Consider the following 144,179-nt stretch of genomic DNA (forward strand, 5'->3'; position numbering starts at 1 on the left):
CAGGCATTACAATGATGTGCAATTTTTGCTGTAAGAATTTAACACTCTTTGCTGTCTGCATATTGAAGACCATCAGGAGTAGCAAATTGCTTTAAGATCTGTGCAGCACTTATGTAAATGTATGGCAAGTTCTATGTGGATGTTTCCTTCCCTTGAAGATGTGTACAGATATGCTGCGACGCTAATCGGAGCGTGAAGGGCGCTAATACTCGGCATTCTATACACTGGAACCAGCAGTTGTCAGTGTGGTCCCTCTGCTCGCCACTTCTCAGCATCACATTGGTAACCACGTTACTAAGGTTACCGCAGACCTGTGTCTATCGACTACTAGAGCTGAGGAGCGCCCATAGTCTATGCCCATCAGACGGGAGGGGCTGGAATAGACTTGTAAGCCCCGCCCAAAAGTGGAATCACTGCAAGTGCTGCGGGAACAGACAGGGGCGAGAGAGGACTGCGATACCAGCCGGAGGCGGGGTTATTGGGAGATCGGGCGGGGTTTCCAGTGATGGCGGGGTGGAGTTATCAGGAATAACGGGGAGGAGAGCTGCTGTGTGTGAGGGGAGCTCCGGCCTTGGGGTTCGCAGTCTGCAGACGGTGTGAGGAGGAGTGAGAGCCGAGCGGTGAGGAGATGTGGCAGCCGGCGAGCGAGAGACTGCAGGTGAGGGGCAGCCGGGGCTGGAGGCTGAAGGGCAGCCGGGGAGGCTGGCGAGCTTGGAAAGGAATTCGCTGGGCGCTTCTATGCATTCTAACGCTCCATTGGGAATAGTGGAGTGCACAGCTGAATGGCTGGGCATGTGTATGAGCCTAGGCCGGTGTCCGTGCAGTCATGTTGCAGTGACAGGCTGCAGACGTCTGCCTGGCTCAGTGCTGGGCACAGGGGCACCACTGCTGGGAATGGGCTGTGCATGCTGTGGCCACAACTTCTGCGCTCTATTGGAGTACTTGGACTTGTAAAATGGGCTTTCATCTACAATGGGATATGCTGATAACTTCATTATATAACATTGGCTTGTTCCCTCTGTTGTAAACAGGCTGAGCTGCATATTGACTTGCAATACATGTTGCATGCAGTGATTCTTGGTTCCCCAAAACCACAGATAGGATATTTGACTTCCCCCTATTGACCCTAGACAACAATACATGTACTACACCAGTGTTTCTCAACATGTTATTGGTATGTACCCCTTTTTAAAACCTTGTACCCCCTAGCATAGTAAACATTATCACAAGTATCCCTTGACAAATGTATATTTTAATGTAGTACATGATGATTGGTTCTAAACAAATTCCAAGCATTTACTATTGCTTTTAATTAGCTAAAATACTAGTTTGGTGTTTTTTTTTTTTTTTTTTTTTTTTTTTAAATAAGATTTATTATTTTTTAAAGCTCTGAATTTGTTATACTTGGTTAAGTATATCAAGCTTGAGTACCCCCTGGGGTACGTGTACCACACGTTGAGAACCTAGGCATTACACGATACTAAAGGTGGCCATACACTGGTCGATTTGCCATCATATCGACCAACAGATCATTCTCTAATCGAATCTGATCAGAGAGGGTTCGTATGGCTGCCTTTACTGCAAACAGAGTGTGATTGGTTTCATGCTGAAATCGATTCACAATCTGTGGAGCTGCCGCCGCCCCCCGCCAGCTTACCTGCTCCGGTGCGAGTCCCCCTTTGTCCCCGCTGCTCCTTCTCCTGCTGGGTTCCGGTTGGCTTCACTTCTTCTTTCTGTCCGGGGATGTTTCAACATTAGAGGGCGCTCTACTGTTTAAACTTCCTGTCGGGACAGGAAGTAAGTGAAGCCAGCGGGGACTGAGGGGATACGCGCCGGCGGAGCAGGTAATGTATTGCCGCTAGCGTCGATCATCGGGCATTTGAACGCCGCTATCGAAGCACTCCCGATCGTTCTGTCAGCGTTGGCGCAACGATTTCACAGCAGATTCGATCACAGTGACCGAATCTGCTGTATATTGGCGAGAAAATCGTTAAGTGTATGGGCCCCTATACATAGACGTATGACTATTGGCTAGTACACACCATACAATTTTCTGTTAGATTTTTCTGTAGAGACTGGTCATTATCTCTGGTGCATTGTCTTCTGGTTATCTCCTGCTGAGTAGAACAATGTCTAAATGCTCGGCAGATAGATGGTTAGATCGATAATTTCCAAAATGTTAGAAATTATCAATTGGCAGGTAAATCTAACAGAAAATCTTACACAAAATTGTATGGTGTACATCGCATATGGTAGATATAATGCTGGGTACACACGGTAAGATTTTTCGTGCGATTTTGCGACCCGATAGTTTTTCCACTCGATTCTGCGCTCTATTCTTTTATCTTCATTTGTTGTTCTTATCTTTTGCCATTCACCGCTGTGAGAAATCGAGCGCGGAAACGATCGGGAGCAATATTGGACATGACAAATTTTTATCAATTGGATCCATCTATAGCACTGAATATCGTACCGTGTGTATTAGGCATAAGTTTGTGATCTCTTCGGAGGGACAGTTAAGTGACAAGACACTATACTCTGTACAGCAATGTGCTACTAAATTCTTGGTGATTTGTTTCGGGAGACCATTTTAATTAGCAGTGATTGCTGTACGGACGTGCTTCATGGCTAACCGTCTGTCCTATACAGACGGGATGTGGGAGGAGGCAATCTTCTGTAGGGACAACAATAAAGGGGCTAGTTCACAGTGCCTAGTTGCGTTGCAGAATAATTCTGCATGTCAACTCACTGCCCATACAAGTAGTCCCCAACTTACGAACGACCTGCCGATACGAATGGTATGGATTCTGTGTTTGCATGGGAACAAGTCAAAAACATTTTTGGTTAATTGGACTTGTACCGTATTTTTCAGACTATAAGACTATAAGTGCGTCTTATAGTCCGAATATACTATATGACACACACACACACACACACACACACACACACACACACACACACACACACACACACACACACACACACACACACACACACACACACACACACACACACACACACACACACACACACACACACACACACACACACACACACACACACACACACACACACACACACACACACACACACACACACACACGAATCCAAAATTGAGCGGCAACTGCTCCAGTTCTCCCTACAGCTTGCCTGTCTCCTCTCTGTCAGTGGCTGACATCTACATTCCCCCAAGCCTGGCAGACATTGGCGATCCACCCCCAGCACAGCGCACATCTGCACCCTGCCGCATGGCGGACATCGGCAATCCACTCTTGTATGGCTGACATCGGCACCTCACCTCCAACCCCCCCCCCCCCCGGCATGGCGGACATCACTGATCCACCCACCGTACATCAGCGCTCCTCTCTTACCCCCACATCACTAATCCATCCACCGGACATCGGCGCTCCTCTCTTACCCCCCCCCCCCCCGCTTGGTGGACATCACTGATCCACCCACTGTACAGCGGACATCGGCGCTCTCCCCCCCCCCCCCCCCCCGCATGGCTAACATCCCTGCTTCCCCCCCCCCCCCCCCCCCCGCATGGTGGACAACGATTCACCCACCGTACAGCGGACATCAGCGGGTTAGCCCAGCTCTGAACCCTGAACCTCCTCCTACGTGGGGATGGAAATGGTTGCGGCGGGAGATCGAGTAGCTCATCATGTGAACTGTAAGATCTGGGGACAGAGCGCATCACCTCACGTGACCACCCGGCAAAGCATCTAGATAGGTGAGAGGGATCTCCTGTGATTATACCCAGTGTAGTGTAGTTGTGAGTGTACCTAGTGTAGTGTATCTATGATTGTAGCAAGAGTAGTGTTGTTGTGATTGTACTTACTGAATTGTAGCAAGTGTAGTGTAGCTGTGATTGCATCTAGTGTGGTGTAGCAAGTGTAGTGTAGTTGTGATTGTAGCAAGTGTAGTGTATTGTTGCTGTTATTGTACCTATTGTATTGTAGCAATTGTAGAGTAGTGCAGCTATGATTGTACCTAGTGTAGTGTAGGTGTGAGTATAGCTGGCATTGTAGGTGTGAGTGTAACTGTGAGTGTAGCTGGGAGGGCAAGGGTTAGTGTAGCTGGGCAGTGTAGCTTGGATAGGGACAGTTTTGGGGAAAAGGTGCAGAAGACGCCCCTGCACTATAGATGCACCAGGTTTAGTTTTTGTTTTTTTTTCCCCCAATTTTTGCCCTCTAAACCTAGGTGCGTCTTATAGTCCGAAAAATACGGTCGTTTTTAAGAAAATCAATTTTAAAAAAATTCAAAGAAAAAATGGCTTTTAAACTTGTATAAGCAGGCAGAGGTGACACAGAAGGGGACACGGGACGCACAGGGGTGCACAGAAGAGGTATAGGGGACAGAAATGGCACAGTGTTCCGACTTAAAGTGAACCTAAACTCAGGACATGTATTTTTTCCTTTTAAAATAATACCAGTTGCCTGACTCTCCTGCTGATCCTGTGCCTCTAATACTTTTAGCCACAGCCCCTGAACAAGCATGCAGATCAGATGCTCTGACTGAAGTCAGACTGGATTAGCTACATGCTTGTTTCAGGTGTGTGATTCAGCCACTATTGCAGCAAAGAGATCAGTAGGACTGCCAAGCAACTGGTATTGTTTAAAAGGAAACATCCATATCCTTCTCAGTTTAGGTTCCCTTTAAAAACGCATTCAGGTTAAGAATGAACCTACAGTCCCTATCTCGTTAGTTAACTGGGGACTACCTGTACAATTATATGGGCATGTTCACAGCACTGTGTTGTAGCAGACTGCATTATTCTAACTCTCTGCATATGTCCAGTCTCCATTGCTGTTCATACTTACAGTGGTTTGCAAAAGAATTCGGCCCCCTTGAAGTTTTCCACATTTTGTCATATTACTCCCACAAACATGGATAAAATTTATTGGAATTCCAAGTGAAAGACCAACACAAAGTGGTGTACACGTGAGAAGTGAAACAAAAATCCTACATGATTCCAAACATTTTTTGCAAATAAATAACTGCAAAGTGGGGTGTGCGTAATTATTCAGCCCCCTTTGGTCTGAGTGCAGTCAGTTGCCCGTAGACATTGCCTGATGAGTGCTAATGACTAAATAGAGTGCACCTGTGTGTAATCTGTCAATACAAATACAGCTGCTCTGTGACAGCCCCAGAGGTTGTCTAAGAGAATACTGGGAGCAACAACCCCTGAAGTCCAAAGAACACACCAGACAGGTCAGGGATAAAGTTATTGAGAAATTTAAAGCAGGCTTAGGCTACAAAAAAGATTTTCAAAGCCTTTAACATCCCACCGAGCACTGTTCAAGCGATCATTCAGAAATGGAAGGAGTATGGCACAACTGTAAACCTACCAAGAGAAGGCCGTCCACCTAAACTCACAGGCCGAACAAGGAGAGCGCTGATCAGAAATGCAGTCAAGAGGCCCATGGTGACTCTGGACGAGCTGCAGAGATCAACCGCTCAGGTTGGGGAATCTGTCCATAGGACAACTATTAGTCGTGCACTGCACAAAGTTGGCCTTTATGGAAGGGTGGCAAGAAAGCCATTGTTAACAGAAAAGCATAAGAAGTCCCGTTTGCAGTTTGCCACAAGCCATGTGGGGGATACAGCAAACATGTGGAAGAAGATGCTCTGGTCAGATGAGACCAAAATGGAACTTTTTGGCCAAAATGCAAAACTCTATGTGTGGCAGAAAACTAACACTGCACATCACCCTGAAAACACCATCCCCACTGTCAAATATGGTGGTGGCAGCATCATGCTCTGGGGGTGCTTCTCTTCAGCAGGGACATGGAAGCTGGTCAGAGTTGATGGAAAGATGGATGGAGCCAAATACAGGGCATCTTGAAAGAAAACCTCTTGGTGTCTGCAAAAGACTTGAGACTGGGGCGGAGGTTCACCTTCCAGCAGGACAACGACCCTAAACATGAAGCCAGGGCAACAATGGAATGGTTTAAAACAAAACATATCCATGTGTTAGAATGGCCCAGTCAAAGTCCAGATCTAAATCCAATTGAGAATCTGTGGCAAGATCTGAAAACTGCTGCCCATCTAATCTGACTGAGCTGGAGCTGTTTTGCAAAGAAGAATGGGCAAGGGATTCAGTCTCTAGATGTGCAAAGCTGGTAGAGACATACGCTAAAAGACATGCAGCTGTAATTGCAGCAAAAGGTGGTTCTACAAAGTATTGGCTTAGGGGGCTGAATAATTACGCACACCCAACTTTGCAGTTATTTCTTTGTAAATAATGTTTGGAATCATGTATGATTTTCATTCCACTTCTAACATGTACACCACTTTGTATTGGTCTTTCACGTGGAATTCCAATAAAATTGATTCATGTTTGTGGCAGTAATATGACAAAATGTGGAAAACTTCAAGGGGGCTGAATACTTTTGCAAACCACTGTATTATAGTGTGCGTTTTGCAAAGGTCCACTGTTAATCCAGCTTTAGTGCTATAGCAGCCAGGTAAGAGCTATGCACTGCATTGCAGTGCACTGACACTTTCTACAGAACTTTCAAAAGTACATTGACAAAATTCATGTCACATGAGCTAGCCGTACAAGAATATATTTACTATTGAGAAGTAGCGATTTATTTACCAAATTGCACTGCTTGATCTTAATTAGACTGCATCAGAACAAATCTGATAATTAAAGCTGCTTGTGCCTCTGCTAGTGTCATATTACTTTATGCACTACAAAGCTATCGCGCCATCAATCCCCTGCCACCCCCCCCCCCCCCTCTATCGTGCTCTTTATTAATAAACTATCCAAAAGGATTGGAAAACTATTGACTTTAATATTGAATGTTAATAGATCACTAATGCACTAATAGAAATTGTGCATGACTGCTTTAACTGTCCCTCTGAAAAAGCTTGTAACACTGAAACTCACTATTTCACCAACTGTAAGCTTAACTTATTTTATATTTCTTGAGACACTACTGTTCTCGGCCGAGGTGAATGGTCTGGGCCAAGAATCTAATGCTGGGCATACAAGGCTCCATTTTGCTGCTCGATTCTTCCGCTCGATCAATTCCCTGCTCGATTCCGCAGGCGATTCTGTTATAAACTTATCTTTTTGCATTATGTTCAATGCGGAATAGAGTGGCGAAACGATCAGGCGGGTGATCGAACATGTCGGAAATGATCTTATCGAGCCATCAAAATTTCTCAGAATCGAGCCCCCCCAAGGGTTCCTTGAGTACTCTGTAGGGGTTGTTCCTTGGCATTTTTCCCCATTGTGGAGGTTGGGAGAAGTATGGTAGAGAGCACACTATAATAAGGGGCACTGTAGAAAGAATTCAATTCAGAATAATTATGAGCTTATATAATAATTGTGAGCTAGAATAATGAGACATTATAATGCAGGGCGCTGTAATAGGGGGTAGAAACATAAACAGCCATACCAGCTTTTAAAGGGAACCAGAGCTAAAGTAAAGAAAAGATTCTATACATACCTGGGGCTTCCTCCAGCCCCATACGCGCTGATCGATCCCACGCCGCCATCCACCGCTGCCCGCAGCTACAAGAACCGGCTCCCGTCACTGATGTCATTGGAGCCGGGCTACGCTGGAGAAGTGCGCTCTCTGCGTATCTCTCCAGCGGCTGCTGCAGAGATGCGCACTTCTGCTACGCTAGACTGGCTCCGACTGACGGAAGAGCGGGGAGCCGGTTCTCGTAGATGCGGGCAGCAGTGGATGGCGGCGTGGGATCGATCAGCGCGTATGGGGCTGGAGGAAGCCCCAGGTATGTATAGAATCTTTTCTTTACTTTAGCTCTGGTTCTCTTTAAAGACCATGCCACCCGTAAAATAAATTCAGTGGTTCCTTGAGATCCAAAAAGTATTTGCAGAGTTCCTCTAGGGCAGGGGTCTCAAACTCGCGGCCTGCGGGCCATTTGCGACCCTCGATACAATATTTTGTTGCCCTCGCTGGCAAAAGCTTCCTTATAGTTCGCTTCAGTGCTCCCAAGTAATCCGCCGCATCCCTGCCGCTAAACAAGGGCTGCAGAGCCCCCACATCGCCCGGGGGGCAATCCGCCGGCATTTCCTGGAAGGGGCAGAGCTTTCAGCTTCAGCTCTGCCCCTCCTGACGTCAATCGCCGGCTCTCCCCGCCCCCTCTCTGTGAAGGAAGAGTGAGAGGGGCAGGCAGGTGATGCGCCGCGATTGTGAAATTCCTTATGCGGCCCAGCCTCATCCTGACTTAGCCTCCTGCGGCCCCCAGGTAAATTGAGTTTGAGACCCCTGCTCTAGGGTAAAAAGGTTGAGAAAGGCTGCTGTAAAGACTCCTCTTGCCATCCTCCAGCTCCTGGATCCCTGAAGAAATTTGAAGATTAGGGCTGTGCTCCTCTTTAGGAATGAGGACTTTCGTACTGCGACTGCGCAGTACGCTGCAGGCACTTGTGCGCAAGCGGCTATTGCGCTTGTGCACGAGTGGTATCAGCTTACTGCGCAGTGACCTTGCTTACGGGGGTGCAGCACGGTCGTGCTCGTGCAGAAAGAGTAGTGTGGCCTGAATCTTCCAGAGGGCCCTGGTGAGCAGCGGCAAGGACACGAGAAGCAACTACAGTATCTAGAGGCTTTGCTCTTTTGTCAGTATGTGCTTGATACATACCTATGTGGAGGGAAGGCTCTGGATACCATAGATAGAGCCTTCCAGGCCCTCCGTCCATTCTGTCAATACTGCGCCATCTACCGTTGAAGTTTTGCGAGCAGCTTCATCTTTGGCACACCTCTGGCAGCCATACTTGCATCCCGGAATACTTCTGAAGATGAGCGGGGTATACAGTACAGATGCCCTTGTCCTCGGAACCACTCAAGGATGTGAGTAGTTCTGAAGGTTGCCCAAGAGGTTACAAACAGATGTTCAACCAAGCAGTTCCAATAGCTACAACTGGGGATGCTGCTTCAAGGACGAGCCAGATGGAGAAACAGGAAGGTTCTATACTATCCAGCAGGGCTGTGGAGTTGGTACAAAAAACATCCAACTCCTCAGTTTATGAAACCTCCGACTCCAGGTACCCAAAATGGCTCCTCGACTCTGACTCCTTAGTCTAATACTTACCAGGGCTGTGGATTTGGTACAAAAAGCACCAGACTCAAACTCCCACCTCCGCCTCCTCAGTTTATGAAACTACCGACTCCAATTCTGACTCCGGGTACCCAAAATTTCTCCGACTACGACTCTTTGACTCCGACTCCACAGCCTTGCTATCCAGAGGCTACCCTCTTGGGTAAATCTTAAACCTGAAGTGATTTTTCCCACACTTAAATTTTATGGTAGCCACAAACTTCTAGATTATTATAATAAAAATGCTAACATTTGTACAGTGCTTTTCTCCTGTTGGACTCGAAGCGCTCACGAGCTGCAGACACTGGGACGCGCGCAAGAGGCTACCCTGCAGTGTTAGGAAGTCTTGCCTTGAACTCCTTACTGATTAGGTACTGATCCTAGCCAGGATTTGAACCCTGGTCTTCCATGCCAAAGGCAGAGCCCTTAACCAGTACACTATCCAACTACTGCCAGACATGGGAAAATGATCAATCTGCTTCCGACTGGAATCTGAACAGAAAGGGATCCAATTCCTTCCACACGCAGCTTATAAACCTAATGGGAAATAGTAGTAGGACACCTGTCTGAAGTAACAGTTGCGTCTTCCTCTAGTATTGGTGTTTGGGTGCACCCAAATACAGTAAATTCTTTGTATACAATTTTCCAACTGCTGTAAAATGGCGCAGGGAAATTTGGGTATGCCATGTGCTGCCATAGGCCGTAATATGAATTACGGTTGTAGCGGCGCTCAAACAGTAATTTGGGCACCATCTAAACACAGCATCAAAATTACTTTAAAAACCGTGTAGTTTGACCACCAGCAATAGCTGGCAGCCGAATTATGTCTTAGAGCTGGTCCACACTAGGTCCGGAAACGTATCCGTGGCTGCGTTTTTCAAACCTGATGAAAAACGGAGTCCCGGATACTAATGTTCAAAGTAGCAGCCAGCCTCACCCAAGTAAAAAACGGATCTGTCTGCGTTTGCGGGGACCCGTTTTCAAAACCTGAATGGAAGGTCCGGATCTGCTGCATTTTCACGCAACGGATCAGGACCACGGATACACGCAGGGGTAGTGAAAGCAATGAGAAAACGCATCTCCAGCTCCACAGGCAAAAAACTGATGTTAAAACGGATAGCCTGAGCTTTATGATTGGCCCAAAAAATCCTACCACTCCTTCCTAATGATAGAGACGTTTTCTGTCAGGGAAAAACCTGAACGGAAACTGATGCAAAACTGATGCACTTTCATCAGTTTGCAGTACGGTGGGTACTTCCCCTAATCTTCCCCGGATCCGGACTGCAGTGTCCGTCCTGCAACTGTGTCTAGTGTGGACCTAGCCTTACCCCCTGAGTACATGGTGGCCTGGAGAGAAGGGTAATTAACACCACTGGGACTTCTGCAGGAGCAGCGTGTGCTGTTTTCTGGCTTCATGTAACAATTTTTAAAAAAATAAAAGCTGTCCAAATAAGGTGCGTGGGTTTTTTTTTTTTTTTTTTTTTCTCGTCTTTATTCTTGCACACTGGGCAGGCTAATTTTTATTTATTTATTTATTTTTCTCTCCAGCAGTGCAGTGTTAATTGTATCAGATTTACAAATCGCATGCCTACAATCGCCAACACCTAGGGCTTATTCATACAATGCAAATTTGTGTATGCATTCCTGACTCGCGGTATGTGCAGTGCATTAAAATCCAGACCGCAAATTTTATTTATTTATTTATTTATTTTTTCGGTGTTGTTCCTTTATGCACTGTTTGAATGGTTTATCTAAAAATTTGAAACTTTCAATACAATTTTTTGAAAAAAAAAAAAAAAAAATAACCCAGACCGCAGTGGCCGCAACACAATAGAACCAAGCTGTAAAATGTGTGCGCTGTGCAGTATAATGTTCCTGGCCACGTTGCATCACAAGTCGATGAGCTTTTATGTTATCATGCAGATCATACACTATGTGCAGAACTGGTAGTTATGAGAATTGCATCAGACTCTTGTAAGCTTCAGTGTTCTCAGTAGGGCTGTGGAGTCTGTACAAAAAATCATCCGCCTCAACTCTTCGCAAGAGTCCCTCCCACCCTCTGGAACTCCCTTCCACCGCCTATCAGACTTGCTCCTTCCTTTAACGCATTCAAGTAAGCCCTCAAGACCAACCTTTTTAAAGGGAACCTTAACCCTGGCACCAAAAAAAAAGTTTCACTTACCCGGGGCTTCCCCCAAGCTCCCTGCAGCCGTTCTGTGCCCTTGCCTCTACTCGAGTGTCCTCCGGTCCCCGCTGCATGTTAGTTTAGTTTTCGACTGACTGGGAGTTGCCCCCCGGCCATGCGTATTCTACTCCACCTTGCCACAGTCAAGCGCGTCCTGCGCAGGTGTATTACACTTGCGCGGGACGTGCTTGATGGCGGCAAGGTGGAGAAGAATATGCGTGGCCAGGGGTCAACTCCCAGTGGGCTGAAAACTAAACTAATGCCATAGCACACTCAGAGAGAGTGAGGGCACAGGATGGCTGCAGGGGGCTTGGGGAAGCCCCGGGTAAGTGAAACTTTTTTTTTTTTTTTTTTTTTCCTTTTTTTTTTTTTTCCTTTTTTTTTTTTTTTTTTCCTGAGTTCTCTCCTAGGTCATATTTTTAAACTTATTAATAAAATGCCTTTTTAAGCCACCAGAAAGCAAGAAAATACTCAACATGCTTGATAGTACTTTTCATCTACTTTTCAGTACTTTTTCAGTTGAAAAGTGCTGGGAAGCGATTTTAACTAGAAGATGAAAAATTATCTTCTTGGAGAAAACTCAGGAGAAAAAGGGAATTGCATATGGGCCCATAGTGTGTCTACAGTCTGACTGTACTTTTAAAACCACAGACTCTGAATCCAGGTGCCCAAAATTACTCTGACTTCTCGACTCTGGTTCTCAGAGATTCAGTCTTTGCCTTTACCCCTGCATTGTGAATAGTGGAGATGATGTAATCTGTGCAGCAGCAGCTCCACACAGACACTGAAACGCGTCTCTGTAGGCTGTTGCACTCTGATCACATGATCAGAGAATGTATTTTTAGCTGTCTTATATTAAAAACAAAAAATTAACATTTTAAGCCCTTTTTATTCAGCTATTAGATCTATTACGATAAGTGCCTGGAACTGGACTTCAAGGAAAGGTTAGCTTTTCTGCGTGCCATAACTTGTATCATGTTCCCATTTCACCGTAGTTTCTAGGAGGGGGAAAAAAAGTTGGCTAGTTTAGAGTTAATTTATTACGGCAAAGTTAATTAGCTAATGTGTATCATTTGGTGACGATCTGGCAGTGTATGCCTCACATATAATATTCTGGGGCCGTTTCATAGATGATGTGTTCATCTTGTGGGACGGCCCCAGGGACATGTTTCTCGAATTTGTTGGCGAATTAAACCATAATAATATCGGTATGTTCTTTACCCATGAGATCAGTCCTATCTCTGTAGATTTTTTTTTTTTTTTTTTTTTTTTTTTTTTTTTGGATGTGCATATTGTTAAAAACAATGCTGGTGGGTTAGATACGAGCATCTTTCAAAGACCTACAGCAACTAACTCCTTATTGGCGTGGGAGAGTCATCATCCTGAGCCCCTGAAACGAGGAATACCGAAAGGTCAGTTCCTCAGCTCAGAGCGCGGAGAAATTGCTCTGATCAGATAGAATTTGATAAGGAATGCAATAATCTACAGAAAAGATTCAGAAATAGGGGGTATCTACCGAGAGAACGGAATTGTTACGCCCCAAAGAGAAAACACAATCAAACTCGGGTGCGATGAGAATTATAAGCACCTATACAAGGCAATCGCCAATTATTAAGAAAATAATCAATACACATTGGCCCATTCTTCAACTGGATCGTGATTTGAAGAGTTTCATTCCCCCCTGTCACAGGAGCCCTAGTGGTCTGACCGCACTTAGCCTTCTAAACGGTGCCAGCGCACAGATCGTTCGAACTCTGGTCGCAGTCAATGCGCAGGAACCGTTAAGAATTAGCCGCAGACAACCCAGAAGGGAGCCTGTGAGACACGGGTAATTACAACGTACACACGATTCCACGGTATCTGCCACCACCACTGGTATGGGCCAGTGGACCCGATTTACTGACTGACTAGTCCTGCGAATAAAACGGTTAAACACACTGTATTCTGTCTAGCAAACAACAAACAAACAGTAGCGTATCTTCAGAGACCCGGGATCAGTTCTGTGTGTGCTGATAAGCAGAGTAGCGGACAGTGAATGACTTGGAGAAAGTCGTTTATTCACGCAATATAAATAATTAATATAAACAGACAATTATTAAAATCAACAATTATTAAAACAGTAATAGCCAGTATAAAAAATAAAAGAAGGGAGAAAAATACTTAGTTCCTGGAAAGATGTCCTTTTTGTGGGAAAAATCAGAGTTCTGGGTTTCAATCAAAGTTCAGAGTTCAGACCAGGTGGATGCCAGCATATCCTCAAGCTGGCACAGATGAGTTCAAGATGTTTCAGGGTGGAGGACACTGAGTTTGGGTCCTCTGCCATTCTTATGCCCCTGATTCAGTAGGAGGGAGTGAGGGCGGGCCCACACACCCTCTTAGAACATGAGATGAGTCCTCCCCTTGTCCTGGGAACCAGAAATCATACCTTAACCATATATGGGCTCTATCTCACAGAACCGTACAGGTCAGGGCAGATTTACTAATATTTTCAGGTCTGCCTCGATGTACCTAGCAGCCTGATACCAAACATGAGGAGTGGGACCCTTGTGGTATCAGCAGGGCACTTTCGAACTGCCTAACTGGCAGTCTTTCCCTCAGAATGGTCTGAAATTTCTTCAGAACCAGCGCCAGATAGGGCCAAGCATGCTCTGTTAGTTTGGAGGGTCTGCCAGCCTGGCAACACAGAAAATATGATACATATAGCAGTTTATGGAATATGAGATACCCCTGGGATTGATAGCAGGTCATTCCCAGGCAAAGGCTCTTTGAAGTTTGGGGCAGCTAGCTAGGTGTCAGCTCCCCTGCTGGGAGGGAGCCAGAGGGTCTGGCTTTTCTCCCAACTAGATTGCTTCTGTCATGGTCTCTACCTGATGGATGGGCCATCAGCACAGCTTGAAGCCAGGGACTCTCTGGGCCCAGGCTCATTAGCATATCAAAAGAGCCATCCAGCAGTTGGGCTGGTGCTATCTCTCTGCTGAAAAAAAGACTTCAGCTGCCCCTACACACTCAACCCAGATTGTATCGATTTGAAGCGCAATCAATGCAGAGAATCGAGTGCGATCGCTTTTCCTCACGGGCTGTTACAGGACGCGCCTGCGGCCCCGCAACCGTCCGTGACACCCCCCCCAACCCACTTATTACTTATAGAAGGGGAAAAAATCTGGGCAATACATTGGTACACTCTTTTCTGTCTGAGAAATCTGCGAATCACAGAGAAATTTAATTACAAGAGAAAGACCTGGTTAGATCACAGACTAAATGGTATGCACAAATGTGGCAAATGTAAGGCCTGCCCCCATGTATCTAAATGTAGAGATTTCATTGCACCTAAAAATGGCCGGAAGTATGACCTGTTGGATTTTTATAATTGTGACACAGAGGGGGTCATCTACGGCTACGCAATCGAGTGTTCCTGCCCATTAATGTATATTGGAGAAACCACGAGGGCAGTCAAAACAAGGATTCTAGAACATCTGGGCGACATAAAACACAAGAGAAACACTTCTGTTGTCCGCCATTTTAATGATAAATATGGAGGGGACATTGGGACCTTCAAATATTGGGTAATACAGGAATGGCATTTGGGACCTAGAGGAGGAAATCTAGATCAAAAACTGAGGCTACTGGAATCCAAGTGGATATACAGGTTGGGCACTCTCAGTCCGGAGGGCCTCAATGAAGGCTTCACCTTCTCACCCTTCCTATGATATATATTTTCTATAGGTAGTTTTGTTGCCAAGTCGCTGTGCACATAGGTCTGGCATTAGTCTGCTAACAGTTTTAACATCTAGGGTTAGTCCGTAATCCCCCTAAAGTTCTTCTCTTGACATACTTACCCAAGGTAGATCTATCAATTTCTAGTGCCATCCTTTGTACATGTACTGTATGTGGAACAATAGCTTTATATCATGTGTTTTGTATACATCTTATTCCCCCAATTTTTCTATACTAATATTGATATATTGGTGTCTATATATGGAAAGTTTTTTTTTTTTTTATTCTGCAGGGTTCATTGTGTACCATGATGTAGCGTTGTAACTGCCTATCCCCATGCCGCTGCTGTTAATACTAGGCGGCACGCTAGGGGGAGGCTGCTGACGTAGGCCCCTCATCGTAGTGTGTAATGTAGGGGTGTTACCATGGTAACGCTTTATCCCCGTGCGTCTACCATAGTACGCAATACGAGGCCTCTCGAATAGAGGATGTGACGTATGCGCCTCATTGCGTACTATGTGGAAATATTTCCGCATACATCATCGAAGGTACTCGTTGCCAATTGGTTGGTGCGCAGGAGAGGGGAGATGTACTTTGAACCAATCAGAGTGCTCCCTTCACGGAGCGAGTGTTTGTTAGTGTCTCCTAAACATGAACATGATAGAAATGTTGCCTAGTTCCTCCTTATGCTTTTAGCAGATCTGGAGGTACGATCTCATGTATTTTGTGTGAGTGTACGATCCTTTTATGGGGGTCATTGCAAACGCATGGTTTTATATGTATCCAAAGTTTCATTGGTGGATTATGTGATTAATGTGATTATGTGATTACTCTGCTCCAATAGAGTGCTGGCCCAACAAGGAGGAGTGTCGGGGTAGGTTCTAGGGGAGGTGGTTTTCAACCACACCCCCTTATAGGGTATATAAGGAAAGCAAACTGCCATATGTGTTTGGCTGCTATGATATGATGAGCCTATAGGCCATACTCTATCCTTGTATAATTATGTAACTTTGCACCTTATCACTAATTGCACTTTGTCACTTTACCCTTTGAAAAAGCTTCGTTTAGGAGTGAAACATGACGGGTTGTTTGGTGGGGGTTGTGTGATTTTAATAATTTATCGGTATTGTCATTGGGCCTGGGTTACTTAGTGACCTTCCTATTACTGACGAAGTAGGCCCTGCTATACCTCAGAGTATGTATAGTGTCAGTCAGACTACCTTTTTTAATTTACCGTACTTTTCGCCAGGGCTGTGGAGTCGGTCCAAAAATCCACCGACTCCGACTCCTTAGTTTAGGATTCCACCGACTCCGACTCCACGACTCCGACTCCTCTAATTTGCATATTACAATTTTGTTGATTAAAAGTATGTAACATGAAATTTGTCTCTTAACTGCCAACGCTTAGGAATTTTACAAGACAACTGAAGTGAGAAGGATATGTAGACTACTATATTTATTCCCTTTAGACTAAAACTAGTCCTTGGTAAGAGTACTTGTAAAAGGTACAAACCGGAACAAAGAACATCTATCAGGCCCTAGGCAATGTAAGTGTGGGTACATGTAAGAATGATGTGCAGGTACTCTGCAGGGGAATGAGGAGATTGTAACAGACAACACCTCTGTGTTCAATGTGCACAGCATTCTCAGTGGATTCCCTGCAGCTCTGTGGGGAGTGCATATGTAGAGTATAGTACTACTGTGTAACAAAGTAAACCTGAGACAGATGAAATTAAAGTTTTATACATACCTGGGGCTTCCTCCAGCCCCCTTCAGGATAATCAGTCCCTCGTTGTCCTCCTCCGCCACCTGGATCTTCTGCTATGAGTCCAGGTACTTGAGCCAGTCAGGCGTAGTGCGCATGCACACACTCCGCCGCCAGGAGCATACTACACCTGTGCAGCACTATTGCGCAGGTGCAGAATGTTCCTGGCTGTGGGAGCGGCATGCGGCCGGACAGCGCTGACTGGCTGAATTACCAGGACTCATAGCAGAAGATCCGGGTGGTGAAGGACAGCGAGGGACTGATTAGCCTGAAGAGGGCTGGAGGAAGCCCCAGGTATGTATAAAACTTTACTTTTCATCCGTCTCAGGTACCCTTTAATTTGTAGTCACCAAACCAAATTTTAACAACATATCAAATTATTTGATTTCATCAGCAAAGGGAGTGCATACATTTGCATAAATCAGCATCAATGCAGAATTATTTCCATCTCGTTGACCATCTCTATTAGTGACACAGCTACACATCAGGCTTTATTCTTACAGCATAGATGTTATTTAGTATATATAAGAGATTCCTGTGTACACATCATATATACAGTCACAATCAGATATGTATATCTGACCTTAAAAATACGGGGACTGCTTTATTGAAGCAGCACAAGTAACTAATTTTGATTGGTTTATTTCATTTTTGTGGACTAAGCACAGCTATTACTGTATATATACTGTATATATACATTATTTTTAATGACTATTGTCTGAGAAATAGAACATTTTATCATATTTTCTATTTTAATTACAGTTTAAATTCATTAGGAGTCGGAGTCGGTGCATTTTTTCCCGACTCCGACTCCAGGCACCCAAAATTGCACGACTCCGACTCCGACTCCACAGCCCTGCTTTTCGCCGTATAAGACGCACTTTTTCTCCCCAAAAAATGGGGTGAAAAAGTCCCTGCGTCTTATACGGCAAAGGCAGGGAATCCCTGACTTCCGAACGCCCGCCGATACGAACCGCCGCTATGTCGGGGATTCCCTGCCTATTTCCCCCTGTGCCTGGCTCCCCACTATGTGTCTATCCTCCATCCGCCCCCAGCTTACATGTCTAAGCCCCCGCTTACATCGCCGGGTCCCCCCTGTGTATGCAGCGGCAGCGGGCAGTAGCTTACCTCCTCCATCTTGCCCGCGGCGATTGAAGACATCCGGCTCCTGTGGGCGGCTTCCTCTACTGCCGGCTTCTAATGACGCGTCATCGATGACGCGTCATTAGAAGCCGGCACTAGAGGAAGCCGCCCACAGGAGCCGGATGTCTTCAATCGCCGCGGGCAAGATGGAGGAGGTAAGCTACTGCCCGCTGCCGCTGCATACACAGGGGGGACCCGGCGATGTAAGCGGGGCTTAGACATGTAAGCGCGTGGTAGGATAAACACATAGCGGGGAGCCAGGCACAGGGGGAAACATGGGGGGGGCAGACCAGAGGACACAGAGGGGGCAGACCAGAGGACACAGAGGGGGCAGACCAGAGGACACAGAGGGGGCAGACCAGAGGGCACAGGGGGGACCAGAGGGGGCATACCAGAGGACACGGGGCAGACCAGAGGGCACAGAGGGGGCAGACCAGAGGGCACAGGGGGGACCAGAGGGGGCATACCAGAGGGCACAGGGGCAGACCAGAGGGGGCAGACCAGAGGGCACAGGGGGGACCAGAGGGGGCATACCAGAGGGCACAGGGGACCAGAGGACACAGAGGGGGCAGACCAGAGGGCACAGGGGGACCAGAGGGTGCAGACCAGAGGACACGGGGCAGACCAGAGGGCACAGAGGGGGCAGACCAGAGGACACAGAGGGGGCAGACCAGAGGGCACAGGGGGGACCAGAGGGGGCATACCAGAGGACACGGGGCAGACCAGAGGGCACAGAGGGGGCAGACCAGAGGGCACAGGGGGGACCAGAGGGGGCATACCAGAGGACACGGGGCAGACCAGAGGGCACAGAGGGGGCAGACCAGAGGGCACAGGGGGGACCAGAGGGGGCATACCAGAGGGCACAGGGGACCAGAGGACACAGAGGGGGCAGACCAGAGGGCACAGGGGGACCAGAGGGTGCAGACCAGAGGGCACAGGGGGGACCAGAGGACACAGAGGGGCAGACCAGAGGGCACAGGGGGGAGTCCACAGGACACAGGGTAGGAGACCAGAGGACACTTGGGGTAGACAGGGGGAGATAAGGACACATGAGGTACACAGGAGGACACCATTTGGGGGAGGACATGTACAAGATGCTCCTGAAATATGGACGCACCAGGTTTAGTTTATATTTTTTTTCCCTGTTTCTTGCCCTCTAAACCTGGGTGCGTCTTATATTCCGGAGCGTCTTATACGGCGCGAAATACGGGTATTAATAAAAGTTAAATTTTATCTTAGATTAAGTGTAGAGGGATATTTTGTTGAGTGTATCATTTGGTGCGGTCTTCTGTTGGGAGACATTAATGAATGTTATGGGTGTTATTATGTTGTTGTAAATGTTTGCCAGAACACGGATGACTATTTGTATGTCGCATGCTATTAGCATTGATGGATGCAGTTGCAATTGCTGAGGCCTGTATATCTATGCTGTCAGTTCTCAAGTATTCTAATCTGAAGTGTGTTTTGGCAAGCACCTAAAATGCATTCCTCAGTAAGTATCTTTATGTGAGACTGTTCAGTAGACATCACTTTTTGATTTAAACAATTTTTTTCCCCAGGTTGCTATTTTAACTGTTTCAGCATTTTCATATAAACCTCGCAGCACAGATGTTTTCCCTGGACCTGTGTAGGAATTCAGTGGCAGAGCCTGTTTGTCTACGTGTAAGCTCCATAGTTAGAGATTTGAAACCAGCTTGTACCGTATATGTCTGTTCAGAAGCCTCTATATCGGCAACAGTGGCAGCTCAGTGTGTTCCCTGGCCTAAAGTAGTAGCATCAGCAGGCTGGCATTGGGTAAAGCGGCAGCTCTGCCCACAGAACTCTCTGTCTTTCAGCTGGGCTGCTGCTGGCTATTGGAACACCATGAAGGAATTTTAGCTGATAGGTGACATTACTCTTAACAAGTTATAAGGTGATATATCTTTACCTGGAATCTTGGAATGTTTTAACACCTTAAAGCAGCAGGGACAGCCATACTATCCCACGGAAAAAAACAGATATGTTGGTAGATAAATACTTGTTTTGCTTACATAGCCTATGTATTGTACTATTCATGGTTTTGATTTCAGTGAATTTTATATAGTAAATAAAGAGAAAACTGTTCCTGGCATTTTCCATTTTTACTTCTTCTGACTGAAGCCACTCCTGATGTTATTTCCTCCCTTATTTTTCTCCTAGAAACTGCACTGTCATATCTAGCTTGCCTTGTAAACACATGTGAGCGCAGCATGGCATGTTTCAGCAGCTTCTCCCTTCTCGGCCTTGTGTCACACTGAACTGCATTCAGCCAGTAAGGGAGGAGCAGGAATGTGGGAGGGGTGATGACAAGCTTCCTTCTTGTAGGCCATGTACCAAATAGAGCCAAGCTGACTGAGATAAGATTTATTACAGCAGAAACCTTCCTGATAAGTTTGGAATGCTTGCAATGCAGGGTCAGGGTGCAGGCTGCATAATAAACAGCGCAGTGGGTAAATGGGATTTAGTTTTGTGGCTGACAATCCCGCTTTAAAGATGTTTGAGGGCTTTTATTTTTTTGTAAACTGGCTTGCTGTGTGAATGTCAGATGCAGCTTGGCTAGATTGCTCTTTGGACTGTACTTCTACCTAAATACTGTCATCACTCACATGTGAAGTCTGGGAGGAGCTGGGAGTGGAAAAAGGCAAGTCTTTTAGATCCTGCCCACCTCCTCTGTGCTGTCTAATGTGACTTAGATTACTGAGGCTGGGTGCACACTTGTCAGTGCGAGAAAGATCGCGTTTTCTGTCATGTGCAATTGCATTTTCTATATATATATATATATATATATATATATATATATATATATATATATATATATATATATATATATATATATTATAATTTTTTTTTTTTTTTGTGTGCGTATAGTTCCTTCATAAGAATTACCAGTTTTGTTTTTGTTTTGTTTTTTGAGCAAAATTCCAAGCAAAAAGTTTGTTTTGCACATAGTGGCTTTGAATTAGTCCCATCATTCCTTCTTTATGTGAGCTACATCCGGAAGAGTAAGAAAAACAATCCTTGTCAAACCCTATGACTAGCTACAATGGACATATTGGCATGGTCTGAGGGGCAGTTAGTGGCAAGACTTTATGCTCGGTAACATAGCTGTGGAAGATGACAGCTCTATATAAATCATTGTAATTATTTTTTTATTATGCATGACAAGTATTTTAGGAAGAGATATTACACTGACATACTAACTACTGCTCTGGATTTTTTTCATGTGTGGATTTGATGTCCAACAGAAAAATATTGGATTCTTCTGCTTTGTGAGGACCTTTTTGCTGAGGAAAATCTAGTATAGAGTATATGGAGGTGTCTCCATGAGACAGGTAAGAACGGTGCAGGAAATGTGGGTGCTTTATGCGCCGCCATAGGCTGCAATGTGAATTACAGCCATAGCAGTACTCTGTTAATTCAGCTGCCAGCAGTAGCTGGCAGCCAAATTATATAATTTCCCGGAGTCCACGGCGGCCTGAAGGGGGAATAGTAATTAACGCTGCCAGGACTTTTGCAATAGCAGGGTCTGCCATTTTTCGGCTTTACCCTGCATCCGAATTTCCCGGCATGTTAATTACATTACATGTCCCCCGACATCTCTGGCCACCCACTAGCCATCTGGGATTAGTCACGTCTGTCGTCTATTGTTGTGGTAACTTCATCATTTTATTTTATTTTGCAGCTTGGTGCTGCTTGCGTGTTTTTTCCCCTTTTATCTTCCCATAGAACAGAACACACTGTCTAGCTGTGGGCCTAGTAGCGTGTCTTTACAGTGCTCATTACTGGTTCTCAAAGAGATTCCTGAACTATTTTGTATGTACTTTCTTTCCAGCAAAGCAATACAATTTATGTTTGACTGGTAGGAGAAGTCCCTTTCCTCTTCACAATTCATAGGCTTGCTCTGTTCTCTGTTTTGCTCTCTATGGCCTGGTGCACACCAAAAACTGCTAGCAGATCCGCAAAATGCTAGCAGATTTTGAAACTTTTTTTCTTTTTCTGTATCGTTTCAGCTAGCATTTTGCGGTTTTGTGAAGCGTTTTTGGTGTAGTAGATTTCATGTATTGTTACAGTAAAGCTGTTACTGAACAGCTACAGCTACTGTAACAAAAACCGCCTGGCAAACCGCTCTGAAGTGCCGTTTTTCAGAGCGGTTTGCGTTTTTTTTCCCCTATACTTAACATTGAGGCAGAAACGCATCCGCAATCCAAAATCTGCAGCAGCCCGGGAGTATGCGTTTCTGCAAAACGCCTCCCGCTCTGGTGTGCACCAGCCCATTGAAATACATTACCCTAGCGGATCCGCACCCGCAAGTGGATCGCAAACCGCAGCAGAACCGCTCTGGTGTGCACTAGGCCTATGTTTAGATTTCCTGGTCAGCATCTTCCATGTACAAGTTCAATAATCAGAAAAGAATCTATAAGGCCTAGTGCACACCGGAGCGTTTCCGCTGCTGTTTGCGATCGGCTTGCGGGTGCGGATCCGCTAGGGTAATGTATTTCAATGGGCTGGTGCACACCAGAGCGGGAGGCGTTTTGCAGAAACGCATACTCCCGGGCTGCTGCAGATTTTGGATTGCGGATGCGTTTCTGCCTCAATGTTAAGTATAGGAAAAACGCAAACCGCTCTGAAAAACGGCACTTCAGAGCGGTTTGCCAGGCGTTTTTTGTTACAGTAGCTGTTCAGTAACAGCTTTACTGTAACAATACATGAAATCTACTATACCAAAACCGCTACACAAAACCGCAAAACGCTAGCTGAAACGCTGCAGAAAAATAAGAAAAAGCGTTTCAAAATCTGCTAGCATTTTGCGGATCTGCTAGCGGGTTTTGGTGTGCACTGGGCCTTAGAGTTTGTCCCCATCACTGGTCACATAAACCACTTGAGGAGATAATGTTTTGGGGTAGAGCTTCTGATCTAAATCACTTGAAGACAAATCCTTTTTGTTTTTGCAAAAATAATGCATTTCCTCATTGTGCTATGATGAGAAGCGGCTGGTTACAGTGGAAACACTATTAAAGTTTTTTTTTTTTTTTTTTTTTTTTTTTTTTTTTTTTTTTGCTGTTACTTTTAACAGGATTGTTGTGTTTGGTAATCACAGCAATCATGTCGCTGGTATTTGGCTGATTGGCTCCTGGCACTGTTGTGAGCACAGTGAGTCCAATTCCAGCTTCTGTTTTAGCATCTGACATCTGAGATTCTATCCATATATTTGTGTGTATTCTAAGTACAGCTACAGAGTCACTATGGCAGTAGCATTTAGTGAGAGCGTAATTCACTATGGGTACATCTGATAACGCATGTTTGCTACTATGGCTTGCATCGTTATCTCAAATAAAAAAAAAGGGGGGGGCTTACTTTGCAAATCATTTAGAACCCAGTTTTGCATGTAGATGGTACAACTACAACATATCAGATGCTGAAACTGAGGAATTTGTGCATCATAAATATACCTTCATATTGAGCAGAAGTAATCTAAAAAAGATAAGTGGAGCGCTCCATAGTGTAAAACCGGCTACGGCGTGATCTGACAAAGGCAGGGATGCCGAAACGCCTCATCACGCTACAGGCACGTTTAGACGGAGACCACTCCCCCCGGTAGCGAGAGGACTTTCCACACGAACGGACGCTTCACTGCTGGCCACAGCCTGGCGGTGCCCACGCTGCTGAATGGAAGACGTGTCTCCTGATTGTACTACATGCGTCATTTTTACTTCTATCTTGTAAGTAGAAACTTACTTGCGCTTATTAACTTTTTGTTTGGTTTTACACTATGGAGCGCGCCACTTATCTTTTTTAGATTACTTCTGCTTGACACACCCCTAAAGGAGAGCAGCTCCATAATTTGTGTGACCTACTTGAGCGGTGTGGACTGTCTTTTGGGAAGCGCCAGACAATTTGTATTGTTTTTGTGAGCATACCTTCATATTGAGTTTGGTGCCAGCAACACATCTCAAATTGGGATAGAGGGGAAACAAAATTAAAAAAAAAAAATAGACGAGCGCAATGGAGTGCTGGGAGGGGAAATAAAGCGCACAAACATTTGCGTTTTTTTGTTTTTAGGTGTGAATGAGGCCTGATAGTTGTCCCCTGATAACAGCCAAGTGCGTTTTGGGAATGTAGTATATTTTGCAGTATTTCTTTAACAGCAGCACAGCAGAATGTGTTGTCTAGAGAAGGAATGCGGCTCCAGATGTGCTCTGTTTGTTGAGGTTGTCATGTGACTGCGCAGTGGTGTGGGTAATGAATGTATGGAGTAGGGGAGAGTTTCACTTTTGACAATGCGGGCACATTGAAGACACTCTGCCTGTTTTCCTCCTAATGGCAATGATTGCACAGATTGCCATCTTTGGATTTCCTCGCCAAGGTAGTTGAAGCTATTTATTTCACATAAGGCTTCTGTGGAAACTTTCCATCAACCTAAAAAGTCAGAAATATGGGAACCTTTTTCAAAATGAAGAAAAAAATTCAGATATTGACTATAACAGGGCTTCCCGCTGGAATGTTCACCTTTTAAAAATGTGCCTAGAAATGTGTCAATTTCTGATTTTTTTTTTTTTCGTTTACCATCAAATAGGTTCAAACATGTTCACCTTATGTTTGTGGGTAGCTATAGGAGAGTAGAGAATCACTGCAAAATACATTATTTTTTATTTTTTTTATTTTTTTTTTTTTATTGCTGTTCCCCACAAATAAGCCAAATGCCAGCCTAGTCTATGGACTCCTGCCTCTTTCTTCACCCCAGAAATAACCCCGTGTGCACAGCCTTGTATTCATGTCTATGAATGGACCAGTAAGCGCCACAGTCTTTTGGATCGTTCCACCAAGCTTAGGCACCTGGAAGCCCTTTGGTTCATTTCATCAGCGAGTTGCTTTATGGTAGTGTGCTGTCCTGCTCAGCGGACTTTCACATTGTGCTGCCCTGCAGTTACGTTTAAAGTGAACCTCTAGACTAAAAATCTACTCAGCGCACTGAAAAGGCTTGGTGTTTCCTTAATAGTTTCACAGCATCAGAGCTTTGTTTTTTCTTATCCAAGCCTAATTTTTGGCTGTACAGAATCTAAGCTCCGCCCCATCAAAGAAACTGTCCAGGCATTTTCCCCCTGATACTGTGCAAAGCATGATGGGATTTCTGATGATGATTTTGTTGCCTAGCAACTGGGAGGAGTGGTCAGGATACAGGACAGTTGGAACTGTGCCTCATGCTCCCTGTCGCCTCCTTTCAACCAAAAAGATGGCTGCCTCATTACATCACAAACATTTGCCTGTTCTTTTAAAACATGGTGGGTAAGAGATTATATTACCTATCTATTTTAATTAACATAACTAATGTAACTTAATGACAGTATGTTTGTTTAGGCTGAAGGTCCTCTTTAAGTTGACGATGCATATGTATGCTTATACTTGAATTTTTATTTATACAAGGGTCAAGAGAAGTCTATACTTAGAAGTCAAGAGGAAAGTGGAGTGTTTCAGACAAGGCTGTGGAGTTGGAGTCGGCGCAATTTTAGGTACCTGGAGCCCGAGTCGTGGTTTCATAAACTGAGGAGTCTGAGTCGGGATTTTTTTTTTTTTTTTTTTTTGGTTTTGTGTGTGTGTGTGTGTACGTACCAAAGCCACAACCCTGGTAAGAATTAGACTAAGGAGTCGGAGTCGAGGAGTCTGAGCCATTTTGTGTACCTGGAGTCTGAGTTGGAGTCAGTATTTTTTTTTTTTTTCTTTTTTTTTTTTTTTATACAGACTCGACAGCCCTGGTTTCAGAAGCAATAAAACTGTCAAAGAAAGCAGCCTAGCTTGTAGAATGTTTCTTGGTGGTATTATTATTATTATTATTATTGATTGATTTTTTTTTCCTGCTAAAAATTCTTTTAGTTATCAGACAGTTGCAACCCTCACTTGGGTCATGTTGGACCTCCCCTCCATAATAGTCCAGTCAGATATGACTGATTGGTCCATTTTCAAGCTGCATAAAAAAAATTTTTTTTATTTTTTTTGACATAATTATTTGGATCAACTTGGGATTATTTGCATCTCATTGACCATACCTAGTGGTCAACAGTGTGAAATATGTTATGTACTACCAGTAGTTTTGAACCTGCCCTTCCTAATCAGTGAATATCTTACTGGTGGAGTGACTTTTTCTACATCACTTACAGTGCTGTATTTATATACACAAGTCTCATGAGTTTGAACACCACCAGAAACAAGCGTGCAGCAAATTTTGTCAGTTCTATCAATAATGTTAGATACACCTGATCTGCTGCATGCTTGTTCAGGGCTATGGCCAAAAGTATTAAAGGCAGAGGAGCAGCAAGACAGCAAGGCAATCGGTATTTCTTTAATTGCCTGGCTGTCCTGCTTAAAAGGAAATAAATAGTGTTATCAAGCTTGGGTAGCAGATTAACTTCTATGTTTTAAAGCTGTTATTTTAAAATGTATGCATTTGAACATTTGTTGCTCCATAAATTTGCTTTATGCTAGGCTACATTCTATATTTCAGTTTAGTTATGATTTAAAGTACAGAGTCAAAAGGTTTCTGGAACTCCTCTAATTAGCAGTCTCAACCAACCAGCACAAATTGCTGACATTATTAGGTAGTGAAGGCCAACTTCTTAGGCTCATTGTGGGCTCTGCTGTGCTTAAAAGAAACCCAAGGTGTAAGACCTATGGAAGCTGCCATATTTATTTCTTTATAAACACTAGTTGCCTGCCAGTGCTGCTGAGCTTTCTGGTCAGTAAGGTCTCAGGGCTCGTTCCCACTGTTGCGACGCGATTTCGGCCGCATTCCGACGCTTGTAAAAACGCATGCGGATGCGTTTCCGCATGCGTTTTTACCCGCGATTTCGCATGCGATTTCGCATGGCAGGGTGCCATGCGAAATTAACCATGACACTGCCAGGGCAAAATAAAATAAAAAAAGGTGCGAAATCGCGGGTAAAAACGCATGCGTTTTTACTATTAAATACATTAGCGGCGATTCGCACGGATTCCCGACGCAGGCGAAATCGTTGGCTCTTTTGTGCGTTTTTTTACCGCTGAAAAAAACGCACCTCAACAACGCTACAGTGGAAACAGGCCCATCCACTTGCATTACATGTGCGGATCTGCATGCGTTGGACGCATGCAGATTCGCGATAGTGGGAACGAGCCCTAAATCACACACCTGAAACAAACCTGCAGCTAATTGTGTCAATTTTTGTCATAAGGCGCGTACACGGATGAGCAGATCTGTCAGAAACCGTCTTAACAGTCTGTCGACAGCGCGTACACACGTGCTACTGTCGGCAGAACGTCAGCCCAGCAGGAGGGTCTGACGGACCAGTCGTCTGCTACAGTATGGCGTGTGTACGTGCCTTTATACATCTTACCTGCATGCTTGTTCAGGGTCTATGGCTTAAAGTATTATAGACAGAGGATCATCATGACAACCAAGCAATGTGCATTATTTAAAACTTGCCTTCCTTCCCAGTAGTCACATATGGCTGTGAAAAATTGCCTATAAATAAGGTCACGCATAGAAAAATTGATGCTTTTTGAATTGTGGGTTTGGATAATGCTATTAAGTTCCCTGGACTGCCCGAAGATCTAACCAGTCAAAGAAATGAAACCAGAATGCTCAATAGAAGGGTTGATACAACTAGTAAAACTTAAATACTTTGGACACCTCAGCCCATATCCAATTCACTTTTTTTCTCCTACCGTGTTTTTTTTTTTTTTTTTGCTTTTTTTTTCTCCTAGTGGAGATTTTTTTTTTTTTTTTTTTTTTTTAACTTGCGTTTAAGATAACTTTTCAGCACTCTGCAATTGAAAAAGTACCAGAAAGTGAGTGAAAAAGTACTGTGAAAATTTTCTTGCTTACTGGTGGCTTAAAATGCATTTTATTGATGAGATGTGAAAATGTCACCTAGACGAAAGCTTGGGAGAAGGCTGGATTCTTTGGAGAAATCATAAATGCTTGGAAAAATTGAGAGCAAACAAGGACGGCAGAGGCTAAGATGGATAGATGGCATATGTGAAGCTATGGACATGCCTATGCAACAACTGAAAGAAGCAGTTATTGACAGACACATCTGGCGTGCAGAAGTACATATGGACATGAAGAGTCTGAGTTGATTAAACAAATGAGAAGAGAAGGGGAAGTTCAACAGGTCATACAAAGGCCTTGCTTCCATCTATGTGATACTAGCCATATTTAGCAAATGGAAGACATGCGGACCGCAGGGACATCAGACGTAGTATCATCGGGGGTATCGGTGTGTGATCTGTGTTAGGGTACGTTTCCACTTGAGCGGCGCGATTTGCTCGCGTCAACGAATCCGCATGCGGTTGCGGATTCGTTGACGTTTCCATGCGGATTTTCACGCGGAATCGCCTGCGGTTTTAACGACCCGATTTTTAACCATGTCAATACCGGCAAGAATTGACATGCATTTTTAGACGGAAACGCCGGGAAAACCGCAAGACTAAAGAGCTTGTGGTTTTCCTATTTAGTTACATTACCGACGATTCGTGTGCGGCGTGCGGATTCTGACGGCTCTGCTGTGCAGATTTTTTCTGCATAGCGAGCCGCACAGAATTCCTGACAAGTGGAAACAGCGCCATCCACTTGTATTGGTTGAGCGAATCTGCATGCAGGGAACGCATGCAGATTCGCTCGAGTGGAAACGAGCCCTTAGGGCTGTGAAGACAGGGCCAGATATAAGTCTGAAGTTTCCATCCATGCATGGTTGCATGCATTTTGGCGCGTTTAGGATGCGAATTCCGTGCATGAGAATGGGAAAATTGCATAGCAATGCCGTACGTTATGGATGCTGCCTACACTGCCCGCAGCATCAGATGGAAATTAAACCTTATTCTGTATGGAAGCTCAATACTGTGGCTGGATGGTGTACTGGTTAAGGGCTCTGACACAGGAGACCAGGGTTCGAATCTCGGCTCTGCCTGTTCAGTAAGCCAGCACCTATTCAGTAGGAGACCTCAGGCAAGTCTCCCTAACACTGCTACTGCCTATAGAGCGCGTCCTAGTGGCTTCAGCTCTGCCGCTTTGAGTCCGCCAGGAGAAAATCGCAATATAAAAGTTATTTGTCTTGTCTACTGCCAATGAGATAGTGACATTTTCATAGATTTTTTTTTTTTTCCCTTTAAAGCGGAACTGTAAAAACATTTTAAGCACAGTATTTCACTTACCTGGGGATTCTCCAAGCCCCCAGCAGCCATCCTGTCCTGCCTGAACCGCCGTTCTCCCGCCGCCGCTCCGTCCCGTACTTCGACTTGTAAGTCAAGGCCAGCGCAGCCCTGCCGAGCGCATCCTTTCTTCGCGTTTCCCTCTGCAATAGCGGGGAATGCGAAGAAAGGATACGCGTGGCCAGAGCCACGCAGGTGCAGTGTCCCGGCGGTGAATCCTAAACTAGCGGGCGACCGGCGGCTCGGGCAGGACCAGCACGGGGAAGGGCGGCTGCTGGGGGCTTGGGGAAGCCCCAGATAAGTGAAATCGATTATCTCCAACTACAAGTCCAATTTTAATTAAAAATATTTTTTTGACTTGTTTCTATGGAAATACAAAATCCATGCCGTTCGTATCGACGGGTCATTCTTAAGTCGGGCACTGCCTATACTGAATATAAAAGATTCCTTGTACACATCAGGTATACAGTCACAATCACATATGTATATCTGATTTTAGAAATCTGGTGACTGCTTTATTGCAGCAGCACATAGAACTTCTTTTTTTGAATGTTTGGTTTTTTTTCTTATTTTTGTGGACTAAGCAGTTATTACTGTGTATATATGTTACTTATAATGACTTTTATCTAATAAATAGAACATTTTATCATATTATCTCTTTTAACCACCCTGGCGTTCTGATTAAATCGCCAGGGTGGCTGCGGGAGGGTTTTTTTTAAATAAAAAAAAAAACTATTTCATGCAGCCAACTGAAAGTTGGCTGCATGAAAGCCCACTAGAGGGCGCTCCGGAGGCGATCTTCCGATCGCCTCCGGCGCCCAGAATAAACAAGGAAGGCCGCAATGAGCGGCCTTCCTTGTTTTGCTTATATCGTCGCCATAGCGACGAGCGGAGTGACGTCATCGACGTCAGCCGACGTCGTGACGTCAGCCGCCTCCGATCCAGCCCTTAGCGCTGGCCGGAACTTTTTGTTCCGGCTACGCTGGGCTCAGGCGGCTGGGGGGACCCTCTTTCGCCGCTGCTCGCGGCGAATCGCCGCAGAGCGGCGGCGATCAGGCAGCACACGCGGCTGGCAAAGTGCCGGCTGCGTGTGCTGCTTTTTATTTCATTAAAATCGGCCCAGCAGGGCCTGAGCGGCAGCCGCTGGCGGTGTTGGACGAGCTGAGCTCGTCCAGACCGCTCAGCTGGTTAATTACAGTTTACATTCATTATGAGCTGGTGCATTTTATTTATTTTTTTTTAATTCCCGACTCCAGGTACCCAAAAATTGCTCCAACTCCCACTCACCAGCCCCGATAGACAACTGTATCTATCTCTTCCGCTTATTTTCACTTTTAATGTTTTCTCATGAAACTGATTTGCCTAACAGTAAAGTGTTATGTAAATGAGTTTGAGTACACTAAATTTTTAGCAAATTATTTAAAATCTTCCATATTAGTCAAGGCTTGAGCTGGACTAATCAGGATTTGCTCTCTGTCACTAGTTTGTGTCTCTGCGGGTGTATATCTTGATGCTGCTGAAAGGATCATTGAGGCAATTGGTGGTACGCTCATTCTGGCCTCTGTGGCATCTCTTAGTTTAACCTATGTTTTCATGTTCTCTATGCTTGCCTGCCTTCCATGATGAATGTATTAGTTCTTCAGACTCAGGTGACTGCTTGTGCAGTCTGGAAACTTGGATGGTATGCTGATTTTTGCAGAGGTTTGTCCTGAGTGACACGTATTAAGGTCCCAGGGGGACCAAGGGCTGTTTGTCCTGTTCAGTTGGAGTCTCTGCTTCATTCACGCTCTCTGGAAAATCTTCTCCAGATGGTGGGCTCGGACACACTGCCAGATGAATTTACACAATCCCACAGACAGAGTTTATTTGGCACATCCCAAGCAGCTTTAAATCTCCCACTAAACTCTGGAGAACTGAAATAAAACATCTTACGAGGCAAAACTAAGCTAATGGCGCTAGAGGTTTTTACAACATCGCTGAGACTCATATGCTGGACAAAGTGTGCTACTGTACTGTGCAAAACGTCTGGTGTTTAGTGCAAACAAAATCTGACCTGAAAGGTATGCTGACTAATGTATTTGAATGGATAGGATTTAGAATTTTAAACTATTTTTACATAGATGCCCTTAGAAAAATAACCACGTTTTGTAAAGGTGGCCAGATGTGGCCAAAAAATCGTTCCCTTTCTGATCAAATCTGACCACAGAGGGATCAAATCCTTCCATACGCTAGACCTAGATTTCGAATAAATTTCTATTCTATAAGAAATCTATTGACTGCCGCTGTGTTTCACCGATTGATGCATTTCAGTGTTACGGGATGCAGATCGGCTGCCACTAATGACACTCCTGCGATCTACAGTATCTTCTGTCTAGTGCGATCAACTGATGTTGGATGAAAATCGATCTATTGATCGGGCCAGCAGGTTGGGGCATCAGTTTGTAGCAGATATGATCAGTGATCAAATCCTGCCAGAAATCCTCAGGAAAGAATTGATAAAAGTATGGTCACTTCAAGCATACTTAGTAAATAGACTTTTCCTTTTTATAATTAATCTCTCTAGTCCCCGCTTTCTCTCTGTGTCCCCTTTGTGTTTCTCTGTGCCCAATCTGGGTCTTTTTCTGTGCCCTCTCTGTGTCTTTATCCTTGTGTCTCTCTCCCTCTCCCCGCTTTGTGTCTCTCTGTGACTGCTCTGTGTCTCTCTGTGCCCCCTCTGTCCCCCGAGCTGCGGCAGTACTGGACATACCTTCCAGCACAAGTCCAGCAATGCCATGCACGGCATACTTTATGTATGTCGTATGACCTACAGGAACCAGGAAGTATGCTGTGCACAAAAAACGGCAGATGGCAAGAGAGGATGGACAGCGTTGGACTCGTGTCGGAAGGTATGTCCAACACTGCAGATCCTCGGGCCAGACGTGCCGGTACTTGGAAGTTTGATGCCGCTTCTTCAAACTTCCCTCATGAGGAAATGACGTCATTGCGGAAATTGCCGTTTTAACAATTCCAAAATCGTGATCTTGGCGATTTTGGTTTAATTTTGATTTATCGTTCAGCCGTACTCCAGTCCCCTGCATCACCCCTCCTTCGGCTGTGCGCATCCTTGATCATGTTCCCATTGCCAGGAGCATTCCTCCCATGCGCAGTAGAGAGTTCCCCGTACTGCGCATGTTCAGCTTGCTCCAATCTAGAGGAGCACGATCTAAGGCCTCTTGCACACTGCAAGTGGTTCCGATTCAGATTCCGCTTTTTAATCAGTTTTTACATCCGATTCAGATTCTGATTTGCAGTTTGCTCCCTGCACACTGCAAATCAGAATCTGAATCTGATGTAAAAACTGATTAAAAAGCGGAATCTGAATCGGAATCACTTGCAGTGTGCAGGAGGCCTCTAGGCGTGCAGACTGGGGCTCTGAATTTAAATGAAAGGGGCGCTGCAAGATCACTCAGTGATGATGCGGGCATTGGGTGGCTTACTTGGAGCACTTACTTGAGCTTCACTTTTTATCTAGACCTCCAGGGACTCCCTGAAGTGATAACGGAATTACAGGATTGGGGAATGGGGAGAGGCTTTGTATTCCCTTCTTTGAATCTCTAATAGGGCAAGTCAAGAAAGTAATCAGAAATCTGGTGCGAGTTACATAATAATCCTGCTTCCTGCTTTCCTACATAATAATCCTGTTTTGGCCCAAGAAGGCCTGGTTTTCCATCCTGCTATTATGTTAAGATTCTTGGCTCTGGGTTTTGCAATAGATAGAAAACGTATTGCTACGGGTGCTGATCTGTCCTCTATAGGTCATCCATATTAAAATAACTGCTTGGAACATGAGCAGAGAGTCCTACAGTTTCAGAGGTCTTTCAGTAAGTGCGATCTACAATCCAGAAAGCTAGTTACTTTAATTTAGGGATTTGAGAGGCCTTCTGTATATTCAATATAGAAAACACAATTCTCATTTTTTTTTCTTTTCTATCCAGACAAATGCTACAGAAGTAGAGCTGCTCCTTGGTATCTTATACTTGGAAACAACACTTTCCCATCCCCTTTGAGCCTTATCGTGAGAGTTTGTTAATTTTTTAATCGTTTTATTATTGCAGCTACTTCATCCGGAAAGATTTGATAAATACAAGCATCATCTGTTCTCATCACTTTCCTAGTTCCTTGATAATTACATTCCTAAGGTAGTATTGTCCTTTCCCACGGAACAGACTGCCCTCCCAATCCCCTTCTTCCCTTTTTTATTTTTTTTTTTTATTTATTTTTTCCCCCCCCTTTCCATTCCTTTACTAAAACTGGCAAATGTGGTAGAAAGGAAGTTTAGCATGCTAGATGACGTCAGAGGTGTACACAAATATTTAGAGATTACTTTTCCCTGGAGAATGGATAAATATCTGCTACTGTAGTTCCAAGGAGCCTGTGAAAGAAAAGCTGCTAAGGCCACACATTGTAGGGGGAATTGAGCAGATTATTATTATTTTTTTTTTTTGATTTATGAATTAGCAGCAAAGGATCCTCCAGCTTTTACTAAAATACTTTCTACTAATCTCTTCCTTCTGGCAGAACCCACTCTGACAGTAGATGAGATTTGCAGGACAGCAGAGTAGTTGAATTATAACTCCGGTTTGAAACAACATTGCTGTCCGAATGCTTTATCAAACTAAAGGTGCGTACACACATGCGACTATAGTCGTTTGTAACGATCGTTCCCCGATCTTTACCAACGACGATCGTTACAAAAAACGAACCACCGACTATTAAGGCAAACGACGAACGAGCCAAATCGCTACAAAAGAAAGTTCTGTCTCGGCGGATTCAAACCAACGACGATCGTTTGCAAAAGTAGTACATCGTTGGAAACGATCGTTCGTACTAGGCTTGACATGCGCATTTCACTATTTCTCCATGGAACTTCTCATTTTTATGCGCAGGCGCAATAGTTGCTTTCTGTGATGTAACGTTCGTTCTAACGATCAGATCGTTACACACATTTTAAAACTACCTTTACTTAGGTCGTTCTTTCATCAATTAAAAGTTCGTTCGTCGTTCTTAACGAACGATTGTTGTCGCATGTGTGTACGTAGCATAAGAGAGATCTTTTGGCTGGTAAGTCTTGTCACCTGTGGTGCTGCCTTGAATGTTCACCTGGAAGGTCTCTTTGTTTCCCTTATTGTGAAGTACAAATACAAGTTCACAAGTACTTTTACCAGTAATGGGATTTCCATTAACTTCTCCTCAACATGGATTTGATCCCACCCCATGGTGGAAAGTCTTGTCTAGGGATTTGTAATCAGCAGTGCATTTCAGTGTGTTCATATAGGAGGAATGATTTTAAAATCTTCTTATGCTTTCTGTCCCTGTTAGGTAGACTGACTATTCTCATGGAAATCCCATTACTTGTGAGAATAATTGAAAACTCCCAGTTTTGCACAGTGACAAGAAGTCTACTGTATGTACATGAGTGCTTCTGCCATTTCTTGGTGAGTCTGGTGTTGACATAGCCACACCACAGGCCTAGTTTTTGTCTTGGTCACGGAGCCTACTGTTATCAGGAGGTCTGTGTCATTAAATGGGGAATCTGAAAGTTCAGCTGCAGAGAAGGAGGCATGTCTTTGTGGGAGTGAATGGGAAAATAATAATGTAACACAGCTGTGTGACTTTGCTCTGCATGCTACCTAACAATTGCATAGGTACTTCTATATACAGCACATGTATTTATATTGTTTGTCATGAGTACCATTCAAAATGTCTAGAGGAGATGTTGTGGGCTAACCTTATACTGCCCAACTTTGCAAACCTGCAAGAGGTGGCCTGAGATTTGGTTTGAACCAAATTAAAGTTCTACAAAAAATTTCAATGTCCAGGTTTAACACTGCTGAAGAGCAATTCCAGCAGTAAACGCTGCACAGCAACTGTAGAAATCCTATTAATAAAATGGCTTAATTTTAGATAAGACCAGACACAGAACATTTATATCACACTTTTCTCCTGGCAGACTTAAAGCACCAGAGCTGCAGCCACAAGGGCACGCGCTAAAGGCAGCAGCAACGTTGGGGAGTCGTGCCCAAGGTCTCCTTACTGAATAGGTGCAGGACTACTGAACAGGAAGAGCTGATCTTCAAACCCTGGTCTCCTGAGTCAGAGGCAGAGATTCCATTACACTATCCAGCCATTTTATGTCCCTACAGCAAGACTGCGTTGCCCACCTATGGTCAAGCAGAAAGACACTCCTACAAATGAATAAAACAGCCATGGATACATTACCTGGCAATGGGTTCATTTATGCTTTCTTTCTGCTGACCCTGATGGGCAGGCTTTCTTAGGGCTCTGTCCCAGGGGTGTGTGTGTGTGTGTGTGTGTGTGTGTGTGTGTGTGTGTGTGTGTGTGTGTGTGTGTGTGTGTGTGTGTTTCCACTTCTGCGTTGAAACATGTACTAGAACAGCTGGAGTATGCAGCCATACTAGCATATGATATGCTCATGATAAGTCTCTGTTTAATTGACATTGCTGAAGCTTCTTTTGATTGAAGATCCCACAGTCACAATAGGAGCCAGGTGGGGGAGATTTGTCTCTGATGAGGCCAGTGACATAGGGGAGACAACTTTTAGATCTCCCCCCCCCCCCCCCCCCCCCCCCCCCCTGGAAATATGAAGTGTTACATATTGTAAAGCTCAATTGATTGATTTTGATTTGATTTTACTTCTTTTAGGTTTTACTGACTTTTTAGACAAAGGCACAATAAGCACAATGCACAGCAGCAATTTATAAGACAAAATGTACTTTTCTCCAAGCTTTCTGGTAAAATAAAAAGTGTATTTATTCCAGTTTTCCACAAGTGCTCAATCTTTACTTTATGGCTTCTTTATTCATCTGTGTCAGTTAAATAGGACTTTGCTATCAGACCACAATTCAGCCAGATCGAGGCTTATGCAGGACCCCCCCCCCCCCCCCACCCACCCATTTTTATTATGTTATGTCTTCTTGATTTACTGCTGTGAATTAAAGTGAGAATTTGCAACCAAAACAACCTTCATACTCTACTCTGTTAACAAAAAATCCTTATGATCAATGACCACCGGGAGACCGCTCTAGGGCATGCTCCTCCTCCACTCAACAAGACTCCAAGCAGTGATGAAATTCCATTGGAACCTCTGAATGGCTTGCACAAGGATGCTGTTATAGAAACTACAAGAGTGGCCGCTGGATTGGAAAAGGTCAGTTTTTTAAATTCCAATACCAAAACAGGGCAATGCCAAAGAGTGCTCACATTCTTGAACAATATATGGAATGAGAACTGTCAGATATGCAAGCTTGTTTTAGAAGTGTGAGAGGCATAAGGGTCTTTATTGCCAAATGTTGATGGATAATCGAGAAAGCAAGTGAATTCCAGAAGTTTTTGGCTGTGTAGTTCAGGATAGACTGTGGCAGTTCCTCAAGGAAATGGGAATACCAGGCTGTCTCATTTTTCCTTTTGAGGAATCTATATGCAAACCAAGAAGCAACAGTTAGACTGGAGTAACTGGTTCACAGTTGGCAAAGGAGTGGTACAAGGTTGCATATAGTCTCCTTATTTAAAGGGGCACTATGGCAAAACATTGTTTTATAGTCCCTGTACTATGCATAGCTGTTTGTAGAGCATAGTAGTTTACATGTAGTGAGGCACGTGTTTTTTTTTGTTTTTTTTTAAACACTGACATCAGCATGGTATACATTTGCAGTCACGTCGGCAGAAGTACCTTTCCGACGCGACTCAGCCTGATCCATGTAGTTGTAGGAGGCATCTTTCCCTGTTGCTGTAACTGACGTTACAGTTTTCCCCTCTCTGCAGCTCTGGAAGTTTTGTTCTAAATTTCAACTGCACGATCGTGCAGTTATACTGATCCCCCATGCGCCGTAAAGAGTAGCCGCTTATCTGCTGTGCGGGGAGTGGAACGCACCCTCCCTCCTTAGGAGGGACGCAACTGTGTGTGAGGAGGACTGTGGAGGAACGCATCATCATTACTGATGACGCTGCCCAGCAAGGACCCCTGTAGCGAAGCTGGCATTGAAACGGACACCTAATGTTGTCCGTTTCTATGGCTACCAGGCTTCGCTCTGTGAAGTGCGCAGACAGAGCAGTGGCAATGCCAGCTTCGCTACAGGGGTCCTTGCCAGTGTAATGTCAGCTATTGCAGCCCCGCACGTTGTGCAGCCCCGCATGCGCAGTAGGAGCCTGCGTCCTATTAAATTGTGCAGCCACGTAAAACGTCCTAAATATCTCCGCTTCCGCACCACGTACACCCCTGAAATTTTCAGGGGAGGGGACCCCCAGATCTAGCTCTGTGCCGAATTGCAGCCCCCGAGCCCCGCTGGTTCCCGAGACTGATTGCAGCAAACCTATCTCGGGAACTAGCGGGGCTAGGGGGCTGCAATTCGACACAGAGCTAGATCTGGGGGTCCCCTCCCTCCCTTGAAAATTTCGGGAGTGTACGTGGTGCGGAAGCGGAGATATTTCAGGTAAATAATGTCTAACTTCCCACTGAGCATGCGCAATACTCAGTGAGGAAGGCTGCTTCCGGGCTGCAATATCTGACATTACACCGGGCAGCGTCATCAGTAATGATGATGCGTTCCTCCACAGTCCTCCTCACACACAGTTGCGTCCCACCTAAGAGGGAGGGTGCGTTCCACTCCCCGCACAGCAGATAAGCTGCTACTCTTTACGACGCATGGGGGATCAGTATAACTGCACGATCGTGCAGTTGAAATTTAGAACAAACCTTCCAGAGCTGCAGAGAGGGGAAAACTGTAACGTCAGTTACAGCAACAGGGAAAGATGCCTCCTACAACTACATGGATCAGGCTGAGTCGCGTTGGAAAGGTACTTCTGTCGACGTGACTGCAAATGTATACCATGCTGATGTCAGTGTTTAAAAAAAAAAAAAAAAAAACATGTGCCTCACTAAATGTAAACTAACATGCTCTACAAGCAGCTATGCCTAGTACAGTGACTATAAAACATAATTTTCCGCCATAGTGCCCCTTTAACTTGTATGCTAAATATGTAATGCGGAAAGCTGGTTTGTATGAATCACATGCTGAAATTAAAATACAGTAGCTGCCAGGAATATTAACAATGTGAGATATGCCGATGATAACTCATTGATGGCTGAAACTGAGGAAGAATTTAAGAGATTAACATCAAGAAAACTAAAGTCATGTCATGTGCACCAATGAGTCCTCTGCCAAGTGTGTGTGTGTGTGTGTGTGTGTGTGTGTGTGTGTGTGTGTGGTGGAGAGTTTAGTTGTAACAGATTTCATATCTCTGGGATCAAAGATCCCTGCAGGTGGTGACTGCAGCCATGAGATTTAGATATGCTTGTTGCTTGGAAGGAAAGTTATGGCAAATCTGGATACTAAAGGATGGAGATGACACTTTACCAACAAAGATCAGGATAGTTAAAGCTATGGTCTCCCCAATGGCTGTGAAAGTTGGACTATTAAATACGGCCATGCGTTGAAAACATTGATGTTTTTGAATTGCGGAGAACATTAGGAGAAATGGAAATGTGGTGTCACTGAAAACTAAAGCCCCACCCACATCCGAAAGAACAAAAGCTTTGACCCTGCTTTCACCTTGAAGTTAAAGGCTTACTTTTTTGTTGTTGTTGTTTTCCTCCAAGGATGACATGTCTATATCAAACCTGTTATCAGCAACTGTTTTGGGCAGAGTGCTGTACAGATGCAACTAGTTTGGTTGTTTTGGAAGGGGTGGAGAGACAATGGCACAGCACAGGATGGACCGGTTGGGGTGAGTAGAAGAACCATAGCCTCAGCCTGAGCTCAGAGGGCTTGAAAACGAGTTGATCCAGCAGACTGAATCTCTCCCCAACCAAGAACCATCCAGGGTGGGTACAAAACCTTAGGGAATGTGAAAGCATAATAAGCTTTTGTAGCTTTTATGATTGGGCTGGGATAAGTACTCTGAGGAGTGTTTCCATAAACCTCAGTGTTTTCTCCACTGATTTAAGTAGAGAATGGGGTTTTACGGGTCTCTATAATCTACTACTGGCACCTAAAACTTTGTGTGTGTGTAGTGGCCTACCTCCTCCAGACCAGAAGACACAGGCTATGGCAAAAAGATATTTTATGTATTTCACTAATGAACAGCACGTTTTGTGAGATATAGTAAGTTGCTCAGGTAATTCAAACTGTGACCACTAATCTATGGAAATATTGTGCATACCCAAATGGGGTCAGGTTAGATCGGATATCCTTATCTGCTCTAATTGGTGGTTGGCAGCCCAATCTTCTGAGCAGCATTTAGTCGTACATTTTGGTGTTTGCCCTACTACAGCATGGGAGACTATTATGTGTGTGTGTTTTTTTTTTTTTGTTTTGTTTTGTTTTTTTCTTTCCTTGTAAGTTCCTGGATCATTTGATCTCTATGGATTCTGCTCCTAGGAAAGTTCTAGGCCCCTCCATCTTTCACAGTTAAAACAGGGATAGAATGTCGGGCAGTGCAAAATTTACTAACTTTTCAATGCACTTCTTGATGACTAAAGCACTACAAGATGGCAATCCTTAAAGGGAACCAGAGATGAACGTTTCACACAAAATAAACATATCAGTCGATAGCTTGTAAAGAATAAATGCTCTACCTGATCATTTTGCCGCTCTGGTGTGCCTTTTTTAGTGTTTTTTATCCATTATTGCTCCAGGAAAAATCAAATATGGCCGCCGGCTCATATCCCTTCTCCTTTCGGGTTATATGAGTTGTTCTGGATGTGCTGTCTAGGCTATATGAGACTATGCTGCTATCTAGGCTTATGCAGCCTTTCATCTGTGTGCTTTCATTTTGGTGTGATCTGCCTGTAGGAAGTGTCACTGATAATAACTGCAGTTTCATTCCTATGAGAATCTAGTGCACACAGGGATCATATTACAGCCACAGGGCTTCTCTCTCAGGAGGAGCAGCCCTTCCCAGTCATCACAGCTCTCAGTATGCAAAGCAGAAGATCTAAGCCAGGAGGGGGAAGGCTTGGGCTTGAAAGGACTCCACAGAAGAGTGACTCAGCTATAATGATTCCAGGTCAAACCTCGACTGAATAGTCGATGGATTCTTATCACAGTTGCTAATAGACTAATTAAGCAGATAACAATGAAACTAAAAGCAGGGTAGGTGTTTACTGTCATGTTCCCACTGATAAATGTAATAAAATACATGAGGGTGCTTCATCTCTGGTTCTCTTTAAGGCAGGAAAATCTGGATTTTGTTTGTTTAGTTATTACTGTATAGAGGCCCGAACAGTGCAGCTGTTTTGTATGGCTTTTTGTATCGCGAACAGAATCCTTGCTCTTTTACTTGCTTTATTAATATGCTCACATTTATATAGTTATACTTTTCATACAAATGATCCTATCTATTCCTTTCAATGCTGCAATTACAATGAAGGTATTAACTGTTCTGCCAGCATTGTATTCTGCTCTTGCATATGTGTGTCCTGCAGTCCAGTCCTCTTGAGCCACTAAAACTGCACTAGGTCCAGGGTGTGGTTGAAAATTGAACTGCAATTCCCTCTGTGTAAGCCTAACTGCATCTGTCGTATTTCTTTATACAGCTTGAAGGACCCCTACAAAGCTAGAACTCCCCACTGCTGTAAGTTGTTTTGAAATTCTTTTGAACAGTTATGTGGCTTGTCATTCCTGTGTTCTCCAGATGTAACCTCTCTCCCAGCTCGCAGTCCTCTCCCCTCTCTGCGCAGCCAGCTGGACTGTTACTGACTTGCATCCTGTGCTTGGCAGATGTTCTGCTTCACTTGGATGTTTGAAAACTGAATGGAAAGGACTATAGCTTGCTGAAAGCTTATACAGGAATGATGGAGCTCATTTGGAGTAGTAAAGATGACGTAAGGACCTTGCTGTACGATAATATCACTGATACTGTCTAACAGTGATAGTCTATGAAATCTACGCTCACTGGTACACCTTGTCTATGAAATCTACACAAGGGTACCCCTTGCTAGTACTGGGCTGGACCCTCTCTTACCTTCAAAACTGCCTTAGTTATTCATGGCATAGATTCAACAAGGCATTGGAAAAATTCCTCAGATTTTGGTTCATATTGAAATGATGGCATCATTCAGTTGCTGCAGATTTGTGGGTTGCACATCCTTGATGCCAATCTCCTATTCCACCACAACCCAAAAGTGCATTATTGGATAGAGAACTAGTGATTGTGGAGTACAGTGAAATCTTCGTCCTGTTCATGAAACCAGAGATGATGTGAGCTTTGTGACATGGTTCATTATCTTGCTTGAAGAAGCCATCAGAAAATGGGTAGACTGTGGTCTTAAAAGGATGAGCATGATCAGCAACTCAGACATTTAAACAATACTCAGTTGGTACTAAGGAGCCCAAAGCATACCAAGAATATGTACCCATAAGGCAGAATGAATCAATGCTTTTGTTGTTTTTCTGATTCTGACCCTTTCATTGGAATGTCAGTTGAAATCAAGACCAGCCAATGTTTTTCTAATCTTGTATTCTAAAAGTTTGGTGAGCATGTGCAAATTTTTGCCTCAGTTTCCTCTTCTTAGCTGACTGAGGTAAAATGGGTGGGTATTTGAACTACTGTTGCTTTTTGATCTTCTTGAACCAGCCTCCTCATTCTCCTCTGACATCAACAAAGCCTCTTCATCCACACAACTGTCGCTCACCTAATTTTTCTCTTTTGGACCAATCCTTTTAAATCCTACAGATGGTTATGTGTGAACATCCAAGTAGACAAACAATGTTAAACCACTAAAGGACCGCTCCACGCCAATTGGCGTGAATGCGGTGGCAGCCCCAGGACTGGGGGCGGAGTTTGCAGGGGATCGCGCGTGCAGGTGCACGTGCATCCCAGCCTGATTGACGGAGCTCCGCTCCGTCATCAGTCTCCCAGCGGCGATTGCTAGGAGACTGCGAAACCGACGTCTATTTACTTTGTGCACCACTGTGATCTATTGCAGCGCTGAACTGGGGACAGACGTGTGGCACAGAAGCGATCCTCTGTGATAGGCTGACAGTGGAGGGAGGGAAAAATGATAAAAATAAAAAATAAGCATTTTTATTTAAAAATAAAGGAGAAAAATATTTATATAAGTAAACACTGGGGAAGCTATCAGACCCCACCAACAGAAAGCGCTGTTGGTGGGGAGAAGGGGGGGGGGGGGGGGAGAGATCACATGTGTGCTGACATGTATGGCCCTGCAAGCAAAGCCTTAAAGCTGCAGTGGCCTATTTAGTGGAAAAAAGGCCTGGGATTTAGAGGGGTTTAACAATGTGGTCCTCAAGTGGTTAAAATATTTAGCCTGGCCCTTCTGGCACCAACAGCCATGCTACATTTAAAGTCACTTAAATGTAATTTCTCCTCCTTTTTTATGATGCTTTGTTTGAACTTAAAGTGAACCTTAAGTCAAATAAAAAAAAAAAAAAGTTTTACTCACCTGGGGCTTCCCTCAGCCCCCTGCAGCTGATCCGTGCCCACATAGTCGCTCCGATCCACCTGGACCTGCCGGCGGCCACTTCCGGTTTTGCCGTCAGCCGCCGACAGACTGGGAACGCGAGTGATTCTTCGCGTTCCCAGCCACAATAGCGCCCTCTATGCTGCTATTGCGGCAAGGAAGGCCGCAATGTGATGTGACTCTTTAGCTTTTTGTTTAAAGGGAACCTTAACTAAGAGGGATATGGATGTTTTCTTTTAAACAATACCAGTTACCCGGCAGTCCTGCTGATCTCTTTGGCATCAGTAGTGGCTGAATCGCATAACTGAAACAAGCATGCAGCTAATCCAGTCTGACTCCAGTTAGGGCACCTGATCTGTATTCTTGTTCAGGGGCTACGGCTAAATGTATTAGAGACACAGGATCAGCAGGCGAGTCTTGCAACTGGTATTATTTTAAAAGGTAAAGTCCACATCCTTCTCAGTTTAGGTTCCCTTTAAACAAGCAAAATAATATGTGTACCTTTTTTATAAAGTGAGTATAGGTGAAAGGAAGGTTGGTAATTGTTATAATATCATTTCAAAGTATTGATCAATAGGGTTCGACATTTCAAGGGGAATAAAAATTGCATAGGCGCATATGCTACTACAGACTTTCCATTGAAACCATTAATAGAGAAGAATGTATTTATAGTAAACTCTGATATAGTAAACCTATGGCTATAGTAAACTCTGTCCCCAGGCCTTGACCATGCTTCTGTATCAATATACAATGCATGACATTCTGATATTGTAAACTACTTGGCCTGGTCCCTTGAAGTGTACTATAAAGCAGGGCTGTGGAGTCGGTACAAAAATCTTAAGACTCCTCAGTTTATGAAACCACCGACTCCGACTCCGGATACCCAAAATGGCTCCGACTCCTTAGTATAATATTTACCAGGGCTATGGATTTTGTACAAAATCATCCGACTCCTCCAGTTTGTGAAATCACCGACTCCGGGTACCCAAAATTGCTCCAACTCAGACTCCACAACCCTGCTATAAAGAGATTCTACTGTATTGCATGTTCCTTGCTATGCTCATGCTGTTTTTGTACACATATGGTGGTTGCATTATTTCTTTGCAACCACCTTTTCTTCATCTCCTGTTGAGGTAAACAAGAAGATTCATGAAATATGTTGAGTTGTAAATGCTAGACTGTCATAATTTGGATATACACTGGTTGTAATGTGTGATTGCAAATGAGCCATTCTGCTCCATTCATTTACAGTTTATATTTCTTGATTATATCTATGCTAGAGGAAATCCTATCTGCTTAATGTGAGGTAAACAATTTGCCACTTTATGGTCCCAGAGCCTGTCGCGATAATTCAGTCTCTTTCAACCCATGTATGTAGGTTGATTGGCTTCAGTTTTGTGAATCTGAACCTCACGATGTATTGAACTGTATTAGGAGAGTGAAATTGTCAACATGGATGAGATCAGAGGAAATTCCAGAAGAGAGAACAGAAAGTAGTTTAACTATAAATCTGGGAAGGATTACAAAGTATATTCTAATTCCCAGGGATTGCACCATACTACACTGTGTCATTATGCCCACATGAGGAAATCTTGTAAAGTTGGAAAGCCTTCTTCTCAGCAGTGAGCAAAATAACAGAAATAACTTCTCTAAGTAAACATAGAATTGTAGGGAATGTCCAAAGATTTTCAGGCCTTACTAGCCTCAGTTAAAGTGTGCTAAGTTGTACTAAGAGGTTATGAAAGCTGCAGTTGTTGACCACCTCAAAATGTTAATTGGTTGAGTTGACTGACATGCTGACCTTTTCTTTAGTATGAGTCTTGCCTGCAACAGGCAGGTAGTATAGGTAGATTTGGGAAGAGTGGAGTCAAAATACTTCACATCTGTAATTGTTCAGGGACTGGTCGTATTATTAGCTAGGCAAGTAGCGTCTTCTGAAATGACATACAAAATGGCCCCTTTAAGAATTCCATTGTAGAAATCTGTGAACTAGTTGACACTGTGCCTGGGTGTTATGTCAAATTTTAAAGTAAGATGCCAGATTCATCAAATGCTGGTAATACTGCAGTGCACACATTGGTATACTGTTGTACTGATCTGCTGGAATAATAATAGCCCAAGCTTTACTGTCAAGCGTTTCAATTCCTTCTTGAACAGCACCTTCGTGTAAATGGCTTGCTTGAGACTCACTCAGGAATAGCCGGTGACAGCTCCCGCTGTCTTGCTCAGGGGCAGTGTGTGCAGATTGTCATCACTGTCTGCTACCTTGACGTTGGTGAGACTGACCTGAGAAGAAGCTCTGTTTCATGAAAGCCAGGAGAAGAGGTAGCACAGATCTAGCAGGTAGTTAAAAAAAGAAATGGCATGCCTTTGCCAAAAACTATGATTTCACACTTTACCTTTCTCCAGGTCATAGCCAACTTACGCACACATGAAATTGCAATGGCACATTTGAAGAGAAAAAGAAATGAGGGAAAACTCCAAATGCAAAACTTTAACATTTGTTTCCGAAACTCTAACTAGTAGAACAAGATTCCCCGTAATAAAATGGTTGGTTAAAAGGTGTGTGTGTGTGTGTTTTTTGTTTGTTTTTGTTTTTGTTTTTTTTTTATAGGGAACCCAAGGAGAATCTCGGGTAAAAAGACATACTTGACTAAGGCCACATACAGACATCAGACCATAGTCTTTGGAAAATGAAAGATCACAGACCAATCTTACCAGCCTTCCTGTAGTATAAGAGCCATACTCTACACAGTCTTTTCTATGGAGCTGAACTCCACATCAGAAAAAAATCATTGCAAGATGCTGCACGCACAGATGCTGTACAGACACAAAAGATCAGTATCTGCAAAAGATCTGTTCCTGCCAAAAATCCATTCCTGCAAATTGCAATGATAGTCTATGAGATCTGCAGATCATCATACACACATGATTTAACTGACATTCATCTGCAGATCAGATCCACCAGGATGGATTTTCAGATCTGCAGATCTGCAGATGAATGTCAGTTAAATCATGTGTGTATGATGATCTGCAGATCTCATAGACTATCATTGCAATTTGCAGGAATGGATTTTTGGCAGGAACAGATCTTTTGCAGATACTGATCTTTTGTGTCTGTACAGCATCTGTGTGTGCAGCATCTTGCAATGATTTTTTTCTGATGTGGAGTTCAGCTCCATAGAAAAGACTGTGTAGAGTATGGCTCTTATACTACAGGAAGGGTGGTAAGATTGGTCTGTGATCTTTCATTTTCCAAAGACTATGGTCTGATGTCTGTATGTGGCCTAAGAATAGGGAAAGCCTCTGGATTCTGTAGAGGCTTTCTGTGTCCTCCTTGCTGCTGCATATTGGGACACTCCTGAACATCGGCTCCAGCTTGTAAGGCTGCATCGGTGCCTGTAGAGGGCTGCAGCCCTGATCTTCTTACCAACAGGTCCTAGTTGGCTTTCTTTGGGGAGCCAGTGTTCGGGAACTGGGTACCGGAGGGTGGTGTGGGAACCTCTATAGCGGGGGTGCCCAATAGGTTGATAGCGATCTACGGGTAGATCGCGACCTCCTATCTGGTAGGTCGTGGCCGCGCCACATAAAATTTTGCGGCCGGTAGCTCCCATCAAATTCTGCTGTTGGCCGCTAGCCAATAGAGAAGCAGGAGAGGAGAGGCGGCGCTGCAGTGACATCATGGCTGGGGGCGGCGCCAAGCAAAACATAACTACGCATGCTTCCCGCCGCCCTCTGCTGGAGCTTTCCCTCAGCCTCCGCTCTGCACTCCAGCCTTCCTCAACTGAATTAGCAAGACAATGACCAGCCACACCGCCGCTTCAGGGAGGTAAGTGGCTACCTACACTGCGGGCACATCTACCTGGCTACCTACACTGCCGGCACATCTACCTACAAAGCGGGCACAGCTTCCTGGCTGCCTACACTGTGGGCACATCTACCTACACTGTGGGCACAGCTTCCTGGCTACCTACACTGTGGGCACAGCTTCCTGGCTACCTACACTGTGGGCACAGCTTCCTGGCTACCTACACTGTGGGCACAGCTTCCTGGCTACCTACACTGTGGGCACCGCTTCCTGGCTACCTACACTGTGGGCACCGCTTCCTGGCTACCTACACTGTGGGCACCGCTTCCTGGCTACCTACACTGTGGGCACAGCTTCCTGGCTACCTACACTGTGGGCACAGCTTCCTGGCTACCTACACTGTGGGCACAGCTTCCTGGCTACCTACACTGCGGGCACAGCTTCCTGGCTACCTACACTGCGGGCATGTATACCTGGCTACCTATATTGAAGGGACCTATATCTAGCGGAGGGACCAATACCTGGCTACATATACTGGAGGGGCAGAGGCTTCCTTCTTTTTCGATAAGGATTTCATTTTTTTTTTAAACCCAAAGATCGCTCGGGAATACTTCAGACAGACTTTTTTCCTTTTTAGTACCAGATATTTAACCCCACAGGAGAGAAAAAAACCGCACAAATACCAGTATAACAAGGAAGTCTGCTGCTCACTGAATGGTGTAAGATCCAGGCTGGCTTTAAATACCCTCATGGATGTTTGAACCCAGGTAGTACTTCCTGGGTTGCGTCTTAGCTTCCAATTGGAGGGAGCAGAAAGAGGCGGGGAGCAATGCGATGGAGGGGGCGGGGAGACAATGCTGGGGGAGAACCACCCAGGGTTCTCTTTAAGCAAACTTTAAATGGATTGGTAAGCCTTAGAAGTGATCGTCCAAGGACAACAGTAGCCCAAGTGTCCATAAATTGCCACCCCCAGGCTGCTACTTCACTTGTACCAAATAGTTACATGGTTACATATATTTATTTGGGTTGAAAAAAGACATATGTCCATCGAGTTCAACCAGAGAATAAAGTACAACACCAGCCTGCTCCCTCATATATCCCTGTTGATCCAGAGGAAGGTGAAAAACCCTTATAAGGCATGGTCCAATTAGCCCCAAAAGGGAAAAAAATTCCTTCCCGACTCCAGATGGCAATCAGATAAAATCCCTGGATCAACATCAAATGATGTTGAGGCTGTAGTACCATGTTGTCAGAGCTCTTTTCCCCAGTTGTCTGCACCAATAGGAGGGCAGGAAAATGTGTTGTCTTAGTTGGGCGGGCCACAGTGTCGTTTAAGAGTAGGATAGCGTTTGGGCACAGATCCTGGATGCTTTAAAGACACTTTAAAGAGGAAGTGCATGGCCTTGGGAGGGAGTGGTTGTTTCCACATCAGAAGTAATAATTTTCTAGCTTGGAACAACGCCCTTTGTACCATTAATTGCATGTGTTCTGCCATATTCAGACCAGATAATAAATCAAAAACACAGGTTTTAGTTGTTCTCGAAATGGCAGAGCAAGTGACAGTGTCTAAAGCAGGGGTCTCAAACTCAATTTACCCGGGGGCCGCAGGAGGCAAAGTCAGGATGAGGCTGGGCCGCATAAGGGAGTTCACGTGTCCCCGCCGCAAAATGAGGGCTGCAGAGCCCCCAAATCGCCCCGAGGGGCAATCTGCCGGCATTTCCTGGAAGGGGCAGAGCTTTCAGCTTCAGCTCTGCCCCTCCTGACGTCAATCGCGGCGGATTGGAAAATAGGAAAAAATGCCAGGAATCTTCATACAGCCATATTGCGGCTGTATAGCGATCCCTGGCCAAAGCGCTGCGGCTGCGTATGGACCCCCTGGAAACCCTGTCAGGAAATGTATTGCTCTTTCTTTTGATACATGTAAAATTACACTACTGTTAGGCTTGCTACTAAAAGTGACATTTACCGCATTTAAAAGTATACTATTTTCCTTCGAAACTTTAAAATCGATTTTCTCAAAAACTATAAGGTCTTTTTGAAAAATTGTTTTTTCCTCCTATTCCTAATGATCTCCTTAACATATCCTGCAAATTTAGGGTTTCTAGCATTTAAGGTGGATTTGCTATTAACCATTAAAGTTGGCAGGTTTTTAAATGTGTATTTTTTTCCTTTGCAACTTTAAAATCGATTTTCTCAAAAACTATAAGGCCGATTTGAAAAAAATTTTTTTCCTCTTGTAGCCACTGGTGGCCCCTACAAGCTCTGGGGTCCTGGGGCCACAAAATATTGTATCGAGGGCCGCAAATGGCCCGCGGGCCGCGAGTTTGAGACCCCTGGTCTAAAGTATCAAATACCTCCCCCCAGTACCTATGCAATTTTGGACATTTCCATAACGTGCAGAAGGCCCCCATGGTCTCTCATGCATCTAGAAATGTTGTTTTAACGTGCTACTTTAATGTTGCACTGTGAAAGAGGCCTAAAAGGTTTTTATTTAAAAAAAAAATACATATGCAAAGGGGGAGACACAGGTTGCTTTGCAGTTGGAAACCGCTTATTTCCCACAATGCAACAAGTCCACAGACAAAAAAACAATCCTAGGTCCTGGCATCTTTCTGGGAGGGGTTTCTCTACAGTATCAGCCCTACAGACCCCCCACTGATGATCTATTCAATAAAAGGTAAAGATTTCTCCAGGGAAAGGGGTATCGGCTACTTAAAGAGACTCCGTAACAAAAATTGCATCCTGTTTTTTATCATCCTACAAGTTCCAAAAGCTATTCTAATGTGTTCTGGCTTACTGCAGCACGTTCTACTATCACCATCTCTGTAATAAATCAACTTATCTCTCTCTATCTCTGTCTGCAAGGCTGCCAAGTTCTTCAGTGTTGTGGTTCTGTGATGCATCTCTCCCCTCCAGGCCCCTCTCTGCACACTGCCTGTGTGTTATTTAGGATTAGAGCAGCTTCTCTCTTATCTTTTACAAGCTGGATAAATCCTCCTCTGAGCTGGCTGGGCTTTCACATACTGAGGAATTGCATACAGGCAGAGCTGTCTGCACTCTGCAGGAAGAAACAGCCTGACACTTCAGTGGTAGATAGCTGCAGGGGGAAAGAAACACACAAATGATCTCTTGAGATTCAAAAGGAAGGGTGTATACAGCCTGCTTGTGTATGAATGTATTTTCTATGTGTGGACATACTGTACATCAACTTACTTCCTGTTTTGGTGGCCATTTTGTTTGTTTATAAACAAACTTTTTAAAACTGTTTTAAACCACTTTTAATGCGGCGAAATTGTGACAGAGGGTAATAGGGGATGTCCCCTAATGCACTGGTATGTTTACTTTTGTGCGATTTTAACAATACAGATTCTCTTTAAAGGTCCAACGTTTTTTTAAAGTTTGTTTAGAGAATGATATAAAATGTTTACAACTAGTCAGTGATTCTCTCCCCCCCTACCCTTTTCTGTCTAATAGAAAAACAAAACAAGAAAAATCTACCGTTGAGTGTGAGATGTGAGCCTAAAGTTTTCCTTTGGTTGCAGAATCTCCATATGCTCTGCACACTTTGTCATAGCCAGATCTATGCTCTTGCTTGAGATTAGATTCCCTTTGAAGGTCTCCTTTACTGAGCAGAACACATGTAAAATAGGGAAATTCTGCTAGAGGAGCTGATCCATAAAGCTTTGATGTCTTGTGGCTTTCACATAACTCTGGAATCTTCTGTTGAGGAGATGGCAGTTCCAGAGACCAGGAGGAAGCTTAAAGTAGAACTTTCTCTTCATCCTAAACAGTCGCAGATGCAGTTTTGATAAGTAGTTAACTTTTAAATATCATGTTTATACCAATGCCTAAAACCAGGGCTGTGGAGTCAGTCTGCAATTTTGGGCATCCGGAGTCTCGTTAGTCGGGGTCGTTGATTTCATAAACTGAGTCGAGTCAGATGATTTTTGTACAAAATCTACAGCCCTGTTAAGTATTAGACTAAGGAATCAGAGTTGGAGCCATTTTGGGTACCCGGAGTTGGAGTCCTAGTTTCATAAACTGAGGAGTCTGAGTTGGAAGATTTTTGTACCGACTCCACAGCCCTGCCTAAAACACTGTAATACTCTTTGCAATACGCATTTTTAAAGCTACACACATGCAGTTTATTGCTATTTCCCTACTTTGCAATGTGTTCACCGATGCAGAGAAATGGTCAGAACTGCTCCTGTGGCCTTAAAATTAAGTAGCGGTTTCGATGGTCTGACATTTTTCTTTCCTGCCATTTTTATATTTTAGAAGTAAACCTTCACTGCAATGCTCGCTGCCCTGGATTGCAATCTGGTGGAGTAAAGGTGGTCTAGAAATGGAAGGAAGGTCCCGATCTTCCCTGTGGCTTTCATGACTCTCTGTAGCTTGTTTGTCCCTGGCGGAGGTGCCCGCATACCATGCAATGATGGAGGAGCAGAGAATCAACTCTTGTGGTGTAGTAAGAGAGAAGAGTGCAGGGCATTTTTTTCAGCCTGGCGCTGGAAGAACCGTGTTTGATGAGCTTTTTTTTTCTGCACGTTGGTGGCGATCAACATTTTCACAAGTCTTGTAATCCCTTTAATGAAGATCTGATCTTTAAATTCAACAAGGCATTTTTATTTGTTTTTCAGTGAGTATAGTTTCCATTGGGAATGAAAGGGAACCTAGTACTGGACTGATCAGATTCAAAGGGTTAATGATTGATTACCTGTCAACTGATTAATCACGTGGCAAGTAACCCATCATTTGACTTTCAAATTCAATTAGACCTTAAGGTGCCCATAGACCTAAAGATTATGGGCAGATTCGACAGAGACAAATGTATCTCTTAATCGAATCTGATTAGAGATAAATTTGTCTCTTGTCAATTCTGCCCATACACTGCAGGCCGATTCCCGTCCAATTTCAGCATGAAATCTTCAGGGGATCGCCTGAGCCCGCTGCCCCTCCCTCCTAATGTATAAATGTGCCCCGCCCCCCCCCCCCCTGTGCGCATTTATACGTTACCTGTCCTCTTGCAGCCTCCGCGGGTGTCCCGTAAGCTCCGTGCAGTATTCCGAATGCGCTACTGGCTCATAGTATCTGACGTCGGCGCATAACGTCTGTAGCGTGTGCGGATAGCCGCCCGGACGTTACAAAACGCCACGCGGGGGCTGCAACAGGACAGGTAACCTATAAGTGCACATGGTGGGCACATTTTATACATTGCGGCAGGGGTTTCGTTGTCGCTCGCTTGGAAATTGCCGCCGTACTGCCGCACACCCGACCAACCAACTTCGGCCCGACATCTTGCAGCATGCGCGATGGACAGAGCGACAAAATTCTGTCCCAAAATTAGTCGCTTTGTTGGTTGGATATGAAATTGGCGGCAACGATTTTCATCCAATTCGATTATAATAATCAAATTGGATGGTCGATCGGCTGCCAAGTCGCCTGATGTGTGGCCACCTTTAGTTCAGTCCACAGCAATATTCCTGTTGAACATACAAATTCACCTAAACTATGCTTATTGCTACCTTGCAGAAATAAAGCCTTCCCTTTCCAGTATAATGTGTGGTCCTCTGTCTTCATATATGATGTGTGGTATTATACCTCATGGTGATCTTCCACTGAACAGCAATTGAGTGTAAAGCTGCTTGGATTTCCACCCAGCTTTTTTTTTTTTTTTTTCTTTTCATCTTGATAGTTTGCAGAAACTACTGCTTCCAATGTACGATTTCAAGAATCTAGCCCGAGCTTTGTTTTCAGCCTTGTGCATTGGCCGGTGTTCATTGTGGAATGTTGTCTGGATTCCAGGGAACTCCTGTCATTTCACTTGTGAGCATATAATTCTTTTTACTGGCCAGACATAAAAACTATTTATAATGAACTTTCCAGTCCTCTAAAACCTGAATCACCTTTACCGGAGCACAGTCATTTTGTGATTATGACGCTGGAATACAGGACAGATTAACCTGCAGTCATTTTTAAAATATCCTGAACCTTTTTTTGTTTTATAACCTGGCTGTATTTTATAGTTATTCCAGTTATTTTACGTTAAGAGGCTTTACTCTTGTGTTTATAAACTGATGTGTGCCTTGCCAAGAGGATACAAGGCCAAATCTCTTCTACAAAACAACATGAAAGCACAACTTTGAACCTTTCACCTTTTTTTTACTATGGCCTGTTTTTATAATATTTTGCAGCTTATTTCTGAGGTAAAATACAGTATATTTGAAAAGGGAAAGACCTATATTACAGAAATGCCAGCTTTTCAGTATTCTCTTATAGATTTATTTTTGCTAAATGTATTGCCTTTTCTACAGTAGGGAGGGCATAGTTGGTGACATCACTTCCTATCCTGTTGCACACATGTGATAGATGTGTTTATTTACATGGAGTCATGTGGACAGGTGGAAGGAGAGTACTGGTATGTTGCGTCATTTGTAATAGTTTCCCACCCATACTATTAAGCCTTTCTGGCTATATAGGTACCAAAAATACTTTTACTACAGCAGGGGTGTCAAACCGGTCCTTCGAGGGCTGACGTCCTCACACATTTTTGCCACAGCTAACTTTTTAATTGATGGTCTGAATCAGGAAAGGTGTGGTCCATCGGGTACAACACATTCTCCTCTTTCTCCGTTCATCTTAAACACTGGCACGGATCTGGCTCTCCAGGCCTGGAGTTCCACACCTGTGTCCTACAGGAATCAGTAAATGTGGAACATGTGACCCAACCCGAATAGGTTTTTAAAGAAAACTCTTCTTGAATTTGGTCAGTAAAGAAAAGTGTATAGTCTAAATTTGCCTTCATTGAAACTCTATGGTAAAATATTTGTAATACTAGTACAGCCAAGGTATTGTAAGTCACTGAGTGCATGTGTTGCCTGCATATAGCTCTGACAAATACTGCTTAAAGGGAACCTAAAGTGAGTAAATGGTTTTTTAAAATAAACACATGACGTAGCTGCAAATGCATATTACATACTAACCTCACGTCAGTTCCTCTCAGAAGCTCACCATTTTCTTACAGTGATCCCTTCCAGTTCTGACAATATTTTGTCAGAACTGAAATATACCAGTTGCTGTCAGATACAACTGAATGTGCAAGGTAATGTCCATGTTTCCCTATGGCTCAGGTGGGTGATATTACAGTTTAACAGTGTACTGACCAGGAAGCTGTTATGGGGTAATGGCCATTTTTTTTTAAATGGAGGACGGAGAATTCCATTGATAACAGTGGACAAATGGGACGCAGGAGAGGAGAAAGAGATTGCGGAGTAGACTACACAGGAGGTAAGTATGTGTATAGTTATTTTGACTTTTTTCAGTTCAAGTCCTCTTTAATTTGGGCACTGGGCCAGTCTGATGAAGTGTAAATTGTCCTTACTGATGCTCTTTGTTATGGACTTTGTGGCAGTACTTTAATCTGTCTTTGGCACTTCTATTTTCGCTAGTCAGCTACCCCTATATGATCCTGTTTTTTTCTTTCCTGGTACCTATCCTCCCATTTTAACTCCTTCCTTCTTAAAGTGCATGTACAGATATGCATGTCTTGCATACTTGGGAGTGATGCATCATGAGAAACAGTTGCTCACTTTAAAGCTGAATTATCACCAATTTCTTCTTTGTTTTAAGAAAGCAAATTTTATATTTAGTGTTGCCTTTTAGTAAGATAGCTTTTCGGTTTTTTTTTTAGTTCCCTATACTTTCCTAGTGGCTCTGGGTCACCATGAGCTATCTGGGTATTCTGACCTAAAGTACTCTTCAAATGCACTCTGTATGTAAATTTCTGACTTCAGTTGTATTAAAAAATGTTTTCTTTTTCCTTCTCAGCCCTGTGAGTAGTTGGAGAGTATTAATGTAATTTGAATATTTGGGGTTTCCATGCAGGCAATGTTCATCAAAGATCTTAGTGACACAAACTTGATACCTGATGAATATTTGTGTCTCGATGATCATATCTTATGGGTTGTATATTTATTTTCCCCAACTTCTAGTCCTCTACCAGGTCTGGCAGCTTGAGTGTTCTGTGCAGTATTTCAATGGTCCCTAGCATTGCACTCTTGATGGAAAGCTCTGATATTGTTCCTTAGATTTGTTTGAGCCACTCTTCCAGTTTAGGAGCCTGGGTTCAGAGTGCTCCTCCCACTACTGGGACCACTTTGGCCATCATTTTCTATATCCTCTTTAGTTCCTCTTCCAGACCCTGGCACTTCTTCAGCCTCATTCTACTCCTTTATTTTTCTGTGATTTGGCACAAAATCTGTCACTGCGGTTGTCTTCTAATCCTTGTTTACTACGGTCATGTCAAGTTATTTTACCAATACAAGTCTTTACATTTGGAGGTGGAAGTCCCACAGGATATTGGTCCTTTCTCCTCCATTCTCTGTGGAAACTTAGAATTCTGAGAATGGTAATGTGAAACTATTGATCACTCTCTATATAACTCAGACATAACCTGAAACATTCTTGTGTGTTTAGTACTGAGGAAAAAAATGTATACAGACCGGTGATGTGCTGTTTGCTTTATGAGCTGAGCTGAGATTTATGTACTTTACTTTCCAGTCAGGAAATGAGGGAAGACAGTTTCACTGCTTATGTATTCTTGTGACATACTCCATAGTTGTCACAAATTGTTTTTATCCTCAAAATTCATTTACAATTATTTTTATGCAACCTCTAAAATACCTGGCATTTCTGTATCTGGAAATTGCATAACATTAAAACACTCTTGTAATCCCTCTTCCAATGGTTTTAGCATGCCCAGAATCTGCCACTTAGTGTACAGGGTGCCATATCCATCGCTAGGACAATCCGTTGCAACAAGGGCGAGCGTTAGTTAGCTGCCACCTTTACTCTATGTAAGTTCTTACAACTGGTGGGTGCTCTCCACTCTCCAGTAGGTAAAGTAAATCACAAATCTACCCAGAAAGGGGAAAAACTTCTCCTTTTTAATGTGCAGAGACCCAGTGTTGTAATATTACAACATCACATTTAAGGCTAAAAAACCCCTCCCCCATTCTCTTCTTTTTAAAACCTCATGTACATTACTAATATGACCTATTGTTTAGTTCTGCAACACTATTGGATGGTTGAATGTATAAATAGGTCTGTTTATCTGGCCATGAAGTCATACAACCCTGTGACCTTTTTTGCAGTACATCGTCTTGTTTTCGACGGGATACATCAAGACTCAAGTAAATAAAAAGTTTGAAATCTTTTTTTTTTTCTGTGATAATTAATATGTGTAGATCGTGCAGATTTTGTGACCTCAAATATATTGATATTGAGAGATTTAGAGATGGTTATTTCTATGTTGTAATTTTACAACGGTGAGTTATAGTGGTAGCAAGATTTTGTCTGCACAGTAAACTTGAGAAGGTGATGGTTTTCTTTGAGGCGAGGATGAAAGTGTTTGCATGACTAATTGAATAATATGTCTGTGGTGATATATTGGGGTGCTTATGATGTAAGGATAACAGGAACATATTCTTTCATTTTTCTGCCTGTGTTCCATATAGGTCGGCTAGAAGGGAGCTGTGGCCATTGATTGCTTGGGGCAAGGAAGTGGGTATTGTCTTGACCATAGGAAATGCTTTGAGTTTCTGCTAATGGGATTATCTGCCTGGCTTTTTGAACTCAGGAGACGGCCCATTGTCTCAATACACAAAGCAAGCCTAGGCAGGAAAAGTCTAACACATGTCAACTTGTGGTGAAGAAACACTATTTCACTGTGAATTATTGGAGGAAGTCTTTTCATGTATGTGGGCTATAGTACATTTTTTGTGGATGTTAGATCTCTAGAAATCCAATTATGACTGAGGATGTAATTAAAACCTAGTTCCTCCCCTCCCCAAGGAAGTTGCAGCCTCCAGGCGTAGCTCAGAGTATAAAAAGCAGAGGCAGATACCTAGGGATCATCTGCTCTTGGAGTTAGCGCATAGCTAGAGTTGATCTCGACTTCTGGTCGAACAAGCGGCATGCTCCTGCCGACAACGTTGAGACCTTCAAGTTGGTAACGTTTTTTTTTAATCCCCATTTTTATTTTACGCAAATATCCGTGTGTGTTATCTTTGTAACTGTTATCTTGTAGCTATTTTTACTTTTTTTTTTGTAATCTTTGTATATATTCTGTTCTGCACTGTTCCATGTTTTTCTGGAATATTAAATTATTATTTAACCCCCTTGGCGGCATGAAAAATACCGCCAGGGGGGCAGCGCAGCAGTTTTTTTTTTTTTTTTTTAAATCATGTAGCGAGCCCAGGGCTCGCTACATGATAGCCGCTGCTCAGCGGCATCCCCCCGCCCGCTTCGATTGCCTTCGGCGATCTCCGATCAGGAAATCCCGTTCAAAGAACGGGATTTCCTGGAGGGCTTCCCCCGTCGCCATAGTGACGGGGCGGGGATGACGTCGGGACGTCATTGGGACTCCGGATCCAACCCTCGGCGCTGCCTGGCACTGATTGGCCAGGCAGCGCACGGGGTCTGGGGGGGGGCCGCGCGCCGCACCGGATAGCGGCGATCGGGCGCGCGGCGGCGGCGATCGGGGTGCTGGCGCAGCTAGCAAAGTGCTAGCTGCGTCCAGCAAAAAAAAAAATTATTTAAATCGGCCCAGCAGGGCCTGAGCGGCACCCTCCGGCGGCTTACCCCGTGTCACACACGGGGTTACCGCTAAGGAGGTTAATAAGCTTGACTTCTGCCGTACTAAACTAACACTCATAGCCTAGAAGAGACTGAAGTGTAACCGTGTATAAGTTTCATGCCTAATTGTACGCTTGAGCAACACTACCTTATGAAATTGTAATTGCATTGTGTGTGGGGGCGTTTGTCATACGTTGGCCTAAAGCGCGCAGCTGACCCAACGTACGAACAACGCCAGTGCGAGTAGCGACAGCAGAGTGGCTAACAGCATCGTTCGGAACGACTGTTAGTGGGTTTTTGCTTCACGACAGTGTAAGATTGCAACTGTGTGTGTGTGTGTGTGGGTGCGTGGCGTTCCCGTATCCGGCCTAAGCGCAAAGCTGACCCGAATATGAAAACGCGGAGTGCGCGCTGAGGACTCAACAGCAGAGTGGAAGTGTCTAGCGAACAGCTAGTGGTGGCAGTGAGAGGTGTTCTGAGGGGTCCCAGCCTTGTTTTAGCTCGAATAAGGCTGCTCCCCACTTGATCTGGTCAAACCCGCAGTCGGGAACCGTATACGCAGGCGTGCCGCGGGCCGGTTCCTGACATAATTGGCTGGCAGTGGTGGGATCGTTTAGTACATTAGTACGCAGTTTAGCTCGCTATTCTGAGTACTAAAGGCTGGAAGCTTGCTAGAAGCAACTAGCCTACAGAAGTCTACTCAATGCAGAATCTATATACTTTTTTTTTTTTTTTGTTCAAGGATACACACTTGGTATTTGCTTTCCCTTCCCCCCTTTTTTCTCTTTATTTTTTGCAACACGATGGCTCACAAAGCATCCAGCTATGCAAGGCAAAACAAAGAGATACTACTCAACCTGTGTGAGCACAAAGGCATCGAGACGGTGAGCGGCCAGACTAAGGAGCAGTTAGTTCGTGCACTCGAGGAGCATGATGAGGCAGAGCGAGCCCGTGCTTCAACGTCAGTGGATGCAGCTCACGACACGCCAGAGGAGGAATCGCTCCCGCCACAGAATGCGAGTGGAGACAATGTCCTGGATGATCCACCGAACACGGAGATGACATCTCTGGAAGCCGACCTACAGCTACTAGGTTCGGCTGAGCCCGAACTGCGCCTAAAGCTGATTCTGGAACATCGGCAAGCAGAAAGGGAAATACGACAAGCCCAGAGGGAACAAGCTACCCAGCGACACCAGGCCGAGAGGGAAAGAGCTGAACGGCAACACCAGCTGGAGCTGGCTAAACTTCAGCAGCAGAACCGGTCTGCTGGACCCGCAGAACGCGAAGGTGAGCGAGTCCACAGAATCCCCCTGGATAAGTTCCCCGCTATGGACAAGGACTCTGACATAGACACTTTCCTACAGGGGTTTGAAAGGACTTGTCGGCAGTATGGGGTGCCCCGTGAGCAGTGGGCACGATACCTCACACCAGGGCTGAGAGGCAAGGCCCTGGAGGCATTTGAGTCTCCCCCAGGAGGAAGAAACAGACTTTGAGGCAATTAAGAAAGCCATCATTGCGCGATACCACCTCACGCCAGAGGTTTATCGCAAACGTTTCAGGACAGTGCAGCGAGGTCCTAATGACAGTTACCCCGATCATGCGTGCAACCTGCGCACTGCCTTCCAGCAGTGGTTAAAAGGACTGGCGGTTGAAACTTTTGATGCCCTGCAGGAACTGATAATAAAAGACCAGTTCCTCCACACTTGTCCTGTTGAGGTCCGGCAGTTTGTACGGGACCGAGAGCCGAAGACCGTGGATGAGGCCGCGAAAGTTGCTGATGCCTACACGTCCAATCGAGCATCTGACTTTCGGAGGACTACGGCGCCCAGCTGGAAGGGAGAAAAGACTGCGAGACCTTCTCCTCTGAGCACCCAGCGAAGCCAAATCCCGCAGCCGCCTGGAGGTAGAACCGCCACCGTTGACACTCGGAGATGTTTTGCCTGTAACAAACCAGGTCACATCAGTGCTACGTGCCCAGAAAAGAAGAAGGAAGCCCCAAACTCTGGCGGGGCCCGGGATGTGTTGTGTGCCACCAGGAATGCAGGTAGCTATGCAAAGAATCTGCAACCTGTCACGGTTGGGGATACAGTTACCACCGGTCTAAGAGACACTGGAGCAGAGGTGACTCTAGTGCACCCCCAGCTTGTGAACCCTGAGGAGTACATTCCTGGCAAGACTATGGCTGTCAACCCGCCATACCCACCGCCTTGGTCCACCTGGATTGGGGGGCCGGCAGCGGAATGAAAGTGGGGGTAACGGATGCCATCCCCACGAACGTTTTGTTGGGTACTGACCTGGGACGGTTAGTGGCCCGGTATGAGCCTACTCCACACCCCATGGAGCCTGCATCCCCCGTAGAAGTTCAGGACTCTTGCAAGGTACTGTGTGATAATGCTGTGCAAGCGGGGAGTGCTGGTGAAGCCCCAGGGGCTACGGACTGTGTACTAGGAGCCAGCCCTAGTGAGTCTCCAGTGCCCAGGCCTGGAGGAGGACACATTGTTACCATGAATGCAGATAATGTTGATGTAATATGTGATGTGTTGCATAATGACATGTGTACAGTGAACGCTCCGTCAGCTGCAGTGGTGACCCAAAGTGCTCACCGGGCTGCAGCAGACGAATTGTCCACTGAAGGGACTGATGTCACTGGGTCGGGCTCTTCCACTTCAGAGCCTGGCTCTGAGGACCCAGAGGCCTCTCAGTTTGCCACCTCCCTGGTGCCGGTGGCCGACAGCGCTGAGTTCTCCGAGGCTGTGCGACTTGATAGCAGCCTGGAAGAACTCAGGGGTCTGGCGGACAGGGCACCGGTGGAGGGCAACAAAGTGAGGGTGTACTGGGAGCACGGCAGACTGTACAGAGAGGTTACTCCCTCTGAGCTGTCTGAAGTGGAGGAGGCAGACAGGCAGTTGGTTGTGCCCCACAGGTACAGGGAGCAGCTATTAAGAATAGCACATGAGGTGCCCCTGGCTGGTCACTTGGGGATCCGCAAGACCAAATCCCGGCTTGCACACAATTTTTATTGGCCCCACATGGGGACAGATATTGCCGATTTTTGCCGGTCTTGTGTCGCATGTCAGCGGGTCGGCAAAGCAGGTGACACAGACAAAGCCCCACTGAGGCCCTTGCCCATCATAGAGGAGCCCTTCCAAAGGGTTGCTGTGGACATAATTGGGCCTCGAGCAATACCCAGCAGCACAGGGAAACGTTTCATTCTTACGGTGGTCGATTATGCCACTCGCTACCCTGAAGCTGTAGCCCTGAGCTCCATACGGGCAGACAAGGTTGCGGACGCATTGGTGCGCATTTTCTCACGGGTCGGTTTTCCCCGTGAAATGCTCACCGATCACGGCCCGCAATTCATGTCGCGCCTAATGGAATGCCTCTGTAAACAAATGCAGGTAGAACACATCATGGCCAGCCCTTACCACCCCCAGACAAATGGGTTATGTGAGCGGTTCAATGGTACTCTGAAACAGATGCTAAGGGTGTTTGTTGAATCGCAAGGGAGAGACTGGGAGCGATACCTGCCCCACTTACTGTTTGCTTATCGTGAGGTGCCCCAGGCATCCACCGGGTTCTCGCCCTTTGAGCTCTTATATGGGAGGAGGGTACGCGGACCCCTCGATCTCATTCGAGAGGTCTGGGAGGGGCAGAATATGGGTCCCGGGGTCTCCATAGTGGAATACGTTCTAAAGTTCCGGGAAAAGATGGACACCCTGGTGGGGTTAGTGCGAGAGAATCTGACTCAAGCCCAGGCCACCCAGAAGCAGTGGTATGACCACGGGACTAGGGAGAGAGTTTGAGGTAGGTCGCAAGGTATGGGTCCTAAACCCGATGCGACAGAATAAGCTGCAGGCCGCTTGGGATGGGCCCTATACCATACATAGGAAGATTAGTGATGTGACCTATGTGGTCGCGCTGGATGACCGAGGTAAGCAGCTGAAGACATACCATGTAAATATGTTGAAGGAACATCATGCTAGAACCGCTTGCGCTCTCCCTGTCTGCAGTTTGCTACCGGACGGTGAAGCAGAGGCCCTGGTTGACATCCTGGCCTCCACCCAGGAAACTGGGGATACTGGCAGGTCCCTCTAACAGCTGAGGCACGGGAGAGGTCTGCCTTTATCACCCCCTCAGGTCTGTTTGAATTTAATGTAATGCCTTTTGGAATGAAAAACGCCCCGGCCACCTTCCAACGGGTTGTAAATGGTCTCCTGGAAGGTTTGGAACACTGCGCTGTCGCCTACCTGGATGACATCGCCGTGTTTAGCGCCAACTGGAACGACCACTTAGCGCAGCTGTCACAGGTTTTGGGGCGCATCACTGCAGCAGGACTAACAGTCAAGCCTAGCAAGTGTCAGATCGGCATGAAACAGGTACAGTACCTGGGACATGTGGTGGGGGGGAGAGCTTCGTCCAGATACGGGGAAGGTAGATGCCATTGTGTCCTGGCCCACCCCCCCAAATGAAGAAACAGATTCAGTCCTTCTTAGGAACGGCTGGGTACTATAGAAAGTTTGTCCCCAACTACAGTGCCCTCGCCAAGCCATTGACAGATCTCACCAAAAAGAAGCTGCCCAAGCAGATTCTCTGGACGCCGGAATGCGAACAGTCATTCACAGCTCTGAAGAGGGCCCTAGCCAGCCCTCCCGTGTTGCAAGCGCCAGACTTCAGCCGACGGTTTGTGGTCCAGACGGACGCCTCAGCCTTTGGCCTAGGTGCTGTGTTAAGCCAGGTAAACCAGACTGAGGAAGAACATCCGATTCTGTATTTAAGTCGGAAGCTGCTACCCCGGGAGGTAGCCTACGCCACCATAGAGAAAGAGTGCTTGGCAATTGTATGGGCCCTACAAAAGCTGCAGCACTACCTCTATGGTCGCGTATTCACGGTCGTCACCGACCACAACCCTCTTAGTTGGTTACATCGGGTTTCTGGTGACAATGGAAAATTGCTGAGATGGAGCTTGGTTCTCCAACAATATAGCTTCACTATTCAACATAGGAAGGGGAGCAATCATGGGAATGCGGATGGGCTGTCCCGTCAAGCAGAACCAACAGTGTAGGTGCTGGCAGGATGATCTGGGAAGATCGTCTGCCTTGCACCAAGTTAACGGTGGAGGTGTGGTGATATATTGGGGTGCTTATGATGTAAGGATAACAGGAACATATTCTTTAATTTTTCTGCCTGTGTTCCATATAGGTCGGCTAGAAGGGAGCTGTGGCCATTGATTGCTTGGGGCAAGGAAGTGGGTATTGTCTTGACCATAGGAAATGCTTTGAGTTTCTGCTAATGGGATTATCTGCCTGGCTTTTTGAACTCAGGAGACGGCCCATTGTCTCAATATACAAAGCAAGCCTAGGCAGGAAAAGTCTAACACATGTCAACTTGTGGTGAAGAAACACTATTTCACTGTGAATTATTGGAGGAAGTCTTTTCATGTATGTGGGCTATAGTACATTTTTTGTGGATGTTAGATCTCTAGAAATCCAATTATGACTGAGGATGTAATTAAAACCTAGTTCCTCCCCTCCCCAAGGAAGTTGCAGCCTCCAGGCGTAGCTCAGAGTATAAAAAGCAGAGGCAGATACCTAGGGATCATCTGCTCTTGGAGTTAGCGCATAGCTAGAGTTGATCTCGACTTCTGGTCGAACAAGCGGCATGCTCCTGCCGACAACGTTGAGACCTTCAAGTTGGTAACGTTTTTTTAATCCCCATTTTTATTTTACGCAAATATCCGTGTGTGTTATCTTTGTAACTGTTATCTTGTAGCTATTTTTACTTTTTTTTTTGTAATCTTTGTATATATTCTGTTCTGCACTGTTCCATGTTTTTCTGGAATATTAAATTATTATTTAATAAGCTTGACTTCTGCCGTACTAAACTAACACTCATAGCCTAGAAGAGACTGAAGTGTAACCGTGTATAAGTTTCATGCCTAATTGTACGCTTGAGCAACACTACCGTATGAAATTGTAATTGCATTGTGTGTGGGGGCGTTTGTCATACGTTGGCCTAAAGCGCGCAGCTGACCCAACGTACGAACAACGCCAGTGCGAGTAGCGACAGCAGAGTGGCTAACAGTATCGTTCGGAACGACTGTTAGTGGGTTTTTGCTTCACGACAGTGTAAGATTGCAACTGTGTGTGGGTGCGTGGCGTTCCCGTATCCGGCCTAAGCGCAAAGCTGACCCGAATATGAAAACGCGGAGTGCGCGCTGAGGACTCAACAGCAGAGTGGAAGTGTCTAGCGAACAGCTAGTGGTGGCAGTGAGAGGTGTTCTGAGGGGTCCCAGCCTTGTTTTAGCTCGAATAAGGCTGCTCCCCGCTTGATCTGGTCAAACCCGCAGTCAGGAACCGTATACGCAGGCGTGCCGCGGGCCGGTTCCTGACAATGTCTACCTGATAAGAGTTGTGGAGTGGAAAGTGTGAAGTTGAAACATGGACTTGATATCAAACCTGGCTGTTCCTGCCTGACAGGAAAGTCACTGGAACTTCCACAAATGCCTATATCCTGTAGCCAAATAACACAAAATATCCCTCTATGCTGAATCACATTAATAAAACTTAACGTTTATTGATTATATTCAAATTAGTCTGGCTGAAGATATCTAACTAAACTTGCAAGATATTGCTGGACCGACTCTGTCAGTGAACATTAGAGGGATGGCTTTACTGCCAGCTCTGGTCCTATTTGCGATAGGACCAGAGCTGGCAGTAAAGCCATCCCTCTAATATCCCTCTAGATATCTTCAGCCAGACTAATTTTAATATAATCAATAAACGTTAAGTTTTATTAATGTGATTCAGCATAGAGGGATATTTTGTGTTATTTGATTGAACTCAGGATCTGGTATATCCTGTAGCCCTCAGACCTGCCAATACATATGGTAATTAATGACATTTTTCATTGTTTGATGAGTCCACTGGAAACAGGCACCCAATTTGTACATCACAGGGTCCTGCTGGCAGACTTCCTAGCCTTTTTTGTGTCCTGTTGTATCAACTGTTATCACCTGTTCTTTAACAGCTAATTTAATTAGAGTTTTTGTATACCTGTGGTTAGGTGCTGGCAATTAGCTAATTTGTTTAACTTGGGTATGTCTCTACCTACTGTATAGAGCAGGGGTAGGGAACCTATGGCTCGGGAGCCAGATGTGGCTCTTTTGATGGCTACATCTGGCTCACATACAAATCAGTAGGGGTTGATTCACTAAGCTACAGTGCGCAAGCAGCGCAGCTTAGTGTGGCAGCGCAAGTAACATTTTCAAAGTAGGCACAATACTACTGTAACGTGTAAGTTACTCGTGCTTCCCCCAAAACTACCAGCTGTTCCAACTGTACCACCCTGGATCCCGTCAGGTCCAGTGACTTTGTAGGACGAGTTCCCCGCACTTTGATTGGCCTAATAGGCTGCCTGTTACTTGACAATCAGCCTATTGGACCAAAGTGCAGGGATCTCGCCCTACAAAGTGAATCAACCCCCAAGTCAGCCAGCTAATTGTACAAGCTATTAATCGGTATTTCTCCTGTCTGGCTCTAGGGGAAACTGCTGATGTTGCTGAAACCCAAGAGAAGCTGAAGACGTGTCTGACACTTCCGCTGCCCGGTGAATCAACTGTGTACACATCACCACAGCAACAGGGACGTGAGCCCTCTGCTGCACTGTCCCAGTGTGAAACCTATTGTATGGCTTTCACGGAAATACATTTTAAAATGTGTGGCATTTATAGCTCTCTCAGCCAAAAAGGTTCCTGACCCCTGCTATAGAGCCTTTAGAGTAAATTCATGGGCCAAAAGGCCATTACCCCATAGCTTCCTGGTCAGCATACTGTTAGGGCTGGTGCACACCGAGCGGCTTTTTCAGCGTTTCTGCAGCCGCTTCTGGCTGCGGATACGCTTGGTCAATGTATCTCAATGGGGTGGTTCACACCAGAGCGGGAGGCATTTTGCAGAAACGCATACTCCCGGGGTGAGGCATTTTTTTGAATTGTGGATGTGTTTCTGCCTCAATGTTAAGTATAGGAAAAACGCAAACCGCTCTGAAAAACGGCAGATCAGAGCGGTTTTGCAGGCGTTTTTGTTATAGAAGCTGTTCAGTAACAGCTTTACTGTAACAATACATGAAATCTACTACACCAAAAACATTTCCCAAAACCGCAAAATGCTAGCTGAAACGCTACAGAAAAAGAAAAAGCGTTTTAAAATCTGCTAGCATTTAGCGGGTTTTGGTGTGCACCAGGCCTTAAACTGTAATATTGCCCACTTGAGCCATAGAGAAACATGGACATTGCCTTGCACATTCAGTTGTAACTGACAGCAGCTGATATATAACTGACAGCAACTGGTATATTTCAGTCCTGACAATCTTGTTAGAACTGGAAGGGATCACTGTAAAGCTGACCACTAACTGTCCAATTTATAGTGAAAAATCGTTCGAGCAATCAGAAATTCTGATCGGAAGTGAAATCTTATAATGCATCGTTCACTACACCATCAATGAACCAATCTTTGCTTCCTATCTATCACAACCAACAAGAAAATCCAATTTTTGGTTCGACGAAAATTCATTCTGACATTTTTTTTCACTCGTTCATAGGCCTCAATTCACTAAGCTTAACTCCTGTCTTTAATAACTCTTCTGAGCTGTTATACAGTCATCACCATGGTGATATAATTGTGATAACTGTAAAACAGCTCAGAAGAGTTATTAAAGACAGGAGTTAAGCTTAGTGAATTGAGGCCATTGTGTCCACCAATGGAGATATTTACAACCAATCCGATCAGAATTTCTGATCGCTCGAACGATTTTTCGCTAGAAATTGGACCATTAGTGGCCACCTTAAGAAGAAAATGGTGAGCTTCTGAGAGGAAAGGTAAGGATGTAATATTCATTTGCAGCCACGTCATGTGTTTATTTTAAATTATTTTACTCAGTACAGGTTCCTGTTAAATACACCGATAGCAGAAACATAAATAACGACAGGGCAGTGCAGGCGATATTGCACTTGGAATTTACCGCCCTGACATGCCCCCTTTCTGCTTCTTAAATACTAGTTTCGGAAAATTGACAGCACAATTACAGCACGCACGATATTGACATGCGATGTCGTTCATGAATACTAACTTCCGCTACATGCTTGCACTAAATTACTGAACGCTCGATAAAGCATTCGGTAAGTGTTCGGTAACACTTGATGAATCAAGGCCATAGTCTGGATCCAGTGGTGTTTTTTTTTTGTTTGTTTTTTATGATGCTCATTTTTTTTGTATTAAATTGATAAAAATTACTTGTTTTCTTTATTATACTATTGTTATTGTGTATATACATAAACTTATGTAGGTCTTTATAAACTGTAAAGTAAAAAAAAAATTAATTGTTCCTTACATGTGTTCAGAGTGTCAGTGATACTATTGAAATTCTGCTACTCTACAAGCCCAGTGTTGCAATTTTACAACATCCTCCCAAAAAGTTACTAAAATGTCAAAATAAAAAAAAAAAACACTGATTTAGGTATCACAAGTCTCCTATAACATGTGAAAGGTTGAAGAAAATAATTTTTTTTTCTTTCTATATTTGGGTCTCTGGGGGTTAAGCTGATTATGTTGGATAATGACACTCTGTTTTTTCCTTGTGGGCCAGAGTTCAAAACTGGACAAAGTTCTGTAGTAAAAATTCATGAGATTACGATTACCGGAAGCATTGGTTTTAAAGAGCACAGATGATTTGTGCAGAAATATGTGGTTTTTTTTTTTGGGGGGGGGGGGGGGGGTTAAGTTGGGAAAGATTGTTTTTGCTTATCCCTATCATCTGAGGAACACCACATAATGTTTCAGAAATCTTGACAAAACAGACACTTCTAAGGAAAGACATCAAATGGAAACTGTATTAATGAATTGCACACTTCTTATGCCTTTATCACTAGCAGATGCCATGAAGTCAAACAATATCAGTAGTCCTAGGATGAGGTACACGGATTTTGTTTTTAAACCTCTGTGGACTAGATTTGTACTCCGCGCTTGGCTCAGCTACAGACCTGCACGGTACCTACTCCTACCTATTGCCTGATGAAGCGGGGTCACACAAGTCCACCACTGCCTCCACAAATTTTAAACTTTTTTTAGACCTTTTTATTCTTATGGCGCCTCTGTATCCCTGTTACATAGATTTGTACTCCGTATAGCCCAGCTAAACCCAAAGTGCTATGACTTAAATTGTAATGGCAATCCGATTAATAATTGGATACACTCAGTGTAAACAAGCAAAGTGGACAGAATTCCTTTTCCCATGTGCACAAAGTGCTTAGAACTGAAGCTCCAGTTTCAACAACCTGTGCATGGATTCAGTTAGTGGGTGGTGCAATCAGATGTTGCCATGTGACACTGAAACCAGGTAGAACTATGGAAGAGTACAATTCCCAGAACTGCTGAAGTGATAACCTTTGTAGCAAATGGCAGTGACATGGCTGTGCACAAATCCTGTGTTTCCTCCCTGTTATGTATCCATGTAAAGGTTCAGATTTGTAGTTCACCGGAAGATTGAATTCTGACTGTGTTCGAGAGGAAGAGGGCCAAGTGATGGAGTCTGGAACTGCTTGAGAAGGTGTAGAGCAGGGGTGCCAACCAGTAGATCGCAAAGGACTTCTGGTTAGATCCCATACCACCTGCCTGAATGACGTATGCGGTCTGCTCTATCTCACGGATGAGCTTAGTGCGATATGCTGTACTGAAGTTTTGCACAGCAGTGTAGATAGAGGATTATGTTGTTGCAAGTTGGGGAGCCATACATATAGAAGCATTATGTGCTGCTGCTGATTACAATTTTGCCAGACACTGAGCATGATCTTGTAAGCATGATATTGTGACTATTTGGCATATTGAAAAGGACTGATATGAATTTAATTGACTGGCCGCTTGTAATCACTTATGGAATTCCGCTGTGTATGTGGATGGACTGCCAATGTGCTGCAGTTGTAGCTTGCATCTGTAGGTACATACTACTTGTTAGATATATATATATATATATATATATATATATTTTTGTATTTTTTCGAAGTAGCTTGCAAACTGAAAAAGTGAGGGCACCTCTGCTGTAGAGTATCAGGTGAGCACAACTAGAACACTGATTTCTAAATTATAAAATGCAGTGGAAATAGTAATATAATTTAAATTAGATAATATGTTTGCTTTCAGAATTCACAATTTTATTTATTTTTTTGGGTATACCTGGGCTCTGAATTGTAAGAACCAGATCATGTGAGAAGGCTGCTTCAATAGCCGTATGCTAGAAGAGTGGAGGGTTTAGCTATAAACTGATTAGCCACCACAAATCTTATATCAAGCCCACCAAAGTTACTTTCTGTTCAGGTATACTTTTCTGCAGTCCAGATAGACTCGGTGAAGTAGGACTAGGAAAGGACATACCGTATATACTCTCATATAAGCGGACTCGCATATAAGCAGAGGTACCCACTTTTCTCTCAGAAACCAAGAAAAAGTGACTTGGGTAGAAGCCCACTCCCCAGTATATCGCACTCCACAGTAGCCAGAAGTGCCTCCAGTACAAGTCGGCCCCCCTCCCCATAGCCAGATATACCACTAAGATGATACAGCTGTTTCTCAAGATGCCAATAGATGGCATCATAGAAATAAGACACAGCGATTGACACACAGGAAGAATCGCAGATCACTGCACCACTGACACATTGCTTGCCTACTCCGCTCCATAAGCCAGGGAACACTGGTAGTCTTGAGCAGTGCACTCTGCACACCACCAGGGCATGAACACGGCAGGGAACCAGCTGGCAAGAACAGGATCAGTAGTTCACAATCCTTATGCTCTGCCAGTAACAAAACCTGCTCCACCATCCATTCTGCTCCACTAACTCGCATATAAGCCGAGGGGGTAACTTTTCAGCAATTTTTTTTTTTTTTGTGCTGAAAAATTTAGGCTTGTATGAGAGTATATAAGGTACTCGTCCTGATTACTAAGCCTCAGTGGCACGTTCCACTGTCTGGAGATCATGATCGCTTGTATACACTGTGATTGCAATGGACAGGAGCCATGGCAACATGCAGAGCTGCTTACCTTCTAATTTTGACCTAACTGACTTTTATAACCTCAGATTTAAAAAAAATAAATAAATAGCAATTACAATAAAATTAACATACCTTTCACTTGTATAAGTGTACCACTTTATCAAATTGCCTTAAAATTGTACCACACCGATGTCCATTAATCTTTTGCTTGTATCATTCATGAAAAAGAGGTTAAGCATCCTTATGTGTTGCTGGAGAGCTCACTGTGATCTTTTGAAAGTATCAGCAGAATTACCTAAACTGCAGTATAGTAAAGCAATCACAAGATGTCACTATCTGTAGAATGATGTGAAGAGCTCTATGGTATTGTGACTTCCTGTATTCATTGTGTTTCCTATCTATTCTAAGTAAGTTGCATTATCTGAAGGTGGTGTATGATTTTATCTCTGCATCTTTTTATCTTCGTTATACTGGATGCCTATCTGTGTGTACCGACCACTCTGCTCCATCATAATCAATGGTGTGTGACGGTCACACCAGTTACAAAGGACAGCAGAGGGTGAGACTGGGTTTTATTTCCCTGTATATTAAGTTTGGCTAGTTATGACTGCACTGACATGAGGTCTGTGTCAGACTGCAGTGGTATTTACTCCAGGACATCCAAGTTTCACTGTGTGCATTAGCTCTGGCAGTCAGCATCTTTGTTTACATTCCAAAACACTTTTGTATACCTCTGGCTGCTTCTAGGGGCTGATTGATCCATCAGCACTGCCTAAAGGGCACTTCTCCTGTGTGTCTCCATAGAGCCTGTAAGTGATACATTTAAAAGTTTGTTTTACTTTTTTTAGTTTCAAAGAATTTTTTATATATTTAAAAAAAAAAAAAAAAAAGCTAAAGTAGTCATGACATGTGTATTACAAAACTTACAATAGTAAACTTGGTTTACTGATGAGAAAATGACATAATTGACGTAAATAGTAAATAGGGCAATATAGCTTTACAATAAGGTACTGCATGTTTATTCTACCCGTGAGTCAAGTCAGTCATTAAAAAAACACAACTCAGATGTATAGCTGTATGAATGTAAATATAATGCCTTCAGTAGAATACAGTATATTATCAGCAATAGAAGGAAAGGGAAAAGAGAACACAGAGATAGGGGCTCGATAAGATACGTGTGTGTGTGTGTGTGTGTGTGTGTGTGTGTGTGTGTGTGTGTGTGTACATAGATAGATAGATAGATAGATAGATAGATAGATAGATAGATAGATAGATAGATAGATACTTATCTGTTAGCCGGGCGCAGGTGGCGCTGTTGATGTTAATTCCAATCATAATTACTTCACGTCAACCTGTGAATGTAAACCGCCGGATGCGCCCGGCTTAAACAGATCAAGCCGCCGGCTTGCTCCGTGAGTGTCTCGCTCTCCTCCCCCTCTTGCCACCCCCACGGCCAGGCCACGCCCGCCCCACACGGCAAACAAGGGAGGATAACATGGGATACCCAGGGGGCCATAACACAAGTACACAGAGGGATTCACCTAAAATCCAATACACGCGCACACACACAGTGGAGGAAATAATTATTTGACCCCTCACTGATTTTGTAAGTTTGTCCAATGACAAAGAAATGAAAAAGTCTCAGAACAGTATCATTTCAATGGTAGGTTTATTTTAACAGTGGCAGATAGCACATCAAAAGGAAAATCGAAAAAATAACCTTAAATAAAAGATAGCAACTGATTTGCATGTCATTGATTGAAATAAGTTTTTGAATCCCTACCAACCATTAAGAGTTCTGGCTCCCACAGAGTGGTTAGACACTTCTACTCAATTAGTCACCCTCATTAAGGGCACCTGTCTTAACTAGTCACCTGTATAAAAGACACCTGTCCACAGAATCAATCAATCGAGCAGACTCCAAACTCTCCAACATGGGAAAGACCAAAGAGCTGTCCAAGGATGTCAGAGACAAAGTTTTATTTTTTATTATATTTATCAAAAAAGACATGAATTTTGTCAAAGTTTTTTTGTTTTGTTTTTTTACTTTCTGTGCTGACATTTTTCAAATAAAGTAACATTTCTGTATACATTTTTGTCCAAATTTATTCTGCTACATGTCTTTGATAAAATAAAAAAATCCATTCAGTGTATATTTATTGGTTTGGGTAAAAGTTATAGCGTTTACAAACTATCGTGCCAAAAGTGAATTGAAGAATCTCTGACTTTTCTGACCACCTGTCATGTTTCATGAGGTGCTAAAATTCCAGGATAGTATAAATACCCCCAAAATGACCCCATTTTGGAAAGAAGACAAAAGTATTCACTGAGAGGCATGGTGAGTTCAGAGAAGATTTTATTTTTTGTTACAAGCGGAAAATGACACTTTGTGAAAAAAAAAAATAAAAAAAAAAAAAAAAAATTTCCATTTCTGCTAACTTGCGACAAAAAAAAAAAAAAAATGAAATCTGCCATGGACTCACTATGCTCCTCTCTGAATACCTTGAGGTGTCTACTTTCCAAAATGGGGTCATTTGTGGGGTGTGTTTACTGTCCTGGCATTTTGGGGGGTGCCTAATTGTATGCACCCCTGTAAAGCCTTAAGGTGCTAATTGGACTTTGGGCCCCTTAGCGCAGTTAGGCTGCAAAAAAGTGCCACACATGTGGTATTGCCGTACTCAGGAGAAGTAGTATAATGTGTATTTTTACACATACCCATGCTGGGTGGGAGAAATATCTCTGTAAATGACAAGTTTTTGATATATTTTTTTTTTTTTTACACACAATTGTCCATTTACAGAGAGATTTCTCCCACTCACCATGGGTATGTGTAAAAATACACCCCAAAACACATACTACTTCTCCTTAGTACGGCGATACCACGTGTGGCACTTTTTTGCACCCTAACTGCGCTAAGGGGCCCAAAGTCCAATGAGTACCTTTAGGATTTCACAGGTCATTTTGTGACATTTGGGTTCAAGACTACTACTCACGGTTTAGGGCCCCTAAAATGCCAGGGCAGTATAGGAACCCCACAAATGACCCCATTTTAGAAAGAAGACACCCCAAGGTATTTTGTTAGGAGTATGGTGAGTTCATAGAAGAATTTATTTTTTTGTCACAAGTTAGTGAAAAATGACACTTTGTGAAAAAAACAATAAAAATCAATTTCCGCTAACTTTTGACAAAAAATAAAATCTTCTATGAACTAGTCATACACATAACAGAATACATTGGGGTGTCTTTTCTAACATGGGGTCACTTGTGGGGTTCCTATACTGCCCTGGCATTTTACGGGCCCAAAACCGTGAGTAGTCTGGAAACCAAATGTCTCAAAATGACTGTTCAGGGGTATAAGCATCTGCAAATTTTGATGACAGGTGGTCTATGAGGGGGCGAATTTTGTGGAACCGGTCATAAGCAGGGTGGCCTTTTAGATGACAGGTTGTATTGGGCCTGATATGATGGATAGGAGTGCTAGGGGGGTGACAGGAGGTGATTGATGGGTGTCTCTGGGTGGTTAGAGGGGAAAATGGATGCAATCCATGCACTGGGAGGTGATCAGAAGGGGGTCTGAGGGTTTGGCCGAGTGATCAGGAGCCCACACGGGGCAAATTAGGGCCTGATCTGATGGTTAGGGGGTGACAGGTGGTGATAGGAGGTGATTGATGGGTGTCTCAAGGTGTGATTAGAGGGGGGAATAGATGCAAGCAATGCACTGGCGAGGTGATCAGGGCTGGGGTCTGAGGGCGTTCTGAGGGTGTGGGCAGGTGATTGGGTGCCCTAGGGGCAGATAGGGGTCTAATCTGATGGGTAGCAGTGACAGGGGGTGATTGATGGGTAATTTGTGGGTGTTAAGAGGAGAGAACAGATGTAAACAATGCACTTGGGAGGTGATCTGACGGCGGGTCTGCAGGCGATCTGATGGTGTGGGTGATCAGATTTCCCGCAAGGGGCAGGTTAGGGTCTGATTGATGGGTGGCAGTGACAGGGGGTGATGGGTGATTGACAGGTGATCAGTGGGTTATTACAGGGGGGATAGATGCATACAGTACACAGGGGGGGGGGGGTGATCAGGAGCCCCAGGGGGCAGTTTAGGGAATAAAAAAAAAATAGCGTTGACAGATAGTGACAGGGAGTGATTGATGGGTGATTAGGGGGGTGATTGGGTGCAAACAGTGGTCTGGGGGGTGGGCAGGGGGGGTCTGAGGGGTGCTGTGGGCGATCAGGGGGCAGGGGGGGGGAGATCAGTGTGCTTGGGTGCAGACTAGGGTGGCTGCAGCCTGCCCTGGTGGTCCCTCGGACACTAGGACCACCAGGGCAGGAGGCAGCCTGTATAATAGGCTTTGTATACATTACAAAGCCTATTATACACTTTGTCAGCGGCGATCGGACAGCCCGCCGGCGCTTCCGAACGAATGACGCTATCGCCGCATAACCACGTCGCCGATGGGCGTATTGTGGTCATTTGGGCCCAGCCCTTGCCACCGCCCATCGGCTGGGGGTGGTCCTCAAGTGGTTAAGTAAATAGTTTTGGTGTCAGTGGTGATTATGCAATTTGTTGGTTGTCTCTTATATTGATATATTGTTATTATTGTGTTTTATGCAGCGCTGGAATCTTCAGTGGTGCTGCTCAATAGAGCGTAAACAGTATGCAGTGTTACAAAAACAAGATGAAATACATATAATAATAGAATTAAAGAGGAACCTACCAACATATAGTAGAATGCAGTAAATTATGCTGGTTACCCATATCCTGGTTTCAGCATCAGAAAAATCTGCTATATACAGTGGGATGCGAAAGTTTGGGCAACCTTGTTAATCGTCATGATTTTCCTGTATAAATCGTTGGTTATGATAAAAAAAAAAAGTAAGTTAAATGTCATATAGGGGAGACACAGTGACATTTGAGAAGTGAAATGAAGTTTATTGGATTTACAGAAAGTGTGCAAAAATTGTTTAAACAAAATTAGCCAGCTGCATAGATTTGGGCACAACAAAAAAGAAAGGAAATTAAATCAATATGTAGTAGATCCATCCTTCCTTCCTTCCTTTTGCAGAAATTACAGCCTCTAAACGCTTCCTATAGGTTCCAATGAGATTCTAGATTTTTCTTGAAGTATTTTGGCCCATTCCTCTTTACAAAACATCTCTAGTTCATTCAGGTTTGATGGCTTCCAAGCATGGACAGCTCTCTTTAACTTACACCACAGATTTTCAATTATATGCAGGTTTGGGGACTGAGATGGCCATTCCAGAACGTTGTACTTGTTCCTCTGCATGAATGCCTTAGTGGGTTTTGAGCAGTGTTGAGGGTCGTTGTCTTGTTGAAAGATCCAGCCCAGGCGCAGCTTCAGCTTTGTCACCGATTCCTGGACATTGGTCTCCAGAAGCTGCCGATACTGAGTGGAATTCATGCGTCCCTCAACTTTGACAACATTCCCAGTCCCTGCACTGGCCACACAGTCCCACAGCATGATGGAACCACCACCATATATTACTGTAGGTAGCCGGTGTTTTTCATGGAATGCTGTTGTTTCCTCCATGCATAAAGCCCCTTGTTATGCCCAAATAAATCAATTTTAGTTTCATCAGTCCACAGCACCTTATTCCAAAATGAAGCGGGCTTGTACAAATGTGTTTTAGCATACCTCAAGCGGCTCTGATTGTGCCGTGAGCGAAGAAAAGGCTTCCTCTGCATCACTCTCACATACAGCGTCTCTTTGTGTAAAGTGCGCCGAATGGTTGAACGATGCACAGTGACTCCATCTGCAGCAAGATGAAGTTGTAGGTCTTTGGTGCAGGTCTGTGGGTTGACTCTGACTGTTCTCATCATTCCTTGCTTCTGTTTATCCGAGATTTTTCTTGGTCTGCCACTTCGAGCCTTAACTTGAACTGAGCCTGTGGTCTTCCATTTCCTCAAAATATGTTACTAACTGTGGAAACGGACAGCTGAAATCTGAGACAGCTTTCTGTATCCTTCCTCTAAAGTAAACCATGAGGGTGAACAATCTTTGTCTTCAGGTCATTTGAGAGTTGTTTTGAGACCCCCATGTTGCTACTCTTCATAGAAAATTAAGAGGAAAACTTACAATTGACCCCCTTAAATACTATCTCATAATTGGATTCACCTGTGTATGTAGGTCAGGGGTCACTGGGCTTACCAAGCCAATTTGAGTTCCAATAATTAGTTCTAAAGGTTTTTGAATCAATAAAATGACAACCGTGTCCAAATGTATGCACCTGCCTAATTTTAGTCAAACAATTATTGCACACTTTTTCTGTAAATCCATTAAACTTTCGCATCCCACTGTATTGGTATGTAGCCTCGGCCTCCCAGTGAGGTGTAGCCTATGCTGTTTATTGTGCTTATTCTCCTTCTAGAGCATTTTAGGAGACCAGAGATCCTTTCTACTGAGTTTAGAACTCTCAGTAAACAAACATTCCACAGAGATCACCTGCCAGTACTAAAAATGTTGCCCTCTGTGATAAATTTCAGAAAGTACATCAGAGAGAGGACAGATTTGACAATGGGTAAACAGTGACTAAACTGTTTATGAATAAATACAGTATTGCAGAAAACTATTTTATACATTGCATTACTTTGACTACCATTCCTCTTTAAAGAGGACCTGTAACTTTAAAAAACGTCCCCTGAGGGTACTTACCCTGAGATGGGAAAACCTCTGGATCCCATAGAGGATTCCCCGTCCTCCTCCATCCTCGAACAGTGGCCATGTAAATATTTACCGACCCGGCTCCAGCGCAGGTGCAGTAGCGTCTCTCCGCTCCGGGACAGGCGGAGATAGACAATCCCGATGAGATCCACTCTACTGCGCAGTAGAGCACACCAGATTGGGATCAGCTATTTCTGCCTGAACCCGAGCGGAGAGCTGCTACTGCGCCTGCACTGGAGCTGGGGAAGGTAAATATTGCAGTCAGGCACTACTGCACCACAGCTGACTTTCCTTGTCAGCTGTGGTATTGGGTGCCCAGCGCTGCCACCGTAGGATGGAGGGGGAAGTCTTGATGGGGGAAGCCTTGATTGGATCCAGAAGCCTCCCCCTCCCGAGGTAAGTACCCCCAGGGGACCTTTTTTGAAGTTAGTCTCTTTTTAAATCTGTTATTGTCTTGTACATAAAAGTGTAACTTACGTTGGGCTGCACGGTGGCGTAGTGGTTAGCGCTCTCACCTTGCAGCGCTGGGTCCCGGTTCGAATCCCAGCCATGTCAACATCTGCAAAGAGTTTGTATGTTCTTCCCGTGTCTGTGTGGGTTTCCTCCGGCACTCCGGTTTCCTCCTACATCCCAAAACCATACATATAAGTTAATTGGCTTCCCTCTAAATTGGTCCTAGACTACAATATACATGCACTACACAATACATACATAGACATATGACTACGGTAGGGACTAGATTGTGAGCTCCTTTGAGAGACAGTTAATAACCAGACTATATATACTCTGTACAGCGCTGCGGAAGATGTCGGCGCTATACAAATACATAATAATAATGATAGTATTTTCAGCAAAAAAAGAGTTATGTTGGTGCTGTATAAATCCAATCTGAACAAAGATCTTTGTATGCATAAATGAAGTGTCTGTGTCCAGTATGAGACCCGTGTTTTGCCTTTATGACCCTTTGGCAGTTTTGAGGTTAACCTTGTTCTAGCATTGCCACATAAAGGGAAGCCTGTACTTTAGCAATGAGGTTAGAAAGCTTTGTTTACATTGCCAGATATGTGTTGTCCACTGTATGTGATCTTTTTGCTGCTGTGTCACTGAGGAAAGAAAAACCACATGTGCCTCAAGGCTGTTTATTTTTTTTATTCTGTGCATTGATTTGTTACACAATGGCAAATGAGCAATAAACACTGCTTGAAGGGAGCTATTGTTTAATTAAGAAGCTTGCTTAACTACTTCCTTTGCTCAGTTCTTTACTTCTAATCCATGTAATCTTCTGCTTCTGTACACAGCACTTCCAGACCATGATCAAATCAAAGCTGAATGTGTTGACCCTTCGGAAGGAACCTCTCCCGGCTGTCATATTCCATGAGCCAGAAGCTATTGAACTCTGCTCTGCAACTCCACTCCTGAAGCCACGGCCGCAGGCAGGATGCAAGGTAACTCTGACACTAGACATGGCAGGGCAGTGCTGCTGCCCAGAGGAAGGCAGTTTGCCTTGTGGTGTGCTAGTTATCACGAGGGTGGCAACAGACTTACAAACCTGCTCCACTGGCTTATCCAATGAGTTGTCCAGCAGACATCTGCTGTTGCCATTGACGTTACATCATTGCCTATCTAGAATCCGAATCAAAAATTTTTTTTTAAAGGTAGCTTGTAAGGATAGCTGTTGTCTTTCACAAATTGCATTCCAAATTGCATTCTCTCACTACCAAACTCTAGAGACTTTTTTTTTTTTTCCCCTTGTTAGTTCTGTGAATAGACCCATCTCTGCCAGGACTTAGGGCTGGTTCACACGGGCGTCTGCTGAGCTTTTGCTTGGCATTGCGTTCAAACGCCAGCGTTTAAAAGCCAGCTTTTGAAAGCTTTTGAAAAGCGTTCAAGGCTAGCAGTTCTGGTCTCTGCTATTGTTTCCTCGCGTTTACTGCCTCTGAAAGCAGCATGTTGCTTTTGAGACTAGACGCAACGCTGGGATCTACTGCCAGGCTTTCATGAAAGCCTGCAAAAGCCAGCTCTAAACGCTCCCATTCACTTGCATGGGATGGCAGTAGATCCCAAAAAACGCTGCGTCTGAAACGCTGCGTTAAACGCCACAAAAACCCCCGTCTGAACCAGCCCTAACTGCACTCTCAGGGCTAGTTCACACTGGGCGCTTTGGTAGAGTTTTGCTGATTGCCTGCTATTTTTTTCCCTGCACAGGAAAGCGATTTAGGAGTGATTGCGTTTTTTGTGATTCTATAACATTGAAATGCAATTACTCCAAAAATGCTGCAAGTACCATCAGCAAATCACTAATCACTGGCAGTTACTACAGTGTGAACACTACCATTGACTTGCATTAGCAGCAGCATTTTGCCAATCACCAGTGATCAGCAAATTGCTGAAAAATCGCCCAGTGTGAACTAGGCCTCAGGAGTTTGGCAGGAGCAGTGCTCAAGCTTGCTGGTGTTGACCATGTAGGCATCCTTACTGGTTAGCTTTATAGATGATCCAATGCAACCTTTTTTTTTGGGGGGGGGGGGGGGTTGCTTTTGGGGGAGATTGGTGGGTTTTGATGTGCAGCTTTGTATGTACCTCTCACGGTCTCCTCATTCCAACACTGTCATTCTTATCAAAATCTGCCGGCACGGTAAGCTTAGAGAGCCTGAGTGCTTCCAAAGGCAGTGCGCTCTGTACTACGCATGCGTGAACGCATATGCGCAGTAGGTAGCCTCCAGTGGCAACAGATTTGAACCGGGGGGGGGGTGACAGCACTGAAATGAGGGGACTGTGAGAGGAATGGGAAGGCTTGATGAGATCCAAACCCTTCCCTCTCCATAGGTAAGTTTGACTTTTTATATTACTCTCAATTCACATTTGCTTTAATATGTATGCATGTATGTATGTTTATGAAGTGTATGTGTGTAAAGGTTAAAGGAAACCAGAGACTATTTACATTAAAAGGGTTTTTTAATACATACTTGGGGCTTCATCCAGCCCCATGCGCACGGATCGCTCCCACGCTGCCGTTCTCAGCCTTCTTTATCGCCGGTACCAGGTCTCATAACTTCACCCAGTCTGCACAAGAGAAGTGCGCTCTCTACGTATCTCTCCGGCGGGTGCACTTCTCTTGTGCAGACTGGCCTCGGCTGGCAGTTACGGGTTCCGGAGGTGGAGAAGGCTGCAGACAGCAGCATGGGAGAGATCCGTGCGCATGAGGCTGGGGAAGCCCCAGGTATGTATAAAAGGTTATTGTAAATAGTCTCTGGTACACTTTAAAATTTCCCTGACTAGCACCGAGATTCCTGATGGCTGTTGCTTTCTTATTTTCTTCGGGGTTCTCTTGGGGAAAGGGAACATGAAGTGAGCATATTATAGGTTATGGAAGCAGCCATACCACACAATCAGAATCATTGCTTGCCTAGCTGTTGTGATCATCTGCCTGTAATACATTGCATACCTTTCTAAAGCTAAGCTGAGCAGTGATCATTAGTGATTCTCCAACTTCTGTATCCCGATGTGATCCGGAAGATAATTGCAGCATTCACCTGCAAATCGCAGGTAATGCTGCTTAACCGCAATGTATTTTATGTGGAATGGGTTTTTTTTGTTTTGTTTTTTTGGCACAGCACTGCTACCTCCAGTAATGGTATTAATTAAATGTTAGTTTTAATTTTTAAATTGTCATCTGCTTTTTTTAAGCATCAACTTTTTATTATTAAAATATTTAACTTTTTTTTGTTTTTTTTCAACCACTGATTCTTAACGAAACTACATTTCTTACTAAGCTCAGAACGTCCTCTCTGCTCTCAGGCCTAGTGCACACCAGAGCGGTTCTGCTGCCGTTTGCGATCCGCTTGCGGGTGCGGATCCGCTAGGGTAATGTATTTCAATGGGCTGGTGCACACCAGAGCGGGAGGCGTTTTGCAGAAACGCATACTCCCGGGCTGCTGCAGATTTTGGATTGCGGATGCGTTTCTGCCTCAATGTTAAGTATAGGAAAACCGCAAACCGCTCTGAAAAACGGCACTTCAGAGCGGTTTGCCAGGCGTTTTTTGTTACAGTAGCTGTTCAGTAACAGCTTTACTGTAACAATACATGAAATCTACTATACCAAAACCGCTACACAAAACCGCAAAACGCTAGCTGAAACGCTGCAGAAAAATAAGAAAAAGCGTTTCAAAATCTGCTAGCATTTTGCGGATCTGCTAGCGGTTTTTGGTGTGCACTAGGCCTAAAAGATTAGCCACGGCATGATAACTTTTAGGGGGAAAACCTCTTGATTTCAATTTATTGAAATCTGAAATCCTTCTACTTGATGCACCTCACTAGAAGCAGTGAAAGGGTTAAGCATTGGGTTACACAGGGCAGAGAGCTGCAGGCGCACAACTTGCACACGGCTATGATTTCACAGCTGCTGATAAGAGCTAACTGACACTATGATCTAGCTAAACCATCACAGAGCAGAGTCCAGTGAATTTATCTAGCCACTCTGTGGGAAAAAAAACAATTTCATTGTGTGATGTGCTAGAGTTTGGGTCCGCTTTAAGTTATTTCTGATAGGCCTGGAACCCACTGAAATCCGCAAACGCAAAACGCAACCACTAGCGTTTTGTCTGAGCGGTTTGCAAGCGGATTCATGCGCGTTTTCGGTCGCGTTTTGCAACAGTGTATTTTTTTGCTCAGCGGTTGTGTAGCATTTTGCGTTTCGTGTTTTTATCCTGATTGGTCCTGTGAATTATTTTTAATTTTGTTAGTGTGCTGAACCGCAAAACGCTAGCAAAACCGCTCAGTTTAGGTTTTGCTGAGCGTTTCTGCTAGCGTTTCAATACTTTACATTGAAGCGCTAACGTTCCCAAAATGCTGCAGGTCCTGCGTTTGCGTTTCTGGGAAACGCAAACGCTCCTGTGGAAGTTGCCCCATCCATTAACATCAGCTGAGCGTTTTGGCAAAACGCTAGCGTATCACAGCGCTGCCAAAATGCTAAAAAAAAACGCTCTTGTGGGTTCCAGCCCATAGTGTGTGTTTTTAAAGCTATATACTCGTATACACATGCTAGATTTTCACCTGCCAGAAACCTCTTTGGTTTAGGCGCGTGTGCGCTCTCACATGCACAGGTGTCTCCTCGATGTCATTGACGACATTGAGTAGACATGTTGTGCATGTCTCCTCCATGTCATGTTGGATCACTATTGACTGACCTCTGTTCTGTTGCAGTCCCTGCAGTGCACCCCCTTGTTTTCCCCTCTTCATAGAGCAGAACAGGCTGACAAAAAGTGTCTGAAGATTGATCTTTTAGGGTGAAGCTTATTGAAAATGTGTATGTAGCTTTAGCATAAGTTTAACGCAATTAAACACATTTGTGTGATTATAAAGGCTTTTGTAGTATATATTGCTGCAAAATTCCATTAAAAAAGTCAGTTCCAGATTTGGACTGCAGAAACTTGCATGTCAAATCTTGTGCCTAAGTGTTGGAGATCATTTCTTTTTTCATAAATACAAAACCATTGTCACATAGAAAGAATCAGTACAGTGGCTGATCATGCATGAAGGTAGAATTGTGCCTAAACTCCTATTTATTTCAATGGATTACCATCTCTTGGTAATTCAGTGACCTATTTATAAATAAGTGACAGTCTGACAAACCTCTCCATTGTTTTATTCTCTGCTTTTGAATTTATTACACCTCATACATATAAAAGTTAGAATTTTTTGTTTCCTGGTCGTCAGTCTGTGGAGAACTTCAGTACTGTAAATAAAGTGGCAATAAGAAGTTACTTTCATTTGTGTTAATAAGTGGCAAAATATTCTCAACTCCTGAGTCCTGACCTAATTCCCCCATACAGGTTTTCTGAAACTAACATTACTGCTCTACAGTATTTCCTATCAATCTAATTCCCAAATTATTTTCAGACCATCATTTTACAGATTGCTTTCTCATGCTCGATCTCTTGCATATTAGGGCTAAAATGGCAATGTGCGTCCTGAAGAGCTGGCATCAGCACCGCTCAGTTAGGGCCAGTTTCCACTTGTCCGAATCTGCATGCGATTTCTGCACGCAGATTCGCATAACCAATACAAGTTAGCCTGTTTCCACTTCTCAGGAAAACCTAGCATGTTGCACGCTAGTGCGCAATTCACATATAATGTAATTAATAGGTAATTCGCATGTGGTTTTGCTAGCCAAATTTTTATGCAAATTCGCACATGTTTTCGCGTTAAAATCAATGTAACAGCACACAGGCACTGATATGGTTAAATTTGCATACTTACACAGGAACGTGAGAACGCATGCAAATTTGTATACAAATTTGCATCCGCATGCAAATTCGCTTATGCGTTTTCCGCATAGAAATCGCACCGCACTAGTGGAAACGGGCCCTTACATTGATTTTATGCGATGCAGAATGTGCCTTTGTCCTATATTAATTGCAGAAACCCACCTTTGGTTCTCTTTAGGGCCCGTTTCCACTATTGCGAATCTGCATGCGTTTTCTGCACACAGATTCGCATAACCAATACAAGTTAATTAGCCTGTTTCCACTTCTCAGGAAAACCCAGCATTTTGCTGTGCAGAAAAAATCTGCACAGCAGAACCATCAGAATTTGCACACCGCAAGCAAGTGTGCGATTCGCATATAATGTAATTAATAGGAAATTCGCATGTGGTTTTGCAATACGAATTTTCATGCAAATTTGCATACGTTTTCGCGTTAAAATTAATATAAAAACACACAGGCACTGATATGGTTAAATTCGCATCCTTACACAGGAACGTGAAAACGCATACAAATTCGCATCCGCATGCAAATTCATTTATGCGTTTTTCACATAGAAATCAAACCTCGCTAGTGGAAACAGGCCCTTACATTGATTTTATGAGATGCAGAATGTGCCTCTTTGTCCTATATTAATTGCAGAAACCCACCTTTGGATCTCTTTAGAGCACAGTAAAAGCACACAGGCACTGATGTGGTTAAATCTGCATCCTTATACAGGAACGCGAAAATGCATGCAAATTTGCATGAAAATTCGCATTGCAATTGGCTATGCAAATGGCTTGTTTAAAGATAAATAAATATGTCATATCAATATGGGAGCCTCTGTATTCCTCTCAATTCAGGTTTACTTTGAGGAGAACATGCACTGAAAGAAAGAATACACATACTTGTCTTATTAGAGGAAAGCCTCTGGATAGGCCAAAGGCTTTCCAGTCGATCCATGTGCCCACCAATCCAGCACATGCATGGCAAGGTCGTGCTCACTCCTATATGGAGGGTAGCACAGCTGCAAGCAAGAGGGTTCCAGGCAGTGGGGGAGGGGTTGAGGAGGACATGACAAGTCTCTGGACAAGCTAGAGCAGGCATGGGCAAACTTGGCCCTCCAGCTGTTAAGGAACTACAAGTCCCACAATGCATTGCAGGAGTCTGACAGCCACAGTCATGACTCATAAAGGCAAATGCATTGTGGGACTTGTAGTTCCTTAACAGCTGGAGGGCCAAGTTTGCCCATGCCTGATCTAGAGGCTTCCCTCTACTGTGGTAAGTATCGAACATCGTGTTTTGGGTATTTTTGTATGTTGCAGGTTTACTTTAATACTAGGGCATCTTCCCAGTCCTCATCGTCTAATCCTGTCGCTACCCGGTTATTTTTGGAGATTAACGTGCGATCTAAAGCTTTAGTACTAATTAATTCCGTGTAGAAATCCCTGATTAAGTGTTTTTTTTGGGGGGGGGGGGGGGGGGGGGTTGGTCCATTTTTAATCAGTGCAAGTAGCGGGTGTGCCAATGTCCTTACAGGGTCCTTATCAAATTGTTTGCGGAAGGCATGAGACAACTGTAGGTAACGGAAATATTGAGAAGTTAAACTAGGAAATTGGGCTGCAAGCATTACAAAAGGTTTTAGTTTAACTTGATGTAGAATATGCTCCCAAAAAAATTACACCTGAGCATTGCCAAAAGGGAATGTCTGGAATAGTAGTGCATTCTGGGAGTGTTTTATTATTCCACAGTGGTGTATGTGGATCAAGCATCTTACTGTTCTATAGAAAATAAGCCCTTTTCCACACCAATTGAGCTTGGGTAAGGCTAGTGTTTGTGGATTTTCCTGTGGGAATTTTTTGGCACAGTAGATCCATAGCAACATTTGATTTCCAGGGGTCCAGGCTGTATCCCAGGGCTTCTGGATTGTATAATTTGTCCATGGAGAACCATGCTGACATGCTTAAGTTGGGTCGCAAAGTAGTAATATTGTATATTGCTTTAATACTATCTGCATATGTGGTTGCTGGTAGCTCACAAATGGTGTGTTGGTTGAAACCCCTTTGCAATCAGACACACATTAATACTTAAACATCTGGTTTCTAGGAGGTAGCTCTATTGGGTGCATCAATCTGCAGTAATAGATCAGAAGCTGCTCATTTACTTTGCTGGCTGTGGAAGACTCTGGGTCACAGAAGTATTGATTCCCCTTTGTCAGAGCGCATTATGTCCTGGAGATATATTGAAAGCTACAAAGAGGAAATTGGTGCTTACACTTAACTCTTTCCTTCTACACTATACACGTGCCTCTTAGTTGCAGAATAGTGAATAAAGTGCAAAAAGGAAGGGAAGCCTACAGGTCTAGACTTTAAATTAGGTGAAACCTACGTAACTGGAGTCTGGACAACAGCAAAAACAGGACACGACATCTAACTATAACTTTGTGTTACCTCAACCAGACCTTTCTGTTATTGTATTAAAGGGGAACTTCAGCCTAAACAAACATACTGTCATTAAGTTACATTAGTTATGTTAATTAGAATAGATAGGTAATATAATCTTTTACCCACCCTGTTTTAAAAGAACAGGTAAATGTTTGTGATTCATGGGGGCTGCCATCTTTGTCATGGAGGCAGCCATCTTTTTGGTTGAAAGGAGGTGACAGGGAGCAGGAGACACAGTTCCAACTGTCCTGTGTCCTGATTACCCCTCCCAGCTGCACACGCTAGGCTTCAAATGTCAAATTCAAAATGTAAAAAAAAAAAAGTTACACCAAAACAGCAGAACGAGAACAACAACAACATCAGAAATCCCATCATGCTTTGCACAGCATCAGAGGAAAAATGCCCGGGCAGTTTTCTTCTGTGCAGCTAAAAATGAGGCTTGCATAAGACAAACAAAGTTCTGATGCTGTGAAACTGTTAAAGAAACACCAAGCCTTTTCAGGGCTGCTGAGTCGATTTTTAGTCTGGAGGTTCACTTTAAGGTTGGCAGGGCTTGGCAGTTGGGAACATTTTCATGGTCATGATCTTTTCTCACGCAAGACAAAACTAAAATGTTAATACGTGGTCTTATAATATCTCGTCTGGACTGTCGTAACCTACTACTCTGTGGACTGGCCCCAGTCAGTACTGAACTCGGCTGCTCGTCTCATCCATCCTTCTCGATCTTCCTCTGCTGCCCCTCTCTGTCAAGCTCTTCACTGGCTGCCAATTAACCAGAGGCTCCAGTTCAAACTCATAACCCTAACTTACAAAGCTCTCCACAATCTCTCTCTCCCAGTACATATCCTCACTAATTTCCAAATACCAACCCAATCATAATCTCAGATCTGCACATGACCTGCTGTTGTCCTCCTCTAGAATTACCTCCTCCCATTCACATTTGCAAGATTTTGCATGCACTTCACCCCTCCTCTGAAATGCCCTCCCACAACACATCCATCACTCGCCAACCTTTGTTACTTAAACAGCCAGTTAAAAACTCACTTGTTCCAACAACAATAACCACAATAATATTTTTATAGTGATTTTCTCCCTGGAGACTCAAAGCTCTGTGACCTGCGTTATACAGTCTCAAAGGCTCGGGAAAAGAGGTGGGTTTTTAGCCTTTTCTTAAAGCTGTGCAGAGAAGGAGCCTCTCGTACTGACTGTGGAAGCGAGTTCCATAGAGTAGGGGCTGCATAGGAAAAGGCCAGAGCACGAAATGTTAAGTGTCTCCTGGGAATAACCAGCTTCATCTTACTGGCAGAGCGGAGTGTGCGTGGAGGCGCATAAAGTTCCAATAGATTTGCTATGTATTTGGGTCCCATGTGGTATAGAGCCTTGAATGTCAGCAGGCAGATCTTAAAATGGATTCTCCATTTTACTGGCAACCGGTGAAGAGCTTGCAGTACTGGGGAGATGTGTGAGCTGCGGGGGGCATTGGTTAGGAGTCTGGCTGCTGCATTCTGTACTAGCTGTAAGGGGCGCAGAACCTTATCTGGGGATCTGACGAACAGGGCATTGCAGTAGTCCAGCCGGGAGGATACAAATGCATGAACCAGGGCAGGTAGGACTTCAGCTGGGATAAGGTACTTGACACTTGCTATATTTCTCAGATGGAAGAAGGAAGACTTGACGACAGCTGATACGTGTTGTTTTAGTGTTAGCTTTCCATCCAGGATCACCCCAAGTTTTGCACAGTCTTTATACTGTACTGTATCTCCCCAAATTGCTAGTTTAAGTGGGGAGACTTTTGGACTTTATCAATCATGTACGGCCCGCCTACCACGGTACCACCAACACCTCTGTTTTTGTCAGAGTTCAGCCTCAACCAGCTGGTGTTCATCCAATTTTGTAATTCCACTAGACAGGCATTGATGGATACTGATGCGTCTTGAGTGCCAGGCTTGAAGGACAGATACAGTAGTGTGTCGTCTGCATAACAATGGTATCCTAGGCTATAGATCTGGACTATTTTAAAGAGATTCTGAAGCGAGAATAAATCTCGCTTCAGAGCTCCTAGTTAGCAGGGGCACATGTGCCCCTGCTAAACCGCCGCTATAGCGCCGCTAAACGGGGTAATGAGGATGGCACAGAACCCTGTGGAACTCCACAAGCAAGTGGCACTCGGTTAGAGTAGTGTGAGCCCAGACATACTTGCTGTGTCCTGCCAAATAGGAAGGACTGAAACCAGCTAAGAACAGCTGGTTTTATTAATCATGTTACTATTATCACTGTCATTACCAATTCTGTATCTTGTATTCTGTATACTTTTTGTATTTTGTCCCCAAGTCTGTATTTTGTATATTGGTGTACGCCATTGTCTGTATTTTTATGTACTCTATGTTCGTTTCTTACTTTGTACAGCACCGTGGAATATGTTGGCGCTTTATAAGTCAATAATAATGGTAAAAGTTTCCAGGGGGACAAATTCTCTTTGGCAACCCAGAGACCCCGATCTCTGTTTTCCTGACACTGGTTGTTGGATGTAAGTAACTATCAAAACTGCTGTGTCCATCTTCAGGCAGTGCAGCCTGAGATGGTACAGAGACCACACATATGTTGCTGTTGGGTTTATTGAACCATATTACGCTGCACCCTGCTGTGGATATATCCTGCCATTTGACTATTTGCTGTGCTTTGGAAGCAGCTGGAATAGAACGTGTCATTTAACTGCTGTCCATCCCAATGGGAAGCATTCTGATATATCTCCTGTGAGACTCTTGCTCCACAAGGTTCAGTGAGCTCCAATAGCAGCATGTTGGGTGGTCTTATGCTTCATATAAGCACCCTTAAACTTGTAAACCATTATTTGCCATAAGGCAGCCACTAGGCTTTATGCATTCATTTATTAATCTGTGCAATTAAAGCAGACCTGAACTAAAAATTAAAAGTCAGAATAAACATACATGCGTCATACTTGCCTCCTGTGCAGTCTACTCGTCAATCTCTTTCTCCTCTCCTGCATCCTGTTTGTCCTCTGATCAATGGAATTCTCTGTCCCCCATTTTGAAAATTGCCATTACCCCATAACAGCTTTCTGGTCAGCACTGTTAAACTGTAATATCGCCCATTTAGGAAAACATGCACATTACCATGCTCATCAGTTATAACTGACAGTAACTGATATATAACTGACAACAACTGATATATTTCAGTTCTGACAAGATGTCAGAACTGGAAGCAATCGCTGTTAAATGGTGAGCTTTCAAGAGGAACGGACAGTGAGGTACGTATGTAATCATTTGCAGGTACATCATGTGTTTGTTTAAAAAACATTTTTTTTTTTTTTTTTTTAAATACTCAGTTCAGGTTCACTTTAAAGGGAACCTGAACTGAGAAAAATTATTTAAATGAACATTACATAGTTACCTTGCCATCAGTTCCTCTCAGAAGCGCACAATTTTCTTTTGACAACAATCTCTTCCAGTTCTGCCAACATTTTGTCAGAACTGAAATATAGCAGTTGCTGTCAGTTATAGCTGAGAGGACAACTGATGTGCCATGTATCCCTATGGCTCAAGTGGGCGATGTTAGTTTAACATTGTGCTGACCAGAAAGCGGTTATGGGGTAAGGGCCATTTTCAAGATGGAGGACGGAGAATTCCCTTGATCACAGTGGACAAACAGGACGCAGGAGAGGAGAAAGAGATTTAGTAGATTACACAGGAGGTAAGTATGTTTTGTATATGTTTTTATTTTGACTTTTAATTTTCAGTTCAGGCTTTCTTTAAAGCACAATCTTGTTGCCCAAAGAAACTGGACAGTTGTATGTTTGCTTGTTCCTGGGCACTATAAGCGCATCAAAAGACCAGATTGCAGCAAATTACGGATAACCGCTTTTTTACTGATTAGACGCGTGTGCTCTATTACAGAAGTCTTTTCATTACACTATCCCTTTGACAGGATGATTAATCTGTGCCTCCTGAGGATCCTCCCCCATTTCACCAACAGAGGTGTTGCTCATATTTGCTAAATTAGGCTGTTGAAAGTGTCTGGGGAAAAGTATCAGTGTTGCTCCTGGAAACTAATTGGCTTGTTTTTAGTGCATGAAAGAGGGTTACTGTGAGCATCTCAGGCCTTTCCATGCAGACATTGTATCATGTCTTTCAGCAAGTCTGTAAAGTCAGACATCCATCGTGTTCAATTTATTCACATGCTTTACAAGTTTATTATGTTTTAATGGAGAAAAGTGTATCTCCCTTATAGACCAGCACATCATTCAGTACGTTTTAATTTCACGATGTGTCAGTATATAGCCAGAGCTGGAGAACAGTAGTCATGGAGTTCAGTTTAATTTCTTTCCAGACTTTCCATCTTTTAAAGGACATCTGTACTTTTAAAACAGAACACAAAGCAAAGCTTTTTTTTTATTAATAGAAATTTTTGGAACTGTTAAAATTGTTTCCTCTTTGTCCCTGTTAACGAACATTCTTCTCACTTCCTGTCAGGATGATTGGGGATACCTTAATAGGAAATTTGTGACAATCTTTACTCCAGGGAAAAACTGCAGTAAAGGGACCCTTTTCTGCCTAGCTGCAGACTGAGAACCTCTATCAAGCTTCACAAGTAAGGAGACTTTCTTGGGGACACAGACAGGCATATCATCCTGACCAGTATTCTTGCCCATCCCCATGCTATCTAAAAACGTTTTGGCTTGAGTTGAACATTACTGTAGATACATGTTTACCTGGGACAAGTATGCAGATAAGTGTCACACCTGAGGATGGAACAGCAGAGAAAGGGATGGGGGGCTTTAGGCAAAGGGACCAGGAATGTAGGCTACATGCGGGTTAAAGCAGACCTGAACTAAGAACTTCCTCTCTGCTCTAAAAAATAAGCAGCATAATAACCTTGAAAGAAAAACACTTCTATGTTACAGCTGATCTAAATCCTGAATTAAATCTACAGTGTGTCTACATTCTGCTTTCATGGAAGCAGACAAAGGGTTAACATCCTGTGTTTACAAATTAGCTGCCCTGTCAAGGTGAACTTACACAGCTGAAAGATCAAATTACACTTGATTAGTCACAAATGAGGGGGAATGAGACAGGCTAAACTCTCTAAATACATACAGGGTGAATTTCTCTATCTTCTTTATTTCTTATGTCTTCTCTATTTATGTCCTGTGCAAGAGTTCAGGTCCACTTTAAAGCGGTATTGTCACCATAAAAATCAAATTTCAACAGCAACTGGTCTGAGTGTATTAAGTGATAAAGATGCTAATCCTGCATTCAAAACTTTTTCTGCTGTTATGGTTTGGAGTTATCACATACATTAGGAGCACTGGCCCTAGTGCAAAAAAAGTTGAACGCTGGAAGTTCTTTTGAATGCTGGGATTTCTTTTTATCTATAATATATTCCTCCTCTTCCATTTATTTCCCTGCCTAGCTGATCACTTATGTTTACAAGCAAGGCTGAGGTGACTCAGTGATTGGATGTGTAAATAAAAAAGACTCTTGGAGGAGGGCAGCTAATACACAATGAGCAAGAGAAGGGAGGGGGAAGGAAACAAGAGTCAGGGAGGATATGATGTCAGCATTAAGCTTGGCAAGATGGCCACTGCCTAGAATAGGATTCTCTGCTTTTCCTTTATAAAATTCACAGGAATCGTTATGTGGATAGCACAATACATCTGTTATGTAAGTAGAAGTAGTATTTATCTACTTATATATGTGTTTTTTATCTCTAGGTTAGCATGGGTGTCGCTTGTTCGTTAAAGTGAACCTAAAGCCGGTAAAAAAAATGAGATTAACTCACCTGGGGCCTCCCTCAGCCCCCCTGCAGCCGATCGGTGCCCTCGCAGCTCCGCTCCGATGTCCCAGGACCCGCCGGCGAGCACTTCCGGGTTTCACCGTCACTGGCCGACAGGCATGGGAACGCGAGTGATTGTTCGCGTTCCCAGCCTGTATATCGCCCCCTATGCTGCTATTGCGGCCGCAATAGCAGCATAGGGGGCGATATACAGGCTGGGAACGCGAACAATCACTCGCATTCCCATGCCTTTCGGCCGGTGACGGCGAAACCCGGAAGTGCTCGCCGGCGGGTCCTGGGACATCGGAGCGGAGCTGCGAGGGCACCGATCGGCTGCAGGGGGCTGAGGGAGGCCCCAGGTGAGTTAATCTCATATTTTATTTTATTTTTTTTTTACCGGCTTTAGGTTCACTTTAACCCTCTGGGCGATACAATTATATCGCCCAGGAGGTGGCGCAGCACTATTTTTTTTAATTTTTTCTTTTTTAAATCGTAGCGAGCCCAGGGCTCACTACATGATAGCCGCAGCGCAGCGGCATCCCGCCACCCACTCCGATCACCTTCGGCGATCAGAGTAAGCAGGAAATCCCGTTCAGAACGGGATTTCCTGCTGGGCTTCCCCGGTCGCCATGGCGACGGGGCGGGATGACGTCACTGACGTCATGGACGTCGTGACGTCAGAGGGAGTCCCGATCCACCCCTCAGCGCTGCCTGGCACTGATTGGCCAGGCTGCGTAAGGGGTCGGGGAGGGGGGGCTGCGCGGCACGGCGAGCGACGGCGGATCGGCGGCGATCGGACGTTACACGCAGCTAGCAAAGTGCTAGCTGCGTGTAACAAAAAAAAATTATGCAAATCGGCCCACCAGGGCCTGAGAAAGCCTCCTGCGCGATATACCCCGAGCTCAGCTCGGGATTATCGCTCAGGAGGTTAAGAAACTTAGCAAGTAATATAGAGGGGAGTTGAATGAAGTAGAACTATGATGTAATCAAAGCTGGGTGTCCTTGTAGAAGGAGTGCCACTCTGCAGCAACTAAGGCTAGCATGATTGTCACTTGTGTACATTTGTATACCTGATTCTCTACATGCAGAAGATAGATTATCTTGCGTTTTTTTATTTCATTTATTAGTACAACCATTTTGAATACGCAAGGCAATTTTTAGGTGTCCATGCTGATTAAAAATATATTCTGGAATTAAAAAAGGTTTTCAGAGGCGCCTGCACATTAATTGGGCATGGAGGATTTCTGTAATGACAGAAGGCTTAGTGAACTAAATTGTGTTGCAGAAAATAATACAGCTCATGCACAGTACAGTCACAGCATCCAGGGGCACTGGGGTTGTGCTACAATAGATACATTTTGAAAGTATATTAATTTGAAGCAGGAAAATATTAAGCAGAAAATTAAATGTTAGTTTTATTGTTTTACCTTCTGGCTTTACCAGTAAGTTTCATGAGTACAGAAACGTTACATGGGAAGTTCAGTTAATCGCGGCAAAGTTGATAGCGGCATTTTATAACGATTCTCACTCGAGTGAATGAGAATTTGTTTTCCGAACTGCTAAAGGTGGCCATACGCTCATTAGATTAGCAGCAGATAGATCATCAGATAGATCTCTGATCTATCTGATGTGTTTAGGAACATTTTTTACTAGGAACAGATTTCTAATAGATTTCAGTATGAAATCTATTGAAAATCGATCTGATGGCATTTTTTTGCCATCAGATTTCCATTAGGTCCAATGCAAAATAAGCAATCTCAACAGATCGACCTAGATTTTCTAGCATGTCAGATCGATTGAAATCGGCCGCAGATCAATCGATTGTGTGTGTCGATCACTCAAACGCCTTGACCGATTTGAATGAAACTTGGTACACAGATCCCTTACTACCTGAGAAGATATGTTCTGGGGGTCTCGCGTCCTCCCTGCACACCTGGGCGGAGCTACAATCAGCAAATCAGATTTCACCCATTCATGTCAATGGAAAAAATGTAAAAGGCTGCCATTCTCACACTAATCAAGCCAGAGTCCCCACACTTGGCACAGTTGGTCACTTGGTGACCGAGGTTACAAATCCAGGAAAAGTGGGCAGAGCATAAAACAGCCAATCAAATTTCAGCCATTCATTTTGAATGGGAAAATGTAAACTACAGCCATTCTTAGAATGTTAATGCCAGGGTTCTCAAACTTGGCACACTTGTTCACCGAGTGAATAAGATTAAAGGAGTCATCAGGCGAATTTAACAAAAATAAAGCTTTACTCGCCTGGGGCTTTCTCCAGCCCCTAGCAGCCGACTGTCCCACGCTGTCACATCCGCTCCCCGCCGCTGTCCCGTTCTCGGTCCGGTAGCCGACCCCGAGGTCCTCCGCGCTGCGCATGTGCGAACTGCCGCTGTAAATCAAGCCCACGTTGTACGGGGCTTACTGCAGCCATTCTTACACTGTTAATGGCAGGATTCTCAAACTTTGCACAGTTGGTCACTCGGTGACTGGGATTAATATTCAGGAAAATGGGTGGAGCCTACAACAGCCAATCAAAATTCTGTTGATTTTCATGGAGAGTTTTTAAATTGCTGCCTTTTGTTATAATTTAAGTAGGCCTCAGTTACTTGGCCTGAGTTTTATGTAAAAGGCTTGTCCGCAGTGTATGCCTTTAAAATAAATAGAGGTTTTGTGATGCAGGCAGAGGCATCTCAGGGTCTGCGTGTAGCAGAGGATACACGCAGATACTGAGAACATGTTCCTAAAAGAAGGCCATTGGACTACCCTGACCTTAACACTACACCACAGGAACATAAAACATTGGCCATATTTACTAAACATCCACGTTCCTGCATATGGGTCAAATGCCTCATTGATTATTAATCAAGTAGGTGTGTATGATGACACCACGAGTGGGTCCACCAATAATCTGGTCTAGGGGGTGGCGAAGATGATGTCATATTTAACTCTTTCCTAGTCGGTATAAAAGGCTGAGGGAGCTACGAGAGCTCACTTCTGCTTCTTCCTTCCGCACTAGCTAGCAAGGCTGACTGGGACGACTTCTAAGCATGTTCTTCCTTTCTGTAATCTGATATAATGTATGCTGTACATAGGTAGTTTAGTGTAACGTAGTTAGGAAGAAGGTACCTGATAGACTTCAGCAGGGAGTCTCATCACGAGCTTGTAACGCAACATGAAGATTGGCATAGCTAGGATATGATGACTGTATCTATCTGTCTTTCTGTGACTTGAATAAATAACGTAAACATTGAAGAAGCCTGAGAAAGTCTATATCCTGTTTGCGGTGTGGAGAGTCAAGTGATCTCACAGTCTGTGAGACGATGGTGTCGAAGCAAGGTGATAAGAACAGTTTATAACACCTTTCTTACACTGTTAATAGCAGATGCCTCAAACCTGGTGCAGTTGGACACTGGTTGACTGGGGTTCAAATTCAGAAAGGGGGCGAAGCCACAAACAGCCAATTAGATTTGCTTAATTTCAATGGGAATATACAAATTATTGATGCCAAGGACCCCAAAGCTCATAAACTTGATAATTGAGTGACTGTATGTCAAGGTTAGAAAAGGTAGGTGGCGCCAACAACTAAATTTTTTTTACATGGGAAAATATAAACTGCAACCATTCTTACTGTTAATGGCAGGGTTCCCTAACTTGACATAGTTGGCCACTGGGTGACTGAGATTAATATTCAGGGAAGTGGGTGGAGCCTATAATAGCCAATTGAACTTCATCTATTGATTTTCAAGGGGAATATTTACATTGCTGCCATTCTTACTCTTAATGGCAGATACCTCAAATCTGGTACAGTCAGTCACTGGGATACTGGGGTTTAAATTCTGTAAAGGGGGCGGGCCACAAACAGCCAATCAGATTTGTTTAATTTCAATGCAAAAATGCAACTTATTGATGCCAAGGACCCCAAAGCTCATAAATTTGGTCATTGAGTGACTGTATGTGAAGGTTACAAACAGTGGGTGGAGCCAAAAACCACTAACTTTTTTTACAGCCATTCTTGCAGGGTTCTCAAAGTTGACACAGTTGGTCACCGGGTGACTGGGATTAATATTCAGAAAGCAGGTGGAGCATACAACAGCCAATCAAAATTCACCTATTGATTTTCAAGGGAAATATTAAATCTGCTGCCATTCTTACACTGTTAATGGCAGAGGCTTCAAACCTGCTACAGTCAGTCATTAAGTGACTGGGGTTCAAATTCACTAAAGGGGCCGAGCCACAAACAGCCAATTAGATTTCTTTGCTGGATAAAGTACTTCCATTCACACAATTTTGATGCCAGGAATCCGAAAGTTTACAAACGTGGTCATTGAGTTACTGTGTGTTAAGGTTACATAAATTGAGTGGAGTCAAAAACAGATTTCTCTGGGAAAATGTAAACTGCAGCCCTTCACTGTTAATGGCAGGGTTCTCAAACTTTGCACAGTTGGTGACTGGGATTAATATTCAGAAAAGAGTGTGGAGCCTAAAAAAGCTAATCAAAATTTGCCTGTTGATTTTCAAGGGGAATATTTAAATTGCTGCCATTTTTACACTGTTAATAGCAGATGCCTCAAACCTGTTACAGTTGGTCATTGGGTGACTGGGGTTCAAATGCTGGAGAAGGGCAGACTCACAAACATCCAATTTGATGTGTTTACTTCCTATGGCATTATACAAATTGATGCCAATGCTCACAAACTTGGTCTTTGAGTAATTGTGTGTTAGGGTTAGAAAAAGTGGGTGGAGCCAGCACCAGCCAAATACATACCCGGGCAATGCCGGGTCATCAGCTAGTTACTTGTATAACTTGCCTATCCTGTTTTTAATATTCACTGTCAGATTTAGGAGAAATGTGCTATAAAAAAGGAAAGAATAGTTCAGCTGGCTTCCATCTTTACTGTTTCTCTGTGATGCAAAAAGTGGCATCACGGCTGCCTTTTTGGTTTTCCCCCTTCTTCAAACCAGCTCAGTGTTAATTTTCCCTCCCTACTGCCACAACTTACGGTCCCTCCCACAGCAAACATCACCTAGACAACAGGCTTAAGGGACCCATATATTGGTCGATTTCAGCGATCGATCAGAAATCAATTATATCAAATTCCCCATTCGATCGACTTGCGGTCGATTTTGATGGATCAAATCGATCGAAATCGGACAGGATGGAAAATCTAGGTCGATCTGCTGCTGGCAGCAGATTGATGGCCCACAGAGTTGCATTGAATCTAATGCATTTAGATTGATTTCTAATAGATTTAATTCTGAAATCTATTGGAAATCTGTTCCCAGTGTGTGGCAGTGGCACACATCAGATTCCTGTCAGATTGGACTTGACAGGCATCTACCAGAAATCTATCTGATGGTCGAATCTGCCGCAAATCTATAAGTGTATGGCCACCTTTACATCACTCTTTAAAGGGAGGAGGGGATTCAATTACCTTCTGGTCATAGTTTGTTTACCTTATCCAAAAAAGGAAGCTTTCTGTTATTTGCTAAGATAAGCTTTTTATTGTAGTTTAAGAAAAACTTCCTACAAGCCCTCTGTCACTCTGAACAGTTCCTGCAGTTAGGCAAAGGCACCCAGACCAGGTAAAATAAACAAAAATTGAGGGACACGTAGGGACCTAAAAAAAAAAAGTCTGTGTGTGCATTTTTTTTTTTTTTTGTATATTACAATTCCCTTTTATGTCCCTTTGATCTTGGCAGAGTTCAGTTACAGCAATGTTCCTGTTATCCGGAGTCCAGGCAACCGGTAGTCTTAACTAACAGGCATGCCTGAGGGATTACGGGAACCTCTTTTGGGGGGCTTTCTGTGTGTGCTGGCAGGCTTTGAAATACTTACCGAGCCTCTAGCAATGTCTGGCAGTCTGCCTCTATCTCCCCGCGGCTTCCGGCATCTGTGTATGGAAGTTGGAGTGGCACATGACCTGATGCAGGTCAGTTGACACTCTGGCTTCCGTTCGCTGGGGAAGCCGGAAAGCCTCTTTGAGCTCGCGGGGAGATAGAGGGAGACTGCCAGGCATTGCTGCAGCCTTGGTAAGTATTTCAGGGGGGAGTTTGGCAAGCACATGTATCCGGCATCATATGATCCCTGCCGGTGCCAGATACCGGGGACTTTGCTGTATTTGGATTCAGAATTGCAAGGGTACTGTAGCATTAACAGCTAGACTTTAGCAGAAGATGGATGGAGAGCTAGCTGTCAGTGGTGATAAGGCCATTTTAAATCCTCCAGCCCAGAAGATATGTGCAAGTACCCATTATTGATGCAGGGGCTGGAGATGAAAGCATATGTAAGCATGTTTTTTCATTTTCTAGCTTGCTCTGAAGGAATTGTCAGCTGGAATCTGCTTGCTTCAAGTAATCTGCCCAACCTTCTCTGCTTCTGTTACATGTGGCACGGTGTCGCTGTGTGGTGATCTTTTGTTGCTGTCAATGTAAAACCAAAATGCAGAGGTTTAGGATTGCTTAATGGGATACATGAGTAAGAAAAAAATTCTTGCTTACTGTTGTAGGCCAAAAAAAAGCTTTGGTATTGCAACATCTAGAGAAATCTATGACCACACAACGGATGCGACACTGTGGCTCCTGATTGCTGAGTACCAGATTACAACGTAGGTGGAGAGTTCATGGATACTCGATCTGGCCACAAATAGTTTATGCTGAATTCTCACTAAATAAACCGCTTCCTGGAAATCTAGTGATGAGTATAAGAGTCACAATTCAGAACTGGATTTTTTTTTTTTTTTTGTATTAAAAAGCTTTATTGAACATATCAACAAATATACAAAGCTTTTGAAAGCATAACAGATAAAACATAAGGTATAAGCATACCAACTAAACATCAAGAAAATATGGGGGAGCATCTAGAGGACATAGTGTAGATAGTTGGGCCGTCCGGCCTGGGAAATGGGGTACTCGGAACCTCCTTCTGAGATCCCAGGGGTCAGTCCATCCTACCTGTTTTGGTGTAAGATTATATTGCTCTCAGAACTGGATTTTAGCTGATTTTAGCTGCTCTGCTACTTTTAGGGCACAGTCCAGTAATGTTAGCTGAATGTACCCAGATCATGTGCTTGTTCTGAATGACTTAGAGCAGGAACGCACTGCATGCATTAACTGCATGAACAATTCCATTTATGGCTGAAACATTTCCTGTTATTTAAACAATTTCTGATTTTTGACCATAAAGCCTCTCCCTTTTTCATATGGATTTCTTCACTGAACTTTATCAAAACATTTGAACAATTGTAGCAACAGTTTCAGAAACTGGTATCCTTAGGAATTGTCTTCATTATAGCCATGCGTACTTCTTGCTATTTTTCCAATATAATATTTCTGATTCCTTATGCAATTTTGCCTTCTTAGAACAGATGGTATTTGCAATAATCTAGCTGAAAGTGAGCAACTGTGGTTTCCCATGATGCATCACTTCTGAATATGCAAATCATCTCTTTATGTCCCTGAAAGTCAGGCACACATCCAGATACAAATACATTTCACAGAGCTACATTAATCCAACATGCATATAGCCTGTTTCTGACTTGTTGGTCCACATCATTGCATGGTATGGATTGATATGGCTTTATGGGATAGGGCTTGGGCCAGTACTAAGGAATACCCAGTTAGCTCTTGGTGATCCAGAACCACCTGGACAGTATAAAGGGCTTAAAAAGATTGCTTTTTGGTCTCTTTAAGACCTATATACCTTCCAGGTGGTTCGTGGTCACCATGAGCTGTCTGGGTATTCCTCTGATGCCTGATATGGGCAAAAAGCCCCATCTACATGATACGATTCTTTGTGCGATTCGATTACGATTCTATTTACGATCCGATTAAATCTGACATGTCCGATCGGGATTCGATTTGCCATTGTTTTGCAATGGCAAATCGAATTGAATCGTATGCCGATCGGACATGTTGGATTTAATCGGATCGTAAATAGAATCGTAATCGAATCACACAGAATCATATTGTGTAGATTGGGCTTAAAGAGAACCCGAGGTGTGTTTAAAGAATGTTATCTGCATACAGAGGCTGGATCTGCCTATACAGCCCAGCCTCTGTTGCTATCCCAAACCCTACTAAGGTCCCCCTGCACTCTGCAATCCCTCATAAATCACAGCCATGCTGTGAGGCTGTGTTTACATCTGTAGTGTCAGTCTCAGCTGCTCCCCCGCCTCCTGCAGAGCTCTGGTCCCTGCCCCCGTCCCTTCCCTCCAATCAGCAGGGAGGAAAGGGATGCAGGCGGGGACTGGAGTTCTGCAGGAGGCGGGGAGAGCAGCAGACTGACACTATAGAGATAAACACAGCCAGCTCTGACAAGCTGTTTGTCAGCAGCATGGCTGTGATTTATGAGGGATTGCAGAGTGCAGGGGGACCTTAGGGGTGTTTGTGATAGCAACAGAGGCTGGGCTGTATAGGCAGATCCAGCCTCTGTATGCAGATAATATTCTTCAAACCCACCTCGGGTTCTCTTTAAGAGCAAGCAGAGGCTCATCTCACTGATCAAGTAGTGATTGGATATTATGCTCTACCTTTCTCTATGGGAGTTGTAGCTTGGTGTCAGAGCAATGTAAAGGAGAGGTCTGCAGATCATAATCTCAGTGTCTAATTAAAAATGTTCCATGTAGTAATAGGCCATGGAGTTACAGTGGTCTTACTGTGACTGGAGAGGACTTTTTAAACTCTAAAAATCTCTAATCTTTTTTTGAAGAATAAATAAAAGCTGTTCCACAAGCACTCATTGAAGTGGGGTTGTCCCATTTATGCAGTGCCAAGCTTAAAGGAGTTATCAGGCAAAAACGACAAAATGAGCATTACTCACCTGGGGCTTTCTCCAGCCCCTTGCAGCCAACTGTCCCACGCCGACCGATCCCCTCTGCCACCGTCCCGGTCTCCGTGCACAGTGCCGAGGCTGACCCCGAGGTCGTCTGCACTGCGCCTGCGCGATCTGCCGCTGTTAATCAAGCCCACATTGTACGTGGCTTACTGCGCAGGAGCAGTAGTTCTGCGCCTGCACAGTAAGCCGCCTACAACGTGGGCTTGATTAACAGCGGCAGATCGCGCAGGCGCAGTGCGGACGACCTCAGGGTCGGCCTTCGCACTGTGCACGGAGACCGGGACGGTGGCAGAGGGGATCGGTCGTCGTGGGACAGTTGGCTGCAAGGGGCTGGAGAAAGCCCCAGGTGAGTAATGCTCATTTTGTCATTTTTGCCTGATCACTCCTTTAAGGGCTGTTAAAACTCCATTATGTGCGTTGTGCTGTCGAATCCCATCTATATCTGTGTGGCTAATTTGCATACATGTACTAGATGCGTGTCTTGCCTTCAGGGACATAAAGGATTGATTTGCATATACAGCAGTGATGCATAATGAGATATTTCTTGCTCACTTAAAGCTGAATAATTGCAAATGCCTTCCATTTTTACATGGGTAACAATATAAAGTGGGATGCGAAAGTTTGGGCAACCTTGTTAATCGTCATGGTTTTCCTGTATAAATCGTTGGTTGTCACGATAAAAAATGTCAGTTAAATATATAATATAGGAGACACACAGAGTGGTATTTGAGAAGTGAAATTCAGTTTATTGGATTTATAGAAAGTGTGCAATAATTTAAGAAAATTAGGCAGGTGCATAAATGTGGGCACTGTCGTCATTATATTGATTCCAAAACCTTTAGAAATAATTATTGGAACTCAAATTGGCTTGGTAAGCTCAGTGACCCCCTGACGTACATACACAAATTAATCCAATTATGAGAGAGTATTTAAGGGGGTCAATTGTAAGTTTCTCTCCTATTTTAATTTTCTCTGAAGAGTAGCAACATGGGGGTCTCAAAACAACTCTCAAATGACCTGAAGACAAAGATTGTTCACCATCATGGTTAGGGGAAGTATACAAAAAGCTGTCTCAAAGATTTCAGCTGTCTGTTTCCACAGTTAGGAACATATTGAGGAAATGGAAGACCACAGGCTCAGTTCAAGTTGAGGCTCGATGTGGCAGACCAATAAAAATCTTGAATAGACAGAAGCGACGAATGGTGAAAACAGTCATTCAACCCACAGACTAGCACCAAAGACCTACAACATCATCTTGCTGCAGATGGAGTCTCTGTGCATCGTTCAACCATTTGGCACACTTTATACAAGGAGATGCTGTATGTGAGAGTGATGCAGAGGAAGCCTTTTCTCCGCCCACAGCACAAACAGAGCCACTTGCAGTATGCTAAAGCACATTTGGACAAGCCATCTTCATTTTGGAATAAGGTGCTGTGGACTGATGAAACTAAAATTGAGGTATTTGGGCATAACAAGGGGTGTTAGGCCTGGAACCCACTGAAATCAGCAAACGCGAAACGCTACCGCTAGCGTTTTGTCTGAGCAGTTTGCGAGCGGATTCATGCGCGTTTTCGGTCGCGTTTTGAAACATTGTATTTTTTTGCTCAGCGGTTGCGTAGCATTTCGCGTTTTTATCCTGATTGGTCCTGTGAATTATTTTTCATTTTGTTAGTGTGCTGAACCGCAAAACGCTAGCAAAACCGCTCAGTTTAGGTTTTGCTGAGCGTTTCCGCTAGCGTTTCAATACTTTACATTGAAGCGCTAACGCTCCCAAAATGCTGCAGGTCCTGCGTTTGCGTTTCTGGGAAACGCAAATGCTCCTGTGGAAGTTGCCCCATCCATTAACATTAGCTCAGCGTTTTGGCAAAGTGCTAGCATATCGCAGCGCTGCCAAAACGCTGCCAAAAGCGCTCCTGTGGGTTCCAGCCCTAATGCATGGAGGAAAAAGAACACGACATTCCAAGAAAAACACCTGCTACCTACAGTAACAAATTGTAAAAAAAAAAAAAAAAAAGAGGTAAAATTTAAAATCCAGGTTTATCCGTATGTATAAAACGTACATTTCTCTGTACAGTATCCTGAACTGTAATTTACTTTTCTCCTATGTTGCTATCACTTAAAGTAGTTTGTAAAAATCTCACAGAACTGACAGGTTTTGGACTAGTCCATCGCCTCATAAGGGATTCTCAGGGTTTTCTTTACTTTAAAAAGCACTTGTTAAATGGTAGTTGCTCAGTACAACTACCAAAATAGCGTGGAAGCGAATAGGGAGGCCAGACAGCATCTTTGTTCAGTACATAAGGAATGCTTTTGTAAAGAATAAAGGAAATTCTGAGGAACCCCCCCATGAGGAGATGGACCAGTCCAAAACTTGTCAGATCATTCAGATTTTTACTGGCTACTGTAAGCGATAGGAATACAGCAGAAATTTAGTTTAAAGTGCATTTTACTCTGGGAGAAATGTACTTGGTGCTTTCAGATGCCTTACAAACAAGTTAGCCATGAAGGTACTTCAGATTTGTGCAAAAGCTACAGCTTTTTATCTTCAGCCCTTAATGGAATCTTTTATCTTGCTGGTACTGCCACAGCTCACAGCAAACCTGAACAGAGCAGACACACATTGACAATCGTGCTTCCTTTGGTTACTTTACAGAATGCTACATTCCATAAACATGTGCTGCTGTGAGCAGATTGATTGATTGTCATTGGACATGGTGGGCTGTCGTGATTACATACACTCAGGAGGAGGAAGAGCTTGATCTTTGAACACGCCACTTTGGTTCTGCAGGGGAAGCCAGATGATAAATTCTGCACATAAACTGACCTGGTGGAATGGAATCAATCCTGCAGTTAGGATTTCCTAGAAAACCTTTATTTTTTCCTACAATAAACAAGGTCTGAACAAATGTTGCTTACTACAAACTTGAGAATGTTTATTGTGCAATGCCTAGCTGGCCTGCCAGTGTCATTCTTCTGAAATTGGTTTTATTAGAAGCAGCAGCACATTTACACTCGAGAGACATTTTATTCTTTATGGCTGAGAAAATGTGTTTATTTCCACGTAACTCTGAGCAGAACAGAAGACAGGGGTGGAAATCCTACCAACCCTTTCACATATTGCATGGATTTTCTATAAGCCCGCCTATCTGCCTGCCTGACACTGAGACGAGCTGCCTGCATTGTAGTCTACAGGCTGGTGCTGGACTGTTCAGAAACCACTACTGTTATTATTATTGATTTATAAAGCACCAATATATTCCATAGTGCTGAACATAGTCTGTGGCGCTGATTATACTGAACTCCCAGATTATAGGTGTACTGCAGGGCCTGCTCTAGCGTGGGGCGAGAGGGGGCGGTGCCCCCTCAAATAAATCGTATGCCCCCTCAAGCATGGGGTGTCAGCAGAGAGAGGAGGGAGAGCGGTGGTCAGGGAAGGGGGGGGGGTCTTCCCCCCCCCCCCTTCACCTTGGGGCTCCCCCTCCAGAAATCAGCGGTGGACCGACGGCAGAAGACTTTACTCTCTTCCCAGCGTGGGAGAGAGATATAGATCTGTGCGCCACGCCATTACTCTGGTCTGGACTAGACCAGAGTAGTGGCGTGGCGCACAGATCCATCTCTCTCTCCCGTGCTGGGATTGGGAAATAAAAGTAAATCTTCTGCCGCCGGCCCGCCGCTGAATTCTGGAGAGGGGAGCGAGAGAGAGGGGGAGCCCCAAGGTGAGGGAAGGAGGGGGGGAGATGTCCCCCCTTCCCGACCCCACCGCTGTGCCCATCCTCCCTCTTCTCTCTCTGCTGACACCCACCTGGAGACATCTATACACCTGGCTATACTGGGCCCTGGGGACACGGTAAGTCCCACTTACATACACTGGGGAGTCGGGACAGCTATATACATGACTACATATACAGGGGACATCTATACCCCTGGCTACATATACTGTGAGCACTGGCTGTTTGTCATTATGTGCATTTAATGGTGAAAAGCTGTCCCTTATTATGTGCATTTAATGGTGAAAAGCTGTCTCTTATTATGTTCGTTTACTGGGGAAAAGCTGTCTCTTATGTGCGTTTACTGGAGAAACGCTGTCTGTCATCACGTGCATTTACTGGGGAAACGCTCTTATGTGCATTTAGTGGGGAAATGCTGTCTGTCATTATGTGCATTTACTTCATATTTCTTTTTATGTAACTACGTTAGCTGATATAACTACATTACAGTTAGCCCCACCCACATGACATCATGGCCACGCCCATTTTTTCACCCCGAACATGTTGCCCCTTACCCATTTTTGACTGCTCCCTCATATGTGCCAGTCTAGAACCGGCCCTGATGTACTGGGGTGTTTGTAAATGACGAATGTACCTTCTATAACTGCATCCAGTGCGGCACATTCTGTAGACCTATTTTAAGCACATGTCCAGTGCCAATCATGGGTTTATCAGAGGCCCCATACCATTTACAAAATCAGTGACTGCCTGTCTTATGAAGGAAACCTTTTATCCAGCCTGAAAATGTACTGTATACAATGCTATGATGTTGTAACTGAACCATACGTTATTATTTTAGGTCTTACCTCTGTCCAACCAGTTATATATCGGAGTTGCCATTGCTGTAAGCTGGTCTAGACCTGTTCTAAATTCCTAAATTGTGTTCTGATGCTGCTTTGTATTCCCAATTGTCAAGCCACATTACGTGCCTCTGACAGAAGCTTTCCGTATCCATTCAGTAGACCCGCTAGGAAGAGTCTCTCGATTCTTGTTCTGATTTCTAGGCATTTGTTATGGACCCAGTACTGGTTCCCAAGATATCACAAAGTGTTATCTGTTGTATATTTATTTGTTATTGTTTAACATAGTGGTATAGATTGCACTAAGTCATCTAGTATTTCAGTTTTGTCACGTCGTAAGTTATGGTATGGGATCAGTAGCTGTTAGGGTCAGTTCACACTGGGCGCTTTGGTAGCGATTTGCTGATCACCGGCAATCAGCAAAAAGCTGGGGTGTTTTGTTTTTTAACTGTACAGGAAAGCGATTTAGGAGTGATTGCGTTTTGTGATTCTATAACATTGAAATGCAATTGCTCCAAAAAGGCTGCATGCACCATCAGCAAATTGCTAATCACTAGCGATCGCCACAGTGTGAACACTACCATTGACTTGCATTAGCAGCAGCATTTTGCTGATCGCGAGTGATCTGCAAATCGCTGAAAAATCGCCTAGTGTGAACTAACCCTCATTTCTCTTCTTCTCCTTTGGGGCTTCTCCATTGCTTGACGCAAGGAACATCTAGCCTGGTTGTACATGCCAAAAATTATACACTTATGACCCTGCGGTGGCAAGAATCCCTTCAGCCTCTATGGCTTGCAGGGACAGGTCTGCGACTGCCTGGTGTAATTTCGCAGGATAGGCTAGAAGTCCGCAGGGAGGCGTGCTTTTAACTGTCAGAACAATCACTCTGCCAGCTGCATTCCCATGTGACTAAAAGGGAGTGCTTCAGACTAACTGGGTATAAGCAGCCAGCTGTCAGTCGCTGAGGAGATCACAAATGGTGCTGCAACTATTTTTAATTTATTTAGCAAAATGTGTTTTTGTTTTGTTTGTTTTTTAAACTAACTTTTTACATATAAAATTTGAATATGATGTTCGCTTAAATGCACATAAAAAACTGCCCGAAGCTTAGCTATAAAGCATTCTTATACACCCCCTGCTCTGCTTTCCATCTGCAGCATGGTACCAGCCTCTGTTCCTCATATTTGTTCCCATTCAAAGACACCTCAAAATGACTGCAGATGTGTAAATTACACAAGGAAGCTGTTGTTAGCCCCCTCCCCTTTTCAGGGAGAACATCCATTCTGCATCATGCATTGTTCTTTGCCCAGCTGAATATATGTTTTATTTCGCTGCACAGCAGGAGGTAGAGTTGTGGGATGATCACGCAATATACTCCGATTATTCTGCAAATGAAGCAGTCTGGGACACACAAGCAGGCGAATGTCGGGACCACTCCAGTCTGTTTTTATAGCTGTGCAGCCAGTGCTCTTAGTAGATTTTTCAGGGTATGTGGCACAGACTGGGTTAATAGTTGGGGGCATTTGAGTACGCTTGGTTTTGGAATGTAGAACTGGATCCAGTGCGTTGGCTCCACAGGAGCTCCCGCCAGATGTTTGGGTTTTTTCTTATGTATCTTCTAACGCAGGCAAGACTTCAGCTGCAGCTTTTTAACAGTTTCCGCTCCAGAATGAGCCAGCCCAAGCCAGGTTGTCTCTGTCCTGGTGGTGACATGTGACATTCATAAAAGCTGTTTGTCTTCTGTAACCATTTATTAAGAGGGGAAACAGATGAATAGCAGAAAATGACCTAATGTCTGAGATTTTTCTTTTTTCCCTTAAGTAGTATCAAAATACGTAACACCAACAGACTGCTTTGGAGTTCAGTCCAAAATATGAATGTAGCTGTAGAGCGAATCCACAAATACAAAAATAGACCCATGGTATTCAGAGAAGTCGGCAATAGAGGCACACAAAGCCATGACAAAACTTCATTCTGGTATTTGTGGAATCTATCTAATATTTGAATGCTTATTATTTTATTTCAAGTATTTATATAGCGCCGACATATTACACAGCGCTTTACAGAGTATATTGTCTTGTCACTAACTTTCCCTCATTTTTTTTGGGGGGGGGGGGGGGGGTTGAGCCAATTAACTTATCTGTATGTTTTTGGGATGTGGGCGGAGACCGGAGTGCTCGGAGGAAACCCACGCAGACACGGGGAGAACATACAAACTCCTTGCAGATGTTTATCTGGCTGGGATTCGAACCAGGGACCCAGCGCTGCAAGACATGAGCGCTAACCACTACGACACCGTGCTGCCCAATGTTAAGAAATATTTCTGCAGTCACCAAAAAACTTTTTTTTTTTCCTATCTTGGGGTCTGGGAAGCCCCTCCCACTTAGTATAAGTGGAACTAGCATAAATGGCTCTCTGCCCATGCTGTGCTGGCCAGCTACAAATGGGAATGAGGGGAAGGCAAAGACACGCCCAGTCTGGGGTTTTTTTGTTTTTGTTTTTTTCCCCCTATCCTGTCTTTATTTTCCCATAAGGCATCTTGTGTTTATGTGCTTTGATTGTGTTCATGTTTTTATTAGCTGACGCCAATAATGGCTTGTGTCACATTTAATCAGCCTTTCCTCAGCTCCAGTCACCTTTTCAGTCATGCCTTCCTGCTGCATTTCTCTTGCCAACAGGAGGAAACCAGAGGAATTTAAATTGTCATTACTATGCTGCTTGCCAACTCTTCCCACTACAGAGTGAAAAGGGGTCACTTTATGCATTTCTGCCACAGCCGAGATGTTGTCTGCGTTGGCAGGACTACACACATCCCTGTTTTGCCAGTTTTATTTTCCTTTCTGTCCTTGCGCTTTGGAAGGATCCCCTGAACAGTTGAAGCTTTGTGACGTCTCTCACATTGCCAGTAGCGTTGTAGCTGCTGCTTGGACTCATTAAGTGGCATGTTTAATATGAGCATGTCTGTTTACTGACACACCGTGATCTATAGGGTGCCTGAATAACGCTAAGCTGTGTGATAAGTGACAGTTATAACACAGAGAGCTACATATGTAAAAATACAGCCAAGTAAAGAAATCTGCTGAGCATATAACCACTTCTGAATCCTAGCCATGTTTATAGGAGCAATGTGAACCTTAACACTGAAAGAGTGTGCCCTTTATTTTCCTCATAAGTGTGCGTATCATAAAATCACGAGCTACTGCATTGGTCCAATTCCATGCTACATAAACTGAGATCAAATTTCCACCAACTGAAAAATGATTGGCATCTCATTGACATCTCTAATGGCATACTTGTATAAAGGGCGTCGGAGACGGCTTCTAGCACAGTGATGGCTAACCTTGGCACTCCAGCTGTGGTGGAACTACAAGTCCCATGAGGCATTGCAATACTCTGACAGCTCTAAGCATAACTCGGGGAAGCAGAGGCCTGATGGGATTTGTGGTTTTGTCACAGCTGGAGTGCCATGTGCTCAAGACTATGTAAGCTGGGTAATGGAAGGGGCTCCACAGGTGGCCACAGGAGTAATGAACAAGGGAGCAAGATTGCCCAGAGCAACTGCAGCTCTGGGCTTCCGATATCGCTCAGCACGCTAGATGCAATGTGATACAATACACAACAGACGTAGTCGGTAACAGGCTAGGGTCATACACGTTAGATCAGATGGCTGCGGTACAATGGACTAGGTGGAATCTGAGTCGGTAACTGGCTAATGTAATACACGTTAATTCAGAAAAATAACAAACAGATAAATATAGATCGCAGATCTGCATATATATTTATCAAGAAACTAGCTAAAGCACAAGTAAACCATTAACAAGACAAACGACAGACAGAATGCTTTGCCACAAACATTCACACTGACATAGACAAGACTAACAGGTAGGAGCGTTACTAATGGCAACCGCTGCTTTAGTTACGTCCTCAGGAAAAAAGGCAAGAAGGAACACTACCGGTCACCAACGTGGTGATTGCAGAATCCAAGCTATCAGGATCAGAAGGACTTCACTGTATCCCCGCGGATACAGCAAACGTCCAAGCAAGAAACGAGCTTAAACAATGCAATATGCAATATACAATTCACATGAATGACCCAGCAACTACTCGGGGAGCTGTACGCTATGTCGGGCGGAGTCTGAAATGGGAGGCAGACTTATATGTCGACATCAGCCAATGGATGCAGGCATGCAAATTTCCACACAGCTGAATGCTAATTACTTAATCCTGAGCCAGCTTGATTACAAGCTGCTAGCTGAAGGACTCTCATAACAAATGCATGCAATATTATGCAACAACATGCATGTAGGAAATTCAGGGCTATCTGGCTGCAGTTCAACTGCAGCAAGCGTCATGGCAGCATCCTGAGCTGCTCTGTACTGCAGACTTATTGCGAATGCGCAACTGAATGCAAGCAGATAAGTCAAAACTGCTCGGTTGCAGTTCCACTGCAACAGACAGAACATGCTACAGGAGAGATCCTGACACCATGGTTAGCCATCACTGCTCTAGCAGAATATTGGTAAAATTACAGATATTTTACTACTCAAAGTGGTATGAAACTCAGCATTTCCTCTTTGTTATAAAAGATTATTTACAGCATAAAATCTACTCCCACAAAAAAAAATTGTAGATTTGTATCAGAACAGCATTCAGGTAAATACAACACTTTGTTCTTAAATTTAAAGGATACCCCAACTGAAATGTGACATAATGAGATAGACATGTGTATGTACAGTGCCTAGCACACAGATACCTATGCTGTGTTCCTTTTTTTATTTTTCTGCCTGAAAGAGTTAAATATAAGGTATGCAAGTGGCTGACTCAGTACTGACTCAGACAGGAAGTGACTACAGTGTGACCCTCACTGATAAGAAATTCCAACTATAAAACACTTTCCTAGCAGAAAATGGCTTCTGAGAGCAAGAAAGAGGTAAAAAAGGGGAATTTCTTATCAGTGAGGGTCACATTGCAGTCACTTCCTGTTTGAGTCAGGACTGAGTCAGCCACTTACATACCTGATATTTAACTCTTTCAGGCAGAGAAAGAAAAAAAAGGAACACCGCACAGTTATCTGTGTGCTAGGCATTGTACATACACATGTCTATCTCATTATGTCACATTTCAGTTGGTGTATCCTTTAAATCTCCTTGCTTCAATGAAAAGTGTCTGGCTGTAGGTGATAACATTATCTTTTGTTTACATTCCTTTGTCAAATACAGTACATTTTTGTAATCTTTGAAACTGAGCTGTTCTGAGCTGAGAAGCAGAAAAAGATAAGTTATCACTAGATAGATTTGAACATGTGTATATACTGCAGCTATGAAATGGTGGCTTTCAGAGCAGGTAAACTGCACTTTGGGAATTTGTAAACCGACAATATTACTTGTGCACAAAAGCAAATATGATAAATGTATGGGTAATAAGTAGGAAAACTTTCTTTTTTTTCTTTTTTCTTTTTTTTTCTTGCATGTTACCTTATATACTCTCATATAAGCCTAATGTTTCAGCACAAAAATGTGCTGAAAAGTTACCTCCGCGGCATATAGGTGAATCAGTGGCGCAGGATGGATAGTGGAACAGGTTTTGCTACTGACAGAGGAGCGTAAGGATCTTGCACTAGTGATCCTGCTCTTGCTAACTGGCTCCTTGCTGTGTCCATGCCCCCCCCCCCCCCCCCCCTGCAACATGGTGTGCAGAGTGCGCTGCTCAGGACTACCTGTGTCCCCTGGCTTTTGGGTGGAGTGTGCAAGCAATGTGTCAGTGGTACCATGATCGGGAATTCTTTCTGTGTGGCAGTCATCGTGTCTCATATCTATGACGCCATCTAGTGGCCTCTTGAGACACAGCTGTATCATCCTTGAGGCACATGTGACTGTGTAGGGACTTATACTGGGAAGGGGGTTTATACGGGAGGCATTCACTTTTTCCTGGTTTCTGAGGCAAATGTTGACTTATATGCGAGTATATATGGTATGTCAGTTTTATCGCATTTTAATTGTGACAGTAAAATATTAGTAATTGCAGATATTTTACTATGACCTACATTGACCCTACTCTCACACAGAACCCCTCCCCCCTCTACTGATACGGTGTTGATTTTCTTCTTTCTCTGGCTGAAAGAGTTAATATTCAGCTATGCAACTGACAGGTTTTCTCTAGTTGGGACCTAGTGGGGCTATAACATTTCACTGATAAGGAATTACAGCCATAAAATACTTTCCTAGCATAGAACTGGGTTTCTGAGAGCTGGGAATACATGAAAAAAGGGGTCAAGTTCATCTATTTTAGCAATCTGAGACAGGAATAATAAATCAGCTTTTTTTTTTTTTTTTTTTTTTAAGATTTTAAACCTCACATAAAACAGTTTGATTAAAAAAATGACATTTAGATATCCGTTTCTTTTCATTATTTTTTTTCATTATAAGTCTCTGGCACATCTGTGAAAATTCCCAGTTTTCCAGGTCATGATAAATCTAGAAGAAAAATATCCGCACATTTATAAAACATTAGATCTTCACACTAGTGACAATTCTCTACATCTTCTAGGCAGCCACTTATCTGTATAAAGTGATTCAGTCTCATGTCAGCCTCTGTTGATATGATGGACAGAAGAATGCTATAAAATGAACTAGCTGTATGACATACATCTCTCTTCTTGTGTATCTGCAAGAAGTTTTGAATCAGGATACCATTTATTGGCTAACTTAGAAGAAAAGCAGTAATCTTTCGGCTATGAAGCCTTTTGTCAGACTGATTCCTGTATACTGACAATGTGGGTCTCTTTATTGATGAGCTTTTTTACTTGCTTAGATTTTTCTGATGCTGCTACTTACCATTGAGGATGGTATATTAGCAGCACAGTAGGTTTGGTCCTACTTTAGCATAAGTATTATGGCGCCGCCGGTGAGCTGGGTGCAGGGTGAGCCGAATGACTGCTCACCCTGCTGCCGCTCCATTCCCTGGCAGCGCTAAATACTATTCCCCCTCAGAGTTGTAGCAGCTCCGAGGGAGGTGTACTTTTGGGTCTGGGCGCTGAGATAACCTGCTTCACTACTTGGACTATAACATCTTCTGTCATTAGAGTTGTGAACAGTTACTCCATATGTTTGTGTTTGTCTTGCAGGTCACCTATCTGGGAAAGGTGTCTGCCACAGGAGTGCAGTTTTCATCAGGATGCACAGAACAACCAGTGATTGAGTTGTGGAAAAAACACACTTTAGCCCGAGCAGATGTGTTCCCTTCCAACACCATCCTGGAAATCCGTCCTTTCCAGGTGCGTCTCCACCACCAAGATGTCAAGGGTGAGGCTACTATTCACATGGACACCTTCCAGGTGGCTAGAATCGCTTACTGCACAGCAGATCACAATGTCAGTCCTAATATATTTGCTTGGGTATACCGGGAAATCAATGACGACTTGACCTACCAGATGGATTGCCATGCAGTGGAGTGTGAGAGCAAGATAGAAGCAAAAAAGCTGGCCCATGCCATGATGGTGGCTTTCAAAAAAACCTTCCACAGCATGAAGAGCGATGGTCGAATTCACAAGGACAACTCCTCGGAGGAGGCTTCTCCTGGATTTGAATCAGATGATGGCTGAATGCATTTGGTCCTGTTCCCGGATTAGGCATCTACAGTCTGGAGCAGCAGCAGCTGGTAAGAGGTCTGTATTGGGAATGGGACCATGGGATTCTACCTGGACCGCTTTCTGCAAAGAACTGCAGTGTATGAAGAGCTGCATACATGAAATGTGTATTAAAAAATGCTGCTTTCCCAAAAATGTGACAACACTTTCCCTTAACCTCCTCCTCCAATTGGAGCCTGAAGGTTATACATATTTTTAAATCTAATGATGACGCCAGTTGTCTTGGATAATTATTGATCCATTGCCATTCCAGGAAAAACATGGGAATACTGCTTTGGATGGGAAGAAGATGCTGGACAAATTGAATTGGACCAAGGCCCCCTAATGTGTGAAAGGATACATGTTTTGTTTTTAAGCATCACAGAAGCATATTTTTATTTACACAGCATATGAATTGTATATTTTATTTTACCATGGTATTGTCTTTAAAATCATAACTTGCAACCACTTATCTACCTTGTTATAACAACATAACCCCTACTGTGGAGTCTGCAGGTACAGTACAACATGGGGTGGAACTGGCTTCACATTGTAGCCTAATAAATGCTGTTAGTTTACAGTTCTGTGTAACGCAGTTTCTATTAGCTTAAACTCCTTCTTCTTGCCTTTTTATGTAGAGGAATTCATCCCATGTGATCAGCACTTTACAGATGCAGTTGTGTCGCCTATATGGTACCCTGAGGCCATTATGTCACTGTTATTTTTAGCTGTACTTTTCAAGACTTAAATTTGGATGACTAACTATCATATCATACAGAACCTGGAGGTACATGAGTAAAAAAATCTATTCACTAGTGGAAGCCCAAACCCTAAGCACAAAATGTTGCCATCTTGATCATTATACCTCAGAAGAGCTTTATACGTAATTTACCAGGCTGTGACTTTGGGGTGCACTGATGACTTGGAAACACAAGTGATCCAATAAACCAGGATCGGATTTCCTAAATTATCTGTTGGGGGCAAAAGTATGAATCCCTCGTCTAGGTAATATCAGAATATAGAGAAGATAACTGAAAGGTTACTGAAATAGCTTGAGCCATTACAGTTACATGCAGCATCCACAGCAAGAATGCATCTTTAGAACATCTAGCACAGCCTGGATTTAAAAAAAAATACCATAAATAAAAAATCCCACTAAGGCTAGAAACCCACTTGAGCAATTTTCTAAGTTAGTGATTTGAAAAAGCTCTTGCTAATGCAACGCTATGGGGGATTTTTAAAAAATCACATCGCTCAAGTGGGATCACACCCATAGCATTACATTAGCAAGAGCTTTTCAAATCACTAAACGCTCAGAAAAGCACTACTAGTGGGTTTCTGGCCTAATTTATGAAACTTTTTGCAGCCCCACTATGTTCTGATATTGTTGAGTTACAGACCTTTCCCAGTCATAAAGTCCAAGTTTGTGGGATCATATATTGTATAAGGCTCTAAATTTAGTTCACTGACCACTATGGGTCATAAAACCTCAATGTTCAATACCCTCTCACAGTATAATTCCCAGATTTTATGTATAGGTCAAATTCTCCACCTTGATGCACACATGGTATATAGGTACTTCTAGCAGAGTCTATGAACTTTTCAAGTTACTTTCAGCTTTCATAGCAGGGTGTCCATGTAATCCTTTGGTTGGGCACCTTGCTCGGGGGATTAATTTATGAGTACAAAGACAAATGGCGGCCCAACATAACCACATTCCTACATGTTTAGGCCTTAAAGTATCACTCACATTTTCACCTAGACCTGAGGTTAATGGTGGAAGTTCAGAAAGGATTACATTGTAATGGCTTTGTGTTCTTGCTAATATCATACTGGTAATGCAAACAGAAGATGAGAAAGCTGGAGGCTCAAATATGGCCTGTGTAAGAAACCTAACTTTGTGAAGTGCGGAGGGTGGGCGTGCACTGGACCCCCACAGAGACCATCATAGGAGATCCGGGACTGGGAGGAAGTGGCATAGAGCAGTCACATGACTACCACTTGAGCTGCAACTTATGTAAATGGCATATCGCTTGTGTAGACAGGAAGTGGGCTTTACACAAGCCTGTTTCTTGCTCAATCTAAAAGTGGGCTTGAAGCTCAATCATGCATCTAACTTATTCAGATATATAGTATAAAGTGAATCACACTTCATTTTACATTCTTCTTAAAATAAAAACCCTAAAGTTTGTGAAAGTAGGTTCCTAGCAAAATCACCATTGTTAAGTCTCGTGTTTTATAGATGTGGTTGGTAGGATGTCTCATGGGTTACAAGAAAGCTAAGTTTTGCAATGGAAATTGCACACATTGGATAATAAAGTTTTTATTTTTGTATTGGCTCCCATATAAAGATCCAATAATGGAAGAAATGATGTAAAATTGTGTAAATAGCCATTTAATGGATTTATTTTCCTTAACAATATGTATGTTAATAGTGAACAATCATTACTTTTTGTGGTTACTGTGAATAGGCCATATCATCCTATTTGATCAAATTTTGCGTGTATGTCAAGGAAAGTCTCCCTTAATACAAGGAAAGCTATTTTTGTTTCTCAGTTGTTTTGCTTTTTTCATATTAAAGAAATGTACTATTTACAAAGTAAAAATACAGACCTATTTACCAGACCTGTTTAAAGTGTGTCTTCTTTTGTTATTGTCAAATGCTTCTTTTTATAATGAGCAAAATCGTTGTCGTCTACCCTTATCACAAAGCAATGTGGGTGTGGCCACATGCTATTGGTTTTAGGTCATGTGGCCAAATATTGAAACTGTTTCTTCGCTGCAGGAGCTGCACACTAAAAAATGTGATTTGTGAACTCAAACCAAGACATCCGATGGGTTTAGATGCTTTCCTGGAGTTTCACTGTTAACAGTGATACCATTGTCTTTGCATTTTCATGGTGGATTAACCCCCTTGCCGGTCCAACTTCCGCGGCAAGGGTGCAGCACAGCCCTTTTTTTTTATTTTTATTTTTTTTTTTAAATCCTGTAGCGAGCCCAGGGCTCGCTACATGATAGCCACTGAGCAGCGGCATCCCCCCACCCACTCCGATAGCCTCCGGCGATCAGAGTAAGCAGGAAATCCTGTTCAGAATGGATTTCCTGCTGGGCTTCCCTGGTCTCCATGGCGATGGGGCGGATGACGCCACCAACGTCATGGACATCCGAGGGAATCCCGATCCACCCCTCAGCGCTGCCTGGCACTGATTGGCCAGGCTGCGCAAGGAGTCTGGAGGGGGAGGGGGGGCGGCGGGGAGTGGCGGCGATCGAGAAATGCACGCAGCTAGCAAAGTGCTAGCTGCGTGCAATACATTTTTTTTTTTTTTTTTTGAAAATCCGCCCAACGGGGCCTGAGTAATCCTCCTACGCAGGTTACCCCGAGCTGAGCTCGGGATAACCGGCAAGGAGGTTAACCACTTGCCGACCGCACACTCATAACGTGCGTCGGCAAAGTGGCAGCTGCAGGACCAGCGACGCAGTACTGCGTCGCCAGCTGCAGCCTAATTAATCAGGAAGCAGCCGCTCGTACGAGCGGCTGCTTCCTGTCAAATCACGGCGGGGGGCTCCGTGAATAGCCTGCGGGCCGCCGATGGCGGCTCGCAGGCTAGATGTAAACACAAGCGGAAATAATCCGCTTTGTTTACATTTGTACGGCGCTGCTGCGCAGCAGCGCCGTAAGGCAGATCGGCGATCCCCGGCCAATCAGCGGCCGGGGATCGCCGCCATGTGACAGGGGACGTCCTGTCACTGGCTGCACAGGACGGATAGCGTCCGGTGCAGCCCGGAACACCAGGGGGAGGCAGCAGGTAGGAGAGGGAGGGGGGAATTTCGCCGCGGAGGGGGGCTTTGAGGTGCCCCCCCCGCCACCCACAGCAGGCAGGAGAGATCAGACCCCCCAGCACATCATCCCCATAGGGGGGAAAAAAGGGGGGCAATCTGATCTCCCTGCCTGCACCCTGATCTGTGCTGGGGGCTGCAGAGCCCACCCAGCACAGATCAATCAAACCAGCGCTGGTCCTTAAGGGGGGGTAAAGGGTGGGTCCTCAAGTGGTTAAAGTAAACCTTAAGTGATAATAAACTGCAATTGATAATTGTTAGCTATAGCCTTAATCTTGAATAGGACTTTTCAGGAATCCCATACTCTAAATTTGATTTTAAAGGTTCAAAAAACGTATTTTTGATTGGTTACTGATGGCAATTTTTTATATTTATACAGCTTCTATACAGACAAACCTGGAACTATTACATTTTTTTTTATCTGTTTCCTGTATTCAGAAGTATTTCTCAGCCACAGGTGAATTTTATGACCTTTAATTTGTTCTCAGTGAACTGTTACCTCTGGACTTAAAGGGAACCTAAACTGAGAGGGATATGGATGTTTCCATTTAAACGATACCAGTTGCCTGGCAGTCCTTCTAATCTCCTTGGTTGCAGTAGTGGCTAAATCACACACCTTAAACAAGCATGCAGCTGATCCAGTCTGACTTCAGTCAGAGCACCTGATCTGCATGCTTGGTGAGGGGCTGTGGCTGAAAATATTAAACACACGGGATCAGCAGGAGAGTCGGGCAACTGGTATTATTTTAAAAGGAAAAATCCATATCCTGCTCAGTTTAGGATCCCTTTAAGGCTGCTTACACACAGGGACGTTACACGTTGGTGCGCCTGTAACGCTCCCCCAACGCACAGCAATGTAACACAAGTGGGCTGTTCACACAGCCCACTTGTGTTACATGTAACGCTGCACGTTGTCCGGAAAGTGCAGCATGCTACGGCGTTAGAGCGGCTATAGCCGCGTTAGACTGTTTTGCACATGCTCAGTGGGGGGCAGAGAGGAGGCAGGGAGAGCCAGCTACAGTAGCCGCGCACATGGCTACTTAATATTCACTGCACTGGCGGCAGCTGATTGGCCGGCGGGACCACGTGATGCGAAGTGTCTCGCTCCGCATCACGTGGTCCCGCCGGCCAATCAGCGCCACTCTGGGAGACCTTATAGGGATAGAGCCGCCTAACGCGGCTCATTTTACCGTCTTCTCTTGCAGCACCATACGTTGTGTTAGGTGCACGTTATGTGACTTTAACGTGGCACCTAACGCAACGTCTTGGTGAGCAAGTAGCCTAAGTCTGAAAAAAAAAAAAAACCTGGACCCTTATTAAATTCACTTTTTCTCGTAGGAGATACTTTAACTGCCCTTTAAACTTAACTTTTCAGCACCCTGCAATTGAAAAAGTACTAAAGTAGGTGAACAAGTAATATCAAAAATATTTTCTTGCTTATGGGTAGCCTAGATGGCATGTTATTGATAAGGAGTTAAAATATCACCAAAGAGAAAACTAGGCTCATATGCAATTAACCTTTCCTCCTGAGTTTTCTCCTAGGAAGTAGTTTTTTCCTCTTCTCTTAAAATTTTTCAGCACTTTGTAATTAAAAAAAGTATCCAAAAAGTAGGTGAAATTTTCTCCCAGGTGATTATTTTCACACTTATTATGAATTCCTGGAATTCCATGGTGCACTCAGATTGTATAAGGTCTTAATTGTCTTGCTGTGATTAAGAGGCAATAACAGAGTATTTAAAACGACTTCAAAGCCAACATGCCAAAACTGGACCTTAGAGAGAGGTTATTAACTCATGCTTGTGTATCACGTCTGTGATAAAGTCCAAACACTTTGTCATTGTGTAACACAGTACAATTTTCATGACAACCCTCAAGGTACAGTTAAAGAAGATAAATGCCAGTATCAAAGGTAGAAATAGAGCAGTTATGTAGCATCGCCATAGGCAGGTCATTTCATGCACAGAGGTGTGTACTGTGATGACTGACACCTGCGCATCTTTCCATGTGCCTCTGTGCCACCGCTCTGTCTGCTCTCTCACAAGCTCGACCTGGACATGCACACATCACATTGAGCAGTTTATATGAAGACACAGAGACACGCATTACTTATGCAAAGAGCATCCTATTTCTGATTCTGAAACCAGGATAATAATGTAAACATTGTTATCCTGGACACTTTTTATGTTCTGCTAGGAGTAGTTAGGCTCCGCTCACACCTAAAACCGCAAAACTCCGGCGATTACCGCTAGCGCTTTGCGAGAGTGATTTTTCCACGAATAAACGCAGAAAAATCACTGGACACTAGCGGTTTGGGAGCGATCGCGATTAGCGGTTCTGTACATGCTAATTGCAATCACTCCGGGATCGCCGGCAAACCGCTGCATGTAACACGCTTGCGGTTAACGCTAGTGAGAACACTGCCATAGTGTTGCATGTGCGGTTTGCTAGCGGTTTGCCTTGAACGGGAATCGCGCAATTCCCACTCAAGTGTGAATAAACCCTCACTGGTCCTCCTTTTAAACTTTGGTTCTTGATGTCATTCATCCTTTTGTAGAAATACTGGTTTTAACATAGAAATGGCAGTACTTTGACATTAACCCAGTGTACTGCCCTAACCTGCATGGGTTTTCTCCCAGCATTCTGGTTTCCTCCCACATCCCAAAAACATACATAAAGGTTAAATTCCCCTAAAATTTGGTCCTAGACCACAATGGACATATGACTATGGGAGAGGCACTAAACTATGATAGTAATTACATTGTGAGCTCCTTTGAGGGACAGTTAGTGGCAAGACTATATATACTCCATAAAGCACTACATAAGGTATTTGCGCAATATAAATACTAAATAACAATAACGCTTACTTTACTACCCATCTATATCCATACCACTATCCACCACCCCCAATTAAGCTTTTCTTTTACCTTTAGCTTTTCACTAATTGTAACTCTGCCCTAGACTGGCCAAATGATACATGGGTCAGTTATGGCCTGATATGCCAAACTGATCAATCCTTCCCCAGTCAAATATCGACTTCACACTCACTTTTCAAGTACTGTTGTACTGCTCAATGCAGAGCATTGCTGTGCAGCCATGGATCCCCTGCCAGCATGCATGGCCAGCTTTAGTTCTAACCTTACAACTACTACTGTGAATTTTTTTTTTTTTTCCCCTATCGCTAGGCAGTAAAAATCTGACAGGTTTTGGACTAGCCCATCTCCTCATAAAGGAGCCTGAGGGTTTTCTTTATTGTCTACAAAAGCACTTTATGGCAAGGATCTTACTAAAGATACCAGCCAACCTCTTTACTCGATTGCACATTATTCTGCAGCGGAACTGAGCAACTGCTGTTCAGTAAGTGGTTTTAAAAATAAAGAAAACCCGCAGAGAATCCACCATGAGGAGATAGATTAGTCCAAAACCTGTCAGATCTCTCAGATTTTAAAAATGTATTTAGTGACAACAACATAGGAAAGGTGACATTTTATAGTGCATTTTTCTCTTGCACGTATGTACATTTTACACATACAAAATGTACATGCATTTAACATTTTTGAGATGGTGCTCTTTTAACCTCCTGAGCGGTATGCCTGACACCGTTGGGCTAAAAAAATAAGCTAAAAGCGGTATGCCTGACAGTGTCTGGAATGCCGCACAAGAGGGTTTTTTTTTTTTTTTTAAGATAGCCAGGTGTCCCCAGTTATTGTTAGCTAGCTATGCGTGCTCCAGTATGTTAGCCAGCTATAGTAAGTCTATTATAGGTGCCCCCTCACACCCTGCCTCCTTGCAGCAATCCCCGGCACCATTACTCACCCTGCCTCTTTCCAGCTAGGATTGTTCAACCTCCGCTGCGTACAGCTTTGGTAGTATAGGTCTTCTCTGCACATCATCAGGGCTAAGCGTCATGAAGTCGAGTCCCGATTGTGTGCAGAGTGAAGACTGGAGCTACCAAGGCTGTACGCTGTGGAATTGATGCGATCCTCGCTGGAAAGAGGCAGGGTAAGCAACGGTAGCGTGGATTGCTGCAAGGAGGCAGGTCGAGGGGGGGCACCTATACTAGGCTTACTATAGCTGGCTAATGTATAGCTAGCTAACTATTACTGGGATCACCAATATCTAGATATCTTTACTCTGTGCACCTATACCTGGATACTTACAGTATATTGGAGGTACCTACAGTATACTGGGGAGCTAAATATTACTGAGGGTGGGGTAAATTTTAAAATGTTTGTTTTAATTTGATTTTGTGTTTCAAGCTTTTATTATACTCAAAATGTATACTAGATCCTTGCTAGACACATTTTGGTAAGTTACAGGAAGAAAGGTTAAAATGAATGGATTACTTTTTGCACAGAAATCCAGCAGAAAACGGAGCACCAGGGAGGTTAAACTAGTTACAACACTAACTTTTTTTTTTTTTTCCTGCTAATTACCGTATTTCTCGCTGTATCAGAGGCACTTTTTTCCCCCAAATTTTTAGAGAAAAGTGTGTGCATCTTACCCGGCATGGGTACGGATTTCGAGGTGCGCAGGGAAGCGTTCTATACATTAGCTGCTCCTGCCACTGCATTTCTGGCTCTAGTCCTGCTTCTTGCGATCCTCTTCTCTCATCCACTACTGTCCGCTGCAGCCGCCGAACATCTCTGGCCGGTCCTATGTACCTGCGCAGGGATTACACTATCGGCACACGTGCACCCAGAGTCACACATTCGTATGTGTTACCCTGGCACAGGACCGGCCGTATTTTTTGCATATGGCTGCGGCGATTTTTACCGCGATTTTAATGAAAGTGAATGGGAGAAATTTTTAAAAAGTGCTAATCAATGATCAAGTGCTCAGAAAAGTGGTTATAGTGTGGCTCCGGCCTAAATCTAGGTGCATCTTATACGACGAAAAATACGGCAGCCTGATACTTGCCTATCCCAATAAGTGCTGCCAGACACTAATTTAACAAACATAACCTAGGCAGGTTCGTAGCCTAACTTTTGCATCGGAAAGAATTGGCAGAGGTCGTGCAAGATAAACAGCATGAAGGATCACTGATTCAAAGATTGATGTGGTTGCTGGATTTCAGCTGTTAAAAATTGCCAATGTTTACACTAGCATCAAGAAAACAACCAGAAATAAATGAAATTATCAGCATTTTGTTGTTTATTGTGTTTACTGATGCAATAACCTACTGCTGCACGGAATTAAATTATTATTTTTTTTGCTCGCTCTTAACGTATTATTCCTTCCTGCTCAGCCATGATGATGTGCGGTGCTCCAGGGAGTCCCCATACTTGTTTACATGTGGAACACAGAGGAATGACTCATCCACAATGTTTTTAAAGCACTGATGTGATTTTTTTTTTAGAATAGGTTAGAAGAAAGCATGAAAGTGTTTACTTGTGCTCTAGCCTTGAGCCTTCAGAATATAGAACCACCACAGTAACAATTGTGCAATGTACATTGCTATAAAGACTTAAAAAAATATGTTTCCCAAGGTTTGACTCCAGGCAAACAGCTGCCCATCTTAGTGCTTCCCTCAGTTTTTCTTATCATCAGGGTGTTTTCCTGTGAATGTTGTCTTCTCAGTATTTTTTTTTTTATTTACTTTTGCACAGAAGACCGTAGCCTTAAAGTTCTGTTAAGGAAAAGCAAGCTGCAGGGCTATGTGAACAGTTTAGCAGTGCCCGGCATTTCTGTAGATCCCACCTTTAAAACAAACCTGAGATCTACAGGCTGAAAATGTAGCGCTTTACCTTGGCAGAGGCTTACCATGTCGCCCTCCTGACCACCGATCCAGTGCTAAGACCCTCAGAAGTTTGCAGCGCTGCTTTGCGCAGGATGGCCTGTGCAGTATATAAGGAGCCTCAGTCTTGATGGTAAAAGTCGAGCCTGTTCGCCTCTGTGCTATTCCTTAGCCACAAGCCTCCAGGGCAATGCAGCCATGCTCCATAGACAATGGCTTGTTGAAGAGCTTCGGGAGGTCCCACCACTGGAATGACGTGGTGGAGGGGAACCTCTACTTGGGCCAGTATACATTTGGGACACTTTTGTTTCCCAACAAGTAGACTTTAACTTCTTTCTTTTTATTTTCCATAGTGTAGCATTGATAGTGCTGCCTCCTTCCTCCATCCAGGTGCACCTGTCTGATGTCAGAGCTAGGACCATAGCTCTTCTAATTCCTGTGGTACCCTGTGCTAATCTATGATGACTAGGATTGGTAAATGAAAGGTAAATAGTTTCAGCTTGCATGCAGATTAAATGCGGGTTGTTTTTGGGGCGTATTCGATGCATACAATTTACTTCAAACGTGCATGCATACATTCAAGCCAGAATTATTATCTCCCAAGGTCGGATTTATACTTGTTTCACCCCTAGGCCAAGTATATAGGGTGCTCCCCCATTCCATTCCTCCAAGATTTTTCCATGTGCATCTTCCCTGTACTTAAAACCCTCTCTTTCATGCACAGCTCTCTTGGACATCAGCTTCCCTTTTTATTTGTTGCTCACCATTTGCTTTTCTTTCACATTTAGCAACCCCTATTTTATGTCCAGGTGTCACCTGGGACTGCAGCCACCCAAGGCCTGGACCTTGGTGGCCTTTCCAGAAATCCAGCCCTGATCATCTAATTGGCCCTTTGTAATGGAGAGCTAGTATTGGCAGAAGCAGAAAAAAATCTTTGGCACTACCTCAGACATGAGTAATGGGCACCATGGAGGAGGAGTAGGAGGATAGGCACACCTACCCAAAGCAAAATAACAGCAGGAAGTGGAAGGATATTGAAGGCAGTGCTGAATTAGTCGTCACTAGTCATGCAGTTTGTTTTTGCTGCCTTAGCTGGGCTTTAACCTCCCTGATCTTTGTTGACAAAGTAATGTCTGTACACTTTAGTATATTTTCCAGATTTACCATAGCTTTCATTCCAAGCAGTAAATGTCTTTTTAATGTCACGACTGCAGTCACCATCTGCAGCTATCTTTGAGCCAAGAAAAACAAAGTGGCTTCACTAAGATAGCAAGCCCTTCACCAGGGAAAGGTAATGATCCAGATGGAGAAACAAATGGTGTATAAATAAAATACAGGCATGCACTGACTATATGTAAAAGTACAGAGGTGTGAAAAAGTTGTGACACACCTATCTTTACATAAAAGCCACCATTTTTTTTTCCTGATCCGGTTTTTTCCTAAAGAAATATTTTTTTTTAAAAAAAGGAAAAGATGCACATACGCATCTTGAGAAAATCAACGTTGTAACATAATTTCTATATAGTTCAACACAAAGCATAACAAAACGATAATTCTGTATTCTAATGTAAAGCTGGGGAATTTATTGTGCTAAAATGTCTGATCGTTTGAAAACCCATCAATTGTGGCTTAAAATCGATGGGCAGTATCAAACAGGTAAAAAGATGTAGGTTGGCCAGGGTAGGAGCAGCGGTCAATAGATGAGCCATAGCTGTGCGCTGCATTGAACAGTGCAACGCTGAAGTTTGATTGATTTTCAATGGTGCTGAAATCTTTTGAGAATCAATATATGGTGTTTGGAAGGTTTAGAACCCTATCTGACCAGATTATGATTGAGGAAAGATTGTTCGATTTTTCTGCATAAGGGGAATATTGATAGGTGTTTGGGCACCTTAAGCCCGTCCTGTACTCAATGACCTAACTGCATGTCCCTCCTCACATGTCACAGCAAAGAGGCATCGAGATTGAAGGACAGACTGAAGGGAGTGCGCTCTGCTGCAGGTAATAATCAGGAGGGGCCCGCGGGAGATACATATTTGTGGGGAGATCTGGGGGGCCTGTTACCGTCTCTGTGGCTTTGGGCAATTACATACCATCTCGCACCCGCACCATCCGTAATAAAAAGTGCACTCAAACAAGATCTTCTATCCAGGCTGACCAATATTTTCGTTTTAGCCTTAAAGGGACCCTAAGCGGTAAATAAAATCGAAATTTGGACTTACTTGGGGCTTCCTCCTGCCCCCCGTAGCCCGTGAGGTTCTCCGGCATCCTCTTCCCTCTCGACTTCACCTGTAGCCGACGATTATTGGAGCCGCCAGCTGGAAAGGGAAGAAGAGGACGCCATAGGATCTCATGGGCTATTGGGGGGGTGGGGGGGGGAGGGGGCTGGAGGAAGCACCTGGTAAGTCCAAATTTTGATTTTATTTACCGCTCAGGGTCCCTTTAAGGGAACATCTATCTCCGGCAGATGCGATAACAGGGAAAATCAATTAGTATATGGGCTCCTCTGTTTGTAGTTGCTATCATTTGTTCACTCTTCTTTTTTTTATCTTTTATATTCAACATTTCAGATGAAATAAAGATAATAAAAACAGAAAATTGTATACCAAACAAAGCATTACTTAATTTGAAAATGAATGACTTCATAACTTAAAAATATGGTAATTGCAAAAACAATAATAAAGACGTAGTGGGAGGGACTGTCGTGGTAAATTAAAGGGATACTGTAGGGGGGTCAGGGGAAAATTAGTTGAAGTTACCTGGGGCTTCTAATGGTCCACCACAGACATCCTGTGCCCGCGCAGCCACTCACCGATGCTCCGGCCCCGTCCCCGGTTCACTTCTGGAATTTCAGACTTTAAAGTCTGAAAACCACTGCACCTGCGTTGCCGTGACCTCGCTTCCCGATGTCACCAGGAGCGCACGGCGCAGGCACAGACCATACTGGGACTGCGCAGTACACTCCTGGTGACATCAGCGGGAGCGAGGACACGGCAACGCAGGCGCAGTGGTTTTCAGACTTTAAAGTCTGAAATTCCAGAAGTGAACCGGAGGCGGGGCCGGAGCATCGGTGAGTGGCTGCGCGGGCACAGCATGTCTGTGGGGGATCATTAGAAGCCCCAGGTAACTTCAACTCATTTTCCCCCGACCCCCTTACAGTATTCCTTTAAATAAGAAAAGGTAAGATGGTAAAATTGTGTATAACAGATGAGATTGTATTCATACCGAGGTAAAATAACAGAACAAGTGTTAATAGAAACCTAAAACCTTGACAAGTACCTTCTTGTACCAAGAACTCTGATTATACATAAATGTGTATGGAATGATGAGATTACTTGGATGGCTGAGCTGGCCACACTGACACCGCTATGAAACCGGAGCCTGGGATGTTTCTGCTTGTTTATAGTAACACCCATCAGTGCTGTGATCTAACAATGCATGTGTGTCTAAAGGCCCATACACACGTCGGATTTTTCCGAACGACGGGTCGTATGAACGTCCCGTCGTTCAGTCGTCCGCACGCCAAATCGGGCGTGTGTACAGACTGTCGTTCTGGTGAGAAGACTGGTCTTGAGTGATCCGCCAGGCGGATCGCTCAAAATCAGTCTTATCACCTGAACGACAGTCTGTACACACGCCCGATTTGGTGCGCGGACGACTGAACGACGGGACGTTCAAACGGCCCATCGTTCGTAAAAATCCGATGTGTGTATGGGCCTTAAGAAGGTACTTAATATTTAATTTTGCTACCTTAAGGCCCATACACACGTCGGATTTTTTCCGAACGACGGGTCGTTTGAACACTTCCTTATTCACCTAGAAAATTCCTCCTTACTGTTTATTTAGACTCTTTTGCTATTACCACTTAGTTTTAGAATGTTGGCAAATTCTATACTACGTTCAATTGACTTGGGTACCTTCTATTTAGCTGGCACCCACTAAAGCCTATGCACTCCTTTAACCTCCTTGGCGGTAATCCCGAGCTGAGCTCGGGGTATGCCGCCGGAGGTCGCCGCTCAGGCCCTGCTGGGCCGATTTCGGTTCTGAAAAAAGCAGCACACGCAGCTGGCACTTTGCCAGCCGCGTGTGCTGCCCGATCGCCGCCGCTCCGCGGCGATCCGCCGCGTGCAGCGGCGAAAGAGGGTCCCCCCAGCCGCCCGAGCCCAGCGCAGCCGGAACAAACAGTTCCGGCCGACGCTAGGGGCTGGATCGGGCGGCTCTGACGTCAGGACGTCGACTGACGTCCATGACGTCACTCCGCTCGTCGCCATGGCGACGAGGAAAGCGAAACAAGATAGGCCGCTCATTGCGGCCTATCTTGTTACAAGTACGCATCAGGAGCGCCCTCTAGTGGGCTTTCATGCAGCCAACTTTCAGTTGGCTGCATGAAATATTTTTTTTTTTAATTAAAAAAAAACCACATTGCAGCCTCCCTGGCAAAATAAATAAACCGCCAGGGAGGTTAATAGATCTTTATGTGGCAGGGAGCTCCAGAACAACCCATGCCGCCCCTATTTTCTGTAACTTGGTAGAACGATGTAGTTTGCTTCTCCAACCAATCGAAAAGTCTGAAGGGTGTATTGAACGTGTGCTGGGTATCTTTTGAGTGTCAGGCACACCCACTATTATTCAAAGCAGTTTTTGAGCAAGCGCCATATTTCAATGGGGGTAAGTTTTAACATTTTTACATCACCATATAATAAATCAGAATAAAATAATAAGCTAACAGAGTGCAAACATGACACGTATATAATCTGTACTTCCCCTAGCCCTGTGAATCTTGTAGTGCATTCATATTTGGGGCTTGATTCACTAACCAGTGCTAACTCAACACGTGTTAAGGCTTTGCACGCGCAAACTAGGGTGCTAAGTAGTTTGTACAGCAAAGCTGTTGCTTTTTTCGCGTGCTATTTTAGCGCTATGTGATACAGTCTGTTTGCGTGCAAAATCAGCCGCTTCGCATGCAAAGTATGCTTATCACGCTACTTAGCACGCAAAGCGGCTGATTTTGCACGTGAACCGCTGCGCGCAAAACTTTATGCGCGCATGCTGTTACGCGCATATTAGCGCGTGAAGAGGCAGTTTGCACGTGCTAGGGGGCTTTTCACTGGTGTGCTAACACTTAGCACGCTTTTGTCAATCAAGCCCTTGGTGTCAAACTGATTAGTATTCTATTTTATTTTATATTGGGATTCTCTTAGGAAAGTGCATCCATTACACTAGGAATTGTGAACCATGCATTGTTCTAAAAAGGTTTGTTTATTCAAGCTAGCACAATATCCATTTATCAAGAATACTTGTGTCAAACGTTACCGCCATGCACTGGATCAACCAGGACGGCACGCGATTTCCCAGCACGTCCAATTGAGGCTTTCAGCAAATCTCATCCCGATTTGATAATTATAAAATCAGATGGTCGATTGACTGCCAAGTCGCCTCAGGGATGGCTGCCTTAGAGTGGCATTGTACTCACCATCAACTCCCTATTATCCCAGTTGCATATTGGGATTTTCTGGACCTCTCATTCATCACAGTAAACGCCAGACTCCTCCTCCACCCTGGAAGTCAGGCAATGATATTCACTTTCCGGAGTCTCAACAGGGAAGGCGAAGAACCTCTACTAGAAGGAGCAGCAGCTGTGTGTGGGATCGGAATTTAACCATAGCTTTGTTTACAAATAAGTTCTAGGGTTCATGAACTCTTTAACTGTTTCCGGACCCTTATGATTGAAATCTACACTTTGTTTGTGTCCTGTTATTCCTGCCAGGGCATAGATAATAATCAGCCCCGCTGCGCGCTCTGACAGCTCTAGCCGTTTGTATCGCTGCACTTATCCTGCTATCACGTTGACAGCATAGCTTCTGTCTCTCGATCAGGAACCAATTTCATTGGCCCCCCTTCCTGAGCCAATTACAGTAATCGCACAGCAAAACAGGACAGCTCTGGTCCTTAAAGGGCCAGTTCTCTCTGGTACGGAAATGGTTAAAGGACACCCGAGGTGAAAATAAGCAAATGAAATAAACAATTGTATCTACCCTTCTAAAAATGACTTTTTAAGATATTCTACTGTTTTATTTTATATTTAAATCTACTTTTTAAGTTGTTTTGTTTTATTGTTTTTCTCAATGACACATTCATTGAAGTATGCCATAGGTAAAATCTATGAACCATTGATCCTTTTTATCTCTTTCCTGCTCCCAGGAGCCATTTTCTGCTAGGAAAGTGTTTTTATAGTTGTAATTTCTTATTAGTGAGGGTCACACGGAAGTCTGACCCAATCCTGACTCAGACAGGAACTGCCACTTACATGCCTGATGTTTAACGCTTTCAAGCAGAGAAAGAAAAAAAAGGAACACAGTATAGTTATTTGTGTGCTAGGCACTGTCTATCTCATGTCACATGTTACCTTGGGTATCCTTTAAAATGAACACTTAAGATTGCAGGTCAAAAACATACAGGATGTATTTAAACCAAATCTACTCTGCTCTATAGATAGATACCCTCTTTCCCTCAAATTAAGACATCCCCGAAAGTAAACCCTAGCGGCAGTAAGATAGAAAAAGTATGGCAACTTTTGTTATTACTGGAGCCCAGAAACACAAGTTGCCGTACTTCTTCCCCATAGACTGAAGCTCAGGGACACGGCGACATGGATCTAGGGGAAAGAGGAGGCTGCAGGGTTATATCGTAGGACACAGAAGACAGTGCAGCTTGGAGCTGGTGGTAAGAGGAGGATGCAGGGGGACATTGGAGGACACGGGGAAACCAGGAGGACATGGGGACAGTGGAAGACACAGCAGAGAATATAGGAGGACAGGGAATAGAGGAGGACAGGGGTACAGAGTGGAGCACTGGGAGGATACTAAAGGTACAAGGGGGGACAAAGGAGTACACAAAAGCTGGATCCAGCAGAAGAAGAGGTGGCACAGTGGAGAAGGCAGGAAGACACATAGCACAGAAACTTGTGTGTTCATAGAAATATGAAATCCACTGAAAATAAGCTCTGGCGCCTTTTTGGTGCAAAAAATAATATGACACTTTATTTTGGGGAAAACACGGTAGATAGATAGAGAAGCTGTACTTTTCATAACCATTGTCACAAACATTTGGGAACTCCGGGTCTTATATTTATACTGACAGTTCAGCCCGTAAGAGTAGCCTGTCTCCCAGTACTTCCTATAGTGCCCTCTAGTGCCTGCAGAAGGAAGAAGAAGAAAAGGAGGAGCAACAAGGCTCTGTGTAGCTCCTGGGCCCAGGAATTGACATATGTTCAGTTGTTTAATCTCACTGATTCTTAAAATCTGATACGGATACTGATGTGTACATTAACCCTTTGAAGTTACAGTTTAACCACTTTGCATCCAGACCTTGTTTCCCCCTTATGGACCAGAGCAGTTTTGACAGTTTAGCCATCTCTATTTATTCATCAATAACTTTATTCATACTTATGACACGTGAATAAAATATATATTGGGGTTTTTTTCAAGACAAACTAGGCTTTCATTGTATGGCATCTTTTCCCTCGAACAATTTTGTTTTCTGTGCATTTTAATGGCAAAAAAAGGAAAAAATTGAAAAAAACACATTATTTCTCAGTTTTACCAATTCCAGTTTAAAAATAAAAAGCGCTACTGTAGATAAAAAAACACTAATTTTGTTCGGCGATTCTTACAGTGTATCACAAAACTTATATTCTGTTCCTGTCACAATTTATAGTGAAGATATTTGATTCCGAAATAATGCTACAGTGTGTATTTTTCACTAGGAACTGAGATACCAGTAATAAAAGCATTTTTAATGGTAAAAATCAATCTCATTACCTCAGGGAACATATATTTCCTTTCACCAATTAGTGCTGCATCAGATCACAAGTGTGCACAGGACCAAGCCCAATCCTGCACAACACTGCTTCTGCTACAATACATATATCTACGTCCTTGTGGCTTAGATGAAGTCATAGAGGACGTAGATATACTGTAGTGGAGGATAAAGTGGTTAATCATATGTAAAAACTGTATATACTTACAACTAAACACGGACTCTCTGTTAATCATTTCACATTTCCTTCCTAATTCATAGTTAAACTTTGTCATGTAAGGTTAAAATAACCCCAAGCATGGCAGGGATTGAAAGCGTAACCATAACCAAGAATTGAACTTCACCCCAATCAGTAGCTGATACCCCTTTTCCCATGAGAAATCTATTCCTTTTCTCAAACGGATCATCAGGTGGCTCTGTATGGCTCGTTTTGGGGTGAAACCCCTCCCACGGGTTATGTCAGCGCCTCACAGCACTGAGGTCCTGACATCACACTATGGGAGCCTTGTTTCATTGTGGGAAATAACAGTTGTTTCCAACTGCCAAAAATGCAAGCAACATCTCCTTCCAGTGACATCACCTCCCAGCAGTAAAAATGTCACCATGTGATAAATGCCAGAATGTAAATCAGGGAGAGGAAAGATTTTACAATGAGCAAACACTGATAAAATCATTTATACATAATTATTGTAAAAATAAAGCACTTTTTTATTGCATTATTTTCATTGGCGTTCGGCCCCACTACCTGCGACCAGGATCCTGGCCCAACTGGATCCTTAATGCAGTGCCCAGAGCTGATCAGACCAGCACTTCACAAATAACTCAGTGCTCCTTGGAAAGTAGACTGGTACCAGTAGAACTAAAGAAATAAATCATAAAAGCCCTCTTGAAGAAACCATCACTGGATCCGGACTCTGTGACCAACTACAGACTGGTGGCGAACTTACCATTCCTATTAAAAGTTATCGAGAAAGCAGTTGCCAACCAGCAAGAAGCCAGGCTTACAAATAACACAATTGTTGATACCTTTCAGTCAGGATTCAGGAAAAGGCACAGCACTGAAACGGCAGTAGTCCGAGTCATGAATGATCTACTTAGGCCTGGTTCACGTTAGCGTTCCCTGTCCGGATCTGCCTGATCGGATCCGGACCGTATACTGTACAAACGGAACGTACGTTCCGCATAGCAATGCAAAGTCTATGCGGACGTTCACATGCGTACGTTCCGTACAGAACGGAGCCGGATCGGATCCGGACTCGGGAGGCTTTTCCAACATGCGCTATTTTTTGGGTCAGGATCATCCGGCCCACACACCCGGAACGGATCCTGACTGCACCATCCGGATATAGAAACCAATGGGGAATGGAAAGCACAGAACACACTGGAGACAAACACCGGACATTCTACCCCACTTCCTATGCGTATTTATAGCGGCCATTTCGGATGGGGACACATGGGCCCAGCATATCTGGAGTGGAGCAGCAGTGACACACGTGCTGGAGCTGTTTGGCAGTATGTCGAAGGTGGAGGTGAGGCCTACAGCGGAGGACCTGATTCTGCAGGTGCACCAGGTGCACCTTCTGCAGACCCCAACAATTTTATGGTAATTTTGTTTATTTTTTACCCCACGGATCCGGATGGCAGCCTGATGCATGCCTGATGCAAACGGACCGGATCGGATCCGGATCGGAACCATACGGTTCCGATCCGGATCAGGTCCTGATCCGATCCGGTCCGTTTGCATGCCAAAACGCAAGTGTGAACGGGGCCTTACAACAAGAGACAAGGGTGAGTGCTCAGTTCTGATTCTTCTTGACTTGTCTGCAGCTTGTGATACCGTGGATCTTGAAGTACTAATCCAGAGATTGAAGAATTACTATGGGTGCTGTTCTTAGCTGGTTTCAGTCCTTCCTATCTGGCAGGACACAGCAAGTATGTCTGGGCTCACACTACTCTAACCCAGTGCCACTTGTCTGTGGAGTTCCACAGGGTTCTGTGTCACCTCCATTACTCTTTGCAGTCTACATGCTCCCAGTGAGCAAAATAGTCCAGAACTATGGCCTAGGATACCACTGTTATGAAGACGACACACAACTGTATCTGTCCTTCAAGCCTGGCACTCAAGACGCATCAGTATCCATCAATGCCTGTCTAGTGGAATTACAAAATTGGATGAACACCAGCTGGTTGAGGCTGAACTCTGACAAAACAGAGGTGTTGGTGGTAGGCGGGACATACATGATGGATAAAGTCCAAAAAGTCCCCACATCAAACTAGCAATTGGAGGAGATACCATACAGTATAAAGACTGGTGCGAAACCTTGGGGTGATCCTGAATGGAAAGCTAACTCTCAGACAGCATGTATCAGCTGTCGTCAGTTCTTCCATCTGAGAAATATAGTGAGAATCAAGGACCTTATCCCAGCTGAAGACCTACCTTCCCTGGTTCATGCATTTGTGTCCTCCCGCCTAGTCTACTGCAAAGCCCTGTTCATCGGATCTACAGATAAGGTTCTGCGCCCCTTACAGCTAGTACAGAATGCTGCAGCCAGACTCCTAGCCAATGCCCCCCGCAGCTCACACATCTCCCCAGTACTGCAAGCTCTTCACTGGTTGCCAGTAAAATGGAGAATCCATTTTAAGATCTGCCTGCTGACATTCAAGGCTCTAAACCACATGGGACCCAAATACATAGCGGATCTATTGGAACTTTATACCCCTCCACGCACCCTCCACTCTGCCAGAAAGATGAATCTGGTTATTCCCAGGATACACTTAACGTTTGGTGCTCTGGCCTTTTCCCATGCAGCCCCTACTCTATAGAACTCGCTTCCACAGTCAGTCCGAGAGGCTCCTTCTCTAGACAGCTTTAAGAAAAGGCTAAAAACTTGCCTGTTTTCCAGAGCCTTTAAAGAGACACTGAAGCGAAAAAAAAATTATGACATTATGAGTTGTTTGTGTAGTACAGCTAAGAAATAAAACATTAAGATCAGATACATCAGTCTAATTGTTTCCAGTACAGGAAGATTTAAAGAGGAACTATAGTGAAAATAATGTAGTAAAAAAAGTGCTTCATTTTTTACCATAATTATGTATAAATGATTTAGTCAGTATTTGCTCATTGTAAAATCTTTCCTCTCCCCAATTTACATTCTGACATTTATTACATGGTGACATTTTTACTGTGGGTAGGTTATGTAGCTGCTCCTAGCTGTTTTGGCTGTTAGAGACAGCTGTAAACAGCTAATTCCTGTCTGTGAACATTGTTACATTGTGCCAGTTTGCCCAGAGTACCGCGGTACTCAGAGCTTCTTGTGGGAGGGGTTTCAGCACAAAATCAGTCATACAGCGCCCCCTGATGGTCTGTTTGTGAAAATCATTATATTTCTCATGTAAAAGGGGGACCGGGACCCTGTCCTCTCCAGGAAGAGAAGAGGTGGTGGTATCTGCTTCTATACCAGCATCTCATGGTGCACCAACATGTCAGTACTCATCAGGAAGTGCTCCCCTGACCTCGAACTCATACTCATCAACTGCAGGCCATCATACTCGCCACGTGAGTTTGCCTCCTATGTTCTTGTCGGTGTGTACATTCCTCCTGACACTGATGTCAAGGGTGCCTTAGTGGACCTCAGCGAGACCATCTCTCAGTGGGAGACATCCCTCCTGGACTCACTATTCATTGTTATGGGCGATTTCAACAAGGCCAATCTTCGCCAGGAGATGCCACGTTACCACCAGCACGTGGAGTGCCCCACCAGGGGCGGGAACACGCTCGACCATTGCTACACAGCACTGAAGGAGGCTTGCAAGGCAGTCCCAGAGGCAGCTCTTGGCTCCTCAGACCACTGTGTCATCCACCTGATCCCCACCTACAAGAGACGCCTAGAATCTGCTAAACCGACTCTTAAATCTACCAAAGTATGGTCGGAATAGGCCAAGCTCCAACTCAAAGCCTGTTTTGACTGCACCGACTGGGAGTCCTTGGACGCACCAAACATAGACGAGTGGGCAGACAATATTGCGTCGTACATCAGCTTCTGTGAAGACTCTTGCGTTCCAACCAAATTCTTCAAGATCTACCCGAACAACAAGCCATGGTTCACTAACAAGCTACGGCAGCTGCGAAGGCGAAAGGAAATTGCACACAAGACCGGCAACCAGGAGGACTACAGGAAGGCGAGGAACGACCTTAATCGAGAACTGAGGGCTGCCAAAAGGGTCTATGCTGAGAGGATGGAACAAAACCTGCGCTCAAACGACACTCGAGCTGTGTGGAAGGGGCTTAGGGCCGCCACCAACTACAAGCCCCCCCCAACATACTCCTCCCAGTCCGGGGCTGGCCGAAGAACTCAGCAGGTTCTACTGCAGGTTTGAGAGGCAGGAAGAACCAAGGGCACATTTGGAACTGCCCAACCCATCACCCCGCCTCGAGGTGAACATCATGAGCCAAGCCCCTTCTCTAGAGGTGAGCGAAGCTGATGTACTGCTACTCCTGTCAAGGCTAAACACCAGGAAAGCCTCTGGACCAGACGGCGTGTCTCCAGCCTGCCTGAAAACCTGCTCCAGGCAACTCTCTCCCATCCTCTCCGCCATTTTCGCCAAATCACTAAGTGAAGGAATAGTCCCCAGTTGCTTCAAGAGGTCGACCATCATACCTGTCCCTAAGAAACAGGGAGTCTCTGACCTGAACAACTACAGGCCGGTAGCCCTTACGTCCATCATAATGAAAACTGTAGAGCGAGTGGTCCTAGCCAACCTCAAGATCTCCACCTTGCCCCTTCTGGACCTCCACCAGTTCGCGTATAGGGCAAACAGGTCCACTGATGACGCTATAAACATCTGCCTGGAGTCCATTTATGACCACCTTGACAGAGCGGACACCAGGGGTCTAGTCCTGGAAAAAAAGGTGAGTGGACGCACCCTAAAAAGCAGCCAAAAAATGGGCGTAGTCAAACATAATGTGGGCGTGGTCATGGGTGGGGCCAAATATACATGACCTTAGCAGTGATTTAAAAGGTCTGCCAGGGAAGTTTGAGCTCTGCCATAGTGTATCCCCCAAAAATAGATGTAATCTGACAGCATTTCACCAAAAAAACACATAATCTGGTAGAAGTTCCTCCAAAATACAGATAATATGGCAGTGGTTCCTCCAAAATAGACAATGTCGCAGCAGCAGTTCCCCCAACATACACATAATTTGGAAGCAGTTCCCCAAAATACGCAAAACCTGGCAGTGAGTCACCCAAAATACAAGTAACACCCAAAATACATATAATCTGGCAGCAGTGCTCCCCCAAACATACACAATCTGGCAGCAGTTCCCCAAAATACATATAATCTGGCAGCAGTAGTCCCCCAAACATACACATTCTGGCAGCTGTTCCCCAAAATACATAACAGTGGTTTCACAAAAATGCAGATAATCTGACAGCAGTTCCCCCAAAATAGGTACCCCCAGCATAGGTAGCCAGGTCTATAAGTGTCCCCAGTATAAGTAGCCATGAGTATAGTAGTCCCCAGTATATGTAGCCAGAGGTATAGTTGCCTAGTATATGTAGCCAGGGGTATATGTGCCCAGTATATGTAGTCAGGGGTATAAGTGCCAGTATATGTAGCTAGAGGTATATGTCCCCAGTATATGTGCCCAGGAGTATATGTCCCCAGTATATGTGCCCAGGAGTATATGTCCCCAGTATATGTAGCCAGGAGTATATGTCCCCAGTATATGTAGACAGGTGTATATATCCCCAGTATATGTAGCCAGGAGTATATGACCCCAGTATATATAGCCAGGAGTATATGTCCCCAGTATATGTAGCCAGGAGTATATGTACCCAGTATATGTAGCCAGGAGTATATGTCCCCAGTATATGTGTAGACAGGTGTATATATCCCCAGTATATGTAGCCAGGAGTATATGTCCCCAGTATATGTAGACAGGTGTATATATCCCCAGTATATGTAGCCAGGAGTATATGTCCCCAGTATATGTAGACAGGTGTATATATCCCCAGTATATGTAGTCAGGCAGCACAGAGAGGAGGGATTGGTGGGCACCGCGGGGAATGTCTCCTCCCCCTCAGGGCTCCCCCTTCCTCCCTCTACCCCTCCAGAACTAAAATTTGTGGGAGCCTGACAGCAGCGTGACTTACCTCTTCCTTCCGGGTAAGCCGGGTAAGTAGTGATGTCCGTTTCATTTGAGCCGGTTCTTTCCTGTGAGTTCAGTGATCCGGCTCATCATACTGAATCGAATCAGTTCAGTGGAGGAGACAGGAACTGCAGCTGCAGTATTCAGCTGCAGTTCCTGTCTCATCCACTGAACTGATTCAGTTCAGTGTGATGAGCCGGATCACACAACTCACAGGAAAGAACCGGCTCAAATGAACCGGACATCACTACTTACTCAGCTTTTCGGACGAGAGTGAGGTAAGTTTCGACTCCCGCCCGCTGCCAGCTGCTCATTTGTTACTTTTGGAGGGGAGAGCGGGGGATGGAGAGCCCCAAGGTGAGGGAAGGAGGGGGGAAATGGCCCCCCTTCCCCACAGCTCTCCTTCCACTGCGCTCTCTCCCTCCACAGATGCCAGGGTGGACGGAGTCCACTTTCTGAAAAAAGCAAGTGGACGTCGTCCACCTGAGTCCACGCCCCACTCGACCCCTGGCGGACACGTATGCCAGAATACTACTCCTGGACTTTAGCTCGGCATTTAACACTATTTGTCCACGCATCCTACAAGAAGGACTACCCACACTTGGTGTTCACCCAAGCCTACGCCTCGGGATCACAGACTTTCTCACCAACAGGACCCAAACCGTCAGGCTGGGTGATATCTACTCACAAACCATGACTACGAACACAGGTGCCCCTCAAGGCTGCGTCTTGTCTCCTCTGCTGCTCTCCCTCTACACAAACAGTTGCAGATCCAAGGCAGACTCAGTCAAGGTCATCAAGTTCGCCGACGACACCACCATCGTCGGTCTCGTCACCAAGGACAACATCCAGGAGTACTGTCAGCAGGTGGAAAGAATCTCCCAATGGTGCAAGGAGAACAAGCTAGTTCTCAACACCACAAAAACTGTAGAGCTAATCATTGACTTCAGGAAATCCACTCCCACCCCACCACCAATTCACATTGATGGTTCAGAAGTGGCTAGAGTGCCTTGTGCCCGTCTCCTGGGCACTACCATCTCCAGTGACCTTAGCTGGAGACCTAACATCACTGCCATCCAAAGGAAAGCCCAGCAAAGAGTCTACTTCCTTCGTCAGCTAAGGAAGTTCGGCATGGCCCCAGAGATTCTGATCAGCTTCTACTCCGCCACCATTGAATCGATCGTGTGCTCTTCCATCCTGGTTTGGTACACCGGCGCCACCGCCAGCGACAGGCTCACACTTCAGAGGGTCATCAGGGCAGCGGAGAGGGTTATTGGAAGACCTCTCCCCTCACTCGACCTCCTACACAGGAGAAGGCTGAGATCGAGGGCGCTGAGGATCGCTAACGATCCTGCTCATCCGGGCCATCGCTACTTCTGCCAGCTCCCACTAGGACGGAGACTTCTGGCCATCTCCTCAAGGACTGCCAGACACCACAACTCTTTCTTCCCCTCGGCCGTCAGCCTCCTTTAACTCTCTCCACATACTCCCATCAGCACAAAAATCAAATTGACACAAAAACTAATTGATGAAAGGCCATTCTTGAACTTTTTCAGTACTGTTACGGGTGATGCCAAATTGCTGCTAATATAATGTAACGAAAATGTTAAGTGCTATATAATGTAAATGTAATTGCTTATCCTCTGTGTATGTAAGTGTAGTGTTAACTCTGTTCTGATGCTCTATGCTACCTATCGTTGTCTCTTCCTGAGCTATATGTACTGTGCCAAAACCAATTCCGGGCACGACCCAGCCATGCTTGGCGAATAAAGAATTCCTGATTCCTGAATGTTTTGCTGTATACAAAAATTGCATGCTGAATCGGATGTAATGATGGTCTATGGCGCTGCTGTGTCTTCTGGAGACATGAGATCGTTAAAAAAAAAAAAAAAAAAAAAAAAGCTACAACCTGCACTACTTTCCTGCACAACACATGCATTGAAATCAATGGGTACTCTAAAAAACCGCAAAGCTATCAAAACCCTTGTGGGAAGCGTCTGCGATTCCAGCAGATGATTTTCAATAGATTTCCTGCTGGAATTTATTAAAGAGGAACTGTAGTGAAAATAGTATAATGAATAAAATTGCTTATTGTTTACAATATTAATTTATAAATGATTTAGTCCATGTTTGCCCATTGTAAAATCTATCCTCTCCCTGATTTACATTTTGAAATGTATCACTGGAGGTGACATCTTTAGTTCTACCGGGTGATCTGTACAGAATGTTTAATGAGAATTCAATGCACAGAGGGAGATATTGCTTGCTTGGCAGTTGGAAAAAGCAATGCAATGAGGTTCACAGACAGCAAAATGTCAGGACCATGGTCATGACATCACACTGTGGGAGGGGCTTCACCACAATGTCAACCACACGATGATCTATTTGAGAAACGGTAAAGATTTCTTGTGGGAGAGGGGTTATCGGCTACTGATTGGGATGAAGTTCATCCTGGGTTAAAGTTCCTCTCTAATGCTGGGAATACACCATACAATTTTCTGTTAGATTCTTCTGTAATGATGGGCATACACTGATAGATTCTGCAGCTCAATTAGCCGCCGCGTCCACTCCCGCCGCGTCCCAGCGGGCGCTTCCTTATCTTCCACTCGTTTTCCGTTATTGTCCGCCCCCGGGTATCGAGTGTGGAATCGATCCAGCGGGCAATTGGACCTGTCGGAAATTATCAATCAAGCCATCAGCGGCTCGATTGATGAGAAGAATCTATCCGTGTATGCCCAGCATAAAGGTCCGTACACACGCATGATCAAAGGCAACGACGGGTCCGTCGTCACCTCCTGCTGGACGTGTTTTCAGCAGACAGTACAGAGTGTGTACAATCTGTCGGTGGACTGATAAGGCTGTTTCTGAACGATCCGCCTGGCGTCCACCGACAGACTGTACACATGTTTACTGTCTGCTGAAAACACGCCCAGCAGGAGGTGCCTTTGATCAGGCGTGTGTACGGACCTTAAAGGTCCGTACACACGCCGGACTGGAGGCAACGACGGGTCCGTCGTCACCTCCCGCTGGGTGGGCGTTCCAGCGACAGTCCGGCGTGTGTACGCACTGTCAGCGGACTGATACGGCTGTTTCTGAGCGATCCGCCGGGCGAATCGCTCAGAAACAGCCGTATCAGTCTGCAGACAGACTGTACACACGCCGGACTGTCGCTGGAACGCCCACCCAGCGGGAGGTGACGACGGACCCGTCGTTGCCTCCAGTCCGGCGTGTGTACGGACCTTTAGATTTTCTGTTAGAATGCATAATTAGATTATTTTATGGTCATTATCTCTGGTGCATTGTCTTCTGGTCATCTCCTGCTGAGTAGAGCAATGCCTAATTGCTCGGCAGATAGATGGTAAGATAGATAAATTTCCAGCATGTTGAACTTTATCTATCTGGCAGGCAAATCTTATGCTAGGAATACGATTTCAATAGTTTTTATTAAAGAATTTCAAATTGTATATAAACAGTCACATTATGACAATAAATGATTGGTAATGCAGTTGACAGTATATCCAATGAGTTTACAATTAAGGCTTACAACTTTCATTATAAGTGATTAAAGCTTTATGTATCTTACATGTATGATATATTGGAGTGAGTAGTGATATACCATGTAGTCCACATAGTATTTACAATGATATTGATAAGGTTGTTGTGTGTAATTCTTTGATTGATTCTGTTAAAGTTTGTTCATATGTAGAACAATCCTGTGTGGTAGGTTGGGTTGTATTCTATGTCTTCCAGGTTCTGGATTGGGTAGTTGAAACTTCCAAGCCTGTACCTTGAACCTAATACTTATTAAATTAGAACTTGAGTTGAACTTGGTTGTCTGAAAAATGGGGGAATGAGACCACCCTACAGAGATTTCAGACAATCCATTGTTCTGATTTGTGGGAAAGGGTAGGTATGGCACAAGCTCTGAAATAGTCTGGTCCTTAGTTGGAATCCGGAGAGGTCATAGATAGATTTCAGAGTATACCTGTGTATAGGTCAGGAGAGTTGTGGAGTATTATGAATTACTTTATATTTTTATTTTCATTATGGGTGGTAATTACTTTGTTGCATTAGTGGTCGTTAAGTAATAATAACTAAACTGGAGTGATTTAGCTAAAAGTAGCCAAATCTACCAGTCTATAACAACTAGTACAATTAGACGAGTGACCGTATGCGTTAGACAGTAACAGTAACAGTTAAACAATAAACAATAAAACAGTAACAGTATCATTCCCAGGAATCATATATATATTGTGTGTTGAACTCTCGGATAGGTAATAGTATCCACAGGTTAACAGACATATGTCTCAAGATATTCATTGCAGTATAATTATAATATCTGTTTATGTTGATCTCTCTGTTGTATGTTTATTCCTTAGTAAGAGGACTTCGTAGATTCTCCAGAGTGTGAGATGTGGTTAAGGATATTAGAATATTAGAACATGTTAGAACTCGCTCAGGGTTGTCTCAGGGTATATGATGGACCATAGACCTGCTCTTCCCAGAAACGACTGAACATTGCCATTCCTGATGGCCCATGACTTTTCAGCCAGTAAGTTGGCTTCAACAGTTTTTAATATTTCGTCAATCTTAGGTACATTTGTAGATTTCCAATTACTAGCAATTAGGTGTCTAGTGGTGATAAAAATATGATTCATTATTAATCGTTCTTTGGGGGGCAGGTCCATAGTTCCAAGGTGTAAGAGGGACATAGAAGGGGGTATAGTTTCAAAAGATACTGGGAGTTTTTTAAAGCAAGATTCTATGTCTTTCCACATTCTTTTAAGTTTGGGGCAACTCCAAAAAATATGTAGAAGAGAACCATTTTCATTACATCCTCTCCAACAGAGGGGGGAGGCTTTATGATCGAACTTACTAATCTTTTCTGGTGACATATACCATTTCCACACACATTTAAGGAAGCTTTCCTGGTGATTCGTGCAGTGTGAGGATTTCCTTAATGATTGGTAGGCTAGTTCCCAGGCTTCCTGATTGATTTCTGTTTTTAGAAGCTCTTGCCAAGCTTTAAGTTGCCAAGTAGGTGCTTCATCTTTAAGTTCTAATATTGTTTTATATATAGTGGATGTGCCTTTCAGGTTTGTTTTTTCAGGTAGAATTAGTTTTTTAATTTTTGGTGGGATGGTTATTGGAGTTAGAGGGTGTCTGGCTAGGAATCTGTGTATTTTACGATAGATTGGTTCATCAGTTTTGGGAATATTATATAATTCAGTCAAATTTTCAAATGATCTAATTTTAGAATCCACAAGCAGGTCCTTTATATCCATAATGCCGCAGGAAGTCCAGTTTTCGATTGTTGAGTTTATATCCTTAATAACAGCATTGAGTGTTGCCAAAGGAGTAGGTATCTCAACCGCTAGAGTATCTTTTTTATATATTTTCAGTAATATTTTCCAGATTCTGAGCATGTTGGCTGAAACTGGGTTCTTTGTATTTTGTTTGACCTTCCAAACTAGTCTGGACATAAGAAACAGCTTGTAGGATTCAGTAGCTAATTGTTCCTCTTCAATGTTGTACCACTGTTTTGAGGAGTCCCCTGACCAAACCGTTCTGGATTGTTCTACTATGATTGCTTGATAATATTTCTCTAGGTCTGGGGCACCAAAACCAAGATTGGAGATAGGGAGTGTTAATATTTTGTTTGAGAATCTTGAATGTTTGTTTAACAGGATGAATTTGTTAAGTAATTTTTGTAGGCTGGTAAGAAATTGTTGGGGGATTCTAATGGGTAGGTTTCTAAATAAATAGAGGAGTTGTGGGAGTATCATCATCTTAAAGGCGTTTATGCGGCCTATCCAGGAAAATTCTAATTTATCAAGATCTTCAAGCTGTGATTTTAGTTTGGATAGCCAAGGTTGGTAATTTTCCTTAAATAGTTGGGTTACTGAGGAGGTGATCTGGATGCCCAGATATTTTACAGATTTATCTGTCCAGGAGAATTGGCATCGCTGTTTTAGTTTGTCTATCGTAGCTTTTGGTACATGACAGGGGAGGATAATTGTTTTTGTATGGTTCAATTTGTAATATGAGATCTTTGAGAAGTGTTCTAATTCCTTATTTAAATTGGGGAGGGAAGTGAGGGGTTTCTGTAAATAAAGAAGTATATCATCGGCGTATAGGCCTAATTTAGTGTTTGATGATTTAAGGGGTATACCATGGATTAAGGGATTATCTCTTATTTTTTGAGCTAAAGGTTCCAATGTTAAGATGAAAATGAGAGGTGAGAGGGGACAACCTTGGCGAGTTCCGTTAGTGATATTGAAGGAAGAAGAAGTGGAGCCTGAGGAAGATACTCTTGCAGATGGTTGACCATACAATGCAGATATAGCTTTGTGTAAAAAGTCTGACATTCCAAATTTTGACAAAACTTTCGAGATATATACCCAATTGACTCTGTCGAACGCCTTCTCAGCGTCTAAGGAGACGAAGAGAGTAGGCGTCCGACAGAGTCTAAGTTCATGCAACAAAGCAAGTACCTTCCTAGTGCCGTCATTAGTCGATCTCCCCTTAACAAATCCCACTTGATCAGGGTGGATTAACTGTGGAATCAGGGGGGCCAGCCTATTCGCAATGACTCTAGCATAAATCTTGATGTCGGTGTTGAGGAGCGATATAGGTCTGTAGTTCCCTGGGTCCGTAGGGTCTTTCCCGGCTTTGGGTATTGTAGTTATTATGGCTGAAAGGTTTTCTTTGGGGAAGGCACCAAGGGTTGCTACCTCGTTGAACATTTCCGTAAGTGGTTTAATTAAAATGTCACTAAATTTTTGGTAGTATGCATTAGTGAAGCCATCAACCCCTGGTGCCTTATCCTTTTTTAAAGTTTTAATGGCAAGTTGTACTTCCTGCTGGTGGAAGGGCACTCCTGTATATTGTTTTTCAAATTCAGATAAGGCTGGTAGTTTTACTTTTTTCAAGTACTTATCAATTTCCTTTGGGGAAGGGACATGAGTGTTTGGATCTGATTGGAGATTATATAAGGTCTCATAATATGAGGCGAGGGCTTCCACTATATCTTGTGGGTGGTATACTAAATTCTTAGTTTGGGGGTGTTTAATTTTTATAATGCGTTGGTATATTCTACGGCCTTTAATCTTTCTTGCCATGGCTTTGCCCGCTTTATTCCTTTCATAGTAGGAGGTTTCTTTTAGTCTTATTTGCCATTTGTCGTAGTATGTGTATAAACATTCTGCCAATTCCTGGCGGGTATGTTCTAAGATTGGAATTAGATCTGTTTTATTTTTTGTAAAAATTTCGGCTTCTAAAGATTTGATTTTATTAAGTAATTTGTCTGTTTTTTCCCTGTATTTTTTCTTTTGTATGGCGCTATGTTTAATGAAAACTCCTCTTATGAAAGCTTTATGAGCATTCCAAAGAATTGATCTGGAGATTTGTTGTGTGTCATTGAATTTAAAGTATTCTAGAAGTTCTGTTTTTATTTGGGGGAAAGAGTGTTCAGAGTTTAGTATATAGTTATTTATTCTCCAATTCTTATACAGTTGGGTGGTATTTTGAAGCTGAATTTTCGTAAATATAGGGGAGTGGTCTGACCAGACTCTAGGGCCAATGTTAATGTTTACTATTAGGGGTAAAGAGAACCTATCCACCAGACAGTAGTCAATTCTAGAGAAAGTTTTGTGTACTGGGGAGTAGTAGGTGTACGTTTTCTCTGTAGAATGATGGCATCTCCAAACATCATATAGCTCAGCTTTGGTCAAAGTGGGTTGGATTGATGTGGGGGGTCTTTTTCGGCTGGAAGTGCAGTCTGATTGGATATCTACCACTGCGTTGAGGTCTCCTGATATGAACAGGTGGCCTTTCTTAAATTGGTTGATTTTTGCCAGTTTTTTGTTTAAGTAGTTTACCTGGTGTGTATTAGGTGCGTAAATGTTGGCTATAGTTACATCTTGTGAGTTGATTTTGCCGACTATAACCACCATTCTGCCGTCATTTGCGGAGAAAGTCTTTTCGACTTGTGGGCCTACTGAGTCTTTCACCGCAATGAGGACTCCACATTTTTTATTTTTAACAAGATTAGAGTGATAGATTTGGCTAAATTGGTATAGTTTCAGTTTTTGTGCTCCTTGTTCATTTAGATGGGTTTCTTGTAAACACAATATGTCTATACGTTCTTCCTTGACCAACTTTTGTAGCAGATATCTCTTTCTATGAGAATTTAGGCCTCTTACGTTTAGGGAAAGTAGATTTAGATCATGTGCCATGACTAAATAGTTTTAGCTTTATAACATACATGATAAGAGACATGAGAAACCTGTGTGTAACATAATTACTTACTATTTCAAAAGTTATGCGTAGATATTTCCTTTTTAGAAAAATCCCTGGGAAGGAGAGAAGGTTCCAGACTGACATCTTAAAGTCATCTGACAAAGAACTAAAGTCCATATTTAAACCTGTGGATTTAAAGAGTGAGGTCAACGAGAAAAAGAATAGAATAACAATAACAATAACAGTAGCATTAGTGACAGCAGGGTCATTCATAATGACTCTGTCACACAACGAAAGTTCAGGATTGGATCAAAGAAGGTTGGTAACAATGACCACAATGTGGTCTTGATCCGAAAACCGTATGCCTTAGGGAATGGTACTTCGTTCCCTAGGGAGAGGGTTTCTTGTGGGGAAAAAAGTTTGTGGCTAAATACCCATTCTTCTAAGAAACTGAGGTAGCCTCAGCCGAGTTGTCTTCTTCTGTTGGGTTTGGTGGTGGCAAAGTAGTATCCATCTCTTGTTGTTTCTCAATCCTAGTAGGTTGTTTTGGAGAGACTAGTTGTTTGGATAAGGAAACCTGATAGATTGGTTTATCCCTCCTAGGATCTCTTGGTATAAAGATAGGAATGTTCCATTTTTCCAGGAGGCTATAGGCTTCCTTTGGGCTTTTAGCGGCATAAGTCACACCGTTGTCCGAGATCAGAAGTTTCGGTGGGAATCCCCAAGAATAATCGATCTTCCTGTGTCTGAGAGTGGTGGTGATCTCTGCGTATTGTCTTCTCGCATGTAGGGTTGCCTGGGAGAGGTCCTGGTAGAGAGCCAGGTCTTGGTATGGCCGGGGGAGTTTCTTCCCTCCCCTAGTCGCGGAGAGTGGCATATCCTTAGCGTGAAAGAAATGGATGCGTGTGATCACATCACGAGGTAGATGTTTAGGGAGATGAGAAGGTTTGGGAAGTCTGTGGGCTCTGTCCACTGTGAGCTCGCTTTCAGTTAAAGTTGGAAAAGTTGTTTTCAAGATGTCCTTCACAAAGTCTTTGAGGTCATTAGTACTCACAGATTCTGGAACCCCTCTTATCTTTATGTTGTTTCTCCTATTTCTATCCTCGTTATCTGATACTTTTTCTTTCATCCATTTGTTTTGTGTTATGAGGTTTCTTTGTGAGTCAACTAACT

General features: G+C 44.0%; 1 protein-coding gene across 1 annotated transcript; it reads left to right on the top strand.

Moving 5' to 3' along the window:
• The first annotated feature begins 521 nt into the window (after positions 1 to 521).
• On the top strand, positions 522 to 113,848 carry PID1 (phosphotyrosine interaction domain containing 1). The gene is made up of 3 exons (XM_068280506.1): positions 522 to 658; positions 77,015 to 77,161; positions 110,725 to 113,848. Exons 1-3 carry the CDS (start codon positions 629 to 631, stop codon positions 111,199 to 111,201), a joined length of 654 nt encoding a protein of 217 aa, XP_068136607.1. The 5' UTR covers positions 522 to 628; the 3' UTR covers positions 111,202 to 113,848.
• The last annotated feature ends 30,331 nt before the right edge of the window (positions 113,849 to 144,179 follow it).

The sequence above is a fragment of the Hyperolius riggenbachi genome, chromosome 4 (genome assembly GCF_040937935.1).
Source record: "Hyperolius riggenbachi isolate aHypRig1 chromosome 4, aHypRig1.pri, whole genome shotgun sequence".
NCBI classification, from domain to species: domain Eukaryota; kingdom Metazoa; phylum Chordata; class Amphibia; order Anura; family Hyperoliidae; genus Hyperolius; species Hyperolius riggenbachi.

Bases quoted from the DNA above. Each gene is read 5' to 3' on its own strand.
- PID1 (XM_068280506.1), top strand. From the start codon at position 629: ATGTGGCAGCCGGCGAGCGAGAGACTGCAG. The intron at 659-77,014 runs GTGAGGGGCAGC...TTCTGTACACAG, and splicing joins CGGCGAGCGAGAGACTGCAG to CACTTCCAGACCATGATCAA. The intron at 77,162-110,724 runs GTAACTCTGACA...TTTGTCTTGCAG, and splicing joins GGCCGCAGGCAGGATGCAAG to GTCACCTATCTGGGAAAGGT.